The following is a 140,221-nucleotide window of genomic DNA, read 5'->3' as shown; positions in this document are numbered from 1 at the left end:
AGCATGAGAATTTTCTTTCAATATGCGTAGTTCCTACAAGCAAATGCAAAAATGAAATGCAAAGGAAAGAGCAGGATGTTAGAATCTGTTCCCTTTGTCTCACCTGTGTGCTGTTAAACTTCAGTAATGGATCGATGTATTCAATATGGAGCCTCCTGGGCCAGCTGAAAATACGATGGGGCCAATAGCTATGGTAGAGTACCCCAGATAAGCTTATGGTTCTGTCAACTCAGGAGCCTCCCTGGGCAGAGGACTTTGTGATGTTCAAACTGAACAAAACATTAAAGCATGAGCCTTGTAGGACTGAGAAATCTGCTTTTTCCAATAAAACTAAGCCTTGACCAATGTTCTTATTTGCTATCTATGTATTTCAGTGGAGAAAGACCTTGATGCCTGGAGGGCCTCAGAGAGCTGGAGGACTAGGAGCCAGGAGTCTAAGGAATGTTGTCACCAACTGTGGGTAAATGAGACTGGAGAGCCTTGTTTCATTTACCAGGTGCAATAGCAATGGTGTGCTGGGTACTTGGGGAATTCAAGGAAAAGTCAGGCATAGCCCTGACCACAAGAAGCTCAGAGTTAGGATAAGTGGAAGGGTGCAGTAGAGTGAAGCAAGCGGGGGTGGCAGATCTACACACAAGTCTTTAGCTGTCCCACCTTTACTAATGAAAATGTTACTGCCCTCTCACTTCATCCTCACAAAAGACAAAGACTATACAATGTTAACTCCCATTCATAGGACGAAGAGACAGATTTAAAGCAGCTAAGTAATCTGTCCCAGTTCACATAGTCAGTAAGTGGCCTACCTTATCTGATGCTCTTCCTTTTAATCATTTTGTCGTACAGTCAACAGCACTGACTCTAGTCTGAAGAGCTCTGTCACAGGTTCTAAGTCAGTACTAGGTCAAGAACACTAGGAATTCTACTAGCGAATGAATAATCCTGCAGTTTCTGATTTGAGATGAAGACTGGGGATGAGACCAAATGTATCTATTTCTTATCATGACCTGCAGTATCATAGTGAGCAACTACTCCATCCAGAATGGTGCCAGGATGCTTTGTTATCCGACATACTTAACACAAATTGGAATATTTAAAGGGCTGAAATAAAATGCATTAATATTTCAACAAAATTCAGTTCTTTTAAAGTATTTGTTGGAGCCCCAATCTGTAGATATGCTTAAAAATGACTTTCGGAGGAAGGAGATGATTAATATGAAGTTTTTACAGAGATTATTTGAAATAGGTATTTCATGTGTTTCTGAAAGGGATTTTCATTTGTTTTCCCAAAAGGCTTTGATTTACATAGTCACGTTCCCCTTTTTGAACAGAAATCTGTAAGCCTTCTTATTAAAAAGAAGAAATAGCCTAATCCTTTCTGTCCAAACCAGTAAGGGCTTTGAGGCTAAGATGTACTAAAAATGCCTTAGTACCGTGGCAGACCTTAGTCTAGATGTGTGCTTTCTTTGTGGCTGGGGAAGTAAGTCAGGATAAAGAGTGTTCAGAGTTGCAGCATTTGTTCCTGTTCACCCCTGGGAACAGTGACTCTGGTCTATGTACTTGAAGACGAGAAGGCAGACCAGACATCCTCGTGATGCTGAAGGGACTTTTGAACAGAACTTGTCTGACTACCACAGTGACTCAGCACCAGCTTACAGTGACTAGCTCAGACCCCTGTACATTTGTTGGTGTTTTCATGGCCAAGTGTTGATTAGGTGTGTTTTTGAAATGGAATCACAGTCTCTTTCACATATCAAAAGTCGTTGTCTCATATGAGGCAGTGGAACATAGTGAAAGAAAGAATAATTTGGCGCAGACAAAATTCTGCTTGAATGGGGATAATATATGTGATAATATAATGAAAGAGCCTACAGTAATTTCTGACATTTCAAAAGCCCTCCAGAAATGTTAGTTCCTCTTAAGTAGAAGCTTAGAAGGTTCTACATCTTAAACTTTTAAAATTTAAAAGCATCTCACAGGTTTTATAGAAATACTTTATAGGAACAAAATTTAGAGGCAAATTAATTATCATATAGCTGATGTTGAAATAGAATCTCCTGGTTGGAAATAATTTACCTTCCTTTTTACAGCTGTCATTTTTTACCAGATTTAGGTCTGAAATAAAAGTGCTGTTTTTTAAAATATAAGTCATGTAGTTGTCATAAGCTTTACCACACTAGTAATCACAGTTTTAAAGATTAGAATGTACACTTCTTGATCCCTGGGTTGGGAAGATCCCCTGGAGAAGGGAAAGGCTACCCACTCCAGTATTCTGGCCTGGAGAATTCCATGGACTGCATAGTCCATGGGGTCGCAAAGAGTCGGACACGACTGAGTGACTTTCACTTGTTGAAAATAGTAATAACTTATTGTGTTTTATTTTTCTGGGAATGTTCAGTGCAGTGAATAACCTAGGTTTCTTAGAAGTCTGGGTGTTGGATAACCAATGTATGGCACAGGTGGGCTGATGGGCCATTATGCAGTGGTGAGAGCATGTCTACCCACGGCTGAATTTCTCAGGCTTATATCCTGAGGTCACCAGGGAGAGTTTTGATCTTTCACATGAGTGTTACTTTTTTCCTACTTATCATTTTGTTATGCAAATGTTCAAACACATGCAGAAATTTAAAGAATTGTACAGCGAACATCTATATACTTACTACCTAAGATTCTACAATTAATATTCTATCACAAGTCAGTCTGGTTCATTTAATCACCCACTATTTATCCTTTAATATGTCTGTATTTAGATAGATTTCAAAGTGAGTTGCTGATACAGGCATACTAATCCCTATATATTTTAGGATGCCTACATGAAATGAATATTAGATTAGGGTTTTTTTTTTAAATTGTGAGATCAAATTTGCATAAGGTGAAACAGATAAATCTTAAAGGTACTATTAAATTAGTTCACCTGCATAACTCTCATCAAGATGCAGAAAATTACTATCAACCCCAAAATTTTCTCACACCCCTTCTTAGTCAATCTCCATGCCTACCTTTTAAAGGCAACCATCATTTTTCTTTTCTCCAGAGATTAATCAGAATTGCTGATTGTAGAATTAACATGAATTGAATGACATAGTGAACATTCTCTTATGTAAATACTGCTTTGCTCTGTATAATATTTTTATATTAATCTGTATTTTACATATATAGGTAGTTTGTTCTTTTTTATTGCTGTGTAATATTTACTTGCAAGAATATCTACTGTAGTTTGCTTATCCATTTTCCTATTGATTGACACCTGCGCTGTTTCCAGTTTGAGGTTATTATGGATACAGTTGCTAAAAACATTCTTGTATAAGTTATTTTATTTTGTGTGTGTGTACATACATTTTTATTTCTCTTGGGTAAATACCTAAGAATAAAACCACTGGGTCATATGGTAGATACATGTTTAATTTTATAAGAAAGCTGATGGATCTTTTCCAGAATGTTATACCATTTTACACTTCCACCAACAACATATGAGAGTTCCAGTTCCTCTACTGCCTTGCCAACATTTGGTCTATATCATTTTGGTTTTAATTTGCATTTCTTTGATGACTAATGATGTTGGACATTTTGTTCTACACGTATTTATTGATCATTCATTTCCTTTGTGAAATGTCTGTTTGAATCTTTTGCACATTTAATAGGGTAAATTGTCTTCTTTTTATTGTTATAGAAGTTCTTGATATATTGTGAATACAATTAATTTGTTAGTTATATGTTTTGTGAATATTTTCTTTAAGTTGAAGCTTGCCTATCATTTTTCTAATAGTATCTTTTGATGAGGATAAACTTTTAAACTTGATGCAGTACAATTCATTATTCTTTTCTTTTGTTGTTCAGTTGCTAAGTCAAGGCTGACTCTGTGAATCCCATGGACTGCAATATGCCAGGCTTCTGTATTCTTCACTATCTCCTGGAGTTTGTTCAGACTCATGTCCATTGAGTCAGTGATGCCATCCAACCATCTCATTCTCTGTTGCCCCCTTCTCCTCCTGCCCTCAATCTTTCCCAGCATCAGAGTCTTCCAATGAGTTGGCTCTTCGCATCAGGTGGTCAAATACTGGGGGAGCTTCAGCTTCAGCATCAGTCCTTCCGATGAGAGTATTCAGGGTTTATTTCCTTTAGGATGGACTGGTTGGATCTCCTTGCAGTCCAAGGGACTCTCAAGAGTCTTCTCCAACACCACCATTCAAAAGCATCAATTCTTTGGCACTCAGCTTTCTTTATGGTCCAACTCTCACATCCATGCATGACCGCTGGAAAAACCATAGCTTTAACTCTATGGGCCTTTATCAGCAAAGTGATATCTCTGCTTTTGAATACTCTAAGTTTGTCACAGCTTTTCTTTCACGGAGAAAGTGTCTTTTAATTTCTTGGCTGCAATCACTATCCTCAGTGATTTTGGAGCCCGAGAATATCTTTTCTTTTATGGGTGTTTATTTCTGTCTATCTAAGAAATTCTTGCCTTCTTGCCCCCACCCCATAAGTTATACAGATATTACCCTGTTTTCTTATAGAAGCTTGGTAGTGTTATGTTTTATATTGAAACCTAACACCCATTTTGTGTGTGTGTATGGGGGAGGGGGTAGATATAGGAGTTAAAGTTCTTTTTTTTCCCCCTACATGAGCATTCAGTTTTTCTCATTTAATTTGTTTGAAAGCATTTCCTTTCTCTATTGGATTTCTGTCATGTTTTTGTTGAAAATAAGTGACTATGTAAGTGTGATTCCATTTCACGATTTTCTTTTCTGATCCATTGATATTTTTTTAATCTATTCTTACACCACTACCACACTGTTTTAATTAATATAGCTTTATAGAAACTCTTGAAGTCAAATATGTAAGTTCTCCAACTTTGTTTTCCTTTTTTCAAGATTGCTTTGAATATTATAGGTCCATTTCATTTCCATGTAAACTTTCGAATCAGCTTATTAATTCCTACAAAAAACCAAGTGAGATTATGATTGGGATTGCATTAAATTTGTGGATCAATTTGCAGACGATTGACATCTTAAAACATTGCATCTTCTAATCCATGAACATGGTATGTCTCTCCATGAATTTAGGACTTTAAACTTTCTCAGTAAGGCTTTTTAGTTTTCAGTGTACAAGTTTTATGCATTTAAAAAATTTATTACAAAAGTATTTTATGTCTTTCTTTTTTTATTGGTGGATAATTGCTATATCTTATGTTTTTGATGTTATTATAAAAGAAATTGTATTTTAAAATTTATTTTGTAATTGATACTAATACATACAAACACAATCATTATTTGTGGATTGACCTTGTATTCCTCAATCCTGCTAAACTTATTTGTGGGGTCTAGTAGCTATTTTGGTAGATTCCTAATGATTTCACATGTAAACACTCATGTTGGAGCTGGTATTTTACTTCTTTCTCTCCAATCTGTTTGGATTATTTCTTTTCTGTGTTTTATTGTATTGGTTAGAACCTTGGTAAAATGTCAAATAGAAGTGATGAGAAACAGTGTATTTGCATTATTCTCAATCTTAGAGAGAAATCAATCAATACTCCATCATAATATATGATATTCAGTTCAGTTGCTCAGTCGCGTCTGACTCTTTGCAATCACATGGACTGCAGCATGCCAGGCTTTCCTGTCCATCACCAACTCTGAGAGCTTGCTCAAAATCATGTCCATCGAGTTGGTGGACATCCAACCATCTCATCTTCTGTCATCCCCTTCTCCTCCTGCCTTCAGTCTTTCCCAGCATCAGGGTCTTTTCCAATGAGTCAGTTCTTCGCATCAGGTGGCCAAAGTATTGGAGCTTTGGCTTCAGCATCAGTCCTTCCAATGAATATTCAGGATTGATTTCCTTTAGGATTGACTGGTTGGATCTCCTTGCTGTCCAAGGGACTCTCAAGAGTCTTCTCCAACACCACAATTCAAAAGCATCAATTCTTTGGCACTCAGCTTTCCTTATGGTCCAACTCTCACATCCACACATGACTACTGGGAAAAGCACAGCTTTGACTAGAGGGGTCTTTGTCACTAAAGCAATGTCTCTTCTTTTTAATATGCCGTCTAGGTTGGTCATAGCTTTTCTTTCAAGGAGCAAGAGTCTTTTAATTTCATGGCTGCAGTCACCATCTATAGTGATTTGGAGCCCAAGAAAATAAAGTCTGTCATTGTTTCCATTTTTTCCCCATCTATTTACCATGAAGTGATGGGACTGGATGCCATGATCTTTGTTTTTTGAATGTTGAGTTTTAAGTCAACTTTTTCACTGTCCTCTTTCACTTTCATCAAAAGGCTCTTTAGTTCTATCACTCTGTGCCATAAGGCTGGTGTCATCTGCATATCTGAGGTTACTGATATCTCTCCCAGCAATGTTGATTCCAGCTTGTGTTATATCCAGTCTGACATTTTGCATGATGTACTCTTCATATAAGCTAAATAAGCAGGGTTACAATATACAACTCTGATGTACTCCTTTCCCAATTTGGAACCACTCTATGGTTCCATGTCCAGTTCTAACTGTTGTTTTGACCTGCACACAGATTTCTCAGGAGGCAGGTAAGGTGGTTTGGTATTCCCATCTCTTTCAGAATTTCCCACAGTTTGTTGTGATTCACACAGTCAAAGGCTTTGGCATAGTCCATAAAGCAAAAGTAGATTTTTTTCTGGAACTCTCTTGATTTTTCTATGATCCAGCAGATGTTGGCAATTTGTTCTCTGGTTCCTCTCCCTTTTGTAAATCCAGCTTGAATTTCTGGAAGTTCTTGGTTCAGGTACTGTTGAAACCTCACTTGGAGAATTTTGAGCATTTCTTTGCTAGCATGTGAGATGAGTACAATTGTGCAGTAGTTTGACCATTCTTTGGCATTGTCTTTCTTTGGGATTGAAATGAAAACAGACCTTTTCCAATACTGTGGCCACTGCTGAGTTTTCTAAATTTGCTGGCACATTGAGTGCAGCACTTTCACAGCATCATCTTTTAGGATTTGAAATAGCTCAACGGGAATTTCATCACCTTCACTAGCTTTGTTCATAGTGATGCTTCCTAAGGCCCACTTGACTTCACATTCCAGGATGTTTGGCTCTAGGTGAGTGATCACACCATCATAGTTATCTGGGTCATTAAGATCTTTTTTGTGTAGTTCTTCTGTGTATTCTTGCCACCTCTTCTTAGTATCTTCTGCTTCTGTTAGGTCCATACCATTTCTGTCCTTTACTGTGCCCATCTTTGCATGAAATATTCCCTTGGTATCTCTAATTTTCTTGAAGAGATCTCTAGTCTTTCCCATTCTATTGGTTTCTTCTATCTTTGCATTGATCACTGAGGAAGGCTTTCTTATCTCTCCTTGCTATTCTTTGGAACTCCGTATTCAGATGGGTATTTGTTTCCTTTTCTCCTTGCCTTTAGCTTCTGTTCTTTTCTCAACTATTTGTAAGGTCTCCTCAGACAACCATTTGCTTTATTGCATTTCTTTTTCTTGGGGATGGTCTTGATCACCACCTCCTGTACAATGTCATGAACCTCCATCCATAATTCTTCATATGGTAATATCATAATTACACATGATTTTTGTTATAGGATTTTTATCTGTAACCTTTATCAGATTGAGAAAATACCCTTACAGTCCTAGTTGTTGAGTTAAAAAAAAAATCACAGCAGTGCTTAGTTTGAATTTTTTTGATCCATTGAAATATTCATGCATTTTTCCTTCTTCATTCAGTTCATGTGTGAAGTATATTGATAGGTTCTCTTGAAAGTCAAATTAACCTTGTATTCCTGGGATAAATTTCACTTGGCCACAATGCAAATTTTTGGTAAATTTTTCATCTATATTTATGAGCAATATTGCTCTGCAATTTCATTTTTATGTAATGTCTTTATTAGGTTTTGATATAGGTCATGTTAGCCTCACAAAATGAATTGGGAAGTGTTGTCTCTCACATTTCTGTACTAGTTTGTGTAAGACTGGTGTTAATTTTTCCCTGAAATGTTTGCTATAATTACCAGGGAAATTTTCTGGGCCTGTGATTTTCTTTGTGGGAATATTTTTGATGATATATTTATTTATGGTTCCCTAGATGCGGCACTATTGACATATTTGACTGGATAATTCTCTTTGCAAATTGAAGTATAGTTTATTTATGTTATTGGGTTAGTTTTAGATATTTCAGTCATATACATATATTTCAGATTCTCTCCAATTATAATTTATTACAAGATACTGAATATAGCTCTCTTTGCTATACAATAAATCTTTGTTGCTTATCTATCTTATATGCCATAGTGTGTATCTGTTAATCCTACACTCTTCATTTATCATCCCTCATCCCGTCCTTCTACTTTGGTAACCATAATCTTGCTTTATTTGTCTTTGAGTCTGTTTCTGTTTTATATATAGATTCATTTGTAGTATTTTTAGATTCCACACACAAATAATACCATATAATATTTGTCTTTCTCTGTCTGACTTACTTCCCTTAGTATGATATTCTCTAGGTTTGTCCATGCTGCAAATGCAGTATTTCATTCTTTTTTATGCACACCATATCTTCTTTATCCATTCATCTGTTGATGGACACTTAGGTTGCTTCTGTGTCTTGGTTATTGTAAACAGCACTGCCATGCATATTGGGGTGCATGTGACTTTTCAAATTAGAGTTTTCATCTTTTTTCAGATATATGCACAGGAGTGGATTATTGGATCATATGGTAGCTCTATATGAAGAGCTACCATAGGAACCTCCGTACTGTTTTCCATAGTGGCTGTACCAATTCATATTCCCAAAGACAGTGTAGGAGGGTTCCCTTTTTTCCACACTCTCTCCAGCATTTATTCCTTGTAGACTTTTTGATGGTAGTCATTCAGCCTGGTATAATGTGATAGTTCTTTGTGGTTTTGATTTACGTTTCTCTAATAGTTAATAATACTGAGCATCTTTTCATGTGTCTATTGGCTACATGTATATCATTGGAGAAACTGAATACTTCTTTGTAGGAGGAGATTGACTTCTGCATCACAGAATGTTTAGGGCCAAACCTGGCCTCTACCCACCACATCCCAATAACTTTCCCTCCCCCAGCTGTAACAGAAAATGTCTCTAGATGTTGCCAAACATCCCTTGGAGAACAAAATTACTCTTGGTTGACAATTATATTTGATCTGTATTTTAAAGACATATCCTAAGGTCATCAATTTTTCTTTAAATGCCTTTTTATAATATACATATTTAAATCTATAAAATTTCTCTTTCACACTACCTTAGCTGTATTCCACAGATTTTGATATATTGTATTTTCATTATCATTCAGTTAGAGATATTAAAAATTTTTTTTGTTATTTCATCCTTGGCCCATGGGTTATTTTGCTGTGTTTTAATTTCCAAATGGCATTTTCTATATATTGTAATATTATTGGTTTGCAATTTAATTCTACGTGAGAGAATATACTCTATAAAATTGTAATCTTTTAAAATGTATTGAGATTTGTTTTCTAGACCAACATTTGTTTTTTCTTGGTGAATATATGATGTTCTCTTGAAAAAAAAAAACAACCACAAATTCTGTAACTGTTGGATGTAGTATTCCATAAACATTAATTCATCGAAGCTGGTTGATAGTGTTGCTTCCGTTTTTTAATGCATTTACTGATTTTTTAAAATTATTAATTATTTATGCTTGCACTGGGTTTTTATTTCTGTGAGTAAATTTTCTCTAGTTGCAGCTTGTGGAGGCTACTCTTTAGTTGTGGCACACGGGCTTAGTTGCTTCATGGCATGTGGACGAGGAATTGAACCCATGTTCTCTGAATTGGCAGGCAGATTCTTAACCATTGGACCACCAGGGAAGTCCTAGTGATTAGTTTTGTCCAGGTATTCTCAGTGGCTGAAAGGGATAGTAATATCTCTACCTATGATTGTGAGTTTATTTCTCCATTTAATCTTGTTGACTTTTGATTCATGTTTTGAATCTCTGTTATCAGGCACATACATATTTATGGTTGTTATCCCTTCGTGATAAATAGGTTCTTTTATCGTCATGAAATGGCTCTCTTTATCTTTGTTCATACTGTTTGTTTTAAAGTCTACTTTATTTGATGTTAATATAGCTACTTTAGTCTTCTTATGCTTACTGTTTGCTCAGTGGTATTGGTGTTCCTTTGCAAGCAGAAATACTATAATATTTTATATTTATATAGTACATTACTTATAAGGAGTACATCAAGGCTGTATATTGTCACCCTGCTTATTTAACTTCTATGCAGAGTACATCACGAAAAACGCTGGGCTGGAAGAAGCACAAGCTGGAATCAAGATTGCCAGGAGAAATATCAATAACCTCAGATATGCAGATGACACCACCCTTATGGCAAAAAGTGAAGAGGAACTAAAGAGCCTCTTGATGAAGGTGAAAGAGGAGAGTGAAACAGTTGGCTTAAAGCTCAACATTCAGAAAACGAAGATCATGGCATCTGGTCCCATCACTTCATGGGAAGTAGATGGGGAAACAGTGGAAACAGTGTCAGACTTTATATTTTTGGGCTCCAAAATCACTGCAGATGGTGACTGCATCCATGAAATTAAAAGACGCTTACTCCTTGGAAGAAAAGTTATGACCAACCTAGACAGCATATTCAAAAGCAGAGACATTACTTTGCCGACTAAGGTCCGTCTAGCCAAGGCTATGGTTTCTCCTGTGGTCATGTATGGATGTGAGAGTTGGACTGTTAAGAAGGCTGAATGCCGAAGAATTGATGCTTTTGAAGTGTGGTGTTGGAGAAGACTCTTGAGAGTCCCTTGGACTGCGAGGAGATCCAACCAGTCCATTCTGAAGGAGATCAGCCCTGGCATTTCTTTGGAAGGAATGATGCTAAAGCTGAAACTCCAGTACTTTGGCCACATCATGCAAAGAGTTGACTCATTGGAAAAGACTCCTGCCAACAGATTCCATGACTCCTTCTTATGGGGAAGTCAAGGTCTTAAGTGCCTCTCACCGAAAGAAATTGACCTTCCCTGAAGGAGCCCTTCCCTAATTCTCACCTGGCAGTCTAAGCCCCAGGTGGCCAATCTGTTGGTCCCCACGGGGCTGGGCTGCTCCAGCTGGACCCAGGAGCTCAGCTATGCAAATACCAATTATGAGTTTGTATTTGTGTTGACCTCACCTTTTGCTTTCAAACCTCCTAAGCCCACCAGAAGGAATCTATCTAGGGGATTTGGACGGTAGTGTTTTTGTGTAAGTGTGTGGGTGTTTTAGCTTGTTGTTTGGTTTTCGCTTAGGTGGTGAATTTTATATCTCAAAGACGTGAACTTGTAATTTTAAAAAATATGCCTAGCTTTGTTTTTTGTAAATGTTTCATTTATTTTTTATAGATATCCTTATTTATTTATTTAATTCTGACTGTGCTGGCTTTTGCTACTGTGTGTGGCTTTTTCTAGTTGTAGCAAGTGGAGTGTGAGGGTTCCTCATTGTGGTGGCCTCTCGTGACAGGCGTGGGCTCTAGGTGCGTGAACTTGGTAGTTGTGACTCACAGGGTCAGTAGTTGTGGCTTGGGTGCTCTAGAGCACAGGTTCAGAGGTTAGGTGCCCCATGGCATGTGGGATCTTCCCGGGCCAAACCTGTGTCCTCTGCATTGACAGGCAGATTCTTAACCACTGGACCACCAGGGAAGTCCAAAAATATACCCAGCTTTGTTATAGTAATTTTTCTAACCAAAAAAAAAAATGCACTTTGCCTTTGTTTGTCCACTTCAATCACTTGCTGCTCCTAAAATGAGCTGTGGACTTTCCTGCTTCTGTGTCCATGACATGCCCCTTCTCTGCTGTTGATTCACCTCCCATACTCAGTTCAAATACCACCTTCTCTGAGAAACCCTCACCATTTGGTCAGAGTAAATGATTCTGAGCTCTCAAGCCCCACGGAAGAAATTCTTCCAACTCCAGTGAGCCCCAAGGATCCTCTCAAGGAAACACTTTCCCCTTCGAGACATTTGAAGAAACCAGTTGGGCTTCAGATCCACGGTAAGGACAAACCCGAGGGATGAGTTGTGTGCCTGTCACACCAGCCTGGAGAGGTCACCCTCTGCTCATCAGATTGTCTTGTCCTGGGGAACCTCTTTCATTGATCAGTGTTGTCCGTTCTCTCTAGATGGATGGAAAGGGTTAAGCAGCCAGGCAATTCCCCAGAGGCTTGGTAATTTCTGGAGAATCCTGGCACAAGTAATTTGCATAATACAGACTTATCTCCTGGACAATGCAGTGCCCTGCAATACCAATGCAAACGATCTGCAGCTGTATTAACCTCTGAGGCTTGGGGGGCTGTTTGGACTGTTGCTGGGAGCCCTTGCAGGAGATCACCCTTCCCCATCCAGCCCCAGGGACAGCAAAGTACAGGCAGAACTTCATTTGTCTAGGGTTGGAGTTATGCACAAGGCGATTCTCTGCTCAATTCATCCTATAGTAACATCAGCAGTCAGGCTCAGGAGACTGTCCGAGAGCTTGGCCTATGGGATTTGACAGGCCTGGTTGCAAATCCTCCTTCTGTCGCTTAGTGGCCATGTGACCAAGGGCTAGTTGCTTGGTTCCCCTCTGCGCCAGTTTCTCCATCTATAAAATGGGTCCTCAAACTATTGCCATGAGGATTGGATGAAATAATATAATATAATGCAAAGTACTTAGCCTAGGGTCTGAAGTCTTGAGTGATTCGTGGCTGTGAAGATAAGGAAGAAAAGTACTCTCAGAGATTTCTCCCTGAAGCCTGCTATGAGATCTGATGTTCACCCTGCATAGAAGACCATCTGCAGTGTTCTAGAGACAGCAGAAGACTCTTGAGAGTCCCATGGACAGGAAGGAGATCAAACCAGTCAGTTCTAGAGGAAATCAATCCTGAATATTTACTAGAAGTACTGATGCTGAAGCTCCAGTACTTTGACCATCTGATGTGAAGAGCCAACTCGTTGGAAAAGACCCTGATGCTGGGAAAGATTGAGGGCAAGAGAAGAAGGGGGCAAAAGAGGATGAGATGGTTGGATAGCATCATCAACTCAATGAACATGAGTTTGAAAAACTCCGGGAGATGGTGAAGGACACAGAAGCCAGGGTGCTGCAGTCTATGAGGTTGCAAAGAGTTGGACACGACTGAGTGATTGAACAACAACAGCAAAGACAGGTGGCCCCCTCTCACTAAACTCTCAGCTCCATAGGAGGTGGCTAGGAGTCCCTTCTGCAGGGGGACCCTCATCTGCTCTGATGATCTGCTGTTTGTTGAGGGGTGAAAGGCAGCAAAGGATGACACTGAGTCAGAGATCCCACCAGAAGAGTCTTAGGACACTGTACAAACAGAAAACTCAGTCCTGTGACTTGTGCTCTGATTAGAGTCAGGATGAGCAGAAACCTCCCCCCCCCCACCCCCCAGCTCACACCTGCCAGCAGGGCTTCATCCCAGGGAGTTACAAGAACCTAAATTCTCTGTCCTTGTCAATATCTACCCCTCGTGCATCTATCTGTAGGATCCTTGCCATCAGAAGCAGGAAGTGGGAAGACCCTGCTGGTCTCTGTGAACGAGGAGACCTAGGATGTGGGCTCACCTTCTCCTCATCTCCAAGGAGATTGTTTTCTATTCTTACCCCTTAAAGGGGGTCAGGGATCAGGACAAGAATCTTGAGCATGGAACTGGGGTGTCCCTAGGGAAGACTCAGTGAAGAGGCCAGGGCCCTGGATGGCACAGAAGAGACTGAAGGGCCCCATGTGACCAGGAGAACTTGGCCTCCTGGGACAGGATCACCATTGCCCCTTTGAGACTTTACTTCAGGCTGGTCTTTTAGGTCTGAGATGTTTGGATGCCCTCAGAGCAGCAGACCCTGCTGGTCCCGGGTTGGATGGCTAAGATTTAAACCTGGATTTGGTCCCCAATCTCAGGCAGGGCTCAGCTCTCTGCCCTTCACTCCTCCCCCAGTCCCCTGCCACCACCTGCAGGGTATGGCACTGTACAAGTTAATGAGTGATTTATTAAGTCCCACAGATGACATTCCTGCTATTCGCCCCCAAACTCAGATGGCTGAAGGAGACTTTCCTTTTAGAATTTAAGAGTTTGGAGAACTTCTTCTCCCGAGGAGGGTGGATTCGGATTTTTTATATCCTGAAGCGTCTCCTTTGCGGAGATGGCTCAGGAGAGACCCTAGTGGGCGTGTGGCGTGGGAGCCGAATTCTGCCCTGTGCGTTCCTTCTCCGGGAAGGCCTTTCCACGGAAAAGAGATAAGGCAGGTAGAGTCCTGGTTAATATTTAAACAGGGTACACGGATTCAGCTCTGCAAAGGCGACACTTAGGACTTCTGTTTGCAGTCTCTAAGTGCCAGGAAAGTATTAGTCCCTCCTGAGCATTTAGGGCAAGATTACAGAGTTCTTTCTCTAAAGTCAGCCGCAGGAATTCAGATGAATACGCCATCCTGCATAGTAGCCTCAGACCCCTACCTTGTAAAAACCAGACTGGGTTTCTGTGCTGGGTCGGGCTTGGAGGGACTGAGCCCTGTCCTCCTAACCGGACCTTCCGCGGCCCCATGGATTGCCCCCACCGGCCCAGTTCACCTCCTCTGCTCAGCCAGTGCTGAGCGTGATCCACCCCGTGGTCGCCTCGCAGAAAGGAAGAAATGCTGTCTTTAAGTTTTTCTATTTGATGCTCTTTCCAAATGACTTATTCTAGGGATTTGGTTTCCTTGGTGGTGAATTCCCTGTCTTCAGAGTGACAGGAGCCTCCTCGAAGTCAGGGATAGGGCGGTGGATGCCCCGCGGCTGAGCCCTTGGGTCCTGCCCTGCTTCCATCAGCATCCGCTGATCTCAACAAACAGATGCTTTCACCTGTTCTCCTCCTAACTCTCTTCTTGAATATCGCTTGCCCTCCCATTTCTTCTCCCACAGGGTGTGTGTCCCTGCGTGTGCCTGCGAATGGGGTACGGGAGGGGCGTGAGCTCGCTGTTTCCCTTAGAAATCTAGACGCGTGATGAGGTATTATTACTCTCCAGCGGATCTCTGCCAACTCCAAGGTGTAAATCACAGCTCCTCACAGATCTTTCAGTTCAGCTCAGTCGCTCAGTTGTGCCTGACTCTTTGCAACACCATGGACTGCAGTACGCCAGGCCTCCCTGCCCATCACCAACTCCCAGAGTTTACTCAAACTCATGTCTGTTTAGTCAGTGATGCCATCCAATCATCTCATCCTGTGTCATCCCCTTCTCCTCCCGCCTTCAATCTTTTCCAGCATCAGGGTCTTTTCAAATGAGTCAGTTCTTTGCAGCAGGTGGCCAAAGTATTGGAGTTTCAGCTTCAACATCAGTCCTTCCAATGATTATTTAGGACTGATTTCCTTCAGAATAGACTGGTTAGATCTCCTTGCTGTCCAAGGGACTCTCAAGAGTCTTCTTCAACACCACAGTTAAAAAGCTTCAATTCTTTGGCACTCAGCTATCCTTATGGTCCAACTCTCACATCCATACATGACTACTGGAAAAACCATAGCTTTGACTAGACAGATCTTTGTTGTCAAAGTAATGTCTCTGCTTTTGAATATGCTATCTAGGTTGGTCATAGTTTTTCTTCCAAGGAGCAAGTGTCTTTTTATTTCATGGCTGCAGTCACCATTTGCATGATTTTGGAGGCCCCCCCCCCCGCCCCCAAATAAAGTCTGTCACTGTTTCCACTGTTTCCCTATCTAGTTGCCATGAAGTGATGAGTCCAGATGCCATAATCTTAGTTTTCTGAATGTCAAGCTTCAAGCCAAAATTTTCACTCTCCTCTTTCACTTTCATCAAGAGGCTCTTTAGTTCCTCTTCGCTTTCTGCCATAAGGGTGGTGTCATCTGCATATCTGAGGTTATTGATATTTCTCCTGGCAATCTTGATTCCAGCTTGTGCTTCATCCAGCCCAGCATTTCTCATGATGTACCCTGCATATAAGTTAAACAAGCAGGGTGACAGTATACAACCTTGATGTACTCCTTTTCCTATTTGGAACCAGTCTGTTGTTCCATGTCCCGTTCTAACTGTTGCTTCCTGACCTGCATACAGATTTCTCAGGAAGCAGATCAGGTGGTTTGGTATTCCCATCTCTTTAAGAACTTACCACAGTTTGTGGTGATCCACACAGTCAAAGGCTTTGGCATAGTCAATAAAGCAGAAATAGATGTTTTTCTGGAACTCTTTTGCTTTTTTGATAATCCAATGGATGTTGGCAATTTGATCTTTGGTTTCTCTGCCTTTTCTAAAACCAGTTTGAACATCCGCAAGTTCACTGCTCATGTACTGTTGAAGCCTGTCTTGGAGAATTTTGAGCATTACTTTACTAGCATGTGCTGCTGCTGCTGCTAAGTTGCTTCAGTCATGTATGACTCTGTGTGACCCTTTAGATGGCAGCCCACCAGGCTCCCTTGTCTCTGGGATTCTCCAGGTAAGAACACTGGAGTCGGTTACCATTTCCTTCTCCAGTGCATGAAAGTGAAAAGTGTAAGTGAAGTTGTTTATTCGTGTCCAACTCTTAGCAACCCCATGGACTGCAGCATACCAGGCTCCTCTGTCCATGGGATTTTCCAGGCAAGAGTACTGGAGTGGGGACTAGCGTGTGAGATGAGTGCAATTGTGTGGTAGTTGGAGCATTCTTTGGCATTGCCTTTCTTTGAGATTGGAATGAAAACTGACCTTTTCCAGTCCTGTGGCCACTGCTGAGTTTTCCAAATTTGCTGGCATATTGAGTGCAGCCCTTTCACAGCATCATCTTTCAGGATTTGAAACAGGTCAGCTGGAATTCCATCACCTCCACTAGCTTTGTTTGTAGTGATGCTTCCCAAGGCTCACTTGACTTCGCATTCTAGGATGTCTGGCTCTAGGTGAGTGATCATACCATCGTGATTATCTGGGGCCCGAAGATCTTTTTTGTACAGTTCTTCTGTGTATTCTTGCCACCTCTTCTTAATATCTCCTGCTTCTGTAAGGTCCATACCATTTCTGCCCTTTATTGAGCCCATCTTTGCATGAAATGTTCCCTTGGTATCTCTAATATTCTTGACGAGATCTCTAGTCTTTCCCATTCTATTGTTTTCCTCTATTTCTTTGCACTGATCACTCAGGAAGGATCATATACCTTTAGGAGCAACAAAAGTTGCCTTCAGTGGTTAATCACTATATATGCACAGGGTTAAGAGCTTTATTCATGACCTCATTTAATCCTTCACTGCACCTTCTAAGCTAAGTGTGATTATCAACTTCATTTTATAGCTGAGGATAAAGACACACAGAAAGACCTTAAATAATTTATTTAAGGTTACAGAGCTACTGAGTGGTAAAGCCAGGATAGAAGCCCAGATCTGTCTGAGTCTATTGCACCCTTTACCACCACATGCTATAACTTTTAAATGTAAATAATTAAAACAGGTTTATATTAAATTTACTATAATTGCACAGTAACACATGAATGTTATTCTTGTGGAAAATTAAAACTGCCTAGATAGAGCTGGAATCCTTTTTGATCAAATCCCCTATTTTTTGTTACTTTCCCTCATTCAGTGGGTAATTATTCTGTTTGGCTAATATAATTTCAGACCTTTTCCTATATATTTACATATATCTAAATATATGCTTGAGCTTCTCATGTGGCTCAGTGGTAAAGAATCCACCTGCCAGTGAAGATGATACCTGGGTTGGGAAGATCCCCTGGAGAAGGAAATGGTAACCCACTCCAGTATTCTTGAGTGGGAAATCACAAGGATAGATGAGCCTGGTGGGCTACAGTCCTTGGGGTTGCAAAGAGTTGGACATGACTTAGAGATTAAAAACAACAAACAAAAACAAATATGTGCATAGAAAACATCAGCAACACTTGTTTTTCAACAACACACGGAATCATGCTTACAAGCACCATTCTGGAACTGCTTTCATTTCACAATAGGTCTTGATTCTCTTTCCATGTAAACGTAACAGATTCATTCATTCCTGTCACAGCCTAAAATTTCATGTTATGTGTATATAGCATAGTTTTCTGTTTTGTTGGTCATTCCCCAATCAGTGAACATTTGAGTTGTTATCAAATTTCCATTATCATAATGTTTCAACCAAGATTCTTGGACATAGCTCCTTGTTCAATTTTGTGAGTATTTTTTTAGGGCAGAGGAAGTGGGATTGCTGTGTGACAGAGTATGAAAATTTTAAATTTCATTTGAATTTTTATTTTTACTTTATTTTACTTTACAATACTGTGTTGGTTTTGCCATACATTGACCTGAATCCTCCACAGGTGTACATGAGCACCCAAACATGAACCCCCCCTCCCACCTCCCACCCCACATCATCCCTCCGGATCATCCCTGTGCACCAGCCCCAAGCATCAAGCATCCTGCATCCTGCATCAAACATAGACTGGCAATTCGTTTCTTACATGATAGTATACATGTTTCAATGCCATTCTCCCAAATCATCCTACCCTCTCGCTCGCTCTCCCTCAGAGTCCAAAAGTCTGCTCTACACATCTGTGTCTCTTGCTGTCTTGCATACAGGGTCATCATTACCATCTTTCTAAATTCCGTATATATGTGTTAGTATACTGCATTGGTGTTTTTTTTTTCTGGCTTACTTCACTCTGTATAATCAGCTCCAGTTTCATCCATCTCATTAGAACTGATTCAAATGTATTCTTTTTAATAGCTGAGTAATACTCCATTGTGTATATGTACCACAGCTTTCTTATCCATTCATCTGCTGATGGACATCTAGGTTGTTTCCATGTCCTGGCTATTATAAACAGTGCTGCGATGAACACTGGGGTACATGTGTCTCTTTCAGTTCTGGTTTCCTCGGTGTGTATGCCCAGCAGTGGGATTGCTGGGTCATAAGGCAGTTCTATTTGCAATTTTTAAAGGAATCTCCACACTGTTCTCCATAGTGTCTGTACTAGTTTGCATTCCCACCAACAGTGTAGGAGGGTTCCCTTTTCTCCACACCCTCTCCAGCATTTATTGCTTGCAGATTTTTGGATCACAGACATTCTGACTGGTGTGAAGTGGTACCTCATTGTGGTCTTGATTTGCATTTCTCTAATAATGAGTGATGTTGGGCATCTTTTCATGTGTTTGTTAGCCATCCATATGTCTTCTAGGGAGAAATGTCTATTTAGTTCTTTGGCCCATTTTTTGATTGGGTCTTTTATTTTTCTGGAATTGAGCTGCATAAGTTGCTTGTATATTTTTGAGATTAGTTGTTTGTCAGTTGCTTCATTTGCTATTATTTTCTCCCATTCAGAAGGCTGTCTTTTCACTTTGCTTAGAGTTTCCTTTGTTGTGCAGAAGTTTTAAATTTTAATTAGATCCAGTTTGTTTATTTTTGCTTTTATTTCCAATATTCTGGGAGGTGGATCATAGAGGATCCTGCTGTGATTTATTTTGGAGAGTGTTTTGCCTATGTTCTCCTCTAGGAGTTTTATAGTTTCTGGTCTCATGTTTAGATCTTTAATCCATTTTGAGTTTATTTTTGTGTGTGGTGTTAGAAAGTGATCTAGTTTCATTCTTTTACAAGTGGTTGACCAGTTTTCCCAGCACCACTTGTTAAAGAGATTGTCTTTTCTCCATTGTATATTCTTGCCTCCTTTGTCAAAGATAAGGTGTCCATATGTGTGTGGATTTATCTCTGGGCTTTCTATTTTGTTCCATTGATCTATATTTCTGTCTTTGTGTCAGTACCATACTGTCTTGATGACTGTGGCTTTGTAGTAGAGCCTGAAGTCAGGCAAGTTGATTCCTCCAGTTCCATTCTTCTTTCTCAAGATTGCTTTGGCTATTCGAGGTTTTTTGTATTTCCATACAAATCTTGAAATTATTTGTTCTAGTTCTGTGAAAAATACCGCTGGTAGCTTGATAGGGATTGCATTGAATCTGTAGATTGCTTTGGGTAGTATACTCATTTTCACTATATTGATTCTTTCGATCCATGAACATGGTATATTTCTCCATCTATTAGTGTCCTCTTTGATTTCTTTCATCAGTGTTTTATAGTTTTGTATATATAGGTCTTTAGTTTCTTTAGGTAGATATATTCCTAAGTATTTTATTGTTTTCATTGCAATGGTGAATGGAATTGTTTCCTTAATTTCTTTTTCTATTTTCTCATTATTAGTGTATAGGAATGCAAGGGATTTCTGTGTGTCGATTTTATATCCTGCAACTTTACTATATTCATTGATTAGCTCTAGTAATTTTCTGGTGGAGTCTTTAGGGTTTTCCATGTAGAGGATCATGTCATCTGCAGACAGTGAGAGTTTTACTTCTTCTTTTCCAATCTGGATTCCTTTTATTTCTTTTTCTGCTCTGATTGCTGTGGCCAAAACTTCCAGAACTATGTTGAATAAAAGTGGTGAAAGTGGGCACCCTTGTCTTGTTCCTGACTTTAGGGGAAATGCTTTCAGTTTTTCACCATTGAGGATAATGTTTGCTGTGGTTTGTCATATATAGCTTTTATTATGTTGAGGTATGTTCCTTCTATTCCTGCTTTCTGGAGAGTTTTTATCATAAATGGATGTTGAATTTTGTCAAAGGCCTTCTCTGCATCTATTGAGATAATCATATGGCTTTTATTTTCAATTTGTTAATGTGGTGAATTACATTGATTGATTTGCAGATATTGAAGAATCCCTGCATCCCTGGGATAAAGCCCACTTGGTCATGGTGTATGATCTTTTTAATGTGTTGTTGGATTCTGATTGCTGGAATTTTGTTGAGGATTTTTGCATCTATGTTCATCAGTGATATTGGCCTGTAGTGTTCTTTTTTTTGTGGCATCTTTGTCAGGTTTTGGTATTAGGGTGATGGTGGCCTCATAGAATGAGTTGGGAAGTTTACCTTCCTCTGCAATTTCTGGAAGAGTTTGAGGAGGATAGGTGTTAGCTCTTCTCGAAATTTTTGGTAGAATTCAGCTGTGAAGCCATCTGGACCTGGGCTTTTGTTTGCTGGAAGATTTCTGATTACAGTTTCCATTTCCGTGCTTGTGATGGGTCTGTTAAGATTTTCTATTTCTTCCTGGCTCAGTTTTGGAAAGTTGTACTTTTCTAAGAATTTGTCCATTTCTACCACGTTGTCCATTTTATTGGCATATAATTGCTGATAGTAGTCTCTTATGACCCTTTGTATTTCTGTGTTGTCTGTTGTGATCTCTCCATTTTCATTTCTAATTTTATTGATTTGAGTTTTCTCCCTTTGTTTCTTGATGAGTCTTGCTAATGGTTTGTCAATTTTATTTATCCTTTCAAAGAACCGGCTTTTGGCTTTGTTGATTTTTGCTATGGTCTCTTTTGTTTCTTTTGCATTTATTTCTGCCCTAATTTTAAAGATTTCTTTCCTTCTACTAACCCTGGGGTTCTCCACTTCTTCCTTTTCTATTGCTTTATGTGTAGAGTTAGGTTATTTATTTGACTTTTTTCTTGTTTCTTGAGGTATGCCTGTATTGCTATGAACTTTCCTCTTAGCACTGCTTTTATAGTGTCCCACAGGTTTTGGGTTGTTGTGTTTTCATTTTCATTCATTTCTATGCATATTTTGATTTCTTTTTGATTTCTTCTGTGATTTGTTGGTTATCCAGAAGCATGTTGTTCAGCCTCCATATGTTGGAATTTTAAATAGTTTTTCTCCTGTAATTGAGATCTAATCTTACTGCATTATGGTCAGAAGAGATGCTTGGAATGATTTCGATTTTTTAAAATTTATCAAGGTTAGATTTATGGCCCAGGATGTGATCTATCCTGGAGAAGGTTCCGTGAGCACTTGAGAAAAAGGTGAAATTCATTGTTTTGGGGTGAAATGTCCTATAGATCTCAGTTAGGTCTAACTGGTCTATTGTATCATTTAAAGTTTGCTTAAATTTCAATAGATACAAGCAAATGATCCTCTACAGTGGCTGTGCCAGTAGATATCTTTAACAGTTGTTACACACAAGTTGAAGAAAAAATACTGTCTCTCCAGTGAGGACTGCACAAGAGAAAATGGGCTTAAACAGTAATAGGACACACACACAGGTAACAGGCAATGAGTGATGTGACTTCACAGACTTCTAGTTGGGCAGGTGACAATTTCTTTGAGCCTCAGTCTTCATATCTGCAAAATGGAAACAGTGATTTCAGTAACTCAGAGGGCTATTGTGAGGATTACTTTAGATGACACATGAAAAATTCATTGGGTATGACCGTACACATACTTGATAAGCTCGGATAGTTATTATTAGCTTCAGGGGAAGGAAAAGAGAATGGAGGAGGGTCAGAACTGTCTTTTTCTAGAGATCTTTAAGGACAGTAAGCTTGTGTCTGGGCTGGACCCAGGAGCTATTCCCTTGAGACAGGAAGTTAGGTGACAGTGTACTGATGCTCAGCCAATTTAAAGCAGAGCTAAAGGCCACAAGCCATGACCTTGAGCTTGACAGGCCCAGGAGTGGTTGAAGACCATGCAGCATGAACATTCATCACCTTCTTATAAAAATTACAAATTCATGGGAAATGCTTTGGATGTTTTTGCCCTTGAAATATCTTGACTTTTAAATCCTAACTTCCTTGATATTCTGTGTGGCAAATATTCAGGATTTCAGTCCATCATGGCAATGTTAGTAAAGTAATAATGCTTTATTTGGATTTTCCTATCAGCATGGCATAATTAGCTTGGCCTCTGACCTTCACTTGGGATGGGCATTCCTGAGAAAGTTGTGCAAACATTTTAAGTCCCAATCCTTTGAATAACTGCATGATAATACTATTTATAAGAAAAGCTAATGCTTTTTATGGAACACTTAAAATGTACCAGACATCGTGCTAACTAATCACTCAATGTGTGTTACTGGGTTATTATCTAATTTAATGCTCACAATGAGTAGAAGTAGGTGGTGGTCCCACGAGGCAAATCTGGGTTCAAATCCACTAGCATTAACTGAGCCCAAGTGCCGGGCTGGGCCCAACTCTCTTGGGGCATAGTCTTCTCTTGGGTCTGGTAAGTGAGACCAGAATGAGCAGTTCTTGGCTTGAGAGGAAGCAAAGGTTGTCATGCACTCCTGACCTGCTTTTGGAAACCTTCACTGGGATTGAAACCAGAGCTCTTGAACCATCTAGAGCTTCCTATCTATTTATTTTTGGCTGTTCTGGGTCTTCCGTTCTGTGGGGGCTACTCTCTAGTTGCAGAGGAGAGGCTCTAGGGTGTGTGGGCTTCAGTAGTTGTGGCTCCTCGGGCTCTAGAGTGCTGGCTTAGTGATGGTGGTGTGCTGGCCTAGTTGCTCCGAGGTGTGGGGAATCTTCCTAGACCAGGGATCAACCCCCTGCATGGACAAGTGGACTCTTCACCACTGAACCACCAGGAAAGCCCCATCTTGAGCTTCTTAAACCACCATCTCCCTTCTCCATCTTTCCCTACACCAAACTCCAGGTGCCAAAGCAACAGTGCCAAAGTCTAGTCCCCCTTTTTCCAGCTTTTGAACCACTGAAACCCAAGTGGCGGGGGGAATACCACAGGAGGAGCAGTACCTCAGCATCTGGGCACCGTGGAGCCTGTCAGAACTGGTTTCGCGTCAGACAGAAGTGCTGAGAATAGGCCAGTGAGGGCACGCCACAGAGGTCAGGTGTGGTGGTGGAGAAGTTTGGAGACTTGTGCTGTGAGGACAAGCCTACGCTTGGAGCCAAAGAGAGATGGAGACAGAGAAAGAAGGGGCTTCTGAAGAAGTCTATATGCTTTGCTTGGTGACCATCCCTGCCCTGGTGACTCAGTTGTCCACCCATCACCCTGGGACCATGAACTCCCTTCTTGGGAGGTGACAGCTGTCTTACTGTCCTCCCTGGGCAAACTAGCAGCTCACGTGGGAGCTCTGCGTGTTCAGGTGCCTCCTGGAAACTCCTGTTCCCTGAGCAAGCAGGACATGGAGGGGAGCCGGTCACAGGAACGTGGGTCTCTCTGGGCTTCAGAGGCTCTTTATCTGTAGGAAACCAGACATCCCAGGGCCCTTTCAGGGTCATGGCCAACAGCTCTTGGCTCATCGCCATCTTGAAAGGAAACCCATTTCTGGTGGGGGTATGCCTGGGAGCTGTCCCCTTCAAATTCAGCACAGTGTTCTGGCCCAGGGTGTGGCTGACTGAGCACAGGATTGGAGGCCCCAAGACCAGGCTTTGATAGTCGGTGACCCTGGGCAGGTCTCTTTGGTGTTGAGCTTCAGTTTGCTTCTCAGTGGAGTGAAGGGCTGGCCGAATGGGGCGGTGGTTGCCCCACAGTGGGTGAGGTTGGAGGCAGTGAACCAGCTTCAGCAGAGGAGGCACGTCTCTTCCTTGGTAAAACTGACAAATAACTCTCTTTGCGCAAAATTGACCTCTTCAGAGGTCCTAATGCAAAGCGAGTGAGTCTGAGGGTCTCATACAGGGTGAGGTCTGGGCTTCCAGACCTCTGTCTTCTCAGGGGAACCGTTTCTAGGGTGCCTAGCTGTCCCAGTTTGCCCAGGACTAAAGGAGTCCCAGAAGGGTGTCGGGGACGGAACAGGCTGGAGACCAGAGAAAAAAGGATGAACATGAAAAATGAGGCACAGAGAGGTGAAGTGGCTTACCCAAGGGCACACAGCAGTAAGAAGAGCCAACATTGGAACCGAGGAGATTTTCTGAGTGCCAAAATTGGGAAAGATGGGCAAAACATGTCAGATTGGTCACCCTGACTATTCCCCAAGCCCGCCTCCTAGAGGCCTAGGGCAGGACCCTTCTGCCTTTGGCCTTGGGCTAAGTTCAAACCCACTTGCCCTTGGCTCTGACCCACTGGAGTCCAGCACTGGACCTTGCTTTTCTTACCCACGGGCTTGGTTTCTTTCTCTCCTCTGTACCTGCTCAGTTTCATCTCCATCACCCACTCGAGTCAGACAGTCCTGGATTTTGACCCTTGGAGAAGTTACTTGACCAGGTATTCTCATCCATACAGCTTAAAATGACACACAGTGTGCTCTCATCAGGTGCCAGGAAAAGTGCTAAGAACTTTCCGTATCTTAACTCATTATCCCTCACAGCAATCTCATAAGCATTATTATTATCTGTGCTATCAGGCATTATTATTATTATCTGTATTAGTCAGAGTTCCCCAGAGAAACAGAACAGACATCTATCTGTCTGTCTGTCTAACTATCTGCCTGTCTATCTATCTACTGGAAAGATTTGCTTTAAGGAATTGGCTCTCATGATTAAGGAGACTGGGAAATCCAAAATCTGTAAGGAAGGGGCCGCGGGGAGCAGAAGGCTGCAGTCCAGGAAAGAACTAATTAGCTTGGAAAGTGAGGCACAGAGAGGTGAAGTGACTTGCCCAAGGGCACACAGCAGTAAGGAGAGGAGCCAACATTTGAACCCAGGCAATTTTTCCTTCAGAGCCTAAGCCCCTAATTACTATTGTAAATGGCCTTTGTAATATGGGGCTATTACTGTAACTGTTACCTTGCTGAGTTCTTGGGAGGATTAAAATACATACATTACATACTTGGTGACTGACAGAAAGGAGATTCTCAATACTTGCTACTGGCCTTCTCCCTGAACGTTTCTGTTGCACAAAATGAGGCAGGTGGCCACAGATAGTCTGGCTGCTATTGCTATTAGACTCAGAAGGCTCAGCTCCCCTGAGGAATGGGTTTTTATCCAGGGGCGCATGTGCGTTACACGTGCTTGTGACGTTGGATGGCTGGGGCCACAGGGATGCTGAGTCAGTGACCTGCATTCTTCTGTGTGTCTTTAAACCAGAGCAGGGCCACGCCCTCAACCAGCCAGGAGCCTGGAGAAAGATAACAGGGTGTGAGGTGGTCTGTAAAGCCCAGGGCCCTGCAGCCAGCAGGGAGAGAGGGGCCAGGTGGCTTCAGGGCCCTTTGGGAGCCTGCCCTTTGTCCAGGGCTGTGGCCTTGGTATGCACCCAGGCTGGTCTCTGCTGCCAGACACTGTGGGCATTGGTAGAATGTAGAACTGGTCAGACGGTGACACCTCACCTGACCTTCCACCCGAGTTATCGGTCCATTTGACCTGAGACTCAGGATGAAATGATTGAACTGCTGGCTGTGGTATGTGCAGGTAACATTTACGCTTACATCTACATGCTATCGTGCAGACTTGGAGGGAAAGCCACCCAAGGCACAGAGGTGAGCTCTGGCGCCAGCAAGTCTGGGCTCAGATCTTGACTCCATTTACTACCTTTGTGACGCTGGTCAAGCCAATTGACCTCTCTAAAGCCTCAGATTCTTCTTCTCTAAAGTGGGGGTAATATGACTGATCTCTGAACTGGTTGGTTCAGTTAAAGGGGCTCACACGTGTCAAATGGCTTGGGCTCCTTTCTCATCTCTGCTTGGAATCACTCCTCATCTGCTTACGACGCTGCTCTGGGGCCACCTTCTCTGATCATCTGCTTTGTATTCTTTGAGTCTAGAAGCATCAAGAAGGGCTCATAGCACCTTTGGCTGGCCCCATGCTTGGAGCCTAGGTTTAGAGTGATGGACAAACCCAGGCTGAACTCCTGAGTGGGGGGACCAAACTCGGCTGAGACCCAGACAGTGGTGACAGTCTCCCTGCAGGGAGAGCACCCCATGCTGCTGGGGTGGATTCTTGTACATTTCAGTTATATCTCCTGGGAACAAGTTCTGGCTGGTTTTGATCTTTTTTTTTTTTTGACTTTCAAGATATAGCACATGAATTTCTAAATTTCAAAGCCCTCTAGGCAATATGCAAATAGTTTTAATTTGAAGTGTAACAGACAGGTGGAATTGACCCTAGAAAGTCAGCACTTTTTTGATTCCTGCCATAAAGATGATCTCTGAAAAGCAAGATGATATTTATAGAATAATTTTTTTGCCTCTTCTGTCCTATGATTTCTCTAGGCTGTGGTGTTGAGGAAAACATTTAAGGAGAAGCTTCTAAGAAAAAGGAAGATCCTCCTTTTTGGGTTATGGCTCATTGTTCTCTGTGTCAGTTTAGCAGGAGAGGGTTAGGGGCTGTGGTCTGGATGGCAGGGTGTCAATCCTGAATCAGAGAGGAAGATGCCAGGCAACTCCGGGGCTTCCCCTAGGACCTGTTTTGATCCTTACTCGTCACATTTTTCCTTTTTCTTTAACTTCTCATGGTTTTGTGTGTGGGTGGTGGGGCGGGGGCTGGGGGGAGCATCTGACCCTACAGAACAGACCTTGGCTGAGTAACTGGAATTAAGATAGCGATTAAAAGCATGAGCTTCCAGGATGGAATTTGTGGATTCAAATCCTGACTTTTCCCGCTACCTAGTCTTGTGGCTCTGGGTACTTCATTTAACCACCCTAAGACTTATACCTGTAAAATGGAAATAAAACCAGCATCTGCTTCATTTTGCCAGGGTGAAATGCATTAATTAGGTAACGCACACAGAACAGCACATGATACTTAAAAACCCCCTCACAGAATGTTTCCTTCTTTGTTTCATGCATTATTAACCAACTTGGGAGCTCCAACCCAACAGGTGATGGGTCCTATTGTGGTCCCAAATGGTGCTGAGTGCTCTGTGGGGAGACAAGAGAAAGATCAGCCTTATTTTTCGGCTCCAAGGAGCTCTAGGAGAGACAAGACGAGAATAGAAATCATGAGCTAAACAGCCAAGCCAGTGTCTAATAAAATGCTCAGCTGAATGAACCTGGTGATGGAGAAGTTAAAATTCAGGGAAGGAGGCCTCTATAAGAAGTGAGGAGGTGCCCAGCATTTATTGAGCACTTACTATGTGCTGGCTTCATACAACTGGACCCAATTTTACTCACCAAGGGACACTCAGGCTCAGACACATGAAATAACTCACTTCCAGGTAGAACTGGCTGGAGTTGGCATTGGAGTCTGAATGATGGAGAATGGGCCTGAGCTGACCTGGAGAGAGGGGTGGGGTGCAGAGAGGCAGAGGTTGAAGGGGATCCCTGTTCCTTGGTTTGCTGCCTTATTCCTTGGTTGCTCTCTTGGAACTGTGCCCTGCCCCCTAGAAAGACATAAGAAGTGCTGCCTGGGGCCCACTGCTGGTCTAGCCATGCCGGGCAGGCTATGGGCATTGGTGCCAGCCAATCCTGGCTTGTGGAGACCACATATGGCTCCTACTGTGTCACAGCCCAGCAGTGAAACCTGACACGCATCTTGGCTCTACAAGGTGCTGGGCATTTGCCTTCTTATCAGACTGGGCACATTCCATGACCAAGTGACCACCTGGGCTGCCTGTCAGGGTAGGTCCGCTTCCGGCTGTGTGTGGATTTGCATTGCTGCCTGTCCTGCAAGGTTTGCATTTTTGAGAGTCTGGCCTGGTGATGTAGGGGCTGGCACTGCAGTCAGCATGACTGAGGCATACGGCATCCTGGGACAAGTGTGGTTCTGGTAGAGAGGACCAGGCTTTGAATCCTGCCCACCTTTCTTGATTGTACAACCTGGAGCAGATCACCTCACCCCTTTAGGCCTCACCTTCCTTTACCATAAAATGAAAATGGTAAAAAAAAATACCCACCCTCAGTTTCATTTTGAGTATCAAATATTATAAGGAGCCTGACCTACCTTGCTAGGTGCTCCATAAAATTAATAATCATTTTTAATGATAATGAGTCTTCCCTGGTGGCTCAGATGGTAAAGCGTCTGCCTGCAATGTGGGAGACCCAGGTTCGATCCCTGGGTTGGGAAGATCTCCTGGAGAAGGAAATGGCAACCCACTCCAGTACTCTTGCCTGGAGAATCCCACGGGTGGAGGAGCCTGGTAGGCTACAGTCCATGGGGTCGCAAAGAGTCGGACACGACTGAGCGACTTCACTTTCACTTTTAATGATAATCAGTGCCTCTGGAATATTGAGAGCTCTGAGCTCTAAAATAGTGCTCAGAAGGGATGAATACAAGTACGTGGTATGAGGCTGCCTCTGTGTCTCTTGTGCAGACTCGGTAGAGACCCAGCTTCTAATCCTCAAATGGGAGAAGGAATTTGAGCTGAGTTTGAGCTTGTGGAAATCCTGTGCTCCAGCAGATTGCTCAGGAAGATTATGTGACTGTAATAAGACTTTGCCCCTACAAAGTCTCTACTGGGCTGACATGTGTCTTGAGGAGAGTTTAGCTCAAAAGCATCACCCAGTAGGATGCTCTAGCGATCGTAATGGGCAAATGCCCACTTCTCATCTGTCATATCTGGGGCTCAGTGGAGAGAGAACACTGTAGGTGTCAGAGCCTGGGGTTTCAACTGTAGCTTGCCATCGGGTGCCCCAGGGCACGTTCCTCCACTTCTTTTGGTCCCCTTCTCGTGTCGGGAGGTCCTCTGCCCTCTCTTGTCCTTGGCATTTACAAGAGCCCTGCGAGGTCAGCATTATGATGATGGTTTGTGTGTGCGCGTGTGTGTGCGTGTGCTCAGACATGTCAGGTTCTGTGTGACCCCATGGACTGTATCCTGCCTGGCTCCTCTGTCCCTGGGATTCTCCAGGCAAGGATACTGGAGTGGGTTATCACCTCCTTCTCCAGGGGATCTTACCAACTCAGGGATCCAACCCACGTCTCCCATGTCTCCTGTGGACTGGCAGGTGGATTCTTCACTGCTGAGCCACCTGGGAAGCCCACTATTACTGAGCGATCAAACTTGGGTCACTTAGTGACTTGCCTAAGCAGTCCTGTAAGAAACCGAGTGAAAACAAGGTGTTGCACCAGGCTTGAGCCTCGTCTTGAAAACTTCATCCAGATCCCCCGGGATCCTCTGGAAGAAGTTCTGGGCCAGTGGTCCCGTTTGAAACCTTGAGTCCTTCCTTTGGCATCTTAATCACTGTGCTTTTCCAAATGAAATTCTCTTCTCTGGTAACACTAACTGGCTGTTTGCATAGTGTATCTTTGAGAACAATCTCAGGCCCAAACCCTGTCATTTTATGAGAAGTTGGTTAATTATAAGGCGCTGCCAGCCTGCAGCATGGAACAGATAGGGCAGACTGACTATTTTCGGGGGTTATAAAAATTCTCTGGATGGCTATTGCCAAAAAAAAATTTCTAAAATGGACTGCACGGTGGTTCTAATAGAGACATTTTTGGGGAGGGGGAGTCCAGCTTTATGGAGTCGCTAAGAATAGTGCAGGTTGACCTGGGGTTTTGATTCTGATCAATTCAGTCTGAAATCAGCTTTATTCTCAAAAACCTGGTCCATCAGCTTACAGCCCTGAAGTCCCAGTCATGTGAACTCAAGGCACTTTTGGTGAGAGGGTGGAGGTAGTTCTGGTAGATTTAGGCTTCTGTTCTGAGTTTCAATAAGTGGAATGACCCCTTAGGTGGCAGACCCACGGATTAAACATAAATTTTATTTTCCTCCAGGAAATAATTCACAGTGGCTGGAGGACAAGCTGTGCTTTTTGTGGATGCAGCCTTAGCATTGTTTTCTCCACCTGGGCCCTACTGTGGTCAGCAGGAGCTCAGGGTAGGGCAGCTGAGCAGGGAGCGGGGAGGAAGAGGAGCCGCAGCATGGACTGCACTTATCAGGAGGTGACTCTGAGACCTCTACTCGATCTGAACTTGCTCAGCTCCCAGTTTGGAGAGCCGGGGCAGACAATCCCCATTCCACATGAGGAGATGAGGCTGGCAAAAGAGGTAGCTAATGGTTGCATGAGTTAGGCCGAGACTGGAGGCACAGTGGTGTGACTGGCAGGTTTCGAGACTGGAATTTGGGAGCTGGCTGACCTCTTAGCTTCAGCCCTCTGGCCCCTAGGTGGGTACCATTCTCTCCCCATACACTTCATGGAATGTAAGTGAAGGGAACCAGAGGACCAGGAGTACTCCTCAAAGTGTTCCTTGAAGCAAATGTGGCTGAGTTTTGCCCTTCCCAGTCCTTCAAGCTGCCGAACCCATGAGTCTCTCTTTGAGTGTCTACATCTCCTTCCTGGCTTAGGCGGTGGGTTGTCCTTTTTCCAAGAGGAAATCAGGAGGCATCCCACAAGGGATGTTCTAATATGCTCTTGGCTCTTTTTAAATCGGTGCTTGAGATGTGCTTGGAATAGGGTCCTTGTCTTCTCGTCTCCCTCTCCTCCCCTCACTCTCATCGGTTGCTCTCTTTCTCCTCTTCCTTTAACCTCTGTCCCTCTTCTCCTTTATTCTCTTTCCCCAGTCCTTTCTCCTTCCTTGTTTTGATGTGTTGATTTTGCTTCCTACCACTGACAATCTTGCCTCCTTAACAGAACTAGGGGCTCCCTGAGGCCAAGCACCATGACTTGAACTTGCATCCCATCCGGCGTATGGAGAGACCCTCTTGAACCAGTTGTCAGGGTGGTTTCCAGTGAGGCTGTGTTCCTCCTGGCCTGTGACTCCACTTCAGAGTACTTCTTTCCCTCTCCAAGCCCTCCTGGACTGCTTTCCTGGGCTGTGGCTCCTGTGGGGGCAGCTTCAGTAGCTGACGGGGGCTTGCCTCTGCCTTGGATGGCCCGTCCTGTCCTCAGCCCCGTCTCCATCACCAGCTGCTGGTCTCTACTGCACAGAACACTTTCAGCAGCCAACGAGGTCTTGGACAACAACTGGGCAAGGCTGAAGTTCTCCATTCTCGGCCATTTCTTTATCCCTCTGCTGGCAACAAGAATTCTCAGTGACTGGAAACACTACAAAGAGATCTGACCCAGACTGTCTGAAAAAATAACACCAACAAAATAAAATAAAAACTGAATTTGTTGAACTCTACTTGTAAGATATTATTGTAGACAAACCATATATCATTATCCAGCTTTAACAGTGAAGTCTTGGCTTTTCATGGCTGGAGACTGATGGAGATTGAGACCAATATGCAGAAGATGTGTGACGGTGGCAGTCAGGAAGTCTCCACGGATGGCTTAGTTGAAACCCTAAGGTATATAGCTCATCGCCAGGCATCTGGCTAGCTGCTTCACGTGCATTTTCACTGAGTCCCCCAGCAATCCTAGGAGGCAAGTGAGTGTTAATTTTTTTTGTCCATTTTATACACAAACTACTGAAGCTTAGGAAGAGGTAAGCAGTTTAGCCGAAGTAATGTGCCTAGAGATTTAAGTCTGGGGTGACTCGGGTTGGTGCTCACGTTCATGGCCACTATATGGTGCTACCTCCAAAAGCAAGTGCAGAGTCAAGTTTGGAAAGCATCAGGAATCAGGCCCTGGAGTGAGGCAATCCAATCCATAATGAGCTCTCGGATGAATAAATCATCACGTTTGCCTCTGTATACGTTCATATGTTTTGGTCTATTAGACTAGCCCTAAAAAGTATATTGTTTTTACTTTTAGACACTATTATTACAGTTTGTGTCGCTGCCACAGATGAATCAGCATCTCAGTCCCTTGCTACTCAGAGTGTGCCTGAAAGACCAGCATTGTCACCCTCAGCTGGGAGCCTGCTAGAAATGCAGGGTCTCAGACCCCACCCCAGACCTGCCCAAGCACAGTCTCCACTCTAAGAGCCCCCAGGGGCCTGTGTGCACACAGGGTGAGCTGGGCTCACAGCTCTGCCCTGTGGGAGTTACCTACGCAGTTGAAGACGGAGTTAGTTGATTTATGATGCAGTCCACCCAGCTTTCCAAAGGAACACAACATTTTATTATTTAAAAAATATTTAACCACTTCTGATGTAACTGATAACCCTGACTAGCTCATAAAAACTAACCATTTAAAAACATTTCTGTTAAACAGTGGAGTTTACCTGAATCCAAATACCTGGGCATACCTCAAGTACCTCGTTCACTGAACATCATCTTCTCTCTTTCTAACAACTTCTGAGTCACTCGACAGGATGAAGTCCTTGAAAGTGGCTCAATGAAACATTTAGCCAGCTGCGCACACTATTAGAGAAAAGAATAAGGATAATTACCGCTTACTGAGTACTTTCTACTGGGGGTCTATAGTGCATTATTTGTAATCCTATTATTTTTAGGGGTGGCATGGGACGTCAACTTTTGCATCTCTTCTGGTTTATTTTGTAGAAGAGAATTTCATATAAAATTGTGAGGTTTTATTGACAGGGACTATCTTAGTCATCTTTCTACCTGCAGAGTGCTTGGTACAGCATTTTATATAGAGTAGTTGCACAGTAAGCATTTTTAAAAATAAAGGACAGTCCAGCAGCTCCAAGCTCCTCCTAAGGATGTTTCTTAAAGAGGCCTTTTGATTTTTCTTTAAGACATTAAAAATAATAATTCCATGGCATCATTTGGAACAGAGCTCTACTGGAGCAGTTTCCTCTCAGAGACCATGACAATAGCTGATCAAATTATCTTTGTTCTCTTTCTGTTCTGCATCAAGTTTTAACCACAGCTTTTCATTTCAGCCTTTTATTTTTGTCAGTCAGGGATGCTTTCATTCTGCTGATGCTGTTGTCCATGGATGAAGAGTGGGTCAGTGGCATGAACTTCAGGAGAACTCTGTTCGAGAACTCTGTTCTAGGGCCTTTCCTAGGGCAAGGGGGTCATAGACTATGGGCTTAGACAGATTTAGGTTTGAATTATGTTCCTCTAACTTATTGACCTGGCATTTGACTCAAACATTCTGAACTTTAGTTTTCTCATCTATAAAATGGGATACTAATACCTAACTTATTGGCTGGTTTGGGGGACCAAATGAGCTGGTGGCAGGTAGGTGGCCTAGCAGGCACAAAATAACTGGGGAGCTCCATCTGCACGATGACCAGCTGGAGTCAGCAAGACCATGTTTTTCTCCTAAAGAAGAGAGAGAACAGAAAAACCAGATAGTTAGGGAAGTCTTTCCCAAAGGAATAGATACGGCTCTTCTCAGACCCTGGCAGCAGTGACAAAGCTCTCACAATCCCCATTCTCTCCAAGAGAATGGATGCCCTCTTTCCTCAGTGTCTTGGAGACTTTGGAAAGATGTTGGATGCTCCTGAGCCTTTTTTTTTTTTTTTAATTGAAGTATAATTGACTTACTATGCTGCCAGCCCCAGGTGCACAAACAGTGACTCTCTATTTCTGTACATTACACGATGATCAGTACAGGAAGTCTAGTCACCATATAAAGTTATTGCAGTGTTATTGACTATATTTCTCATGTTGTACATTGCATCCTGGTGACAAATATGAGCTCCTTTTGATCAACTTAAAAAAAAAAAAAAGCATTCCACAAGTTGTTCCTAGGACAAAACCAATTTTGAAGAGTTTTTATGAATGAGTAGGTTTTACTCCATTGGTTTGTGTGCTTGGGTCACTGAAGCCCGGAGAGGTTAAGGCACTTGTCCAATATCACAGAGCAAATAGTCGGTAGAAGCAGGAATCAAGCCTGGGTCAGTTTGCTCCAGAGGTCGTAAGTCTGGGCTGTATGGAGTGGTGTCTGGGAAGCTGGATTCCCACTCCCCTCCTCCTGCTGCAGGAAGGAGACAGATGGCAATGCTCCTTTCTTCCCTTGCACAGGTGGGAGGGAACACGGAGGTCAAGCTCCGCATGGCTACCCAGATCAGGAGGCTCAGCTCTGTCCTCCCCAGGTGGCCTCCTCCAGGCAATCAGCCAGCCAGCCTGCACACTCCCCCCCCCCCCCCCCAGCCCTGCTTGGAACAGGGAGGCAATGGGATGGAGGGGGTAGGTTGGGGGGGGGTTCCTACTCCAACCATTCCCATCTCATGGAGAGGAATCCTCAGGAAGGACAGCCAAGCACATTGTAGCTTTGATCCTTCCTGCAAAACACTGGGAACACAGAGAAAACTTCAGCCTTTTCATTTTTTTATTCACAAAGCTCAGAGGAGAACTTTAGAGAGGCCACAGAGAGGACACTCCCCACCCCCTCCTCCACCATCTGAGTCTAGCTCTGCTTGCTAAGCCCGTGGCAGAGACAAGTGGCTCAGACGAGCCTGGCTCCTCAGACCCAGCTCAGACTGGCTGCAGCCGATGTGCGCTGCGCTGGAGGGAGGAGATCGGGGTCAGGAGCCCTACGGCTCTCACCTGCCACACCCTTCTGAGGTCCTCAACCCATGGCACTGCCCTGGGCTCGGACTCCAGTGAAAGGTTAGAAGGATGTCCTTGCTGTGTCTTTCTGTTTCAGGTCGAGGATGGCAGGCAGAGCGGTTTACTCAGGCTGGGGAGGTGCTCAGGCAGGAGCCTTCTCACTCGATGGGGCTACTCTCCATGCCCTCTTCTCGCTGGGCTGTTGGAGCAGTTGGAGGCTTGCGGTATAGGAGCAGGCTACCGCAGAAGGAAGAAACATTCCTGTGGCTTCCTCAGGCCCAAATGCACATGAAATAGAGACCCATAACCCCACAGAGAGTAGGTGGGTGTTCCCACCGCCTGGTTCAGTGCCTCAGTGGAGATGCGAGGAAGGTTCCCCAGACAGAGCATGGCAGGAGGTCGTCTGAACAAGTCTGATTGCATGTCCCAGCCACCGAAAGTCTTTTTGCAACATGAAGCAAGGAGCCACGCAGAGAGAAGTTCAAAGGAAATGAGTGTCCACATGATGTTAGGCCCAGATTCCTTCCGGAATTCTCTGATAATAACAACCAGAGTGGGAGATGTTTACTGTTGGCCAGGGACTGTGCTTTTTATGAAACTTTAAAAAGTGCTTTTCAATAACCTTAGGAGTTTTGAAGGGCTACCAAAGGCTGGATTTTCTATTTGTCCCTTAAGGGGAACTGAACAATTAGGCCCATGCCCCTTCTGCCTCTTGCTCCCCGACCCTCCTGTCCCCCAGCCGTCTCTTCCTCAGTGGCTCCCTGTTGACCTGCAGTGGTTTTTTGTGCAATAAAGAACTTTTCTGTCAGAAGACAGTCCTATCCTGGGGCAAGTCATTTTGCTGCTCTGGACTCAGTTTCCCCGCCTGTGGAATGAGGGTTGATTGGACAAAACCACCGGTTCTCAGCACTGACTCTGCATTAGTATTTTCTTGGGGGAGTCCTGAAAACATATGAATGCTTACTTCATAGATACCCATACAACCATGACACATAAATGCACACATGTATAAAGGGTGAAAGCTGCATAAAATTTGTAGTCTAGTTAACAGCATTGTACCAATATCACCTTCCTGATTTTGCTATTGTGCTGTAGTTAAAAGATGTCAGTCACCACAGAGAGAAGCTAGGTGACGAGTGTATAGGATTCCAAGTACTTAGTACTATTTTTGCAACTTCTTGTACTTTTAAAATACAGAGTTGAAAAAATTCTGAATGCCCAAATTCTACCCCAGAGATTGCGATTCATTTGTCCAGGGCTTGGATGTCAGTGTTTTTAAAAACCTCCTCGGTGACTGTAATATGCTGCCACAGGGTTCAGAGCTCCTGAAATAGATGATATCTAGAATTGTTTCCAGCTCTAAAATATTATCAGCCAAATTAATCTCAACCCTTCCTCAAACTATTTAAATGTTCAACTTGTAGGGGTCATTTTTATTTTTAAGTTTATTACCCACTGCATAAAGTTGTTCTTTAATTTGTCCTAAAGTTACCCCTTGTCTGAGTGACCTACGCTTTCATTTTCAAGCACTGTCGTCCTCTAGCTGGATCTTGGAACTGCTGGTTCTAATTGATGTCCTTTCCCCGGGTTTCTTGCCTCTGCCATGGTTGACATTCATGGGCGACAGTTCATTTCTCATTCACCCTAGACCACAAGCCCCTGCTTAGATGCAGCCAGCTCCACACAGGTCTCAGCAGATAAGGACGAATTAGGCAGGCGTCCATTTAAATTCTCTTTACTTTATTCTCTGTACTTCCACCCAAACCTCTATGGGGAACCAGACTTTCCTGAACCATTGAGGTTAATCACTAGGAATTATAACATGCGAAACGAAAGATTCAGACCTAATGCTGAATGGGACTGTGCTTGGCATTTGAAAAAGAGAAAAAAGCATCTCAACGTTAAATCTCTCACAGGGAGTCCACTTGAGGATTTGCCCCTGTTCTAATGCTAAATCCCCTGTCCTCTGATGAACAGTCTTTTCAGAGAACACCCATTTTTGCACAACCACAGTGAAATTGTTACCCTATCCACCTTAAGGGAAAGTGTCATCCACGTACAAATTTATCTCTTTCAGTTATCAGGGCAATCCTAGTAATTGAGTAACTTCCAGAAGAGCTCTTCTCAAAATCTGACTTTTTCAACCTCGAGTTACACAGCGCAGGAGAGATGTGGGCTTCACTAGGACAGACCTATGTGGGCTTTGACAGGTCTAGTCCTGACAGGCTAAAGGCGAATGTTTTCTCTTTGCTCCTGATCACCCAGGTGGAAATGAACAGATGTCTCTCTCACTCACATACACATATTTTCCAGGAACCAAGTGCACATTCTCTATCCATATTAAGCAAGAGAAACTGTTTTTGAATGGACACAGATTCCTGCCCTCAATGAGTTTAGAACTTTATTGTGCGAACCTGTCTCCTCTCAGATTTGTTCATCTTCCTGCTGTTGCTGCTGCCAAGTCGCTTCAGTCGTGTCCGACTCTGTGCGACCCCATAGACGGCAGCCCACCAGGCTCCGCCATCTCTGGAATTCTCCAGGCAAGAACACTGGAGTGGGTTGCCATTTCCTTCTCCAATGCATGAAAGTGAAAAGCCAAAGTGAAGTCGCTCAGTCATGTCCGACTCTTAGTGACCCCATGGACTGCAACCCACCAGGCTCCTCCGTCCATGGGATTTTCCAGGCAAGAGTACTGGAGTGGGGTGCCATTGCCAGCTCCTACATTTTACCCAAAGGCCTACCGGGAGTAAAAAATGGGTTACGTTCCCTGCCCTTTAAAGCACAGAGCCACCTAGCCCTGAATACCCCTCACCCTTGTCTTGCTGCACTAAAATCTAGTCATTAGGGCTTTGTGATACCCCGCCCCTGACCAACTCTTGTTTTTTCGGCAGGGCATCTGTACTCTTCATCCATATGAAGAAGTGAGGAAGTATGAAGGTTAATTTTCTTGAGCAGCCATACCAACATTGTGCAGGCATCACAGAGGGTTTGAGGATTTAGAAATTGTTGTAAGTCCATGTTTATTTTAATCTATAATATTCACAGTTTTCATTGGCTTTGATTCTAATTTATTTAACCTTCATCTTTCTAGAATGAATAATCACTTTAAAAACCATTTTCTACTGAAAAGAGGCACTGCATGGCCCCTCTCCTCAGCTCTGCCTGGCTCCATCATTCCAGCTATCTTTATCTGTACCTTGTTCTCTGATGTCCACTTGCAGTCTTAGGCCAGCTGCCAAATGTCACTGCTTTGGGCCATTGATTGAGGTAATGGTTTCCAAATGTTTACTACTTTAAACTTTATCTCATCTTATCTCTCTCAGGCTTTAAGGTTTGACCCTAATTTCCTAAGAATTTGAAAATCAGTCCATGTCCATCCTCCCAGTTTTAAATTTTAAAAATCACATCCTTATTTCTTGTGTGTTTTTAAATTTAATTTAAAATTTTTATTAGAGGATAATTGCTTTACAAGGTTGTGGACGTCTCTGCTGTACATCAATGCAAATCGGTCATCATCATATCTATATGCCCTTCCCTTTTGAGCCTTCGCCACGATTCCGCCCCTCTAGATCATTCAGTTCAGTTCAGTTGCTCAGATCAGTTGTGTCCGACTCTTTGCGACCCCATGAATTGCAGCATGCCAGGCCTCCCTGTCCATCACCAACTCCCGGAGTTCACTCAAACTCATGTCCATCGAGTCGGTGATGCCATCCAGCCATCTCATCCTCTGCCATCCCCTTCTCCTCCTGCCCCCAATCCCTCCCAGCATCAGAGTCTTTTCCAATGAGTCAACACTTCACATGAGGTGGCCAAAGTATTGGAGTTTCAGCTTTAGCATCATTCTTTCCAAAGAATACCCAGGACCGATCTCCTTTAGAATGGACTGTTTGGATCTCCTTGCAGTCCAAGGGACTCTCAAGAGTCTTCTCCAACACTGCAGTTCAAAAGCATCAATTCTTCAGCGCTCAGCTTTCTTCACAGTCCAGCTCTCACATCCATACATGACCACAGGAAAAACCATAGCCTTGACTAGACGGACCTTAGTCGGCAAAGTAATGTCTCTGCTTTTGAATATGCTATCTAGGGTGGTCATATCTAGATCATTACAGAGTGCCAAACTGGGCTCCCTGTGTTACAGAGTGGTTTCCAGCTAGCTATCTGTTTTACACATGATAGTGTATATATGTCAATGTTTCTGTCTCAGTTTGTCCCACCCTCTCCTTCCCTTGCTGTGCCCACTAGTCCATTCTCTACGTCTCTCTTTTAAATTTTTGACTGGATTGTGAAGGTGTGTAATCAGTCTTGCACATGATAAGCACTTAATTAATGTTTTGTTTTATCAATGTCCCTGATGGTTCTGAATGGACTTCCCTGGTGGCTCAGACGGTAAAGCATCTGCCTACAATGAGGGAGACTCGTGTTCAACCCCTGTGTTGGGAAGATCTCCTGGAGAAGGAAATGGCAACCCACTCCAGTATTCTTGCCTGGAAAATCCCATGGGCGGAGAAACCTGGTAGGCTATAGTCCATGGGGTCGCAAAGAGTCAGACACAACTCAATGACTTCACTTTCACTTTCAATGGTTCTGAATAACAAAATTATTCATTCATTTGAACTTATATTTGTAAACTTATTAAATGTCTCTGTGGTATGAGGAACTGGCTACAAATATTCGTGTCCAGATACACATGCAACTTTTAGGGCAAAGATCAAATTCCAACTAGATTATTCTTCCACGTCTAATGCATGGAATGTATGCTGAGACTATTAGAAGTTCTGATTGTGGCATCAGATAAACAGAATTTGAGGACTCTGTCTTGATTTATAGGTTGTGTAACCATGGGCAAGTTATTTCATCTCTCAAAACAGCAATTTTATCATTGAGAAAAATGAGACCATTATAGTGTCTGTCTTGTGTGGTTGTTTGAAGATTAAATGAGATAGGGCCCACTGTGTTGGCCCACAGAAAGAACTCAGTCCATATAAGCTATTATTAAAGCTTCTGAGTTCTTCTAAGTTACAAGGGAACAATCCAGACACGGAATATCAGTGTTTTTTGTTTTATTTTTAATTGGAGGATAATTGCTTTACAACATTGTATTGTTTTCTGCCATACATCCACATCAGTGTTTCAAGTGTAGACAGAGGACCACCTATATCAGAATCAACTTAGGACCCACTAAATGGAAAAAAAAAAAAGAATCAACTTAGACACATTTAAACAGGCAGATGCCTGGGCCCTACCACTGACTTACTGATCATGCTTTCTCACAATGAGGTGCTGTTTAGTCACTCAGTCTTGCCCAAACCTTTTCGACACCATGGACTGTAGCACGCCAAACTTCCCTGTCCATCATTATCTCCTGGAGTTCGCTCACGTTTATTTCCACTGAGTCAGTGATGCCATCCAACCATCTCATTCTCTGTCGCCCCCTTCTCCTCTTGTTCTCAATCTTTCTCAGCATCAGGGCCTTTTCCAAAGAGTCTTCACATCAGGTGACCAAAGATTTGGAGCTTTAGCATCAACATCAGTCTTTCCATTGAATATTCAGAGTTGAGTTCCTTTAGGACTGACTGGTTTGATCTTTCTGTCTCAACGGACTCAACAGTTTTCTCCAGTGCCACAGTTTGAAAGCATCAATTCTTCAGTGCTCAGCCTTCTTTACTGTCCAACTCTCACAACTGTATGTGAATGACTATTGGAAAAACCATAGCTTTGACCATGTGGACCTTTGTTGGCAAGATGATGTCTCTGCTTTTTAATACACTGTCTAGATGTGTCATAGCAAGGAGCATGCGTCTTTTAATTTCGTGGCTGCAATCACATCCACAGGGATTTTGGAGCCCCCTAAAATAGAATCTGTCACTGTTTTCACTTTTTCCCCATCTATTTGCCATGAAATGATGGGGTTGGATGCCATGATCTTCATTTTTTGAATGCTGAGTTTCAAGCCAGCTTTTTCACTCTCCTCTTTCACCTTCATCAAGAGGCTCTTTAGTTCCTCTGCTTTCTGCCATAAGGGTGGTGTCATCTGCATATCTGAGGTTATTGATATTTCTCCTGGCAATCTTGATTCCAGCTTGTGCTTCATCCAGCCTGTACTCTGCATAGAAGTTAAACAAGCAGGGTGACAAGTTAAACAAGCCTTGACGTACTCCTTTCCCAATTTTGAACCAGTTTGTTGTTCCATGTCCAGTTCTAACTGTTGCTTCTTAACCTGCATACAGGCTTTTCAGGAGATGGGTAATATGGTCTGGTACTTCCATTTCTGTAAGAATTTTCCACAGTTTGTTGTGATCCACATAGTCAAAAGCTTTAGCATAATCAATGAAGCGGAAGTAGATGTTTTTCTGGAATTCTCTTGATTTTTTTTTTATGATCCAGCGGATGTGGGCAATTTGCTCTCTGGTTCCTCTGCCTTTTCTAAATCCTGCTTGAACATCTAGTATTTCTCAGTGCATATACTGCTGAAGCCTAGCTTGAAGGGTTTTGAACGTAATTTTGATAACAATTGTGAAATGAGTGCAATTATACGGTAATTTGAGCATTCATTGGTATTGCCTTTCTTTGGGACTGGAATGAAAACTGACCTTTTCCTGGGCACTTGTATTTTGTCCAGCTTCCTAGGCATCTATTGATGAGAAGCGTTCTGGGTTGTCTCAGAGCTGCTGTGCAGCTCCCGTGTCACTGTGTGAGCTGCAGTGGGTAAGAGGCTAGCTGGACTGTGTCCATTGACTTTGTAGCATGTCAGGTGTTTTGTGGCCTCAAATTTCAGCAAAGATCTTAAGGACCATTTTATATGCTTTGTGCTCAGTCATATCTGACTCTTTGCATCCCCATGGACTGTATATAGTCTGCCAGGCTCCTCTGCCCATGGGATTTTCCAGGTAAGAATATTGGAGTGGGGTGCCATTTGCTACTCCAGGGGATCTTCCCAACCCAGGGGATTGAACCAGCATCTCTTGCATCTCCTGCACTGGCAGGCGGATTCTTATCCACTATCACCACCTGTGAAGCCCATTTTAAAGTTGGAGTTATTCATCATAATACACAGTAGAGATATTAGCTCTTGTCTCACATTTTTTAAAAAAGTGAATCTTTTTCCATGCCAGATTTAGGGGAAAATTAAAGGACATATGAAGAAAGAACCAGACACAAGGAAGCAGGAAGTGCTCTCAATTAATGCTGCAAGGTCACCGATTCAGAAAGCAGAGAATAGAAGTGAAGAATGAAAAAAAGGATGGCATCCAGGAAAGAGATTTTGGTGCCAACCACTGGACATCTGTGTGTTCTTTGCTCTTTGTCTCTTTGGGGCAGCTGCTGGGGGTGGGTACAAGGTGTGCAGGGGCTTTGGGCTGTGTGCACAGACATTTGTTGACAATAGACCAGTTTCAGTTTGGTTTGAAACTATTAAAATTTTATTTTTATTGGTGTCTCAGAAAGGCAGTGATTGTTCCGTTCCCCTGGCACCTCTATCCCAGAGGCAGGTTGTAACTTGTCCTATTTGCCCAAGCCTTAGTAGAGTCCCCAGGGAAAGGACAGTCAGATGGTGTCAATTTGAAAGCAACTGTGTCTCCTGATCAAAAGAAACCCACTGAGGTGGAGGTTTGTCACCTGCTTCCCCTCCATCTTCCAGCTCTTGTGCTTGGCACCTTCTTTTCCTGTGGGCAGTCCGACCCAGCTGGAAAGTTCTGACTATTTGTAGGCAGCTGGGAACACAGTTTTGTGTCAACAGGGAGGTTGGGGTTTAATGGAGAATGATTCCTCAGGCTCCTGAGCAGTCTTTTACAAATGGCAGCTCAAACGTTTCACCAGTGGTGAGTAGGGAGCACCTCTTGGTATTTTTCAGACCCAAGCGCAGCCACTTATTGGCTGCGTGACAGTGGGCAGGTGACTTAACTTCTCTGAACCTCAGACTTCTCATTTTGCTATCAATGTTATTGTGAAGATTGAGATGATGTGTGAGAAGATCAACAGACAATTCTGGCACATAGGAAGGGCTCAGAAAATGGTAGCTGTGGCCAGTACCAATGGTACCAGTATTTCTTCCATTGTGCTGAACCTCAGGACATGGAAAATGCCCCCAGACCTCACTGTGGAGATGAAGTCCTGTGCCTTCATGCCTTCAACAAACAGAATTCAACAGTATAGTTTTAGGATAGATAACTTTAGTAGCTCCTTTTCACCTTGAAAGACAGTTGGCCTTGTTCAAACAGATTAATCAGAGGAAGTTCAATTGTAAATAACATGGTCAATCCTATAAATCAATCTGTAAAGAAGTGATGCATATTTAAAGACCTAAAGCAGAAATTCAGAAATAAAAGGTAACAAAGAACTGCATGGCAGCTCTCAAGAGAAAGATGAAGTATTTGCCCTTGAAGTTTACAAAACAGGATTTTGGATATGAAAAGAATTATCTACAGTTTAACCATGCTGTAGGTAAGATGTGCTTTTGGGGCATCTTAACCTTCCATTGACCAGTGATAGACACGAGAAACTAATGATTCATACACGCCTTTCTCAGATGTTACCCCAACATGTATACGCCCGTCTAGTGGTGGAGGCTGAATGTCCCTCTTTAGCCATCACAGCTGTGTCTACCCTCCATGCCCCCAGGAGCCAAGGCACCTCACTGCATTAAAATAATTTTCAATCTGTGAACAAGAGGGATTAAATACTAAATAGTGATTCTTGATTTCTAGAATAACTTGATATTATTCATATCAGCTGGGGAATGACTAGTGGAAAATTTAAAAAACAAGCCAACTTTTAGTAATACAAAATTATTTATTAGTTAAAAAATTATCATTTGTTCGTTACACAAAAAAAGTAAAACAACCGAACGTTCCCTACAAAAATTTTAACCGTAAGCAGGAGTAGGAGTGGAACTATGACTGAGCCTAAGGACTCCATCTTAATGCCTTAATTAGTGTCAGAAAACCAAAAACGGTGACATGTAAACTGCACCTGTGATACTTTGTTAGCAGGTTGTATATTTTGAGTTGTCATCTAGAAGTGGTAAAAAAGAAAAAATAGATGTAAGCATGTTATGTTCCAAATAGGCGTCATTTCTATTAACTGTAGCAAATGTCCCAATTTGCTTCCCTCTTATAGAAATCACTGCTTGCTGCTGCGGAGGGAGCGAAATTCACATAGTCTGTGCTGGGGTAGGAAAAGCAGTCTGAGGCTCTGAAGGCATCCAAGCGTTCGGCCTCACAGGAGGCACAGCAGCAGATGGAGGCGGGGGAGAAGCTGTCATACTGGGCATGCGCGGGCGGGTGAGTGTAGGTGTAATCTCCCGACGGGTGGCCGCAGTTCCTGGTGTCCAGCTGGGGGAGAGCGGTGTGGCTCTCCGCGGCGTATGAAGGCAGCTGAGCAGGACAGTAATTGTAGTCTAAAGAGCCAGAGAGAGTGGAGGAATCCGAAGGCGATTCTGGCGTCTAGAGAGGTGAAAAGCAAGGACCAATAAGCGTGATAAATTAGACAGGATTAAAAGAACTGAATAGAGCGGATTTATTAACTCAAAGTAAAAGAACATTAGGGGTGAAAAAAAGGAAAAAGCACAACAAAACCATCCGACTCAACCCAAATCTGCAGAAGTAATTTTATTTGCTGGCTGTGTGATTTCATGACACCACATTCTCTATTTACCTATTTCTTTCCCAACAATAAATTGCCCTGCTTCACTGGCTTTCTTTGTTATAAGCATACTTTACAGGATGCTTTGTTCTTGAAACCACAAAATCCCATTGTGCCTGGTCACCTGCACATAGAATCTTGCTGTGTGCCTCGATGTAAGGGGCAAGTGGCAACCTGGATGTTTCTCCACACCCTTGACTGTGGAGAAGGTGAACATACACGGGGAGAGCTGGGATCCTCACGGAGCCACTGTTTGGGAGGCTCCAAGACTCCAAACTCCTGTTACAGGCACTGAAGTCTTGTCTTCTGTGGAGAAAGGTACTTTCTGCTCCCTCTTAAGCGGGTCCACGATTGTTACTGAGAAAGCCTAACTTGGAAGCTGGAAGAGAAGTGGATGTTTGGGTGGCCCCTGTGTGTATATCTTGTAGAGTTAATTTCTTATTCCCTTAAAATTCACTTATTTACATGGACTTTTGACAAACCAAAAGCAAGAAAGAATTTACATTAAAAAAACCTGTTTTTAAGGTTTAACAGTATCTAAAAGACATCTTCAACAATTGGTAACTACCAATGGAAGCCTCACTCCATTTGAACTGATAACACATTTTCAATAATTTAAGGTCCGATATGGACAATGCAAATGTTTTCAACTATTAGGGCTTCATTTTTCACCAACCATCTCAGACCAAAATGGGCTATTGTGCCTGTACCAGACCAATACGACCAGTTAGGAGAGCCAATTAAGTGTCAAAATAAAACAGAAATAGCCCCTTATCAGATGACAGTTTGCCTTGTTGACACAGCCTTAATTCCATTTTCTAGAACTCAAAACTCCAAGGGCCATTGTTTAAATCAATGATTTTCAACGAAGAGAAGTCTGAATTTTACAGTTTAAAAACATTAAATGAATATTGCTGGGAAACCTCTTTTTATGGCCACACACCAATGTACTTGGGCATAGCTGACTCAGGAAATCGTGATTACGCATGTTTCCAGAGGTTTTTGCCCTTCAATGTGTGGCTATTTCTACCTCTATTGGGTTTTACATCAGTCTTTGCTGGCTTCCTGGATGATTTCCTTGTTGATAGCGTTTGTATGATTTCTCACGAGATGATACAAACTCTCTGCCCCATAGTAGGCAATAACAGGTTTTGTAAAGAACAGAGATAAATTACCAGGCTCTGGTTAAAGCAGAAAGGGGCAGCTTGGAAGCTGTCTGGGAAATAGTGTGGAGTACTTTGCGTGGAACTGAGCGAAGGATCCGGGTGTGTCTCTGGCTGAAGGTAGGAATCAAATATCTGGTCCAGAAAGCCTGGGCTTTCTTCACAAGAAACACAACTGGAAAATTCTCGGGGTTGGAAATAATTGGGTGTGGAAGGAATTGGTTCAGGCTCAAAATACAGTCCTAGAAGAAAAAGGAACAGGAGAGGTTTTGGTTTAAAAACTGCACTTACATATTTGAATGGAATTCTAGTCTATATTCTGAACATTTACTACATCTCGGGGGAAAAGGGGAAAGTTTGAGAAAAGTAAATAGGCAGGCAATTTGGATTTTTAAAGTTGCCTTAGTTAATTCAAGCCCAATGAAATGAATCTGATTAGTAACTAGGGGATTTATTCAGAAGGTGAAAAGAAAAGAATGGTGATCCAATTTCTGTCCAACTGTCACAGCCAAGCTCAAACTTTCACTGTCCAGTTTCTTGGACTATAAGCGCCAACACCCAGCCCCTATCTGCAGTCCACGTGAACCTCATCTCTCAAAAGTAAACTGTAGAGTTGCTTGAGGCTTTAAGAAAACTGATGCCATGGCAAATAATCCTCTTGATCTAGGGTTAATTGCTTTCTAAAAGTTTTCACACTGAGTGACTGAACTGAACTTATTTTGAGGAGTATTATAAATGACAACACAAATCATAAAAGGGAGAAACCAGGAATATAGAATACAAACTAGTATTATTTGTTTTATATTACAAAAAAGCAAAAATGTTTTGTTAGTGAACACGTTACGTTACACGTGATCAAGGAATTAATCTAAGGGATTAAATACCAAACAGGAATAGCTCTGAAAACATGACTCTTTTTCCATTTTAGTATTAATAGGCCCCAAGTCTGATTATTATCCTGAAATGCTCAAAGAAGGCAGGCTTAGAGGAAGGACAGAACACTGGAGGTTTTGAAGTCTCAAGGCTCCTTTAAGGTTGTTAAAGTGGCACATTCAGTGGGGAGTTCCCATAGTACAGGTTTCCTTATAGATGACCTCCTTCAACTCTGAGCTGTGAGTGGCATGGGTAGGAGTGTTTATGTAATAGCGTTATTCGTAATGGGCTGAGAAAACACACTTGTTTGAACTGCTTTCTGGGAAGAGAGAAAAGAAGGGGAGGGAAGCCCCTGTCGGCTAGAAACTAAGTGAAACAAGAGCAAAGGCATTATTCTAGGACCTCGGGATGTTCTGTTTTCCACCTAATAGTACACTTAAAAGATAACAGCTTTCAGAAAGCAATTCTGATCTTTTAATCAAGATTAGTTACTTGGAAATGAGGACCTGGAACTAATGTGAGGAACAAGCTCTTGGGACAGAGTAGATAGCAGAGAATAGACAGTTCAGAAATGAGGACAAAATGTTGCACCTGTTTCCTTGCTGGGCTTATATTTGGAGTCACCATGCCTTTTTTTTCACCTTCTGATTGGTTGGATTCCAATTAAATGGTGGTGCCTATCTTAACCCCTGAATCAAGTACTAAAAGCCTTTCCAGATGGACTTTTGCAAGTGTTTTGAGGGAACTGTAAGGCTGGCTGTACTGACCTGCAGAAGATGGTGGGACTGGGTCTGAAAGGTGGACACTGTTGCCTCCGGACTGCTGCCAAAGTAAGATGACCACAAAGCAAAGTGAAATAAGAGTTCTTTAAAGGGAAAGCTAAAACATTTTGACATGAACTATGTTGCCTTCTACTTTAAGGTAAGCCAGATCCTTTCTTCTAAAAAAACTTGCTGTTGTGAAATACAACCAATGTTATATCTTATTCAGATTCAACTTTTATTTTTGCTTGGGGATTTTTTTCTAATGTCTCCCACTTAAATTTTTATTAATTTTGATAAAAATTAATTTAAATGATTTTTATATTACATAAATGAACAGTGCAAGAAAACTCAGTAGAGTCTATTAAACTATTTAATTTAAAATTAATAAGGACTAACATTTATTTAATCCCAATTAGCTATAACTCAGTCAATCATTTCCTCAAAAGTTTCTTATACTATCTGTTGGCTTAATCCTGGATAGCTAAAAATAGTCACATGTTCTTCCTAGCTATGATATAACAAAATATTTTCTTAAAGTTGTAGTCAGTAGCCTGTAGCTTATCTACACTGTAGTTAATGGTTGGGAAATATTTTACTTCTCTGGACTTTTTATGCTATCTTCTATAAAATTTGCTTTTTTTCACCAATAAATACCTGAAGTTTACGAGTCTGTTCCTTTTAACTATTCAAAGAAAAGCAGCCTGTGTCCTTTGGTTAAATTAATAACTGTACTAATTGAGTAATTTAGGACTTTTTTATTTTAGGTTTCAGGTGGTGGCTTTAAAGTTTAAAGGGACCAGCATCGCTCCAAGAGTCTGTGCTAGGAAGCAGAGCTCCGCATGCCTGTCTCCTGTCTCGCGGGGTACACTCACAGCTGTACACTGAGCCCCTGGGAGCCTGCACAGTCAGTCGCTGCTGAAATAGGAGGTGGTGTTAATTTTGAAAATGATCCATGCTGTAATGTCATGAACCAGGAAGCTGGAATCCTTCACCAGCTCTTTATGCAAATATTTGGCTGCAGCTTGAGCTCAAGCACTTGGAAGGAGTGGGTTTTAAAAACTCGGCTTCATTGTAGAGCTCTCGTTAACCCCATTCCTCCCCCGGAATGGTCCCTTTGTAGACCTCCCCAGGTTATCTCCCTCAGGTATGTTTACAATATCCTACGTGATATTATCTTGCTAGTCATGGGTTCACTTTCTACTCTGCTCCAAGAATACAGTCTCCTCTCTCTAGATTTCAAACAGCGCAAAAATCTACAATCTATGATTTATAAAAACATATCTGTTTGAAAAAAATTATAGTAGAAAAGGGTAAATTATGTTTTTTGGTAAGTACTAATTCAAGTTTCTCTTTATCCTGTAGGTGAGAGAGTTATGTGTGTGTGTATGCGTGTATGTGTGTAGGGCTGTTTGTAAACTGATTCTGCTGAAGGAAGTTTTTGAAATGGACAAATCTGACATGCATTTGTGTCTCCTGGCACTACTGGATACCTTAACATTTGTCTCAATCTATAACTTCCATCCAGGATTGCTTTCTTAAAATTTCAAATTGTGGATACTACTTTGTCTTTATAACAAATTATGATAAATTTCTTCCTGCTTTACGTATTTGATAAAAAATCAACTCTTTCCTTGGCTTAATGCTTCCCAAATGTCTCCTTCAACCACTGAACAAATGGGAGATGATCTCTGTTAAACCAGAAGCAGGCATACATACACCATCCCCTGCTACCTGCCATCCGTGTCTACTGACTATACCTCCTAGGCTTCCTAGAATCCCAGATCCTTCTGCTGGTTCCCAGTGAGGAATTTTACATCTGACTCTCATAGTTAAATCATCTCTGTGTTACTCCTCCATGCCTGCGAGGACCTGGGTGGATATCATCTTCCAGAAAGCAAAGTTGGGGCCAGCTTTGCCCTGCATGTTCCTGCAAGGCACTGGTTTAGAAGTACTGCTTGATTATTTTTCAGAGAGGAATTCAGAAAAACTTAGATAAGTCAAACTGCTCTAGGGAATAGATACTGGTCAGATACACAAATGAAATGTTTCAGCCTTGCTTTCATTCCAGCAGCTAGCGAACAGGAAAACAGTGGCCAAACCAACCCAGAAGTGGCCAAGAATAATACAGTAGCCATGTGCAAGTGGGGCTTCTCCAGGTTGCAGCTGGAACAGAATGATACAAGGTGCCAAAGCCCCTTAATGAAAGATTACATTTTGTTAACATCCTGATGAATTTTTTTTTTCACCACTAGTATATCCCAGTTCCTTTGTTCCTGGGATTTTATTAATTTTAAAATAATCTCTGAAATAAAGGAGTTGGTAGTTAAGGCTACCAGACTCCTGCTCAGTACAGCCGGATCTGCAGGAAGATGAATTTAGGGAGCCAACAGGTGGGAAGGTTGTTTGTTTTTTTTTCTTTTCAAAGAATAAGCAGGTCTTGGTCCCACTTTTTGCTCTACCATTAGCAACTGTAAGGCTTTGAACTTTAGCTGTAATAGAGGCATACAGATCCCTGATCCACTCACCTCTCCTGGTTATTATAAGAACTAAAAGAAATAGTGAGTGTGCAAAAGTGCTTTAAAAGAACCACTGGAAAGCCCTCTACAAACGGAAGAAAGTTTAAAACTTTAGCATGAGCTGAAGTTCTACATATGGAGGTCCTGACTTTGCATGCATGCTCACTGGCTCAGAAGTGTCTGATTCTTTGCAACCCCACAGACTGTAGCCCACAGGCTCCTCTGTCCATGGGATTATCCAGGCAGGAATACTGGAGTGGGTTGCCATTTCCTCCTCCAGGGGATCTTCTTGATGCAGGGATTGAACCTACATCCCTGTGTCCCTTGCATTGGCAGATGGATTTTTTTTTTTTTTTAACCACTGAGCTACCTGGGAAGCCCACCAACTTGACATCCAGCAAATATAAAATTTGTACTGCCCATGCCATATCACAGCAACCTCTGAACTCTGAGCAAAGGCTGTGAATGAACACTAGTGAATATCTGACTTTTAACTTCCGATTCTAATTTTATTTTAGCTCCTAATAATGATAGCTAACATGTATTGGGCACTTTCTAAGTGGAAAGTGTTCTTCTAAGTGTTTATGTGTAATAACGCATATACTCCTCACAAAATCCCATTATCTCCAGCTTAAAGATGAGGAAACCAAGACATGAGAGACTGAATAACTTGCTCAAGCCTTCACACAATGGAGGAACTGAGGTCTGAACCCAGTGCACTGGTTCTAGAACCTGTGTTCACCACGCTACGGGATCTGCATCTTCCCCAAAAGGCCCATTTTATGAAATCAGGCATTGCACACAAACAGCACTGGACACAAAAACTGTTGTGGGACAGATGCCAATAAGCTGAAGACAGGACCAGTCTTACCTCTGGCAATATGGGCCCATCCTTCGTATCTGAATCTACAGCCAAACCCACCCAAAGGCAACTGTGATCATGGGCTCTAATTGCCCTCTCTTGGAGGAAACCACCCTAGTTTATTTGGTTCTGCTGCTGAGCATTCTTGCTAGTATCTTCTGCTTTAGGATGCACATAAAGTGGTAGGTATCCTTATGACTGCCCAGGTCTATCTCATAACCCGGAAGTGCTTAAGGCTTCATCACATATAAGGAGGTGGTTCTATATTCCAAGCTGTCTCCTCTGAGGCTACACAGCCCCTTTCAGCTGGGTAATTTCAGTGCTTGGGATCAGAAGAATGAGGACAGAGGGTGCAGTGAGGGGGAGGTTCCATGGAGAATCGCCCCATGAAGGGCTCCCTAAAAGGACATTTCTGGGAGAGATTTCCTTTGCCTATGTGAGGGCACATACACTATCTCCCTACAGAATAAGAACCTACTTACCTACTGGCTGCTTCTCTCCCTGCACTGGATCAACATGCTTGACTACGATCAGTGAGGTCTGGGCTCCCCCAAGTTCTGAGCCCCACAACATGTCTGTTCTCTGTGGTGAACTGGGATGAAGGTGGGCACAGGTGTTATAAGATCAGCTAAAGAAGGCCAGGTCTGGGGATGGTCACGGGAGGCCTCCTACACTTTCCCAGACACAGGGCAGAATGAAGCTGAACGCCATTTGGGAACAAGTGAAGGGTTTATGCTTACGGTTCCCCCCGAGGCTGCCTGGTGTGCCCTTCTCTGCCGCAGCAGCTCTTTCACCGTGATCTTCACCCGGACACCTTGGTACACCTTAGGTTTTTCTGGGGAAAGGCAACTGAGTCAGCGGTCAAGGGTAAGGTCTGCAGTGTCAGGCAGGGGTGTAGGGGTCTTAATAAACGATGGCATCTAATGCCAGATCTCTAGGTCTGGACAACGCCAAAGAATGCGAAAAGGCAGATGGGAAAGAAACTCAAATTTCTCAAACTTGAAAGGATGAAGGGATTACCACGGGCAGATTTCAGGGCTCCAGTGGAAACAGAACCTATGGAAATCTGTGGGCCCACCCACCCCAGGTTGGGCACAGGTTTTTCTGCTCAGGAATGTGGAGACCAGTCTAGGGAGCCTCTCCCCCTTGGCTCAGTTAGGGAAACCCAGGGTTCTGGTCTGGAAGAGAGAGCGGGGGGAGGGTCTGGATGCTTCAGCACTGACCTAGCCCACCTCACTCCCACTCCAGTGGAAGTTCCGAGTCCCTTCCTTTCCCACGGGACCAGTGGTGGCTTCTGGGGAGCCTCTGACCTCAGTGTGTCCCTGGTCTGGAAGCCAGCCCTGGGGCAAGCAGCGGGAGGTTGGGGTTTGGCCGACCCTGGGCCTTGGATCGGCGAGGGGCGCACTAGGCTAAGCCCAGTAAAGGGACCAGGCCTGAGAACTGCCCCCCATCCCTCGCGTCTTTTTCTCCTGCCTCCTCTCTCCTTGCCCCCTTTCTGCGCCTTCGTCTCTTTCCCGCCTCCCTCCTTAGGCCCCGCTCCTGCTCGCCCCTATTCCCGTCTCTCCCCACCCCCTCCCTTTCTGGGGCTGGCATTTCCCGGCGGCGCCCGAAGCCTCCAAGTCGAGTCCGCGCAGCGCGAGCCCTGGGGAGGCGTGCGGGGCGGCCCAGGGCCGCGCGCTCTCGGCAGGGAAGCCGCCCTCCAGAAGGGGCCGCCCCGGGCTGCCCGGCTCCCGGGAGAGGCTGAGCGCCCGAGGGGTCGGCGAGGAGGGCGTCCGGCGCGCCGGGAGCTCGGGGCAGCCGCGGCCCCGAGTGGCGGGTGGGGGGACGCGGAGCCGCGGTGAGTAGGTCGGGCCGGGCGAGCGTTCGCGGGGAGGAGGCCGCGGGCGTCCGGGCGCGACTCCGGCCCTGACCTCGACCCCGGAGAGCGCGAGTGCGGGACAGCCGCGCGCGGAGGGGCGGGCCGCTCAACCGGCCGGAGCGCCCGCGACCGTGTCGGGCCGCCAGCGCCTCGCCTGGTCACTGCAGAGACCGCCGCAGGACCGGTGGGAGCCCCCGGGGCCGGGTCCCGGGAGCTAGACGTCTCCCCCCGCAAAGGAGGTCGCGCAGTTCGTCGCCCAGACCCAGGGGATCCGCATCTGGCCCGCGGGGCTGGGCGGCCGCACCCCCGCCGCCATCCACCGTGTCCCGGAGACTTCCTCCCCGGGTCCGCGGCCCCACGGGCAGCGAGTGCGGCCCGGGGTCCGCGCAGGAACCGCCACGGCCCGGCTCTGGGCGGCCGGCGCGCGTCCCTGGCTCATCGCGAGCCTCTAGCTCCCCCCGCCGCCGCTGCTGCGCGCGCAGAGTCCGCGCCGCCGCCGAGAAGTCCCAGGGTCACATCTGTGGCCAAGTGAGCGGGCCGGTGGTGGATCCCGCGGGACGCGGACCGCCGCGGCGGCCGACTGGGTTTCTGGGCCTCTGCCCTGGGGACCAGACGCCGAGTGGGAGCGGCCACAGCGTGGCCCGTGCCCTCTCCTGATCGATCCAGGGCTCCTACTTGCATGCCCTGACTTTGTGCCTCTCTGTTCCATGCAGGAAAAGTCGTGGAAATACACCCGGATCAAAACGCCCCTCGCCCTCGTGACCCTAACCCAGAAGAAGCAGCCGAGTTACCCGACATCGTGGTCAGCAGAAGCTGAGGTGGTGGCTGGATGCTGCAGCTGCAGGGACTCAGCGTGGAGGAGGGCTCCTGTGCAGGGGGAGAAGCAGAGATGCAACATTTTTAAAGTTTCACAAAGCATCCAGCTGCACCCAGGTTCCTGGAGCAGGAGACAAACAGAATTAATGTTTTATACCTTCGGGTATAGGTTTGAGTTTTTTCCCCCTCATGCCAAGTATTTAAAACCTCTAGAAACCCATGATTTGACAATCAATGATTGCGCGATACTTTCAATTTGAATATTCAAAGGCTTAACAAAATGGACTATCTTCTGCAGAAATCCTGCACACAGGCACCCCAGGGAGAGTCCACAGAAACAGGGAGTGAGACCCCTTTTGGTCCTGACCCTTGCTTTTACTGTATTTTGAGCATTTTGCCCACCTTCCCACAGAGAGGGCAGAAATCCTCAAAGATGCTCTGTGTTTCTGCCTCAAAGGGAGCTCTGGGATCCATGAGTGACCTAGGCTGCCCTTCATGTCCACCTGAGCCAGACTGACTGGGCTGACTGGTTTCCATCTCCTCAGTCTCTGTTTTAAGGGAAAATCTCAGGTTTTGGGGAGTGAACGTGGCAGCCAGTAGGTATGGCCTGGCAAGAAGTCACTCTGGGCCCAGGTTGCAGGCTGGAGGCCTGCAGAGGGCTTCGCTCTGCTCCTCATCTCCGTCTGGCCCCGCCTGGCCACGTGCCGGCTTCCCTCCCCTTTTCCCCCCTGCTCTGTGTCTGTGCCCCAGACACTGGGGTTTCAGTACAGAATGCCTGCACATTAAGACCCTTTGCTCCTCCCCACAGAGCTGGGGATGCCTGTGGGGCCTCACCCTCTGGAGAGTTTCTGATTCTGGTGGTTTTTCACTATGAAGTTCCCTTTTTGTTTTTTTTTTTCTCTCCTCTTTTTCCCTCTAGAGCCACCCCTGCCTTTTGGCCACAGGAGCGTGTGTTAAGAAAGGATAATAAGCTTGGCTTTTGCTCATTTTAGCTGAAAGAATATGGATTTGGGTTCAGGCCTTCACACTTTGGGTGAGAGGTGGGAGGGCTTTGAGGTCAGCTGCCCCCTCGGTCCCGGCCTAATCCCCTCACAGATAACCTGACGTTGCGCTGGGTTATGCTCTCCAACCACCTGCTGTACCTCCCCTGTGTGATCTGGAAGCTTGAGAAGATATGAGAGGCCCAGAGAGTGAATGGGTGCCAGGCAAGATCCTCTCCTAGCCCCCAAGGGAAGGCAGAGTGGGGTTCCCTTTCCAGGTAAGCCAAGACATTTCCATGTTGCCAGGACAGGCAACGCTTATAGGCCCCTGTTCTTTGTTCTCTGAAATGCGTACAGTGGATTTGAGTGTAAAATACCCAGATGCTCTGGGATGTGTTGGTTGCAGGGTGGAGAAAGGAGTTCTCTAAGAGTGACAAGACACCAAGAGTGGTGGGTAAGTTGCCTGACAAGTGGAGCCATGTCTCTGGGGGAGGAGATCAGGGCTGGGGACCCTTGAGGTGGGCCTGGCAGTAGATTTGTCAGCAGTCCACCCAGAATCTGTCAGCTCTGGAGCCTCTTTCTCCAAAGGCACTGAGCCTATGTTTTTCTGATGGACCTTAGGACCAGCCTGGTGAGGAGGGGAAGGCCACCGGGAGTTTAGAGAGGAGAGCCCCTGTTTCCTTTCTCCATGCCCTCTTGTGCATGGGCACAGCCCTTCTCAGGAAACAGTGAGTCAAACAGCGCAGAATTAGGGACGGTCTCTTGTCCTTCTATCTTCCGTTCTCTTTTGCCCTCCTTTTTGTTTTACACTTATTTTCTTTTGATTTGCTTAAAAAAAATAATCTTCTCTTGCACCTTTGTGTTATTATTATTTTTTTTTCCTGGGTTTCTTTTTTTTTTTTCTTGGTCTCTCTTTTTGTCATCACTTTCCTCCATTCGTTATCTGTATTGCTGTTTTTCTCCTGGGCTTTGTGTGTGTGTCTGTTTTCCTGTGTTCTGGGGCGCTGTCTCAGTTTTTCAGGCTTAGTCACCTTCCTAATTTCTCCTTTCATGCAGAGATGGGCGGGGATGGCAGGAGCCATAGAGTGCCCTTAGCGACATCATGGAAACTGATGGTGGTGACTGGTTGCCCTTTGGAGAAGGCAGGCAGGGCTGCGTGAGAGGTGAGCGGTGTGGAGGCCACAGGCTCTATAGGGACAACAGAGACCTCTCTGTCCCTTCCTCCAGAAGCCTCTGCCCAAACCAGAGCAGCAATTCTGGGGGCTTCTGTGTTGGCCCCTAGCTGAAGTGATGGATGTTCCAGTGCTGTGGCTAGCTAGCAACTTTGGAAAACTGGATTTCCTTAGGCTGGAGGCCTGATTTGAGAAACAAGGCCCCCGCACCCCTCCTGCCCCAGTTTGCAGCCTAACATTAAGGAGTTTGGTTTCCACTGTTTCTATAATTGCAAAACCCTAGCACAGATACTTAAGGGCCAGATGCCACACCTGTAGGGTGAGGGAGTGTTCTTTCTAACTTGCACCTGTAAATTGTCCTTGTGGGGCCACGTGAGTCTTGTGGCCTGGAGCAGTGAGCTCGGCTCTGAGACCCCATAGCTTTGGATGTTCCTCATGGACGTTTTAGAGTTTGTCCTTCACTGAGTGTTTGTTGCAAGTCATGCACTGAATGGTAGAACCTCCCCAGATCCCAGATGAGGAAACAGGGTCAGAGGGATGAGCAACATGATCAAGATTACTGAGCAGGTACATGCAGGATTAGGAATCAAAGTTTCATAAATCCCTTACTCTTAACTATCATAGTTATCTCCCTGATCTTTTATAGCAGACACTTTCAAACTTTTTAGACTTCAACCCACAACTAAGAAATTCATCTTACACGTTCACATATTGTAACAGTATTTATATGCTTATAGAACAAATTTTCGTGGAACAATGTACTCCTATGCGTGTAATATGTTCTGAAATTTTCTGTTCCCTCTTTTCCATCTCGTATTATTTAGGAAAAATCTATGTTGATTGGGAGTCGCTGAGATAATTTAATGATCCGCGGATGAGTTGTGACTAAAATTGGAAAATCCTGGCTGTGAGACATGCGGACCCACTCGTCAGAGCTGTGCGTGAACAGCACGGGCTGTTGTGTGTGGACTCTGTGCGCTGTCTGCTGTGCTGTTGGCGTGTGTGGGGAGGCTGGGGCAGTGCAGATACTGACTGGAGAGTGGTCTGTAAACACTGGGGTCGCTGGAACCCCGAGAAGAGGCTGCCTGGAGGGGAGGAGGAGCTGCTAATTAGGCTAATGACAGCTTGTGTGCCTCAGACCGGGAACTCTTCTTTCTTGCTGGGGGCATGTGCTGTGCTTAGTCATTCAGTCGTGTCCAACTGTGTGTGACTCCAGGGACTGTAGCCCTCCAGGCTCCTCTGTCCATGGGGATTCTCTAGGCAAGAATACTGGAGTAGGTTGCCATGCCCTCCTCCAGGGGATCTTCCCAACCCAGGGATCAAACTCAGGTGTCCCACACTGCAGGTGGATTCTTTACCGTCTGAGCCACCAGGGAAGCCCAAGAATACTGGAGTGGGTAGAATATTTCTTCTCCAGGGGAACTTACCAACCCAGGAATCGAACTGGGGTCTCCTTCATTGCAGGTGGATTCTTTACCCACTGAGCTACCCTCATGGTTACCTGCTAAGTGTCTGCCCTGAGGTCCTGATCATCCCTTTGGAGTTTTTAATAAAAGACTGAAAAATAAAATGTTGTGGACTTTAACAGTTTCTCTTGCCTCAAAATGTAACACAAGGTCCTGATGTTTGGATGTTTAAAGGGATCTCTGAGGTATTGAGACAGACTTGGTGTGTTTTTCAAACATCCCTGCTGGTGGTCGTCTGGCCTAGGCTCCCTCTACCCTTGGGGATGAACTGTAGGCCTGTAGATGAGTCTTGAGGAAATGGGAGCTCACTGCATGTCAGGCAGCCTGTTCCTCTGCTGTAAATGTAACGATCACTGGCTGAGCCAAAATCCAATGTGTTGTGTTAGTCGAGCACCATCTACGTGCGTGGCCTGGTATCAAGCACCAGGAATACGAAGGCAGAGTCCTGCTTTCTGCCATCAACTGCTTGGTGAGTAACGCGGATTACCTGTTCTCCCACTTCCACACTGCTGCTCCTTCATTATGGGTCTGTCCAGCACATTCGTTGGTTCATTCATTCATCCAACAAGTGTATAATGATGACCTGCTTTGACCAGGCCCAGAGCTAAGCCTGAAGAAGTTATCACACTTCCTTCCACTCCTGCTGCAAACCTCTTCTTTTTGAGGTTCACCATCCATAGTTCCTCTAAGCCTTCATGTATTACAATATTTCAGATCTCTGAGCCACTGACCTTAGAAACCCTTAGTTGGTCCTTGACCGTCTTGAAGTCCTGTAACACCAGAAGAATGGGAATAGAATACATTTCTTTTTAAAGTTTTAAGCTGAATATTTTAACTGAAAAGTTTTGGCAGGCTTTTGTATGCAAATGACACTGCAAAGCATGATATTTTTCCCCCAAAGTAGGAGATTTTATTAAATTACACACATTTGACACATGGATATGGAAAGACTTTCAGTATAAGAAGAAGAAGGAGTTTATTCCCTCTAAATTTGACTATGGCTATAAATTCTCTTTATTAATGCAAAGTTCTTTTGTCATTCTTACTGAGGAACACTGTTACCAAACCTTGTGTGTAATATCAAGTTCCAAAAGTATGGAGGAAACAAGTACTTACTGGGACCAGTGTGAATACGTGGTCCATATGAAAATGACCAGGAAAACTATTATACGAAGGTTATTTAATGATTTGTGGTAAGTCAAAGTCTTTCCATAAAACAGATTCAAAGTTTTTACTTTAAGAGACTTCCGTGGGGAATGAGCATTTGATAGTTTATCATTTAGGAAGATACCATCAAATTCTTCTTGAAAAGTTCATCTTTTACTTAAAACATTTTTATTATGCAACATTTCAGACATACAAAAGCATTAAGATTACCATGATAAAAGCCTATGAATATATTATCAAGGTTAAGAAATATTATCAAGGCTAAGAAAAAATAATCGCTCACTTATGTTTAAATTTTTGGATTTTTCTACCTAAGATATTTGGTTAAGAGAGAAGGCTATTGATTTTCCTAATGTGAAGAGCTAATTCTTAGATATTGTTTGTTTTATCCACATTTTTTCCCTTCAGAACTTGGACATTTTTTACCTCTTTTCCTTTTGGCTTGTAATATACTGACAATTGCATATTACAAACCCACATATCTTATTTATCAGGAATTATGAATAAAGGACACTTTAATATCAAAGATCAAATAAGTCATGGTCTTATCATTTACAAATAAGTATAAAAGATTTTCTTATTATTTATTTATTCTGATCTTTAGGGTTTCTAATTCCTAATCTATTTATCATATTTGTTTTAATCACACCAGATATAATACCAAACACTGAGTAACTTTTATTTCTAAGAATTCTTAGTAATATTTACAGTCTACATAGATCCTAAATGAATTCATAAAACATTTTCTGCGCTACTTCAAAGGTTCAGTAATTTTCCTTGTTAAAGACATTCAAAAATACAAAATTAATCATCTTAAATATATTACCAGTAAAACTCAATATCCAGTACACTAAGTTAAACATTAAACCTGGCGAGGATTTTCTTGAACATCAGAACTGTCATCCACAGTGTTGGGATCTAAGTTGTTATTCATCTTTGTGGTATCATTTTTGCTCAATTTAACAAAGACTAACGGTAACACCTACAGCCTGCTGGACGCTAAGCCAGCTTCTGAGGACATAGAATTGAAATAATCAGGAGTCTTTTCCTTGATGAGTCTAGTTAGAGAAGCCTCTTTAGCCAGAGGGTACAATTTTGCGCTTAACCCCTCAAGAGTCAGCATTTATCGAGTATGGTATATAAGAGGAGCAGGTTAATATTGTTTTCAACGGAAGGGCTACCTGATAAAGAACTTAATGACAGAGTGTAAAGAATGAGTATAGGGACTTCCCTGGCGGTCCAGTGGCTAAGAATTCATTTTGCCATGCAAGGGACATGTGTTTGATTCCCTGCCGGGGAACTAAGATCCCACGTGCTGCTGGGCAACTAAGCCAGGGTGCCACAACTGAGCCCGCACGCCTAGAGCCCAGGCTCTGCAACAAGGGAAACCATTGATTGCAATGGGAGGCCCGTGCAGCACAGCTAGAGCAGCCCCACTTGCTGCACCTAGAGAAAGCCCACACGCAGCTAGCAAGACTCAGTGGAGCCAAAATAAAATGAAGGAGTAAATAAAACATTTTTAAAAACAGTATAATTTTAGTAATTTTTAATTTTTTTTTGGTAGAATGACTGTAACGTAATATGACTTAAACCTTGGACACCAATTGTTATTTCAATTCTTTAAATATAACTGATGTTTTATTTTTATGAATGTATTATTTAGATTTACACAGTAAAAATGGATCACAGAGGAATGACTAATACCTTTATACACACACACATATATATACATGCAAATATTTATTTTACTATTGGGGTTAGTAATTCTTTTCCCTTTGTGGAATTTTCTGTACAAGAAGTACTCTAGTACTAAAATCTCCCCCTTTTCCACTAGAGTGCCATCATATTGTATTAAATATTAACTGGGCTGTAGCAAGTCATAATGCTCATTTACAAGAAGTTATTTAATAAACGAGGCAAAGCTATTGTTTTCTTCTCTCATTCTTTGGGATTTGTATAGTATTAGAAGAGAAATGCAAACACTTTCAACTACATACTATAATATCTGTATTTAGTGATTTATAGGCAATCGCCTCTATTTTAGTTTTTGCATGGGCAAAGTTTGCTTTCCATTTTTTGTGGACATTGTCCTCTAGGGAGATAGCTTGAACTTGATATCACCATCTCTGCTTACATACTCTGTTTATTTTAAAATTGTTATTGGAGTATAATTTATTTACAGTACTGCGTTAGTGTCAGGTGTACAGCAAAGCAGATCAGTTACACACACACATATATGCACACTTTTTTAGATTCTTTTCCCAATAGGTCATTACAGAGTATGGAGTAGAGTTTCCTCTGCTATACAGCAAGTTCCTATTAGTTCTTTATTTTATATATAGTAGGGTGTGTATGTCAATGCGTCTGTCAATCCCTTTAATCTCTGCTTATTTCACATCTTAAGAGACCTAAAAGGGATGGTGTTTTGAACCTAAGCTCTTAAATTTTCTCTCACTTCCCCAGAAAAGCTGTGAGTCTGAGAAAAGCAGGTTTAATAAGGAGAGGGAAAGGAGAAGGTGTATTATTATTATTTTTTTTGACATCGTGCATTATTACAAAAAGGCACAGTTAGTCTCTGGAGTGCTCTAGGAAACAGAGAGTACATGAATGGGAAATGGAATAGGGAAATAGAATTTACTTCCCTGACATAAGTTTATATCTTGGTTTCACTTTTTAACAAGTATTGTAAATTCCCAGAGCAATAAAACAGAATTAAATGAAAATATATGCAGTATAGCAATACACTGTCAAGCTAAATAGAATTCTTAAAAATTATTTACTGTATTGAATTATTACTACCATTCCCCACTCCACTTGACCTTTTAGACTGGAGAACTGAAAAGGACACAGCCTATGGGCCGGTGTGTGTCTCCTTTTTTATAAATTAAATTTCCCAAACACTACGAGAAGACTTGCATGCTCTAAGAAGGATGTAGACACCACTGGTCACTGAGCTCTTCTTATCTGAGAGCCAGGTTATGAGAAGAAGAACATGACAAGTAAGCAGAAAGCAGCAAACCAAGAGAAATAAGCAAGCCTAATATTTAGTGTTATAATCAAATCAAAATTAAAGTTACAGGAACATATATTTATGATTTATACATACATTTATAATATCTGTGTTGCGTGATACTTGGTAACACAGAGAAGCAGTAGATGACTGTAATTATTATCAATTTCATACAGTCGATCTAGAAAAGTGACTTTAAGACCGTTCCTTGTGAAGGATCCTGTACCTCCAGGGATGGCCAGATCTTCTCCTAATGAGGGGCCTGTCATCCAGGTGTGAGTGAAGCTGGATGACAGATGGCTCTGCCAAAGATACTGGTAATCAGGACTAAGTTCTCCAGTTTGATCAGACTTCAGAAGGGCAGCTCCCTCTCCTGTTGTAGAAGCTACCCCCTTCCATGGTAGCTCAAAGTGAATACTGAGCAAAGTAAAGATTAGGCTGTGGGAAGGAGTGTGGGAGGAAGAAGCAGCCAGGGGACCTGGGAGAGTGCGGTCCAGCAGCTAAGGACCACCAGTGCTCCTTCCATCAGCATCTGTTCCTCTGAGGATGCTCTCCCAGGAGTGGGGTGAGGAGTAGGAGTAAAGGAGGCTCCTATTCAAGCATTTCTGTGGGGATGCCGCAAATCAGGAGTGTGGTTGCTCAATCAGAATATACTCTTGAATGCCCAGAGAAGGAACATCAATTATTCACTTCTAAGTGTGAATTACTATCCGTTTTTGACTTTCTAGACTTGTAAACAGAGCATGGGACCCTGTCACAGAGGATGTGGTGGAAACTGTTTTGAGTGGCTTTGGGCCCCTAGGAGACGGAGGAAAAAAACATTGGATTAGGAGAAGCCTGAAGGGTTAGAAAATGTGGTGAAGGGAATAAAGAAAAGAAGGTGGTAAGAAGACAAAAGGAAGATTCTGGGTGTAACCTGTGGAGCTTGACACAGGCTTTGCAAAGTTAAAGTGGGTGCAGGGTGTTTATGATGGGCTTGGCCTGCAGACAGGCATGGTACTCGGTGGGAATTACTGTGAGAGCTTAACTGGCAAAGGAATCCAAACCAATGAGACTTATATGAGACAGATTGATGCTTCAAATATCAGTTTCTTCATTTATACAAAGTAAGACCTATATATTTCTGGCCAATGAGCCACCAGCAAGGTCTCTCTTCAAATAGGAGGTGTGCGCACATCTGACACTATGTCCTTTAGAGCCCCTTTGCTTCTGGTGTTCTTGCCGACAGTCTAGGCCTGCTGTCTGTGTTTTCCTTATAATGCATGCATTCTTATTTGATTATAGAACATCCATTTTACTAATCCACTCTGATAACTGTTGGTGTATTCCATCAGAGAAACAATATCTAGCTTAATTGATCAAAGAGGCCATTGGTCAAAGAAAGGTTTTGGCCTTTATTGTTTTGGGGATTAGCCTAATTTTTGGACATCCTGGGCTTTAGTGCAGAGTCAAAACCATGTAGTCATGAAGCCATAGTGTCCTGGCTTCATCCTACTTTAATGACAATAAAGCATTTTTTTATGGCATCACATTTGTTACTTGCAAGTCATTATTTGTTATTTGCAATTCCCTGTAAGGTGAGAAATGTATGTAATATTTCACACTTTATAAAGTCACATGCTATAAAATGCATTTTGTTTTATGTGCCCTAATCTATTTTATACCCTATACATTCTCCTTTATTGAGGAACACACATAGTACATAACTAAGAAAAATTAGACAGGAAAATCAGTATGTTTTATGAGCTACATAAAGTTTTTAATGTAATTTAAGGAAAACTATCAGTGTTGAAATGACACTTCAAAGATAACAGAAGATTCAAAACAAAATGGGTTATTAAGCCCCAAAACCTCACAGTCAGGCTGTCTATCTCTGACACACTGAATTTACATTGTGGTGTGTTTCAGTGGGGTTATGGTGGGTGGATCACAAATGAATGCTGTCGTCTATTAACAAAGGGTGGCACAACAGCTTGTCCTGAAAACCCACTTCTGAAAGAACTGCCACACCACAAGAGTCTGTGAATACAGAGAACTGACTTAAAGCACAGAAGTCCTCTGGTGCCCTCAGTAGGCTCTGCGGCACTCGTATGCCCCCCACGCCAGGTTCCCATCATCTTTGGTCCATGGAGAAGCGTCCTGGAGGGCAGAGGTGTCTGCCCCCTCGTCTGGGGAGAAGGGCCCCACCTTGGGCGGTGGGTCACTGGACATCGTCATGAAAGAGGTGAAAGGGTAGGGGGCCGGGGTGGGGTACCCCTGCGTGTGGTACAGATCCTCCAGCGCGTGCAGTGAGTAGGACTGAACCCCGGTGAGGGGGCCCCCCCAGCCGGCGCTCCTGTGCTGGGCCACACCTCCTGACTCCAGCTGGGAGAGGGAGCTGGTGCTGGGTGCCAAGCTCTGCAGGGCATCGGCCGGCACGGGGTCTGGCTGGCTGAGGCCTTCAGGCACCGTCTGCTCCCACGAGTCCCTCTGAGGAGGATGGAAAGGTCACTGGGGTTAGTCACTAGGTGATGGTCTGATGGGGACACATTTCCTTCCCGACACAGGGGCCCATGTCTTCCAAAGCAGGCTTGGTGTCCTCCCTGTGCTGTCCAGCGCCTCGTTACAGGCGGCTTTCTCCTCTGCGGTTGGACACTGAGCGTTTTAGTGCCTTTCTTAGTCTAGAATTGGGTGTGTGTGTGTGCGCGTGTGTGCGTGTGTGTGTGTGTAAATAGAGTCCTTTCCCTAGAAAACATTAAATGAGTAAATGTGAAAATGATAAAATGAACATTTAGGCAGCGTTTCATCTACTCCTGGAAGGAGAAGCCTGTAAGTTACAGGGTGGGCTTCTAAGGGGGCTGGGAAGGCTATCGTGCCCCCAGGGATCAAAGACCTGGAGCCTCATAGGTTGGGGGCTGGAAAGGTTTAGGCTTGATTCAATGCTAGGCCACTTACTAGCATCCTGACTCTGAGTGCCTGGCTTTGTTCTTCTGTCAAATGGGGCTTTAATAACTATACCCTGAGCTGCTGCCAGTATTAAATGAACATGTGCACGTAATTCCCACTCTCTTGCGGCCTGTTTGGTCTAAAACCCCATGTCCACAGATGCATTCCTTTGTGGTCGTGGGCTTTACAGTTTTGTGTAAACAGGTTATTCGTGCTCTTTCTTATGAACTCATCTCTGGAAGGACTGTGAGAGAAGCAGATTCTAAAGGGTAGAAATACTGTCGGGGAAGGAGGAAGGAAGGGGAAGGTCAGAGGCCTCCTGATGCATCTGCCCCAGGGATGGCCTCACTGGGTCTGCGAGGTAAGACCCTGCTCTTTCCTTAAGCGCTGGCAGAATGATGGGGGAGCATCTGGCAAAATCCTTAGAGTGTTAATACAATGGCTGTACGTCCCGTCCTATTTAGTCGTCCGGCCTCAACCCCTGGATAGACAGAGCCTCCTCCCAAGTGGCTGGCCAGAAGCCCCGAGGAAGGCTCTCTGGGGCGTGGATTCTGGCCTCTCTCGGGGCGAGTAGACCCTTGGCTGCTGGGCACATGGGCTGTCCAGGGCTGCAGGAACCCCGACTTTGGTGACCCCCCTAAACTGAGCCTCTGAGTACTCACCAGCACGAAGTGTGCGGGGTCGCTGGGGAAGGGCGGCGGCAGGAGCGGCGGCAGGGGCGAGGCGCTGAACAGGGTGCCGCTGTTGGGGGTCAGGGCCGTGGGGCGGTGGTCCCCATAGGGCTCCGGGAAGTAGGGGTCCAGCAGGGCCGCGTGGCCCTGCCCTGCTGAGGACTCGCAGGCAAAGGGCTTGGCTGCGCTTGACGTGCAGGCGTCGTTGGCAAACTGCTTGGTGTTGTGAAAGTCCGGGTCGGAGAGGAAGGCTCTCCTGACACCATAGTAACCTGACATCACCGGTGAGCCTGTTGCCAAGGGGAAAACAGACGGACAAATGTCTCCTTGGAGGAAGTCAAGGCATGTCTATGGCAGCCCGGTCTTTCCACGTGTGACATGGTGTTTCTAACGCAGGCCTGACGCCAAGGCCAACGTTTAAATAGATAGACGGCTTGAAAAGCATTCAATAGGGCGGCATTATCGCTTTTAACTACTCTGGCCCTCAAAGCTGGTATGTTTAAGGTTTGAGCTGCGTTTGGTAATGAGCTCACTTTACATGGAGTTATTACTGCCCAGTGTCTCTCACATACACATTTTTTTTTGGTACACCTTCTGTATGCGAGGTGTTCTACTAGGAAGGGGCTTGGCTAAAGAGGACAGGATAAGAATCCCCTGGCATTTGCTGTTATCTAATGATGCATCTGTTTCACAGCTTCTGAGCCTTGTCCCCATGATTAAGAGGCTGCTTCTGGGGCATGCTGTATGAGATTCAGTTTCTCTAGATGAGGTGAGGCACTGACCTCACCCCGAATCAGAGGCAAGTTGTACTCTTCTTTTAATTTTTGTACACTGACGGGTGACTTGCACCTAGCAGGCAACCGAAAATGGTTTGCCTTGCTTTGCTTCTGGGAAGCCAAGTTAGAGGACCGCGATGAAGAGTCTGGTGTTATTTGCTGCCCTCTCGTGGCCAATTCGAGTCCCCACTCAGCTCCCCTGGACCCTGCAAGCGTGAGAAGGGAAAACCTGGCACGGAAAGCCCCCCTTGGTCGAAACCTGGAGAGGCTGAAACTAAGAATCTCAGTTAAGGTAAGCCCAGCGAAATAGTCCCAGAGGAGAAGAGAGGTGTTTGCTAAACGTTTTCTGAACCTGTAGCTCAGTTGTATCAGGGAACCCTGTATCATTTAGAACGTGTTCAGGAGCATAGACTCAAGGACTGTAAAACAGATTTTTTTTTTTTTCCCCCAGCTGGTGTTGGGTGTGATCCAGTTAGCTCAGACCTACTCCCTTAGTCACAAAAGAGTTGATCTGGGAGGAAGTTGCAGGTGCTTATCTTTCTTACTTTCCACAACCGCAGTGGACTGCTTCTGAGCTTTGTCCCTGCCCACCCTGCCCACTCTTCTGCAGGGAGAGAAGACAGACTCATCAAGACCCTCTTCCTTGTTACCCGGACTCAGTTGTACATGACTCTCCAGACGTAGCACTTAGACCCCTGCTACCCAAGGCGGCACGTTGTATTGTGCTCAATACTCTTTCATCTGAGCGTAGTCCTCTTTCCAGTTGACCCACCGGCTCTACGAGGGCAGAACTTACATCTTATACATTTTCTGTAAACCCAGTAGTATAATACTATGTGCAACAATTCATGTAAATTTATTCATTCATTCAAAAGAAATCAAAATTCCTCGCAGAAACTTAACAGCACAATTCCACTCACTCCATTTCCGTCTTAAATTCTGTAGCCCCCGAATTCTAATCTGCTCATGAATTTGAAAGCTGCAGTTGGAGGTTTCATCATAAGCATACTTCTCTAGAAAAAAATATCTGTGCCCCTGAAAATCAGTATCAACAAATAAGGTTTTGTTTCATGCCATGAGGCTGTACTGGTTAGGCCCTAACCCTAACCCCTAGCCCTAACCCTAACCCCTAACCCTAACCCTAAGTAAAAAAGGGTACCAGGAGACTAAGTAAAAAAGGCTACCAGGCTCTCCTGTCTGCATTTCCAATTTTCAAATAAAAAAACACAGAGAAGAAAAATCCTTCGCTGTTTAAACATGTATTTTTTCTTCTTAAAAAGAGGAAGAGCCATTCCAGGTGATGAGAGAGGCTGCAGAAATTTTGTTCTGTAGAATGGAGCAGATACAGCCAAATTCCAATGACAGTAAGTATGATTGGGAAACACGGTATAGAGACATTCAGACGTGTGGGATCTTCTCCTGCTCTAATTTCTTTCCCTTATCCAGCTCTGAAGATGACCCAAATTACTGGGAAAACCTATGCCATTTCTGAGCTTGGAAGTGGAATTCTCCAGGCAAGAATACTGGAGTGGGTGGCCATTCCCTTCTCCCGGAGATTGTCCCAACCCAGGGTTTGAACCGGGGTCTCCTGCATTGCAGGCAGATTCTTTACCATCTGAGTCACCAGGGAAGCTGTAAAAACTGTATGAAGGGCCTAATTGCTATTGCTTTTGCCCAAAAAGCTTACACTGGACAGAATGCATTCCAAATTCAGGAACGGCTGCATGAGGTCTGCCTTTCCTGATTTTACATTTTAAAAACAAGTATTTTAAAGCAGCAAAATGTTCAAAGTCTTGTAAGGCATCTTTGAAAGAATGGAAGCCTAAATGCCCGATTTACTTCAAAAGAGAAGGAATCGACCCCTGTGAACTGCAGTACTTACCTGGCATGGGGCCAAATGGAGACTGAGCGGAACCGACACTGCCCTGGAAGACAGAGGGGCATGCATGTTTTATTCTTTTAAAAACTTTTTAATTGGCAGATAATTGCTTCACAATATTGTGATGGTTTTTGCCATACGTGAGAATGAATCGGCCCTAGGCATACACGTGTCCCCTCCCTCCAAACCCTCCTCTCTCCTCCCTCCCCCCTTTGGTTTCCTCTACTGTTTGTGTTAATGAAAGTGAAAGCTGCTTAGTCCTGTCCAACTCTTTGCAACCCCATAGACTATACCGTGCATGGAATTCTCCAGGCCAGGATACTGGAGTGGGTAGCCTTTCCCTTCTCCAGGGGATCTTCCCAATACAGGGATCAAACCCAGGTCTCCCACATTGCAGGCAGATTCTTTACCAGCTGAACCACAATATCCTTTTTCAAATATGTATCAGTGGTTTATATAAATGGGCTATGGGCTTCTCAGGTGGCGCTAGTGGTAAAGAACCCACCTGCCAGTGTGAAAGACGTGGGAGATGCAGGTTTGATCCCTGGGTTGGGAAGATCCCCTGGAGGAGGGCACAGCAACCCACTCACTCCAGTATTCTTGCCTGGAGAATCCCATGGACAGAGGATTGGCGGGCTATAGTCCATAGGGTTGCAAAGACAACTGAAGCAACTTAGCACGTATATCACACACACATTTATATAAGCATATACATACATACACAAATAAGTTTGTATTTGGTTTTATCATTGAATGGCCCTCTTTTAAGCTGTCTTCCTCCCTGTAGAATGGAAGCTTCACTAAGGGTAGCAACTTTGACTGTTAGTTGTTCTCTGCGTATGGAACGGGGTGATTCATAGTAGACACAACAAAAATATGTGGAATAAAAACAGCAGTTTAATGAGCATAGGAGGTTGAGGCTGTTGTCAGTTGAATTATGTCCCCTGAAAAGACATATTGAGGTCATAATTACCAGTACCTGTGAATGTGAACTTATTTGGAAACAGGATCTTTGAAGCAGTAACTAGTTAATTTAAAATGAACTTACTCTGAAGGATTGTGGAACCTAAATCTAATATGACCGGTGTCCTTATAAGAAGAGGGGAGACAGACACAGACACAGAGGGGAGAAGGCAGTCTGAAGAAAGAGGCAGAAATTTGAGAGATATAGCTTCAAGCTAAGGACCACTAAGATTTGCCAACAACCTTCAGAAGTTTGTGGGGGTGAGCGTGCAGGTTTCCCCGGTGGCTCAGCAGTAAAGAATCTGTCTGTAATGCAGGAGATGCAGGAGACGAGGGTTTGATCCCTGGGTTGGGAAGATCTCCTGGAGGAGGGCATGAAATCCCACTCCAGTAATCTTGCCTGGAGAATTCCATGGACAGAGGAGCCTGGCGGGCTGCAGTCCATGGGGTCTCAAAGAGCTGGACATGACTGAAGGAACTAGGCACGCATGCGCCTACTCCAGAAGCTAGGAAGAGGCAAAGAAGGGTGTACCCCTAAAGCCTTCAGAGGAACCTGGCCCTCCTGACAACTCGATTTTGGACTTCTAGCCTCCAGATCTGTAAGAAAATAAATTACTTTTTTAAGCTGCTTCAGTTCAGTTCAGTTCAGTTCAGTCACTCATTCATGTCCGACTCTTTGCGACCCCATGAACTACAGCACGCCAGGCCTCCCTGTCCATCACCAACTCCTGGAGTTCACTCAGACTTATTTCCATCGAGTCCGTGATGCCATCCAGCCATCTCATCCTCTGTCGTCCCCTTCTCCTCCTGCCCCCAATCCCTCCCAGCATCAGAGTCTTTTCCAATGAGTCAGGTCTTCTCATGAGGTGGCTAAAGTACTGGAGTTTCAGCTTCAGCATCAGTCCTTCCAAAGAAATCCCAGGGTTGATCTCCTTCAGAATGGACTGGTTGGATCTCCTTGCAGTCCAAGGGACTCTCAAGAGTCTTCTCCAACACCACACTTCAAAAGCATCAATACTTTGGCGCTCAGCCTTCTTCACGGTCCAACTCTCACATCCATACATGACCACAGGAAAAACCACAGCCTTGACTAGATGGACCTTAGTCGGCAAAATAATGTCTCTGCTTTTGAATATACTATCTAGGTTGGTCATAACGTTTCTGCCAAGGAGTAAGCATCTTTTAATTCCATGGCTGCAGTCACCATCTGCAGTGACTTTGGAGCCCAAAAAAATAAAATCTGACACTGTTTCTACTGTTTCCCCGTCTATTTCACATGAAGTGATGGGACCAGATGCCATGATCTTCGTTTTCTGAATGTTGAGCTTTAAGCCAACTTTTTCACTCTCCTCTTTCACTTTCATCAAGAGGCTTTTTAGTTCCTCTTCACTTTCTGCCATAAGGGTGGTTTCATCTGCATATCTGAGGTTATTGATATTTCTCCTGGCAATCTTGATTCCAGCTTGTGTTTCTTCCAGTCCAGCGTTTCTCATGATGTACTCTTAGTTTGTGGTAATTTGTTACTGCAGCCTTAGGACATGTCCTAGTGAGGGTGTGATTAATGATGAAACAGAATTCACCGCAGTGTGAGAAGTGGCACTGTAGTAGTAAGATGGGGTGAGGGGGACACTTAAGCTGGTATTGGGGATGGGATGGGGAACACATCCTGGAGGAGGAGATGCTCAAGCTGACTATTAAAGAAAGGGTATTAATGCAAATTCTGACTCCAAGATGCCCAGGAACAAAGTAAGTGGAAAATGTAGCTGTTGTAAAAGTGAAGAGGTATCAACATCCACTTATTCAGATTTGAGTTCTTAGTTCTGTCCTGACTCTGATAATCCTACAGACTCTCAAGAGTTGGAGGGATTTTAGAGAGTCTTATTCAACCAGCACTCAATGCTGAAATCCTCTCCAATGTTATTAACCCTGGAAGCATTCAGCCTCTAGTGATGGAGATCTCAGCACCCTCTGAGAAAGCCAATTTCTTCTTTGGCAACCTCTGTTACAAATGTACTTATTTCTAATCTCCTTGGTCCATACTGAGTAAGTTAAACCCTTCTTCCATAAATAGCTCTTCAAATATCTGAGAGTAACCCATCATTTCCCAACTGCCTTAATCAGACTGGGCTGATATAACAAATACCACAGACTTGGTGGCTTAAACAAAAAGCATTTCTCCCAGTTATGGAGGCTGGAAGTTTGAGATCAGGGTGCCAGCATGGTTGGGTCCTTTGGGGGACCTTCATCCTGGCTTGCAGATGGCTGTTTCCTTGCAGTGTCTTTATGTAGCACAGAGAGAGATCATCTTTTCCATGTGTCTCTTGTCATAGGAGCACCAGTCCCATTCACGTGACTTAACCCTCATGACTTCATTACCACCCCAAAGGCCCCAACTTAAAATACCATCATACTGGGGACCAAGGCTTTAACATATGAATTACAAAAGAAGGGAGTAAAGTATACAAACTTTCCATCCATAGGACTAAATTGGAATTCTAACTTCTCTAGGGAAATATCCACCAATTGGCAGATTGTTTTGGGGGGGGGCTCCAAAATCCCTGAGAATAGTGATTGCAGCCATGAAATTAAAAGACGCTTCTTCCTTGGAAGGAAAGCTATGAAAAACCTAGACAGCATATTAAAAAGCAGAGACACCACTTTGCCAACAAAGGTCCAGATAGCCAAAACTATGGTTTTTCCAGTAGTCATGTATGGATGTGAGAGTTGGGCTATAAAGAAAGCTGAGCACTGAAGAATTTTGAACTCTGGTGCTGGAGAAGACTCTTGAGAGTCCCTTGGACTGCAAGGAGATCCAACCAACCAATACTAAAAAAAAAAAAAAAATCACCCCTGAATGTTTATTGAAACGACTGAAGCTGAAGCTCCAATACTTTGGCCGCCTGATATGAAGAACTGACTCATTGGAAAAGACCCCGATGCTGGGAAAGATTGAAGGCAGGAGGAGAAGGGGATGACAGAGGATGAGGTGGTTGGATGGCATCACTTACTCAAGGGATATGAGTTTGAGCAAACTCTGGAGGACAGGGAAGCCTGGTGTGCTGCAGTCCATGGGGTCTCAAAGAGTGGGATGTGACTGAGCATCAGACATGGCTTAGCGACTGGACAACAGCCACTCAGAGGTAGCACGGTATTTGAAAGAGAAGACTCCGGAATGCGTGTCTATATTTGAATCCCAGCTCTGCCTCTTGTTTGCTGTGTGATCTTAGGCACATGAAGATTAAATATGATCTTATATGTCATGCACTGAGAATAGTTCCTGGTTTTGAGTAAGGAGGGCATAAGTATTAGCTATTATCACTCAGATGCATTTTTAAGTTTCTTCAAGTCTATGGTTTATTCCTATAAACATGTCACCATGTTTGATATTAAAATTTTTTTAAAAATTATTTTACTGATGTATAGTTGATTTACAACATTTTGTTAGTTTCTGCTGTAGAGCAAGATGATTCAGTTACATACATTCTTTTTCATATTCTTTTCTGTTATGGTTTATTACAAAATACTGAATATAGTTCCCTGTGCTATACAGTAGGATTTTAAAAGTTTTTTTTACAAAACATCCATTCTACTTATAGTGGTTTGCCTCTGTTAATCCCAGACTTCTTAGTAGGTGAACAATGTGTGTGGGGTCCAGGGTCAGGATGCTGTGATGTCTTATACGGCAAGGAAAGGAGGTAATGATTAATTAGAGAAGAGCTTGTGTTCAGGCATATTTTCCCATGTTGCCAGGGCCCATGATATCTAGTGTTCCCCTCTGCTTTCCATCTCTTTCTGGCTGGGTGCCAGGGCCCATTCCCCCTGCCTCTTGTCTCAGCCTCCTTCCCTGGAGAAGCAGAGTGTGGGAGGGTGGTGGCCGTCCCGGGTGCTGCCTCGGGGGGAGTCCTGTTGCCCTCTTGCCTCCTCTTCTCTATGCTTGCTCCCCTTAAACTGCTCTGGCCAAGGCTGGGGACAGGAGGGAGGCTTCCTGTGAAAGGCAGGGTGCACATCCAGCTGGACAGACAGAAGTATGAGCGCCTCTCCATAATGCACCGGATCATCAGCTGGCCCGGCCCACCCTGGCCTCTGCCTGAAGCATGAGCAAAGGCTACTCTGAGCTCACACAGTCGCTGCAGCGTCTGCCACCACGCGGGCCACCAACAACCTTCTTCCATCCCTTTTCCTTCTGCCCACTTTTCCTTATTACCGTGGAATTGCCAGCCCTGCACCCCCAATCCAGTTTTAATACCTGAAGAACTTTCATAATGACTAGGCTAGTTGATTTTATTTGTTATTTGATGAAAAGAAGCCTTTTGTGTTCATTTCCCCTACATAATTTTGCCCTTTGCCTGCTGTGGAAATTAAACACTCTATTTCCATACTTTATGATTTGTCATAAAATTTTACCTTGCGTGTTTAACAAAGTCTACAAAGAGCATCTTAAGCCTCCCACTGACAGACAAGACCCTTAGGACGTTAGCTCTTTTTGCTCCTCTCCTAATTTACATCAGGGCTTCCCTGGTGGCTCAGGTGGTAGAGTCTGCCGCAATGTGAGAGACCCAGGTTTGATCCCTGGGTTGGGAAGATCCCCTGGAGAAGGAAATAACAACCCACTCCAGTACTCTTGCCTGGAAAATCCCATGGACGGAGGAGCCAGGTAGGCTACAGAACATGGGGTCACAAAGAGTCGGACACGACTGAGCGACTTTGCTAATTTACATGAGTATGTATTTTCTTGAATTTTAGCTTAAACCTCCACAAGTTAAACATCATGATTATTTTCATCATCATTTTGCCAAGTATTAGACTTCCTACACGTTTATCATTTTCTTTGCTTATCTGTCCTCCAAACTTTTTTCTAGATTCATTTTCCTTCTTCTGAAAGAACCCTTTAGAAAATTCCTTTCCTGTAGGTGGTAGTGGTTTAGTGGCTCAGTCGTGTCTGACTCTTTGTGATCCTATGGACTGTAGCCCATCAGTCTCCTCTATCCATGAGATTTCCCAGGCAAGAATATTGGAGTGGGTTGCCATTTCCTTCCCCAGGGGATCTTCCCAACCCAAGGATCAAACCCACATCTCTTGCATTGCAGGCGAGTTCTTTACTGACTGAGTTACCTGGGAAGTCAGTGTTGGTGGCAACTTCCAGCTTTTATGTAACTGGAAATATAATTTCTTTTGCCTCTGTACTTAAAAGATACTATTTCTGGATTCACAATTGTAACTTTAAAAGTATTCTTCTCTTGGCACTTAAAAGATTTCACTTCATTGTCTTGTGGCTTCCATGATTGCTGTTGAGAAGTTTGCTATTAACCTTACAGATATTCTATATGACAATCTTTCTTTCTTTTCAGACTACCCTTTAAAGTATACTCCTTTTGGCTTAAGATTTTTCAGCTTCACCTCCTTTTATCTTGAGATAGATTTTTAAAATATATTCTGCTTGTATATGATGTGCTTCATGTGACTGGGGATGCATGTCTTTTGGAAAAGTTTCAACCATCTTTTTCTTAAATATTATCTTGTCTGTATTAGCTGTATTCTCTCCTTCTGAGTCTTTGATGTTTGTTAAATCTTTACTTTTATCACCAATAAATTCTCAACTTCTTGTTACTTTCCCTCTATCCATGATTCTGTGTTCTATATTTTGGAACAGATTGGTATAGATTTCTTCAGCTCTACATCCAGTTCACTAATACCTTCTTCAACTGTAGCTTGTTTGCTGTTTAACTCATGCATTGATTTTTTTTTTTAGTATCAATGATTAGATATTTTCTCAGTCCTATAAATTCTCTTTGATCTATTAAAAATATTGGTTGGTCTTTTGTTGAGTGTTCACTATTTATTTTTATTGTTATTATTATTAAAAAAATTTGTATTTGGTTATGCTAATACCCAAATTCCCAAAAGTCCTGGGAATTTAACTTTATTGTTCATGCTGACTCTCATTCCTAGTGATTTGTTTCTTTTGGATTTGGTGATCTTTGATTGAAACATGTATCTGGGTTGACCTTAATCTGTGAAAATCTGAGTTCCTAATGTTGTGTTTCTCCTGAAGATTTATGCTTATATTTCTTGGGAAGCACCTCCCTTCCAGGTTCCCCAGTCCCAGGTTCAGCTACCCCAAACTTAGCAATAATAGCTCAAGGACCAGTCAGTCTTCACATAGAAAGCTAGTTTGGACCCCTGTCCTTAGGGGAATCTGCCTTTTTGATGTGATCATCTTCTCATCATTCAGTGTCTTTACTTCTGCTCAAACATTTCCCCTCCCTTCCCTGTCAAGCCTCAAATCATCCCACCAAACCTCCTAGTTTTATTGATTTCCCTTACATCCTACCAGCTCAACAAATCAGCAAAAAAATTTTTATGCAGGATCCAGTTTTGTTGTGGGTAAAATCTCCCCACCTCCAGACTACTGACTCTGCCTAAAACAAAATCACATCCCTAAGGATTAAAAATAGAAGCAGATGCTGTCCTGTCTTTCATACACCAGATTTAAAAAAATTTTTTCTATGACTTCCAACATTTTCCAGCAGAGTTATGAATTATAATAAAATTCATAGGCACATACTTGTAGAAATTTTATAAGCACACTATTAGATATATGACCAAATATTTAATATTATTATCTCATTTAATTATCAAACCACCCCAGAAGGTCAGTAACATTATTTTCATCTTAATGGTGAGGAAATTGAAATAGAGAATAACTCAGGTTTCTCTGCAGGTAAGGTTGTTGCTGGTGGTAATGGTGTGATTTCAGGGTCTGTTTCTTTTATTTTTTAAAAAACTTTTTATTGGAGTGTAGTTGATTTATAACATTATGTTACTCTCAGGTGTACAGCAAAGTGAATCGGTTGTAGATATATCCACTCTTTTTAAGATTCTTTTCTCATATAGGCCATTATGGAGTATTGAGTAGAATTCCTTGTGCTATACAGTATGTTCTTATTAGTTATCCATTTTATATATAGTAGTATGTATATGTCAATCCCAATCTCCCAATTTATCCCTCCCCCATCCCCTGTGAACCATAAGCTTGTTTTCTACATCTGTGACTCTACTTCTGTTCAAAACTTATCTCATAACTACCACACCAGACTGCCTTCCAAGAGTTTTAATAACTTGAAAATAAATGTGGGAAAACTTCATAGTTTAAAAACTTAGTGTAAAGGAGACTTAGGATATTCAGCATTACTGACTCAATGGACCTGAGTTTGAGCAAGCTCTGGGAGCTGGTGATGGACACGGAAGCCTGGTGTGCTACAATCTATGGGGTCACAAAGAGTCAGAAACAACTGAATTACTGAACTGAACTGAGGACATTCAGAGAAACCATATAATTAAATAAATGCTCACAAAGAAGATTCAGTGGGATTTATAGTTCCCTGTGTTTGTGTGTGTGTGTGTGTATATGTATATATGTATATATATACACTTCCATATCTATATCTATCTATCTATACATTTTTTAGCCTTCAGTGAGTATTCCATTTTGGGGGGAGGAGGTTCAAACTCATTAAGGCATAATTTATGTACAATACAATTTCCAGCTTGTAAGCATATAATTTGATCAATTTTGACCATTTCAAAAAACTCCTATATGATCTCCCCCATTGTGATATAAAACATTTCTACATAATTAATTATTTATAGCTATAATCCAGAGAAGGCAATGGCGCCCCACTCCAGTACTCTTGCCTGGAAAATTCCATGGATGGAGGAGCCTGGTAGACTGCAGTCTATGGGGTCGCTAAGAGTCGGACACGACTGAGCGACTTCACTTTCCCTTTTCACTTTCATGCATTGGAGAAGGAAATGGCAACCCACTCCAGTGTTCTTGCCTGTAGAATCCCAGGGACGAGGGAGCCTGGTGGGCTGCTCTCTATGAGGTTGCACAGAGTTGGACACGACTGAAGCAACTTAGCAGCAGCAGCAACAACAGCATAGCTATAATCAGTGCTTATGGTGACCTGGGAAATATTTAGATTGGATAAATCATATAAAAGGTAGTGATAGCACACAACTTCTGTTCATCTCACAGAACACAGAAGAGTTCTAAAAGACCTATGTTGGGACCAGGAGGGGTTTCACTGGGCTGATTTCAGAGCTGGTATACCAGATTCATATGTTGAGAAAGAGCAGCCTAAGACATGAGACTTCAACACGTGCACTAAGTACTTTTGCTCATGTGAAGGGAAAACACATTTCTTTTTACCTTGTTCAAGACATTATATTCATTCAGTTGCATCTCACCATATGAATTCTTTAGAAATAATATTGAAATTAATATTGAAAGGCCCATAACTTTTGACCAAACGAGATGGTATATAATTTTTATTTTGCATACAGCAAACAACAGGATCTTGCAATGCCAGGTAGCCAAATTTAGAGGTTTACATTTGAATGAAATTTGCCAGTGTGCAACTTCCTGTAGCTAACACAGCAGCCTCACAGCTGCCCTGAAAGCCCCTCCATGAAAATGAGTTAATTTGAACTAATAGGTCACCATGATAATAAAGTGATAAGATCAGGAGTTTCCCTTCACTACATTTATTGTCACTTTTATGACCCTAAAATATTTTTAGGTGCCAGCCTGAAAATCGAAAGACCATGTGAAATGTACTAAAGAAGAGGGCTGCAAGGAGTGTAAGATTTTTCATGATATATTTTAAAAATTCCGACTATATAGTCTGGAAGTGTCTCTCTAAACTTGAAGATATTGCTATGCTATGCTAAGTCACTTCAGTCGTGTCCGACTCTGTGCGACCTCATAGACAGCAGCCCACCAGGCTCCTCCGTCCATGGGGTTTTCCAGACAAGAGTACTGGAGTGGGCTGCCATTGCCTTCTCTGGAAGATATTGCTACTAATGCTTAAATAAAAATCATAGTCCCTTCTGAATGGCTGGGATTCCTTTTCAAGGAATACATTGCATATTTAATTTCTCACTGTCATCATACCTATGATTGGGAGAGAGGTGGAGATGATGATATACTGAATATTTTTAAACCATGTTTTAATATCTGAATTGAGAACAACCATTAGTCAAACAACTTTCCCCTGACTTTGAAATGAATGTGAAGTCAATGCTAGGTATAATGTTATCCTTTAAATAGGTACCCGTGTTAGGATGGAATACCTTCTTCCTCCACAAGAAAATGGGCGTAGAGAATTAGATGCCTTAGCTAATATGCCAAGTATGTAGTAGCACCAGGGCATTCTGACTGGTGTGAACTCTTATGCAGTGACTCAACTATAACAAACCTTTTCTAATAAGTCTTATTAATTTTGCAAAGTTTGAAAAAGGTTTTGATTTATGGACCAGTTATCTGAGTTACCTAATAATTTAGTCATGAATATTGATAAGAGAAATGCTCCATAATGAATAGGAACTAGAGTTCTAAGCATCTACCATGTGCCAGATGCTTTATGTAATATTATCTTATTATAAAGTCGATATTATCACCTCAAGTTTACAAAAGAGGAAACCAAGCATCAGAGACGTTAAGTAATGTGTCCCAAATTATCTGTCTTATAGATTGCAGGACTAGGATTTAAACCCAAACTCTCTGACTCTAAGACTTATTCCCCCTCAAGCTCTCAGTGATGTAACCAGTAGGTTCTGTGCACTAGCCCTTCTATCAAACCAAAGATATCTACTGGCACCTCTGATATGCTAGGCACAATGTTGAATGTCTCAGGTGCTAGAAAAAAATGCAACCAAAGGGCTTAGAATAGGATCTGCTTAGCCATTTGCTATAGATTAAATATGGCCACAATTACTTTGCAGCTCTTCCCATCAATAAGTGGCATCTATACTTCTACTGTCTTGAATCTGGGATGGTTTTGTGACTTGTTTTGGCTAGTAGAATGTGGACTAGCATTTTATAAATACCTACTTCATGCCAGACTCTGTGCCATGCACTTTATATATCTTAGTATGTGTTTAATCACTTTTAGTAATTAACATTTGTATACTTCATATACTCTGCATAATGCTAAGTGATTCACATTGTTCCATTAAAGCCTTGCCATCAACCAATGAAACAGACTGCTGTACAGATCAGAAAACTTATAGGCAGATCAGAAAACTTATAGGCAGTGTAAAGACTGTCAAGGTCACAGAACTAGTGAGTGACGCAGGCCGGATTCTACTAGACCTGCTCGGGCTGTGCACATAGAGAGGGGAGCTTGGGGTAAGGATGAGGTAGCAGTGGCGGTGGTGGTGAGCTGCTGTCCTGAGGGAGGTGACTGAACACATCACACTGGAGGTGATATAGGAGTCCTGTTTTGAAGGATGACAGGAAATCAGTAAGCAGATAGGATGAGGGGTCTCGTCATTGAGAGGCAAAGCAAAGGCTCAAATGTGTGGACAGCAAGTCACAGATGTGGAAATAAGCAGACAGGAAAGCTGGAGGAAGGAGCAAGTGCCAGGTTATAAAGAGCATTTTTTGAGCCAGGCTGAAGGAACTTGAACTTTGTCCACTAACAGGAAGTGGTTCTTTAGATGATTATTAGCAGTGTAGATGTATTGAAAGTGGCATTCTAGGAAATTTAATCTGGGGCTGAAAATGATGGTCAGAAATGGTTGGTGTGGTGAGTGTATGGGCTGCTGGAGCTTCCCAGATCCATGATACAGGTCTGATGGGCTCTCGGTGGGGCGGGGTTGGGGAGGCTAGCAGGTGACATTTATATCCACCTCTATTTGGCTTTGTTTTGGAGCCTGGTGAAGGCTGATACTCGCCCCGTGGATGCTAAGGGCTGCTGGCCACCTGCCCCAGTTGTACCAATTCCCAGGGCTCTTTCTCTCTTTTTTTCTTTATCGCCAGCCTCCTCGTTGATACCCATGTGTAAAGAGGGGCCTGGCATGTCTCCCTCATAAGGCCCTATTTACAAAGGAAAAAAAACCCTATGTCCTTAAATGATTTAAGAGGTCATTTGTATAGGTTCAATCCTAAAGCCTGTAAGAATTTGTGAGGAAGCAATATTGAAATATGTATATTTAAAAACATTTGCCTTACTTCTATAAAGCCTAGATTATAGAGTATTTATCTCACAAAGAAAGAGTTGATTTTGGGCACCTTATCTCCAATATCACCATCTCAGGTGACAGTAGGGACTATGTAATTGATATAAGATGGAGACATGATAGTATGAAGTGCTTTGCCTGATGCCTTCAAACATAGAGAGGTAAAATGAAGACTAAAAGAGACCTGTTTAAATTTTCTCTTGGGAGAAGGGAATTCACCACGAGAACACTATGCATTTTTGTAATAGTGCATGTAAATAACATAGATTTTGATATTGATTACCTTGGTGCAACGACTTAATTTCTTTATAATAAAATGTCATAGAGAAATTCTGGAAGATTGCACATGACCCTGGGAAGTAGAACAAGTAGGCAGGGAAGGTCAGTAGACTTAAAAAAAATTATGCTGTTTAATTAAGTTTGAAATTTTATCATGTGTTATTTTTGTAATTGAAACTAGTTAATAAAAATTAAAAACCAGAGTTTAGGTCTTATATCTTTATTGTGGATTTCAAAATTAAAAAAAAATTGTGGTTCCAACTGTCTTACATTTCTGGTCTACATTTATGCCCTTTGGAAAGTAATACTGTTATAGAATTCCAAACTTCTGACAGTTTCTTAAAATTTTACTGTTAAAACTTTCCTGCTTGGCACAAAATTATGTCCAGGCTGCCTCTGTGAGAAAGTTATTTCTGTTGCCTGAGTTACAAAATGAAACACATGTTTTTTCACCCTTGGGTCTTGGCGTGCCTTTGGAATGCTATTTGTATTTATGTAGATCGATAGCTAAGTTAGAATGACAGGAGCTACTGGGATGCACATTAATAAATGGTATCGTACATTTTGGCCAGAACGAAATGTGCAGAACTTCAGCTCTACCAGATGGACTTGCCATGGCTGTTTCACTGAAAAGCTTGATTACTTTTGCAAGCTGAGTAAAAGAATTCACCACCCGGAAATATTTTAAATTTCATGACATTAAAAACAACCACTACAGAACCAATAAGACAGCCAAAAAAAATAAGGTGCTTGCAAAAAGTTTGTCTTTATTAATATTATTAAAAAAAATTCTGCAATTGTGAAGGAGCAGGTGGTTGGGTGGGGAACATGGACAGCCCTGGAAATGTGGTTCAGTTCTCCAAACAGGCAGGACTGTGGGCTAATTAAAGTCAGACAATGGGCCATTTTGTAATCTTTAGATAAAACATTCATTTAAATGAATGCCAGGGATATAATATGTACTTCTATATTCAAACATTGGTGTTTTGAATTTACAGGGCATTGCCTGCTCTGAAAATGTTTCTTTCTTTCTTTTTAAATTCTTTCCGGGCTCAGAAGGGGGTTAGTTGGTAATGTTAACAAGCAATATGCAACGCACTGTGCTAGGAGAGTGACTGAAAGGTGTGGCGGAGCATTCCCAGGGTAGACACTGATTCCCTTTATCGATAACCATGCAAACATTACAAATGAATGGATCCTTCCGCTGGCAATTCAGAAAAAAGTAACAAGGGCAAGTGAGATGTACTCCTTAAGGAAAGATCATATTTTTCCCTAAGAATTTAATATTCAAACATAAAAAGAACAGGTACTTCTAAAACATATTTTTTTAAGTAAGAAAAACAAAACATTAGCAAAGCAGAAAGATACACACTGGGCCATCTGATGACCATTTGCTGCGCCCAGGGGAGCAGGAAATTTTTACTAAAGCCAGACTACATTACAGGATGGGTTTATAAGAGTTGAAGAGATGAAAACTAATTTTTATGGTAAATTTTTAGAAGTCATAGAAGAGCATGAAGATTTCTTGTAATAGCAGTGGTCCAGATAATTGGCACTTGTGTTTAGTCATTCAGTCATGTCTGACTCTTTGCAACCTCATGGACTGTAGCCCACCAGGCACCTCTGTCTGTGGGGATTCTGCAGGCAAGAATACTGGACTGGGTTACCATGCCCTCCTCCAGGGGATCTTTCCAATCCTGAGCTTGAACCCAGGTCTCCTGCATTGCAAGTGGATTCTTCACTGTCTGAGCCACCAGGGAAGCCCAATTTGCACTTACATGGCTTCAAAGCTTGAGATGCCTCTGACCAGAACATGGAATCAACAGAATATGCCTGTTCTCTGTTCTTGACTTGACAAGTCCAGAGAGGGCTGCAATGGCTGTGATGTCTTCCTTGAATTTATGTGTGGCTTCCTTGAATTTATAAATTTAAATTTATATTTAAAGCATGGAGGAGGATGGGCGGGCATGGCAACCCAATATTCCTGTCTGGAGAACCCCATGGATAGAGGAGCCTTAAGGGCTGCAGTCCATAGCGTCATGCAGACTCAAACAGGACTGAAGCGACTTAGCATACATGCACAAATCAGTTTGTGGGCTTATTTACACTCTGCCTCTTCCTTTCACTTAGAATTTTCATTGTTATTTAATACCACCATTAGAATATCAAAGAGAAATAGCACAATGTATATAAATTGCCCAAGTTTTAGAAAAGTTTGGAAATTATATCTTGATTACATCTATCTGTCTTTAGCATGGAATTCTAAGACCCACCCAGGAAATGAGATTCTTGGTTGTCTGTCTCTCTCCTTCTTTTACCATATATTCATAAGAAGATAAGAGCAGAAGGAAATTGCCTCCCCTTTCATTACTAGCTATTTTATTTTTTCAGCATATGCATATGATTCTTTAGTGTGTACAACCGTGAGAGAGTGCTGGAACACCATGTAGGTCGGGAGAGCATCTAAGAGGTGGATGCCCAGAGTGAACTGGTAAGCTCGGCATTTCCCTGAGCCTGGGGTCTCTTCCAGCCTTCAGAAAGGAGCTGAGACGGGTCTCCTCCTCCTTGGGCGGGAGAGTGGTATATTACATCTTGTCCCAGGAGCGAGTTATGTGCTATCAGCCTCTCAGGTCAGGTCAGCAACTTTCAGAAAAAAAATCAGACTTCAGCTGAAGGCAGATCAGAGCAGCAAGCTTCAGGCAAGAAGAGGAGGTCAGGGTGAAATGGATTGGCTGAGGCAGACCTAGAGAGCTCAAGAAGAGAAAGCTTCTGTGAGGTCCGTGTGGTGTGCTTGGACTCTGGCTCCGGAAATGCTTTCCTCTTTTACAGGGAGGGCCAGGTGCCATGCAGAGCCTGAGAGGAATGATACTCGGGTAGCAGGTTCTGGGATGGAGCTAGAGATAGGTTCTGGAAGGAAATTAAGTCCAGTTTCTTCCAAGATGTCTGGGTGTCAAAGGAGAGGGAGGTCCTGGCTCTGGTTTGGACCGTGTGTGGCACCATCTGAGCGGTATACAGAATCACTGCAGGGACAGGCAGGGAGACAGGCTTGTGGCTGAGAAGGAGTGAAGGACACGATGGGCCAACGGCCTGTGTGGAGTGTAGAGGGTGAGCTCAGGACTGAGCGAGGACCCGAAGCAAAGTGGTTATTTATTCCCAAAGCTCGTCCTTCCTTGGGCCAGAAATGTAAACTTAAGAAGGCAATATGTTGGGTAAAACAAAGACTGTGAAGTCCAACAAACCTGGTTTCAAATCTATGCTCCACTGATTCCTACCCCATTCTTAGTTTCCTCGTCTGAAAAATAGATATGAGCGTCACCTTCTTAAAGCTATTGGTGCTCCTTGTTGATAAGTGAAATTTACCCTAAAATGAATAAATGAAAATATTTGTGACATCTTTACTTTGGAGCCTAGAAGAAATGTTAGCTATTATTATTAAGAATTCTTATTTACCCCAAAGAAAATTGAGAGGACAGAAGAGGACTCAGGTCCAGAAGTCACTTCAGCTGTTCTATCTGTGCCAGTCTTTGACTAGATATTTAAGCTAGTGTAGAACATTTATACTCCGTGTAATTGTTCTTGTGCCTTATGTGATTTTTCTACTGCCTATTTCCCTTGCAAACTCAATTTGCCACTCTAGCTGAACTAGAAGAAAGGAGATTTATCTTTCTCAGAATAAAGAAGGGATTACAGCTTGGCTTTGGGTAGACCCATCAGGTTGGGGGTAGGGTGGAACACGTTTAGGGGTTGGGAAATTCTAGCAAAGCAGAAAGATAAACAGCTTTACCCAGTGGGGAGAAGGGGGACACATCAGAAACACTATGAGTGCTGGTCCCCTCCCACCCATACCATTCATATGACTATATGATCCTTTGTAATTGAGGAAATGTAGACTTAAAGAAGTAACTTGCTAGGTCAGTAAATTGATAGCACATCCTAATCAAAATGCTGAGACTTTTATTTCTTTCTTCCTGCCATTTGAAGTCAGTGTTTTCATAAAACAGTCATCCATGGTGGTGGTGGATAAGTATAACACTTGATTTGTTATTCAAGGCTAGTTATGTTTTTGGATATTTAGGACTGCAGGTTGGGAGCTGTTGACTATCTTAATGAAATGCATCAAGCTGAAGCTTCAGCTTAGCTGTCTCCTCATGTATAATGGGGGCTTCCCTGGTAGCTCAGCTGATGAATCTGTCTGCAATGCAAGAGAACCGAGTTCTATTCCTGGGTGGGGAAGATCCCATGGAAAAGGGATAGGCTACCCACTCCAGTATTCTTGGGCTTCTCTGGTGGCTCAGAGGGTAAAGAATCCACCTGCAATGCGGGAGACTTGGGTTTGATCCCTGGGTTGGGAAGATTCCCTGCAGGAGGGCATGTCAACTCACTCCAGTATTCTTGCCTGGAGAATTGCCATGGACAGAGGAGCCTAGTAAGCTACAGTTCATGGGGTTGCAAAGAGCTGGACATGGCTAAGTGACCTAGCACATGTATAAGGGAGGACTGAGTGGTGTTGCTGGTGTTGCTGAGTCACAATAAAAGTGATGTTGCTAACTGTTGCTTCCATTGTTTTGTTGTTTCATTTGCTCACAGTGAATCAATTTTTCAAATCTACAAAAGGCATCCCTTGGCCTTTCTAGTAGCCAATTTATTTATACAGTATTAGAATTTGTAGTAATGATGATAGAAGTATCTATTTCCCAAGGTTGCTGTCCAGAGCTCACCACCACCTATGGATATCTTCCTTCTCACAGCACACTAACATGACAGATAACATTTATCAAATGCTCCCATGCTCCAGATACTAGGAAAACCATAAAAACTGCCATTTTCTGAGCACTTAGAACGTGCCATGCCCCATGTACCAGCCAACCAGAGGCTATGGGCAGAGAGGGGAGTGTCTGGGAGACCTCTGCAGGCAAGACTAGAACTAAATTTTGAAAGGTCACACACTAGGCCACTTCACTTCTTCACCATTTGGACCAAGAGGGTGCACCCACTGCATATCACAGAGTCTCTCCTCTCCCTCTGGACGGTCACCCCTCCTCGTGTTCCGTTGAACTCTGCCCCTCCTCACTGCCCATCTGAGTTTTCTTCTCTCCCAGCTTAGCTCAAGTTTCACACTCCTCCAAGAAGTCTTTCACCTCCCCTGACCATGGCTTGCTCGCCCTCTTTGCAACCTCTGTCCTGCTCTCTTGATGGTTGCTGTCACGTGTTTGGCACTTGGATACCAAAGCTGTCTTTTAATTTTTAATCACTTATTTCGTGCATAATTCCTTCTCTCAGCTGGACTGTACATTTCTTCAGTTCAGTGAGTTTCTTATATCACTTGAATACTAATGTTCATTAGAGGAAGTACTTAATGCTCTAGCATTGATTGAACACATACTATGTGTAAGCCCTTGACACATGTTAAATCTAACACTTACAATAACTTTGGGAGGCAGATATTATTCTCTTCCTTTGACACTAAGATTAAAGTACCTTTACAGTCATCATACAGTTGGCAAATGGCAGAGCTGGAATTTGCATTCAGGTCATCTGGATCCAGAGTCCAAACTCTTCTTCATGCTATGCTGCCTGTGTCTTAGATGAGAAACCCCTGCAAATCTAAGCGCTGCGGGTTCTCAGATGACACAGTGATCTGAAACTTCAGCTCAAGGATGCTGGAATTGGAATGTGAGCTGGTTCTCAGAGACTGAGGTATATTTCAAACCATAGTGAGATGGGAACATTTGAAGTACAAATAGTAAAGAAGTAAGGGGATGGGATAAACTGTTAAAAGTTTGAGTATTAAAATTGAATACTGAAGTAGGACCAACGAAACTCTGCTTTTATTGACAAGGACAGAGGCCCAGAGAAGACAGAGGAATTCCTGGAGACCACTGATATCCAGAAGGAGGGGATTCAAATGGACCAAGGAGGGAGCAATTTCTCTTTTAGCGCCAAAAAGAAGTCTCAGATGTGTTTTCCAAAGTTTCACGGAAATCAAAGAAACTTTGAGATGCTATAACATGCAATTTTTAGTTGCCTATTTTCATTTTTTAGTACTTCATGAGAAACTCAAATGCAAATCACAGATACGAACATCATGTTTACATTTGGTGGTAACCGAAATGCGCGTGTGACTGGTGCCACAAAACAGCAGCTGGGCATAGAACAAAACAAATCTCTAACTAGCAGTCCTGATGGAAAGACAGTTGTTACAGATGGAGCTGGACAATGTGCATCTGTTCTACAGTTAGAGGTCACCGACCTCTTAAGGAAGATCAAACACTTTCATATAATCTATGCCATAAACGTATTATATGACTTCCATTCACCTTCTGTTCTTCCAGTTTTTTCCATCAGTATCTACTATTGTCATGCTTCTTTTTGTGTTTACAATGTTTTACTTCCAAAAATAATCAGGAAAGGGTGATTAACCAAGATATCCAGCTGACAGTGTAGCCTTATCCTTTATGTTCTTGATGTAGAGATTTTAGCAGCTAGTTTAAGCGTAAGGATTCAGGAACATATATAAAAAGAAAATAACTGTAACTATTGATGCTTACTATTTGGAAAGCAGATACTTGAGTTTAATATAAAAAGGATCATGTTGAGTGGAAATAGATTTTGGTTTGTGTATGTATATGATATATAATTCAAGGCTGGTCTAATCCAAATATATTTCTCACTTGGGATATAGCTCCTCAACATTTTTCTCAGTTTGGGTCTTCTAAAAACCACCAGGAATCATCATTTGTTTTTCCTCTGGTTTATGTAGAATATTAACTTAAAATCACTTTCCTATCTATTTCCTTATTGTTCTTCATTATAGTATTTTGATGAATGAGCAGAACAGGTAACTACTAGGATGTCCATAAACCAATAAAATAGAGTAAACATCAGACCCTGATTACCAAGCCCATTCTTAATCCCCCTTACTGCACCATATTCCCCCATTCCACTACTCAGTTTTAACTCCAAGCTGAGCTCCGTTTCCTACTTAGCAAGCTTAGAATTTTTCCCCTCTTGGAACTGTTGTGTATTCAATAATTTTAAATGACTCCTAATCATAGTTTGAGGAAAAATTGATTAGACAGTTCAATAGCCTGCAAACTGTACATGGAATTTCAAAACAAAATGAAAAATTGTGGCTATTAGATTTACTGCCTCTTCTTTTTAAAATATATTTGATTATTTTAGTTTTATTTATTTATTTTAGCCAGGTGTATTTTTAAAATTTGATTAACTTTTAATTGGCAGATAATTATTTTTAATGTTGTGTTGGTTTCTGCATATATCAACATGAATCAGCCATAGGTATACATATAGCTGCGCGCTCATGAATCTCCCTCTCATCTCCCACCCCATCCTACCCCTCTGGGTTGTCACAGAGCACAGGTTTGAGCTTCCTGTGTCATACAACAAATCCCCACTGGCTATCTAATTTAAATATGGTAATGTATATGTTTCCTTGTTGCTCTCTCAGTTCGTCCTACCCTCTCCTTCCCCCACCGTGACCACAGTCTGTTCTCTATGTCTGTGTCTCTGTTCTGGCCCTGCACATAGGTTCATCAGTGCCATCTTTCCAGATTTCATATTTATGCATTCAGTTCAGTTCAGTTCAGTCGCTCAGTCGTGTCTGACTCTTTGCGACTCCATGTATCACAGCACGCCAGGCCTCCCTGTCCATCACTAACTCCTAGAGTTCACTCAGATTTACATTCATCGAGTCCGTGATGCCATCCAGCCATCTCAGCCTCTGTCATCCCCTTCTCCTCCTGCCCCCAATCCCTCCCAGCATCAGAGTCTTTTCCAATGAGTCAACTCTTTGCATGAGGTGGCCAAAGTACTGGAGTTTCAGCTTTAGCATCATTCCTTCCAAAGAAATCCCAGGGTTGATCTCCTTCAGAATGGACTGGTTGGATCTCCTTGCAGTCCAAGGGACTCTCAAGAGTCTTCTCCAACACCACACTTCAAAAGCATCAATTCTTCGGCGCTCAGCCTTCTTCACAGTCCAACTCTCACATCCATACATGACCACAGGAAAAACCATAGCCTTGACTAGATGGACTGTGGTCGGCAAAGTAATGTCTCTGCTTTTGAATATGCTGTCTAGGTTGGTCATAACTTTTCTTCCAAGGAGTAACCGTCTTTTAATTTCATGGCTGCAGTCACCATCTGCAGTGATTTTGGAGCCCCAAAATAAAGTCTGACACTGTTTCCACTGTTTCCCCATCTATTTCCCATGAAGTGATGGGACCAGATGCCATGATCTTCGTTTTCTAAATGTTGAGCTTTAAGCCAACTTTTTCACTCTCCTCTTTCACTTTCATCAAGAGGCTTTTTAGTTCCTCTTCACTTTCTGCCATAAGGGTGGTGTCATCATTAATACACTATATTTGTTTTTCTCTTTCTGGCATTTCATTCTGTATAATAGTCCCTAGGTTCATCCACCTCATTTTTATGGCTGAGTATTATTCCATTGTATATATGTACTACAGTTTATCCATTCATCTATTGATTCTTCTTCTTTTAAATTTTACTAATGATAACTGAGAGTTCACTGAAATTTGTTGATATTGTTAAAATTTTTCAAAGAACAGTTTTTATGAAATGTCATTGAAATAGTGTAATTGAAAATGGTGCAATATAAACTTACATCAAAATTCTAAATATACATCTTTTGGTGCTAGGAGATAGTGAGTGGCTCCTATTTTGAATTTTTCTAGTCGAAAATCTAGTAGTGTAGTAAAGAGTAATCCAGAAAAAATTTGAAAAAATAAAAAAGGAAGCAATTACTTAAAAACAGATATACATGATAATAGTATGAAACCACAGGATTATGGCTAAAATGAACAGAAGTGGTTTTAAGTTCAATCTTTGGTGAAAGTCTCTTTTGAGGCAAGAGATTTTTTTTCCCTCTTTGATTCCTACTGCAAAAATGTGAAAACATTTCATGGTATCAAAAACAGATGTTCGTGAAAGAAACTGTGGTAAAGATGAGTCAACATAACCCATGTTAACTTATCCTAGGGCTGTCACAGACAGCAGAACAGCAATTTGGGCATCAAATAGATGCTTCCTAGAGAGTACTTATCTAAGGGACACAGTTTTCGTATCTGTGTACTAGTTTCCTAGGGTTACTGGAAAAGACTATCACTACCTGGGTGGCTTAAAAACACCAAAGTTTATTCTTTCATACTCTGGGAAGTCCAAATCGAGGTGTTGGTGGCACTTGCTTCCTACGGGGCCTGGAGGGCAGCGCCCACTCTGGGTCCTCCAGCTTTGGTGTCTGCCTGCCTGCCTTCCTTGCTGCATAATCACGTGGTCCCAACTCTGCGTACTTGGTCATGGGCCACTTCTTCTCCTGTGTATCTTCTCTTCTGTATGTTCCTCGCAAATCTCCCTTCTGTAGGGTACATGGGGGTGCATTTAGGGACCACCTCTTTCCTAAGAAGGTAAGTGCTTTCACTCAAGATCCTTTACTTAATCACATATTTTGCCACTTAAGTGAGCATTCACAGGTTCCACAGGATTTGCTGTAGAATCTTTTTGTCTTCTGGCCTGCATGTGTGCTAAGTCACTTCAGTTACATCTGACTCTTTGTGACCCCACGGACTGTAGCTCACCAGGCTCCTCTGTCCATGGGGTTCTGCAGGCAAGAATACTGGAGTGGGTTGCTCCTCCAGGGGATCTTCTCAAGTCAGGGATCAAACCCACATTTCTTATGTCTCCTGCATTGGCAAGTGGGTTCTTTACCACTAGTGCCACCTGCAAAGCCCTTTTTTTTGATCTTGGATGATATTTACAGTAAAACAGTATGGTAGGGCCTCCAATCTCCTCAAGTTAACTTTGACTGGTTATTACCCACATTATCAGTAGCAAATTTTGAACACGTGTTAGGATGACTTTCCTATCTGAACTTATCTAAGATATCAGACTCATTGTCACCTAGTGAACTGGGATGAAAAAGGATGAAGTGTCAGTATTACTCAAGCCATCAGAGCCCTGGAGGTGCTGTCAGTAATGTGACTCTCCATGTTTCCTGCTCATTGAGTTGTGTTTACCACAGGGACAGAAAAAGTTAACAGTCGGTGATTAATTATTATGCTATCTTTCTTGGAATATACAGATATTTTGGAAGAGTGGTTGAGATGAAACGTGAGCAAGTAGTTGGCAAAATCAATTCATGGAGATATCTAAAGTCCAAATAGTCAAATATTAGAACTGTGTGCATTTAATTATCCACATTTAAAATATCTTTGAAATGAAGATGAGAGTAAGTTACTAGCAGTGAGACACCGAGTAATATATGACAACAGGAAATTAGGGCTGAGTTCATACTGCCTGTGTACCTGATGCTTGAGAAGAATGACCACAGTCAGAGCTTTTTTTGCCCCTTTCCAGTCCTTTCTGTATGATATATTCTCTTATGCTTTGATTTCTTTTGCATGTGCTGTGGTCTGAATGTTCGTGTCCTCCCCAAACTCACTTTGAACTCCTAAGGTCCCATGTGATTGTATTGTATTAGAGGTGGGGCCTTTGGGAAGCGACTGGGTCATGAGGGTGGAGCTCTTATGAATGGGATTAGTGCCCTTATAGAAGAGCTCTAAAGTACTCCCTGTGCTCTTCCACCAAGTGAGGACACAATGAGAAGTCTGCAACCCGGAAAAGGGAAAGGGCCTTCACCATAGCCTGACCATGCTGCAGCCAAAACTTGGACCTCCCTTCTCCAGAACTATGAGAAGTGTTTTCTGTCCATAAGCTTGGCTTCCCAGGTGGTTCACTGGTAAAGACTTTACCTGCAATGAGGAGACACAGGAGATTCGGGTTCAATCCTTGGGTTAGGAAGATCTCCTGGAGGAGGAAATGGCAACCCACTCCAGTAGTCTTGTCTGGAAAATCTCCTGGGCAGAAGAGCCTGATGGGCTACAGTCCATGGGGTTCCAAAGAGTTGGACAGAACTGAGTACATATGCACACAAGCTACCCCAGCTCATCTATGGTATTTTGGGATGACAGTCCAAATGGGTGAAAACTGCATGAATCAGAGGATTCTACTCCAGTCCACATTGGTTCTTCCCTTTAAAAATGGTATGGAACTGAGTGTCAGAAGACTTGCTACTTATTAACTGTAACCTGCAAATAATCCCTTCCCTTCTTTTGTCCTTAACTTTTTCAGCTATAAAATGGAAAACCACGTCAATATCAGTCTCTCAGGGCTAGTGTGTCTGTCAAATGAGATAATACACAGGAAGTGCACTTTAAACTGTGCTTATGTAAATAGTGTCCCAGTACACATATCACGTGGCAATGCTGCCTGATCTTTTGTCTTGAGCATTCAGTGTAGTGCTTGGTTATATGGTCTTACATTGTTTAAATATATAAGCATTTTTCCTTTCCACCAGGTGATTTGATGTTTAATGGCAGAGACCATGTATCACAGGGTTCCCATACCCACTTCTGTATAACATTCACAGTGTCACTGGGCCAGTTGCAATAGCTCAGCAAATTCTTATCTGGGTAGAGATAAGAAACTTGGCTGGGGGGAGGGGGTTTGATAGTTGCTCTTTGCTCTGCCATGAAGTTCTTATACTGTGATGTGCAAAGAAATCACTCAAGGGGCTTGTTAAAAATGACCATTCCCTGGCCCCAGCCCTGTAATAACTCTATGTTCGTAGACATGGTATAAAGACAAGGAGTCTGCATTTTAAAATTACAATATAATATGACTTATTATTGTTTATATTGTTATGTCTTTTAAAAAAGCTAACACATCAAAAAAAATGAAAAAAAAAACACAGTCACAGAGCTTAAAAAATCATGTTAGGGAATTTTAAAATAAAAATATAGTTACTTCCACCATTTGAATAGGAACCTGTTTGTCTTGTTATATAATTCGGCCTGGTACAGCGCCTTATCATTGTGTGTGTGTATCCACGACGATGTAGAGGAGGGAGTTATGCCCTGACTCACACGGGGTAGACACACTATCAGCTCCTTGTCTATGGCATCATGCTCATTTTACTCTTATCTTCCCAACTGACCGCACACCTGGAACTTTAGCAAGTTTCACAGTCCTAGTGGTAGCGGTGGCCAAGCACTCCACATTGCATCCATGCAGCTGTGGTTCACTCAGAGTAGACTCTGAATTCTCTCTCTCTCTCAAGAGACTCAATCCATAGGGATGCTTTTAACTCACATCCCAGATGATCCTGAGGAAGTTCTAGAAGAAACATTGTACTAGGAGCAGACAAGAAGCCAATTATTCAGATTTCTGTTTATCAACCTAGCTCCATTTGTTGAACTAGAAGATAAGAGGAGGTTCTAAAGAAATGAAGACCCCAAAATAAAAGGGGTTCTTAGATTGCAGGAAATTGAATCTGGAGTCAGTTCACTTGAAACATGTCCCAGAAGTTTGACTCCACAGCAGTGTTGAAGCTAGTGCTGATGTTCGGAGCAGAACACACTAGAAGAACCAGTTTGCACTGCATCCCAGCTCCTGTGCTTGGTGCAGTATGTGGCCCCTCCTTTATTTTTGGTCATCTGTTCCCATGTCCTGACCCCAGCAATGCCCTGGGGGATGTCTGATATTCATGTTATGTTTCACCCAATAAGGTGAGTGATTATATACCCAACCTGATAGCCAACTGCTATCTCCATTCAAGAACCATTGTTGGAGATTTGGGTGTAACTACTTAAACATTTTAGGTATAGAGCGGAGCTATTTATGAAGACAAGGGTGACAGACAGAGATTTTAGACTTAAGACAACTCCTACCAGGATTTTAAAATCTGATTTTGCATGTTACAGAGAAGTTGTTTGTTCATAAGTTGCCAGTATCAGATTTAGAATAACATGGGGGTGAAGGTCTGCCTGCAGTGTGGGAGACCTGGGTTCAATCCCTGGGTCAGGAAGATCCCCTGGAGAAGGAAATGGCAGCTCACTCCAGTCTTTTTGCCTGTAAAATCCCATGGATGGAGGAACCTGGCAGGCTACAGTCCATGAAGTCGCAGAGTTGGACATGAATGCGTGATTTCCCCTGCTGTGAGTGAAGGTCAGCATTATTTCTACCAAATGAATCTTTGCTAGTTCCTGACTGGGGTAAATGGAAATGTCAGGATACATCATCCTTTCATGTCCATGAGCTGAAGTGGGCAACCTATAAACTCATAGAGCTCTTGGATTCCTTGCTCATAGATGGACAGATGTGCCACAATGCTAATAACAGTAATTATATAGTGTGTGTGCCAGTTCAATGGAGACCCCATGGACTGTAGCCCACCAGGCTCCTCTGTCCATGGAATTCTCCAGACAAGAATACTGGAGTGGGCAGTCATTCCCTTTTCCAGGGGATCTTCCTGATCCAGGGATCAAACCCAGGTCACCTGCATTACAGGCAGATTCTTTACCTTCTGTGCCACCAGGGAAACCCTGGCTAACACTTGCTATGGAGAATATCAGACTCGAGAGGTGAGAGACTGGTGTGAAGATAAAAGGAGGGGAGATAACTAACCTTAATAGAGGACGTAGTTCCCAAAGGCTTTAGAATGTATTTAACTGAGACTTACATTAAATCTTGAGTTACTTGTCTGCCTGGATCGTTTTTCTGCCAGTAGGTCTTTGACTGTGTGCTTCACTCTCACTCCTTGATAAACTCGTTTGCTGTAGTCTCCTGGGACTTAAGCAAATGCAATAGTAAGAATCAAATGTAGATGGTATAATTAGGTTAACTTCTCTAGGGATGTATTCAAGGGCTAATTTTTGTGATGTTATTTTCTTATTAGAATGGTAGACTTGAATTTGAAGTGGTTTCAACAGAGGTCATTTAGTCCTAGTGCCTGCTCTCTGACAGAAACTGGTCCAAGATTTGCTTAAGTGAAAGAAAGACTTCTCCTTCCTTTACACAACAGCTCCCCAAAGTGTCCTCTTTTCTGTATTTTTGATTTGCCAAGATTTACTCCTGAAAGATTATGACTTATGCTTTAATTACAAGATCAAGGATTGGATGCAACTTGAAATAGTGCTTAGGATACGATGCAAAAGTTGGATTTGCATGATTCAGATTATAGAGTGACATTCTTGCGGCATCATCTTCCCACCTGATGTGGGTGAACAGGTCAACTGAATTGTTTTAAGAAGATAATGTTCTAAACAAGGAAGTTATTTTTAATCTCTTCACTGCACTAATCCTTAATGTATTTTTTAAAAAATTATTTATTTATTTAGTTGCAACTAGTCTTAGCTGCAGCCTGTGGGATCTACTTCCCTGATCAGTGATCGAACCTAGGGCTCACCTGCATAGGAAGTGTGGAGCTTTAGCCACTGGACAACCAGGGAAGTCCCCTACTTAATGTATTTTTAACTTCTGAAATTAAATACAAGGCTACGTGTGTTATTTCATTTGATTCACTTCACAGATGAAGAAACTGAGGTCTGGGGCTAAGTTATTTGAAAGGCTTCATAGCTGCTAGTAAACAACTGAGCTAGGATCCAGATTTAGGTAATATTGTAGCTCTAATTACTGAAAAAAATCTTTGCTTTTCACTGCGACAAAATGACAGAGAGATAGCAGACAATAGACAAAAATATTCCTCCAATGTTCTGAAATTGGCACCGCTGCTGCTATAAGCAGTGACTTCATTGTCACTGAGGATGGTCAGGCAGGGACAGAAACACCTTTTGTCTGGAGTGTTAAAGAAAGCATTTAAGCACTGATTTAGCAGTTGAACTACAGTAATTATAAGATGTTTTCCCTCTCTGAACTCCTTGTTCTATAGTAGGTTGGTGGTTTCAATTAATTTTAGTTGAGGTGTTGCTGGCTTACCAGCACTTTCAGCTGGCACAGAACTCAGCATTAGTCTATACGGCATAGAACCAAAAAATCTTCTCTAGTCTAGGATTGACTTATGAGTCAAATCTTATTACAGAAAGAATAAAAAGAAGGAAAGAAAGAAGAAATCCAAACCAAAATGAGAGGTAGAGTGGACTGTTGGGTGAAAGAGGCTGCTGGCCTGGCGATCAGTGCTTGCTGACTTCATATGAGCCACTGACTTGGGAAAATTACAATTTCTCAGTCCTGTTTTTTTTCAATCTGTATAATGGGTATAATAATCTCTCTAAAACTGACTGCAAACTTTTATAAGATATGCATATGAAAATGTTACAGAAAGTACCAAAGTAAATATGAAATGTCTGTACACAATGAGGCAGACAAACAACAACAAAAAAAAACTAGGTTCTAAGACAGTTTATCATTCAATTCAAATAAAGTTCATATGCAATCTGATTTCGGCAAAACAAAGTTATTTAACTGATCCTTTGGGTCTTATTTTGACAGGATTTGGTCTATATATCTTTTAATTAAAGAGGCTTGGAGTATCTCTTTCAAATCAGCCTCAAACTGAAAGCTTAAGGATTTTATGTTTGTTCCAAAGGAATCTAAGTATTGCTCTTAGCATTGTGTCTGAGGCCTTATTTTGAGGGAAAACTCTAAGGGTACATTTATTCATCAATAATTTATTGAGTATTTTTTATGTGTCAGGCATTGTGTTAGAGCTGGGAATACAAAAGAACATGCTATCTTGTGGGAGGTAATACTCAATTATAAGGTAAATGTGCTAAGTACAAGTACAGAAGTATGCATGAACAGAATACTCAGAAAAACAGAGCGTCTCAATTCTTCATGAGTGTGGGGATGGATTTAGGGAAGGCAAGGTGATAGTAGAGGTAAGAGGTGGGTATGATGATAAATGGGCAAGAACGATCCAGATGTGGAGGGCAGCAGGACAAAGGCCTGGAGGCAAGACCAGAAGGAGGGAGAAAATGAGGCTGGGGAAAGGAAATGAATGGGCCTCAGTCGTGAAGTTTCTCGTGGGTAAAGGAGTTTGGACTTTATCCTGTCAGCAGTGAGCCATTGGAGGCTTCTGAGTATGGGGGTAGTGTGGTTAGATTTGCATTTGAGATGACTTTTCTAACAGCTGTATGAGGGGCAGATTCAGATTTAAGAATCACAGAGCCACAGGGAGAACAGTCAGCAGGATTCCAGGATAATTCAGCCAAGAGAAGTCTGAGTAAGGGTTGATAGGAGGGCAAGGAGAGGACAGCTTTGGAAATTATTATTTAGATGTAGGAGGGAAAGGGGAGGGAACATTCAAGGGTGATTCTCAGGCTTCCTCCATGGGATTGGCCTGGGTATACAAGCTTCAGAGCCATCATAATGCCCATAGTAATGAAACCAAGAAAGAGAATAAACTTTCTTGGAGTGTTTGCAAATTAGAACCATACCATTGTGCACGGGCTTCCCCCGTGGCCCTAGTGGTAAAGAACTCAGCTGCCAATGCAGGAGACAATCCCTAGGTGGGGAAGATCCCCTGGAGAAGGGCATGGCAATCCATGCCAAGATTCCTGCTTGGAGAATCCCGAGGAGCCTGGAGGGCTACAGGTCACAGTCAGACACGACTGAAGCAATTTAGCAGACATGTACGGTGGTGCACACAGAGACCATATGCTTCAGGCATATTGGGATAAATAGGCCAGGCTTCTCTCAACAGCTGAGAGGATCAATATTTTTTTTTCCTCTGCATTAATTTTATTTTTTTTTCTTTTTCAAAAAAAATATTTAATTGGCGGCTAATTACTTTACAATATTGTAGTTTTTTTTTTTTTTTTTTTCCATACATTGACATGAATCAGCCAACCAGAGTGATGGGATGGGGTGGGAGGTGGAAGGAGGGTTCAGGAGGGTCAATATTTTGGGAACTCCTACAGTGATGATTCCTGACACACTGGGAAGCTGTAGACCAAATGAGCAAAGATAGAAGCCTGGGGAATATCCGCATTTGAAGAGTTGTCAGAGGAGATGGAGCGAATCCTAGTGAAAAAGAAATGGTCAGAGAAGAACCAGAACAACAACAAAAACAACAACAAGAGAATAAGACATCACAGAATTTGAGGGAAGGAATTTTGAGAAAGAAGGAAAAAGAATGAGATACAGAAGAATTGTCCAGGAAGATAAGCACCACAAAACATCCATTGCTTTCATCCAGTGGTTGGTGTTGACTTAGCAAGATCAATTTTGGGAGGGTGAGGTCACCAGAAGCCAGGTACTAACGTCAAAGGCAGAGGTGGAGACAGGGAGACTACTTCTTGAAGTTTGAAGTAGAAAGGGAAACAAGAGGTTGGATGATCATTGGAGAGAACTACAGGGTCAAGGAGAGGTTTGGGTATGTTTTTATATCCCTTTAATGAATTCCTGGATAGGAGATATTTAAGAATTTGAACAGGAAGAGGGAGGGACTGAAGATTTAGGAAAGAGGGGAAAAATGATGGAAGGAGCTCTTCAAGAGGAAGCAAGAAATTGGGGTCAAGGGCACAAGCTGGCTTTCAACCTTTGAGCCTGGAATAAAGAAGGGCAGGGGAGGGGTGGTGGCTGGAGCATGTGGTCCGTAACTAAGACGCCTCTGGTGCCCGTCTAGCAGCCTGGTATATGAGAGTGATTCAAGCACTGAAACTGAGAACAAAACAGGAGTCAAAGCAAGACAGAAATGTCCAAGTGAGAGTACATATCAGTGATCCTCAAAGTGTGGACCTTGGGTCAAGAGCAATAGCACTGGCTAAGAATGTGTTAAAAATGCAAGTTCTCAGGTCCTGCTTCAGATACACTGAATCAGAAACTGTAGGGGTGGGCCCAGCAATTGTGTTTTAACAAGCCCTTTGGGTGATTTTGATGTTCTCTGAAGTCTGAGAACCAAAGATATACAAATGAGTAGGGATATTATAAGTTTCCCGTGGAGGCGGGTGCCAGCTCTAACCTAGGCTTTCCTAGCTAAGCAAAAAGGGGGAATGTCTGGCTGATTGATGGAGGTGGGGACTTGGGTCTGAGAAGTTTGGGGTGGATGTTGAAGAGGTCCAGGCTGATCCTTTGTGTGTTTGCAGACTCTTGTTTTTACTTTTTTGGGAAGGGCTTTTTAATTGATGGGTTCAATCTAAATTATTTATTTATGTTTTATGTGTATGCCAAAAAGCCTAGAGGAAATATACCTATTCTAAATAAGTTTAACAAATAACCACACGGAGACTAATAGAGGGATAAAATTCATGAGATGACAAACAGATCAAAACTTCTGAAGTTTTGCCATAAAAAAATCAGTCTTATGTACCAGTTGGCACTGACTTTAGTGCAAAATTTGGGGCTATATGCCACAGGGGATGCGAAATAAATTTAGAACTTATAACAGATGTCCTCAAAGACATCTTATTTTAGTGAGAGAAATAGACATTCACTTGTGAGGGATTAAGGGAGGGGGAAGAGTGTATTTTGGTTTGTTGATGAAAACTTTGTGGGAAGGGATGGGACTTCAGCTTGATTCAGACTGTCGTGGATAGGTTAGGAGGAGGGAGAAAGGTCTTGTATATTAGACTTGGCATGAGCAAAGGCAGAGGCAGGCAGGAAAGAGCAAGGCATGTGGAAATAAAGGGAACAAACTAAGGTCATTGGAATTAATAGATTTAAATGCCATCAATATATAGATGAAGTTCAGATGGGTACCCCTAGCCCAGACCTGTCTTGGACTTTAGACTTCGATGTCCATCTTTCTTCAGATGTATAGTAGACATTTCAAACTCCACATGCCCAACTCTGAACTTTGTTCTTCCCTCTATATTTGCTTATCTGAAACCTTCCTGTCTCAGTGATGGTGGTGGTGCTGGGCTCAGTCGTGTCCAACTCTTTGCAGCCCCATGGACTGTAGCCTGTTAGGCTCCTGTGTCCGTGGAATTTTCTAAGCAAGAATATTGGAGTGGGTTGCCATTTCCTACTCCAGGGGATCTTTGCAACCCGGGGATCGAACCTGCATCTCTTGCATATTCTGCATTGGCAGGTGGATTCTTCATCACTGTGCCACCTGGGAAGACCCCTTCCTATCTCTGTTGATGGCAACTCCATTCTTATTGCCCAGAAGCTATAGAGTCACTCTTGGTTCCTCTCTTTTCTCTCATACTCCACAATCCATCCTTTAGGAGTTTCTGATGGTGCCACCTATGAAATAGACCAGAATCTGTGGATTTTTCTCCAGCTCCACTGGTAATCTGTTTGTTAGTCACACAGTTGTATCTGACTCTTTGCAACCCCATGGACTGAAGCCCACGAGGCTCCTCTGTCCATGGAATTTTCCAGGCAAGAATACTTGTGTGGTTAGCCATTCCTTTCTCCAGGGGATCTTTCTAATCCAGAGATTGGACCCAGATTTCCTGCATTGCAGGCAGATTCTTTACCATCTGAGCCACAGGGAAGTGCCTCCCCGCGCCCCCCCCCCCCCCCCGCCACCACCTGCTGCTAATATCCAAGTACAAGTGACTGTCATCTCTCATAAAGATATTGCAGTAGCCTTCCAACCCATCTCTTTGCTTGTATTCTTCCTCCATCCCCAGTCAACACAGCAGCCAAAGTGATTCTTTCTAAAACAGATTCCAGTTGCCTCAGTTCTCTTCTCAAAACCACACAATGGCTCTCCATTTTACGCAGAGTAAAAGCCAAGGTCCTCAAGATAGCCGAACATAAACTTGTGCCCCCACACCTCTGATCTCATCTTGTGATACTATATGTACTCCAGACAGTTTCTGAAACACATCAACCACACCACTTCTGCCTTAGGACCTTTGCATTAGAGGCTGCCCCCTCTATCTGGAATATTCTTCCCTCCGTCACCCACATGACTAAATGCCCTTGTCTCCCTCAAGATTTGGCTCAAATGTCATTTTCTCAATGAGAACATATTTAATTTAAAGTTGCAATTACCCTTTTCTACTTTTTCTATGCTGCACTTGTCACTTTTTAAATATCCTATGTACTTTCCTTATTTATTAAGTTTATTGTTAATTGTCTCCCTTTTCCTTGCTAAAGTGTAAGTTCCACAAGGATGGGAATCTTTGCTTGTTTTAAGTCATTGGAACTTTTTAAGTGCCAATTCCTAGAACAGTACTTGGCACTTAGTAAAGTGAAAGTCATTCATTTGTGTCAGGCTCTTTGTGACCCCACAGACTATACAGTTCACAGAATTCTCCAGGGCAGAGTAATGGAAAAGCAATTAGCAGCCCTCAAGTAAATATTTGTTGAAAGTATCTTTTGTTGTTGTTGTTGTTGTTGAGAATAATGGAAACGTTGAATATCTTGAAAATCAGGCTGTAAAAGTCTATTCTTTAGGTTGTAGGTGGTGAACACCACTAATCCTTTTGAATAGGGGAGTATTATGACTTTACCATATTTAGAAAGAATTGGAATTCTGGGGGCAAGATTAATCTAAGGGCACACCTCAGGATGGGTTATGATGAAGACGCAGAGAGGATGGGAAATGATAAAACAGTGACAGGCTAGCCAGAAATTTTGGAAATGAACAGGAAAGGGCAGGTTTAAGGAATCTTAAAGGTCTTTTTCAAAAGAACACACCAACACACACACATTTATAGACACATACTACTATGATTAAGAAGAGAACCCAAGAAGCCAGGGAAGATTGGTTCTGACATGGGAAAAAGAGTTCAGTTTTGAATATGCTGACTCTGAGGTTGTGGTGGCTTAATCAAGTGAAATTACCCTTTGTATAGATGAGAACTTCGACCAGGGTTAGAATTGTATATCTAAGAAACCGCTCTAAAACTATGCTATCTAGAACTACGGAAATAAAGTTCTTCAAGAAGACTTTTTAGCAAAAGGAGTAGAAATCCAAGCCCTGGGAAAAGGTAATAGTTCTGATGCCCAGGGGAAGGCAGGGGATGGGGAGGGTCAAGGCAGACGCGGGTAGGGGACAGGGCAGAGATGTAGATATGTGAGGCTGTGGTGTGGTAGCAACAGGGGCATGATGGAAAGAGGAAGTGCAGAGAAAGGGGAATAATCAGTGGTGTCAAGTATCTGGCACCTGCTGCTGCTGCTGCTGCTATGTCACTTCAGTTGTGTCTGACTCTGTGCGACCCCATAGACAGAAGCCCACCAGGCTCCCCCGTCCCTGGGATTCTCCAGGCAAGAACACTGGAGTGGGTTGCCATTTCCTTCTCCAAGGCATGAAAGTGAAAAGTGAAAGTGAAGTCACTCAGTCGTGTCTGACTCCTGGCGACCCCATCAACTGCAGCCTACCAGGCTCCCCTGTCCACTGGATTTTCCAGGCAAGAGTACTTGGTAGGTGCTTAGTAACTATTTGTGGAGTAAATAAAATGCCTTAGAGAATCTGAGGAAAATGGGGACACAGAAAGAAGGCTGGAGATCTTTAGAATGTGGAGGAGATCAGTGTCATCTGGAGCATGGCTGGTAAAAAAATGACAATGGGGATAAACCAGGCTCTGAGGTGATACAAAAAAGGTTAATTAAAATACATCTTATTAAAACATGGAACTTTGTAGCAATTCTTTAAACCTATTACCTAGATTATTCTTCCTGTTTTGGGGAATTCTGAAAGTTCCTTAACCTACCCTATCCTCCTTTTTAAAAGAGGAATGATATTTAGAGTTTAAAAATATTGCCAATATTCCTACTTCCAAATGTTTTCCCCCTTGTACAGTGTCTATTTAAAGAATGCGCACCTGTATAAACCAGGAGATGCTGAAGAGTTTTTATTCAAATACTCTAGATACATTTAGATCAGTTGTTGAGAAAACAAAGACGTGTTTCCGGAGAGAAAGCACAAGCAAATTTGTTAATAAGAATCCATGTATCCTTTCGAATTTTGGGGAAAAATTTCTGCATTAGTATTGTGACTGTGTGTACTTAGCAAATGGTCTCAGTCACGCCTTCTCCTAATTCCTGTTCACTTTGAAGAAGAACTTGGGCCGTAGTAAATTTAATAATGTTATTGTTTTAATATTGTTTCTGAAAATTTAAGTTTTTTCTGTCAAATCAAACTCATACATTCTGCAGCTTGTTATTAAAAATGTAGGATATTCCTCAATTGTTTTTAGTTTCAAAATACATATATGACATTTGAAGCACCTTATTTTACTACTTTTGACGACAGTCTCTGGAATACATTTTCTTGCTTTTAAATTCTTTAGAGTCTCTAAGCAGGTGTGTGTTATATAAGGTAAGGGAATAAAAAGAGAGTTTGAAACAAAAAGAGGATAAAACAAAAAACCATTCCATAACTTTAGAAGACAATTCACATTTTGAGTTACAACATTAGACAATGGTAAAGTTAAGATAATAGATGATGTCTCTCTGAATTGTAGTTCCTGATGGTATGAAACACAGGTACACTCTCACTTAAGTATAACCGAATAAACATCCTGAATGATGGATTACTGGTGAACAGCATCCACAGTGGTTCCATTTCTCTGTTTATCAGGGAAGTGCCAAGAGTGAGGTCTTGGACAGGCCAGTGGCAATGCAGTGTGTGGGCCCACAGTCTGGCTCAGGTGCCAGTTCTGGGGCTGTGGGTACCCTTCTCGGTCCCCACCAACCTCAGCCTGTCTTGCTCAGGACAAGAGCCCTCTCCCCAAGAGGAGGAAGATCCCCATGTAGGAATACAGTGCTACCTCCATGCCCACTCAAGTCTCAGTGTCTGTGGTTCTGCTCCTGGTCTGGGGAAACGATACCACCCTAGTTTATTATGGGAAACCTCCAGGAGAACACAAGGAGAAACAAGTTCAGCAACTAATCGGGAAATGTTCAGTATATTAATTTATATAGACTGCTTATGAAATTTTACTCTGAAGTAAAGATTACAATTTTTAAGGAAGTGGAGCTAAATTAGTTAACATGTGAGGATTTTGTAGAAGTTTGGTTTACCTTTTACGGTAGGCACCCACGAGCCCCTCCCAGTAGTCACCCCCTGGCACTTTTTAAGCCTCAGAACTGGATCCCCAAACTTAAAACTTCCGTTTATAACCAGTTCTGTACTGCAGGAGACAGATGCTCTTAAGGCTTTTAAAAAATCTTTTGGGATCAGTCTTTGAGGAGATGTAGAATTAAAAAAAATGTTAATTTTTCTTTCAAGCTACTTTACAAAGTGTTTAAAGAATATTTCTTCTATTATAATTTATTAACATTTACAATGCTAACTTTTAAATCTCAACTTTGTGTCTGAAACACAAACTTGACACTAATATTAGACTAATATTATTATGTTGACACTAATATCTGTATCCTCAGAGTGAATAAACTGGGAAAAATCTATATACAGCTTGAATTCATATAATAACAGCTCTTCCTTACCATGTGTACATGGAAAGTCCTTCATCCTTAATCTTAAAAGCAAGATGTATGAATAAAAGATATTTCAAGCTGTCTATAAATGTGGATTCTTCTCCTGCACTTTTCTTACAGTTGAAACTTGCTAGAAGTTGTTACATCTGATATACTATATGGCTATACTGGAAAAGAATGCTTTAATACCCAGGTTCTTATTTTATAAAAATAATGTTCAGTATAATTGATCTTTCAGAAAACATACCCTCATGTGCTTGATACAGCAAAATAAATCCAACAGTTAGTAATTAAATGTGAACAGAATTGTGAAAATATTATCAAGAGTTCTAAGTTGTTGGTCTCTGGTCTGTGTTTTGATAGCTTTTCATGCTCTAGCTAGAGTTAAGGATATTTCTTCTTGTCCTTTGCTTTCTGTTACAGCTTTGTGATGTCAAAAATAAACACGAGGATTCTCAAGTTTTAAAAAAAGTTTTAGATAATGGATATTGACTCACCACTTTCCATTCTGGATGATTCTGGTAAATTTCCTTCTTAATGGTAACGTAGGATTTCAGGTGAATGGTGGATTTTCCTTGACAAGGGAGCCAGTCTCCTGGAAGATCAGCCTGATTCTGATGGGAAAGGCTACTGTACATGGTAATGATGCTTCTGAAATGACTTGCTTTAGATTTGATTAAATGCAAATCCTTTGGTGTCTGTTTCTCTACAATTTGCATCCCGAGTGTAGATTATATATGAAGGTACTTTTCCCCTCCCCAAGTAGATTTTTATTCAGTAACAATGAGTTTCCATTAGGAACAAACTCTCTTAAACATTTATTATGGAAACAAGGAATCTATTATTTGTTTTATGAATAGTAGTGGAATTTTCTAGCCCTTTTACATAGAGTTCAGTTTTGAAAAATACTGTGTATGGAGAAAAACATATTTCCCAGTAGGAAATATAGGTATTATACTGTTAATTCTGTAATTATGAATACATGATTTTTATAAGCTAGGTATCTTTAGATATAGATAGAATTCAGAAAGGAAGTTGTTTTTGTTTAGGAATAAAAAGAAAAATGAATGTCACTTTAATACAATGGGATAGCCTTTTTATTATATATAAAGCATAAATATATTATCTATATTAGAGGTTTCTAAAACCTGAAAGTACTACAGAATCACTAGTGGAACTTGTTAAAAATACTTTTGCCCAACCCCACAGCCAATTCTAATTCAGAATCATTTGAACTAGGGCTCAGAGAGCTATATTTTGAAACAAGTTTTTCTGAGTTTAAAAAATGTTTTTTTTTTGTTTGTTTTAATGCACACTCAGCATGAAATCTTCTAGATCAAAATTTGAAGAAACCAAATTTGAGGTCTTTTCTGATATTTTCATTATTTATTTTTATCCACTATTGCAACTTAACCTAATTTTGGTCTCCCAGTCCTGAACAAAGTTAGTACCTGGTTGTTCTGGATTTGTATAACACTTGGTGTTTCAAGACTTCCAGGCCTCCGTGGCAGCTCAGACAGTAAAGAGTCTGCCAGCAATGCAGGAGACCAGCGTTTGATCCATGGGTCAGGAAGATCCCCTGGAAGAGGCCTTGGCAACCCACTCCAGTATTCTCGCCTGGATAATCCCCGTGGACAGAGGAGCCTGGAGGGCTACTATCCACAGGGTTACAAAAAGTCAGACACGACTAAGCGATCAACACTTCAGGCCTTCAAATATAGGTGACAACAAGTGGTCCTCCAGCTCTGCATCACATGCTCATTTCAGACAGATGGAATCCAGACAACAGTGGCTGTGTTTTAGTCAAAGTGTGCTCTGGACATCTTCCGAAGTCCTGGAGACTGGTTCAGAAGATCAGTATAGTTGAAACTGATTTCATAATAAAAACAAAAAGTTATCTGCCCTTTATTCTCTCATTCTCTCATGAATGCCCAGAGGGGTTTTCTAGAAGCTACATGAACTGTGATACTATAGCATATTGAATGGGGAAGCAGATAGAGTCCAGCTGTTTTTCTGAAGCCAGGCAGTGAGGCCATTTGTAAAATTGTAAAACAGTGCTACCCTTTTCAATAAATTTGTCTGGGGTTTGGAAATCATAGCCTTTTTTATTAAAAGTTATTTATGTTGACTTTTTATGGTTTATTACAACTATTTTAAATGAATAATAAGTATTTTAAATACTATTAGTTTTAGCTTACAGTATAATAAATATCGTGAATATAAGTCCTATAAAAAGCTGGTTGATGTCCTCAACAGTGTATAAAAAAGTAAGGGGTTCTGAGACTGAACAGCTTGAAAACTTTCCTCTGGAAGAACATCTGTAGTTCAAATGAGTTTCTAGAATGTTCTAACTCACAGTAGATTTGAGAACCTTGTGTCTGCATTTCTCTTATTGATAGAATACCCATTTGTGGTATCCACATTTCTATAAGAAAACCAAAATGACAAAATTTATTTCAATTTTCCAGCTTCCTGCACCTGTTTTCTTTACTCTTTTAAGCAAATGAGAAGACACAGAGAGAGGATAACCACATTGGTCCTAGAGCCTGTGATTTGGATCCTGTTTTAAGCAGGAGTGCCCTGGTGGGCATCCAAATTCATTCTTGCTTACTCTTTGAACCAATAGCTCTATATTAAAATAAAATATAAAAATTTAAGCCACAGCAAATTCTCTAACATGTATATTCTTTGCAACACTGTAGTTTTAAAAGATCTGGAACATTAGAAAACTTTCAAGTAGAATGGAACTTTTTACAAACATGGATACAGCACCCACTGCTGAGAGAAAAGAGCTCAACCTCCTCAGCTTGGCACTTCTATGGTCTGGCGCATCCTACCTTTCTTCCTATCTACTGTCTCTTCCCCCAGCACAGCCTCCACCCCAGTGCACAGTGTGGGCCTTGACCACCTGCCTCAGAATTACCTGCAACACTCAATCAATGCAATCTATCTTAGATTTGCTGAATCTAGGATAAATCTCACCATCCTGTCAGATAATCTGCATTGTACATTATAATTGTGGTTCTTAATAAATCCTGAAGGTTAAGGCTTGCTCTAGTTAGAACTGACCACTCAGTGGTTTTCAAGATTTAGCATAAATGCTACCTTCTCCAGGTAATTTGCTTGTATACTCATCACGATGGATTCAGTGGCCCATTTCATGGTGCTTGCTTGAGTCTCTAATGGCACTGATTTCATGCTGCTTTCTATTCTGGACAATGGTTTTTGCATAGCCACCCCCTATCCCCAGCCAGAATGCCTCTCCCTTCTGCTCTGTATTCTCTCTTAACTGTGTTTATGGTGCTGTGCACCTAGAAGTCCCCAGTGAGTGCCTGCCATGCTGAACCCTGCTACAGAATGCATCAGAGATGACAGTTACTGGGTAAAAGTAGCAATAAGAAATAAAGCATAGCAGAGGGAATTCCATTATTTTTCATGGTAGAGAAATATCATCACAAGTACTGAGTTAGCCAGAAAGTTCATAAGATGTTGCAGAAAAACCTGGATGAAGTTTCTGGCCAACCTGATATAACCTTTCTCTTTCCACAAACTGAACACAACGGAACACAACACCAAAGACTGTAACCATCTTCCTGTAGGCCGCTCCTGCATCAATAGCTCAAAGTCATGATGATTTTCTAGAAGAATTTTAATGTAGAAATGTCTACTACACTGCAGAAGCATTTCAGAGATAAGACATCATTGGGAGAGCTGAGATGCACTGAAGTTGAGAAATTGATTTGCAATCGATAGAGGCTTGAACTTTAAAAGTATGGTGTAGTACACTTGCTGTATTTGCATAGAACTCCAGAATTGTTTACATAGAATTAGATACATTTAAAAAGAAATCTGGAGGGAACAAGATGGCGGAGGAGTAGGTGGAAGTGGAGTACTTCTCTCTCCACTGGCACATCAGGAATACACCTTCAGACACAGAAGTGCATGCAGAACAACAGCTGAGAGGGGACAGGAGTACCTGACCAGAGGAAAAGAATCTACAGAACCATGGAAAACTCAGTAGGATGAAGGAACTAGGGGGAAAAACAGGAGTGTTAGTAGGACTGGACCTGCCTTCTGGGAACTGAAGCAGGGATCCGATCCCCGCATCAGGGCAATTGTCTGAGTCAGAGGAGAAACATTTAAGGCTGAGAGGGTAACAGCTGATCTGTGGCAGCCTAAATGGAACGAGAACAAGACAGTCCTCACCACAGCCATACATTCCCTGGACAGGGATGCAGGTCCCCTGGAAGGCACAGTGGCTGGGAGCTAGAGTTTAGGGATTGTGGAGCAATCCCAGGGTGAAGGCTGCTGTCGACTGTGGAGAGATGAATTGAGAGGATGTGAGGGAGGAGGTTGTGGTGGGAATGCCTGTGGAGGAAAGCCAGGCAGCCATGGAAGCAAGGTGATACTGTTGAGTCACACGTGGGGGGTGGAGCCATCACCATAGCCTCTCTCTCCCCACACACCAGCATCAGCAGTTGAACAGTAGAGAGGCTGGCCCATCAAATGCCTGATGCAGTGAACTACAGAGCAGGACCCCAGCCAGGATGCTCCTTTAGGTGCCTGATGCACTGAACTACAGAGTAGGACCCCAGGCAAGGGAGCCCTCTAAGTGCTTGAATGGGTGGAGCTACAGAGAAAGACTGGCCAAAGAGGCCTTCTGATTTCCCTCTACAAGAGGCTCAAAAAAGACTAGGAGAGGACCATAACTCCTGTGGCAGAAGCAGTCTGTGTCCCAGCACACTTGGTGCTGCCCGGGTCCCCACAACCCAAGCAGCTGCACCATCTTCACACTCAGCTGTCACTGGGGCAGAGCTACCACCGGCAAAAAATGTCTTGCATTTATGCCTCAGAGTCGCTTCAGTAGTGTCCAACTCTTTGGGACCCTGTAGACTGTGACCCACCAGGCTTTTCTGTCAGGGAGGTGGGTTCTCCAGGCAAGCATACTGGAGCATATTAGTCAATACTGGTTGCCGTACCCTTCTAGAGCACTATATTTTCTGCTACCCTAGCCGCCAACTACCCTGAGTACCTGGTGCTGCCAGAACCCCTGCAACCCAAGCAGTTGCACCACCTCCACACCTGGCCCTCACAGGGGCAAACCCAGTCCTCCAGAGCAGCCTCAGGAGCAAACCCAGTGCATGACCCACATGCAGAGGTGGATATAAAACCAAAATTGGGGGGGGGCAGTCCTAAGATGGCGGAGGAATAGGGCGGGAAGACCACTTTCTCCCTCACAAATTCCTCAAAAGAACATTTCAACGCTGAGCAAACTCCACAGAACAACTTCTGAATGCTGGCAGAGGACATCAGGCAACCAGAAAAGCAGACCATTGTCTTCGAAAACAGGTAGGAAAAAATATAAAAGACGAAAAGAGAGACAAAGGAGGTGGGAGGGAGCTCCGTCCTGGGAAGGGAAGCCCGTCCTGGGAAGGGAATTTTAAGAAGAGAGGTTTCCAAACACCAGGAAACACTCTCCCTGCTGACTCTGTGGTGAGCATTGGAAACACAGAGGGCAACGTAACAGGAAGGAAAAATAAATAAATAATTAAAACCAACAGATTACAAGCCCAACAGTAACTCCCCCCAGTGGAAAAGCAGCACAGACGCCTGCATCTGCCACTAGCAAGTGGGGGCAGGGCAGGGACGCGCGGGAGGCGAGGGCTGCAGTGATTTTTAGGAATCGTAACCAGAACGATCTAACTTGGGCTAGCAAACCAGACTGTGGGATAGCTACCACGTGAAAAGCTCGAACATAAGACACCGGCAGGACCGCGCACAGAACAAAGGACGGAATGGAAATAGCCGGCTGCAGAGCTGTCCCCGCCAGGGACAGGCAGCCAGAGCCGTAAGGGCTGGAAAGGGGCAATTGCAGCCCTGGAGAGACTTTACCTACCAAACTGCAAGCAGACTTCTTTGCTAAGACTTCTGGGGGTGCTGGACAGTCACCACCTGCCTCACAAGGGGCGCCAGTGGTACACCCAGAAAACTGAGCAGCAGAGACAGAAAAGGCGACAAGTCGCAGCGACTGCGCTCGCCAAACTCCTGAGCTACTCAGACCTGGGAAGGGCACAAAACGCAGTCCCAACTGAATCTGAGCCTCTGAGGGCTGAGCGGCTTAGACCAGGGAGGTGCACACAGCCTAGGGCCAGCCTCAGACGGTTCCTGTCTGAGCATCGTAGAACCGGAGCTGTTTGTGCACCACGAGAAGGGACAGGTCCAGCGGGGCTGAGACACTGTGCACACGACAGTGCTATTTGTTTGCAATATCTCCCCCTCCCCACAGCGTGACTGAACTAGTGAACCTAAAAACCAGCAAACAGAAGAAGTTAAACAGAGGGAACCGCCTTGGAAGTGACCCCACACTGCCCACAACATCAGAGAAGGGCTAGATATATCTTTACTATTTTTACAATCATTCCTCCCCCCCCCCCCGACTTTTTTTTTTTTTGCTTTTTTTTCCTTGCCTTTTTTTCTAACTTTTTTTTAAAAAAATTGTTAAGTCTTCTATTTTTCCTCTAATTTTTATTTCTATAACCTACTATTACTTAAAAAAAAAAGACTATTTTTTAAGGCAAAAACCATATATAGTCTTTATGTGGTTGTTGTTGGAGTTTTTAAATAATTCTTGTGACTTTTTTTTTCTTTTTTCCTACTGCTTCTTTTCTTTAATATTGCATTTTTGAAAATCCAACCTCTATTCTAGATTTTTAATCTTTGCTTTTTGGTTTTTGTTGTCAATTTTGTACATTTAAAAACCCAAACTTCACTACCCAATTTTACCTGAGAGCGAGATTACTGGCTTGACCACTCTCTCCTCCTTTGGACCCTCCTTTTTCTCCACCAGGTGGCCTCTGTCTCTTTCCTCCCCCATCTCTTCTCTATCCAACTCTGTGAATCTCTGTGTGTTCCAGACGGTGGAGAACACCTAAGGAACTGGTTACTGGCAGGATTTGTCTCTCTCCTTCTCATTCCTCTCTCTTATCCTCCTGGCCACCTCTGTCTACTTCCTCCCTCTCCTCTTCCCTGTATAACTCCGTAAATACCTCTGAGCGGTCCAGACTATGGAGCCCACATAAGGAAGTGACTACTGGCTAGCTTGCTCTCTCCTCTTTTGATCTCACTGAATCTCATTCCAGTCACCTCTGACTAAACCCTCCCTCTTCTCTTCTCTTCTCCATGTAACTCAGTGAACCTCTCTGGGTGCCCCTCAATGTGGAGAAACTTTTCATCTTTAACCTAGATGTTTTATCATCGGTGCTGTATAGATGGAGAAATCTAGAGGCTACTGTAAAAATAAAACTGAAAACCAGAAGCAGGAGGCTTAAGTCCGAAGCCTGAGAACATCAGAGATCTCCTGAAATCAGGGAACATTAAGCAATAGGAGCTCATCAAACTCCTCCATACCTACACTGAAACCAAGCTCCACCCAAGGGCCAACAAGTTCCAGAGCAAGACATACCACGCAAATTCTCCAGCAACACAGGAACACACCCCTGAGCTTCAATATACGGCAGCTCAAAGCTACTCCAAAACCTTTGATGTCTCATAACCCATTACTGGTCACTCCACTGCACTCCAGAGAGAAGAAACCCAGCTCCACCCACCAGAACTCCAACACAAGCCTCCCTAACCAGGAAACCTTGACAAGCCACTGATACAACCCCACCCACAGTGAGGAAGCTCCATAATAAAGAGAACTCCACAAATTACCAGAATATTAAAAGGCCACCCCAAACGCAGCAATATAACCAAGATGAAGAGACAGAGGAATACTCAGCAGGTAAAGGAACAGGAGAAATGCCCACCAAACCAAACAAAAGAGGAAGAGATAGGGAATCTACCTGAGAAAGAATTCCGAATATTGATAGTGAAAATGATCCAAAATCTTGAAATCAAAATGGAATCACAGATAAATAGCCTAGAGACAAGGATTGAGAAGATGCAAGAAAGGTTTAACAAGGACCTAGAAGAAATAAAAAAGAGTCAATATATAATGAATAATGCAATAAATGAGATCAGAAACACTCTGGAGGCAACAAATAGTAGAATAACGGAGGCAGAAGACAGGACTAGTGAAATAGAAGATAGAATGGTAGAAATAAATGAATCAGAGAGGAGAAAAGAAAAACGAATTAAAAGAAATGAGGACAATCTCAGAGACCTTCAGGACAACATGAAACGCTCCAACATTCGAATTATAGGAGTCCCAGAAGAAGAAGACAAAAAGAAAGACCATGAGAAAATCCTTGAAGAGATAATAGTTGAAAACTTCCCTAAAATGGGGAAGGAAATAATCACCCAAGTCCAAGAAACACAGAGAGTTCCAAATAGGATAAACCCAAGGCGAAATACCCCAAGACACATATTAATCAAATTAACAAAGATCAAACACAAAGAACAAACATTAAAAGCAGCAAGGGAAAAACAACAAATAACACACAAGGGGATTCCCATCAGGATAATAGCTGATCTTTCAACAGAAACTCTTCAGGCCAGGAGGGAATGGCAAGACATACTTAAAGTGATGAAAGACAATAACCTACAGCCCAGATTACTGTACCCAGCAAGGATCTCATTCAAATACGAAGGAGAAATCAAAAGCTTTACAGACAAGCAAAAGCTGAGAGAATTCAGCACCACCAAACCAGCTCTCCAACTAATTCTAAAAGATATTCTCTAGACAGGAAACACAAAAAGGGTGTATAAACCCGAACCCAAAACAATAAAGTAAATGGTAAGGGGATCATACTTATTAATAATTACCTTAAACGTAAATGGGTTGAATGCCCCAACCAAAAGACAAAGATTGGCCGAATGGATACAAAAACAAGACCCCTCTATATGCTACTTACAAGAGACCCACCTCAAAACAAGGGACGCATACAGACTGAAAGTGAAGGGCTGGAAAAAGATATTCCACGCAAATAGAGACCTAAAGAAAGCAGGAGTGGCAATACTCATATCCGATAAAATAGACTTTAAAACAAAGGCTGTGAAAAGAGATAAAGAAGGCCACTACATAATGATCAAAGGATCAATCCAAGAAGAAGATATAACAATTATAAATATATATGCACCCAATATAGGAGACCGCAATATGTAAGACAAATGCTAACAAGTATGAAAGGGGAAATTAACAATAACACAATAATAGTGGGAGACTTTAATACCCCACTCACACCTATGGACAGATCAACTGAACAGAAAATTAACAAAGAAACGCAAACTTTAAATGATACATTAGACCAATTAGACCTAAATGATATCTATAGGACATTTCACCCCAAAACAATGAATTTCACATTTTCTCAAGTGCTCACGGAACCTTCTCCAGGATAGGTCACATCCTGGGCCATAAATCTAACCTTGATAAATTAAAAAAATCAAAATCATTCCAAGCATCTTTTCTGACCAAAGTGCAGTAAGATTAGATCTCAATTACAGGAGAAAAACTATTAAAAATTCCAACATATGGGGGTTGAATAACACACTTCTGAATAACCAACAAATCACAAAGAAATCAAAAAAGAAATCAAAATATGCATAGAAATTAATGAAAATGAAAACACAACAACCCAAAACCTGTGGGACACTATAAAAGCAGTGCTAAGAGGAAAGTTCATAACACTACAGGCATACCTCAAGAAACAAGAAAAAGTCAAATAAATAACCTAACTCTACACATAAAGCAACTAGAAAAGGAAGAATTGGAGAACCCCAGAGTTAGTAGAAGGAAAGAAATCTTAAAAATTAGGGCAGAAATAAATGCAAAAGAAACAAAAGAGACCATAGCAAAAATCAACAAAGCCAAAAGCTGGTTCTTTGAAAGGATAAATAAAATTGACAAACCATTAGCCAGACTCATCAAGAAGCAAAGAGAGAAAAATCAAATCAATAAAATTAGAAATGAAAATGGAGAGATCACAACAGACAACACAGAAATACAAAGGATCATAAGAGACTACTATCAGCAAATATATGCCAATAAAATGGACAACTTGGAAGAAATGGACAAATTCTTAGAAAAGTACAATATTCCAAAACTGAACCAGGAAGAAATAGAAAATCTTAACAGACCCATCACAAGCACGGAAATGGAAACTGTAATCAGAAATCTTTCGGCAAACAAAAGCCCAGGTCCAGACGGCTTCACAGCTAAATTCTACCAAAAATTTCGAGAAGAGCTAACACCTATCCTACTCAAACTGTTCCAGTAAATTGCAGAGGAAGGTAAACTTCCCAACTCATTCTATGAGGCCACCATCACCCTAATACCAAAACCGGACAAAGATACTACAAAAAAAGAAAACTACAGGCCAATATCACTGATGAATATAGATGCAAAAATCCTCAACAAAATTTTAGCAATCAGAATCCAACAACACATTAAAAAGATCATACACCATGACCAACTGGGCTTTATCCCAGGGATGCAAGGATTCTTCAATATCCGCAAATCAATCAATGTAATTCACCACATTAACAAATTGAAAAATAAAAGCCATATGATTATCTCAATAGAAGCAGAGAAGGGCTTTGACAAAAGTCAACATCCATTTATGATAAAAACTCTCCAGAAAGCAGGAAGAGAAGGAACATACCTCAACATAATAAAAGCTATATATGACAAACCACAGCAAACATTATCCTCAATGGTGAAAAACTGAAAGCATTTCCCCTAAAGTCAGGAACAAGACAAGGGTGTCCACTTTCACCTCTACTATTCAACATAGTTCTGGAAGTTTTGACCACAGCAATCAGAGCAGAAAGAGAAATCAAAGGAATCCAAATTGGAAAAGAAGAAGTAAAACTCTCACTGTTCACAGATGACATGATCCTCTACATGGAAAACCCTAAAGACTCCACCAGAAAATTACTAGAGCTAATCAATGAATATAGTAAAGTTGCAGGATATAAAATCAACATACAGAAATCCCTTGCATTCCTATACACTAATAATGAGAAAGTAGAAAAAGAAATCAAGGAAACAATTCCATTCACCATTGCAATGAAAAGAATAAAATACTTAGGAATATATCTACCTAAAGAAACTAAAGACCTATATATACAAAACTATAAAACACTGATGAAAGAAATCAAAGAGGACACTAATAGATGGAGAAATATACCATATTCATGGATCAGAAGAATCAATATAGTGAAAATGAGTATACTACGCAAAGCAATTTACAAATTCAATGCAATCCCTATCAAGCTACCAGCGATATTTTTCACAGAACTAGAACAAATAATTTCAAGATTTCTATGGAAATACAAAAACCTCGAATTGCCAAAGCAATCTTGAGAAAGAAGAATGGAACTGGAGGAATCAACTTGCCTGACTTCAGGCTCTACTACAAAGCCACAGTCATCAAGACAGTATGGTACTGACACAAAGACAGACATATAGACCAATGGAACAAAATAGAAAGCCCAGAGATAAATCCACACACATATGGACACCTTATCTTTGACAAAGGAGGCAAGAATATACAATGGAGTAAAGACAATCTCTTTAACAAGTGGTGCTGGGAAAACTGGTCAACCACTTGTAAAAGAATGAAACTAGATCACTTTCTAACACCGCACACGAAAATAAACTCAAAATGGATTAAAGATCTAAATGTAAGACCAGAAACTATAAAACTCCTAGAGGAAAACATAGGCAAAACACCCTCCCACATAAATCACAGCAGGATCCTCTATGATCCACCTCCCAGAATTCTGGAAATAAAAGAAAAAATAAACAAATGGGATCTAATTAAAATTAAAAGCTTCTGCACAACAAAGGAAAATATAAGCAAGGTGAAAAGACAGCCTTCTGAGTGGGAGAAATTAATAGCAAATGAAACAACTGACAAACAACTAATCTAAAAAATATACAAGCAACTTATGCAACTCAATTTCAGAAAAATAAACGACCCAATCAAAAAATGGGCCAAAGCACTAAATAGACATTTCTCCAAAGAAGACATTTGGACAGCTAACAAACACATGAAAAGATGCTCAACATCACTCATTATTAGAGAAATGCAAATCAAAACCACAATGAGGTACCACTTCACACCAGTCAGAATGTCTGCAATCCAAAAGTCTGCAAGCAATAAATGCTGGAGAGGGTGTGGAGAAAAGGGAACCCTCCTACACTGTTGGTGGGAATGCAAACTAGTACAACCACTATGGAAAACAGTGTGGAGATTCCTTTAAAAATTGCAAATAGAACTGCCATATGACCCAGCAATCCCACTGTTGGGCATACACACCGAGGAAACCAGAACTGAAAGAGACACATGTACCCCAATGTTCATTGCAGCACTGTTTATAATAGCCCGGACATGGAAACAACCTAGATGTCCATCAGCAGGTGAATGGATAAGAAAGCTGTGGTACATATACACAATGGAGTATTACTCAGCCGTTAAAAAGAATGCATTTGAATCAGTTCTGATGAGATGGATGAAACTGGAGCCGATTACACAGAGTGAAGTAAGCCAGAAAGTAAAACACCAATACAGTATACTAATACATATATATGGAATTTAGAAAGATGGCAACGATGACCCTGTATGCAAGACAGCAAAAAAGACACAGATGTGTATAGTGGACTTTTGGACTCAGAGGGAGAGGGAGAGGGTGGGATGATTTGGGAGAATGGCATTGAAACATGTATACTGTCATGTAATAATCAAATCGCCAGTCTATGTCTGATGCAGGATACAGCATGCTTGGGGCTGGTGCACAGGGATGACCCAGAGGGATGTTGTGGGGAGGGAGGTGGGAGGGGGGTTCATGTTTGGGAACGCATGTACACCTGTGGTGGATTCATGTCAATGTATGGTAAAACCAATACAGTATTTTAAAGTAAAATAATGTAAAAATAAAAATTAAAAAAATAAAAATAAAACCACAGTTGAAACCAGGGGCAGTGTGGCTAAGGAAGAAGATCCAAAACCTTCCCACCAGCTGTGGAAGCTGCAGATTAAATCCACACAATCAACTAACCAGACTCTGTGTCTATGGAATATATAAAAGGTTATTTAGAGCTCCCACAAAAGAAAACACACTACTTTTGATAGCTGTGGACATTGGAGGCAAGAACACATAGGGGTAGGACCAGATTAGAATCTGAGCTGCCCCCATAGCAGGTCTAGAGATCAGCACAGTGTTGGAGGGCATCCTAGGGAGGTGAGGTGGACTGTGACTCCCTGCAAGGGAAAGGACTCTGATAGCAGTGACTCAAGAAAAACATTTATTATTCTTATGTTTTGACTGTTCTATAGATTCTTTTGGATTTTTTCTTTTTCTTCCCTTCCTCCCACTCTGTTGTAGTTGTTCATTTTATTGGCACTATGAAATCTAATTAAGCTTTTGAGCTTTATTTTTCTCAGTCATATTTTTTATTGTTGTTATAAACCTCTGCCACTTTTGCAGTTCTGTGGAGTTCTCCCCTTTTTTTCTTTTCTATTTAAAAATTTTTAAACCTATTATTATTTTTCTACATTTATTCCTTTGTTTGCTTTTCCTATTATTCTTTTCTCCTTGCAGTTAATCTTTACTGTATATAAATCTTCTTTATCTACCTCTATTTAACTTTGCCTATCTAGTCTTTCTTTTCTTTCTTTCCTTTCCTCTCAATATATTTGTTAGTTTTATTTTCATTGCTTTATTCCCCAATAGGCACCTTGCTTTAGTTTTATTTTCCAGTTTTTGATTTTGTTAGTTTTGTTCTGGTAGATATCATTTTTGGTTTCCGTTGTTAGCTGGGTCAATCTATTGTACTTTATTTTTGTTGGACTGTTTTGGTTTTGCTTATGGCTATGAAATTAAAAGACAGTTACTCCTTGGAAGAAAAGTTATGATCAACCTAGATAGCATATTCAAAAGCAGAGACATTACTTTGCCGACTAAGGTCTGTCTAGTCAAGGTTATGGTTTTTCCACTGGTCATGTATGGATGTGAGTGTTGGACTGTGAAGAAGGCTGAGCGCCAAAGAATTGATGCTTTTGAACTGTGGTGCTGGAGAACACTCTTGAGAGTCCCTTGGACTGCAAGGAGATCCAAGCAGTCCATTCTGAAGGCGATCAGCCCTGGGATTTCTTTGGAAGGAATGATGCTAAAGCTGAAACTCCAGTACTTTGGCCACCTCATGTGAAGAGTTGACTCATTGTAAAGGACTTTGATGCTGAGAGGGATTGGGGGCAAGAGGAGAAGGGGACGACAGAGGATGAGATGGCTGGATGGCATCACTAACTCGATGGACATGAGTTTGAGGGAACTTGGGAGTTGGTGATGAACAGGGAGGCCTGGCATGCTGCGATTCATGGGGTCGCAAAGAGTCAGACATGACTGAGTGGCTGAACTGAACTGAACTGAACTGATATGTGTATATTCAGTCACACTTTTCATTGTTGTTATAAACCTCTGCCTCTATATTGGGCTTTTGCGGTTATGTGGAATTTTCCTTTTCCCCTCTTTTTTCTTTCTTCTTCTGTTTTTTTTTCTCTTTTTTAATTTTTAAAAACCTATTATTTTTTTCTACTTTTATTCCTTTGTTTGCCTTCCCTACTGTTTTTTCCTCTTGCAGTTAATCTTTAATGTATATAAATCTTCTTCATCTAGTTCTATTTAACTTTGCATGTCTACTCTGTCTATTCTTTCTTTCTTTCCTTTCCTCTCAACATATTTGTTAGTTTTGTTTTCATTGGTTTATTCCCCACTTGGCACCTTGCTCTAGTTTTTTTTTTTCAGTTTGTGCTTTAGTCAGTTTAGTTCTTAATTGGTAAATATAATTTTTGATTTCCTTTGTTTGCCTGGTGAATCTACTGTACTTTATTTTTGTTGGACAGTTTTAACTTTGCTCATGGATGTATATGTGTATATGTATATTCCATTATTTTAATTATTATTTGTCTGATTTTGTAACTTCCACTTGTCTGGTTCATCTTTGTTTCTTGTTTCTGGATATTTGTTTAAATCTCACAATACGATAACAAACCACTTCTGGAATCTTTGTTCTTGACCAGAGGTCAAGCCCTGAGCCTTTGGAATGGGAGCACTGACTCCAAGACTCTAGACTACCAGAGAACTAACCCTCAGTTCAGTTCAGTTCAGTTCAGTTCAGTCGCTCATTCGTGTCCAACTCTTTGTGACCCCATGAATCGCAGCACTCCAGGCCTCCCTGTCCATCACCAAATTCTGGAGTTCACTCAGACTTGCATCCATCGTGTCAGTGATGCCATCCAGCCATCTCATCCGCTGTCATCCCCTTGTCTTCCCACCCCCAATCCCTCCCAGCATCAAAGTCCTTTCCAATGAGTCAACTCTTCGCATGAGGTGGCCAAAGTACTGGAGTTTCAGCTTCAGGATCATTCCCTCCAAAGAAATCCCAGGGCTGATCTACTTCAGAACTCACATAAAAGAAACCATTTGACTATAAGACCCAGCATCACCCAACCATCAGTAGCACTCTGTGTAGGATGCCTCATCTAAACAACAAACAGAACAAAAAACCAAACCAAATCATCAACAGACAGAACACCTCACTCAGCCTTGCCCTTCAGAGGAAAAACAAATAAACAAACAGAATCTCAGCAGAAATCTCACCCTATATTAAGTATACACAAACCACTGCACCAAACTTAGGAAGGCAGAAACCAAAAGAAAGAAAGAATTCAACCTTGAAACCTGGGAAAAGGAGACCTCAAACACAATAAGTTAAAAAAAATAATGAAAATGCAGAGAAATGCTACACAAATGAAGGCGTAAACTAGAAACACAGAAGTCGAAATAAATGAAGAGGAAATAAGCAAACTACCTGAGAAAAAAAACTCATAATAATGATAGTAAAGATGATCAAAAACCTTGAAAACAAAATGGAGAAAATGCAAGAATCAATGAACTAAGACCTGGAAGAATTAAAGAATAAACATACAGAGACAAACAATACAATTACTGAAATTAAAAATACTCTAGAAGGAATCAATAGCAGAATATCTGAGGCAGAAGAACGAATCCGTGAGCTGGAAGATAAAATGGTGGAAATAACTTCTGAAGAGCAGAATGCAGTAAAAAGAATGAAAAGAACTTAGGACAGTCTCAGAGACCTCTGGGATAATATCAAATGCACCAATATTCAAATTATAGGGGTCCCAGAAGAAGAAGAGAAAAAGAAAGGGTATGAGAAAAATTTTGAAGAGTTGAACATTTCCCCAATATGGAAAATGAAATTGTAAATCAAGTTCAAGAGGCACAAAGAGTACCATTCAGGATAGACCCTTGAGAAAGAAGTCTTCTGATAAACTCTTCAGAAAGAAGCCAAGAAGCTAATCAGACTAACATAGACTGAACACAAAGAAAGAATATTAAAAGCAGCAAGTGAAAAGCAACAAGTAACATACAATGGAAACCCCATCTGCTTAACAGCTGATCTTTCAGCAGAAACTCTGCAGACCAGAAGGGAATGGCAGGATATATTTAAAGTACTGAAAGGGAAAAAAATCTACAACTAAGATTACTGTACCTGGCAAGGATCTCATTCAAAATTGATGGAGACATCAAAAGCTTTTCAGGCAAGCAAAAGTTAAGAGAATTCAGTACCACCAAACCACCTTTACAACAAATGTTAAAGGGATTTATATAGTCGAGAAGTACAAGAGACGAAAAAGATCTATAAAAACAAACACCAAACAATTAATAAAATGGTAATAGGAACATATATATCAATAATTACTTTAAGTGTAAATGGATTAAATGCTCCAACCAAAAGACACAGACTGGCTGAATGGATACAGAAGCAAGACCCATATATATGCTGTCTGCAAGAAACTCATTTCAGACCTCAGAACACATATAGACTGAAATTGAGAGGATGGAAAAATACATTCTGTGCAAATGAGAGGCAAAAGAAAGCTGGAGTAGCAATCCTCATATCAGACAAAATAGACTTTAAAATAAAGAAGACCTTAAATAAATAAGGTTAAAATAAATAGATCTTAAAATAAAGAGATAAGGAAGGACACTACATAATGATCAAGGGATCAATCCAAGAGGAAGACAAAACAATGTAAATATCTATGCACTCAACATAGGAGCAACCTCAGCACATAAGACAAACACTAACAGACATGAAAGGAGAAATTGACAGTAACACAATAATAGTATGAGACTTTAACACCACACTCACACCAATGGGCAGATAATCAAAACAGAAAATTAATAAGGAAACACAAGTCTTAAATGATACATTAGATGAGATGGATCTCACTGATATCTTCAGGACATTCCATCCAAATGCAGAATACACCTTCTTCTCAAGTGCACATGGAACATTCTCCAGGATAGACAACATCTTGGGTCACAAATCAAACCTCAGTAAATTTAAGAAAATGGAAATCATATCAAGCTTCTTCTCTAACCACAATGCTATGAGGCTAGATATCAATTACAAGAAAAAAACTACAAAATGCACAAACACATGGAGATTAAACAACATGTTTCTAAACAACCAACAGGTTACTGAAGAAATCAAAACGGAAATTAAAAAATTTCTAGAAACAAATGACAATGAAAACATGACAACTCAAAACCTATGGGATGCAACAAAAACAGTTCTAAGAGGGAAGTTTATAGCAATACAATCCTACCTCAAGAAACAAACAAACAAACAAAAACAGAATAGACAACCTAACTTTACACCTAAAACAACTGGAAATAGGAGAACAACCCCCCCTCCCCCGCAAATTGGTAGAAGGAAAGAAATCTTAAAGATCTGAGCAAAAATAAATGAAAAAGAAATGAAAGAAACAAGAGTAAAGATTCAGTTCAGTTCAGTTTAGTCTCTCAGTCGTGTCCGACTCTTTGCGACCCCATGAATCCCAGCATGCCAGGCCTCCCTGTCCACCACCAACTCCCAGAGTTCACTCAGACTCACATCCATCGAGTCAGTGATGCCATCCAGCCATCTCATTCTCTGTCATTCTCCTTCTCCTCCTGCCCGCAATCCCTCCCAGCATCAGAGTCTTCCAATGAGTCAACTCTTCACATGAGGTGGCCAAAGTACTGGAGTTTCAGCTTTAGCATCATTCCTTCCAAAGAAATCCCAGAGCAGATCTCCTTCAGAATGGACTGGTTGGATCTCCTTGCAGTCCAAGGGACTCTCAAGAGTGTTCTCCAGCACCACAGTTCAAAAGCATCAATTCTTTGGTGCTCAGCTTTCTTCACAGTCCAACTCTCACATCCATACATGACCACTGGAAAAACCAGATGGACCTTTGTTGGCAAAGTAATGTCTCTGCTTTTGAATATGCTGTCTAGGTTGGTCATAACTTTTCTTCCAAGGAGTAAGCGTCTTTTAATTTCATGGCTGCAGTCAACATCTGCAGTGATTTTGGAGCACCCCCCCCAAAATAAAGTCTGACACTGTTTCCACCATTTCCCCATCTGTTTCCCATGAAGTGATGGGACCAGATGCCATGATCTTCGTTTTCTGAATGTTGAGCTTTAAGCCAACTTTTTCACTCTCCTCTTTCACTTTAATCAAGAGGCTCTTTAGTTTCTCTTCAATTTCTGCCATAAGGATGATGTCATCCGCATATCTGAGGTTATTGATATTCTCCTGGCAATCCTGATACCAGCTTGTACCTCTTCCAGCCCAGCGTACTCATGATGTACTCTGCATATAAGTTAAATAAGCAGGGTGACAATATACAGCCTTGACGTACTCCTTTTCCTATTTGGAACCAGTCTGTTGTTCCATGTCCAGTTCTAACTGTTGCTTCCTGTTTTTCAAGAGGCAGGTCAGGTGGTCTGGTATTCCCATCTCTTTCAGAGTAAAGATTAATAAAACTAAAAGCTCATTCTTTGAGATGACAAACAAAATTGACAAGCCTTTAGCCAGATTCATTAAGAAAAAAAGAGAGAATAATCAAATCAACAAAATTAGAAATGAAAAAGGAGAGGTTACAACAAACAATGCATAAATACAAAGGAGTATAAGAGACTATTATGAACAAATATATGGCAATTAAATGTATAACTTGAAAGAAATGGACAGATTCTTGGAAAAGTTCAATCTTCTAAGAGTGAACCAGGAAGACATAGAAATTATGAACAACCCAATCAAAGACTGAAATTGAAGCTGTGATCAAAAATCTCCCAATAAACAAAAGCCCAGGACTAGATGGCTTCACAGGAGAATTCTATCAAATATTTACAAAGAGTTAATGCCTATCCTTTTAAAACTCTTCCAAAAAATTGCAGAGGAAGGAACACTTCCAAACTCATATGAGGCCACCATCACTCTGATACCAAAACCAGACAAAGACAACACACACACACACACACACACAACTACAAGCCAGTATCACTGATGAACATAGATGCAAAATCCTCAACAAAATTTTAACAAATAGAATTCAGCAACACATCAAAAAGCTCATACAGCACGATCAAGTTGGGTTTATTCCAAGAATGCAAGGATTCTTCAATATATGCAAATCAATCAATGTGATACACCAGATTAACAAATTGAAAGATAAAAACCATATGATAATCTCAATAGATGCAGAAAAACCTTTGACAAAATTCAACACCCTTTTAAGATTAAAACTCTTCAAAAACTGGGCATAAAAGGAGCCTACCTCAACATAGTAAAGGCCATATATGATAAGCCTAGAACAAACATTATTCTCAATGATGAAAAACTGAAGGCATTACGCTTTTAATCAGGAACAAGACAAAGGTGTCCACTTTCACCACTATTATTCAATATAGTCCTGGAAGAAGTAGCTACAACAATCAGAGAAGAAAAAAGAATAAAAGGAATCCAGATTAGAAAAGAAGTAAAGCTCTCACTGTTTGCAGATGACATGATACTGTACATAGAAAACTCTAAGGATAGTATCAAAAAATTACTAGAGCTAATCAGTGAATTTAGCAAAATCAGAGGGTACAAAATCAATACACAGAAATCACTTGCATTTATATATAGTAACAATTAAGAATAAGAAAGAGAAATTAAGGAATCAACCCCATTCACCATTGCAACATAAAGCATTAAATATTTGGAATAAACTTACCTAGAGACAAAAGAACTGCATACAGAAAACTATGACACTAATGAAAGGAATCAAAGATGACATAAACAGATGGAGAGATATTCCATGTTCCTGGGTAGGAAGAATCAATATCGTGAAAATGACTACACTACCAAATGCAATCTACAGATTTAATGTGATCACTATAGCATTTTTCACAGAACCAGAACAAAAAATCCCACAGTTCATATGGAAACACAGAAGACTCTGAATAGACAAGCAGTCTTGAGAAAGAAGAATGGAGCTGGAGGAATCAACCTTCTTGACTTCAGACTATATTACAAAGCTACAGTCATCAAGACAGTATGGTAGTGGCACTAAAACAGAAATGTAGACCAATGGAACAAGAAAGAAAGTCAGAAATAAAGCCATGCATTTATGGTTACCTTAATTCTGACGAAGGAGGCAAAAATATACATTGGGACAAACACAGCCTCTTAAATGAACAGTACTGGGAAAACTGGACAGCTACACATAAAAGAATGAAATTAGAACACTTCCTAATACCATACACAAAGATAAACTCAAAATGGATTAAATACCTAAATGCAAGACCAGAAACTATAAAACTCTTAGAGGAAAATAATGGAAATAAAAAGAGTAAATGAATGGGACCTGTTTAAACTTAAAAGCTTCTGCACAGCAAAGGAAACAACCTTCATTATGGGAGAAAATAATAGCAAATGAAACAACTGATAAAGGATTAATTTCCAAAATATACAAGCAGCTCATACAACTCAATGCCAGAAAAACAAACAACCCAATCAAAAAGTGGGAAAAAGACCTAAACAGACATTTCTCCAAAGAAGACGTACAGATGGCTAACAAACACTTGAAAAGATGTTCAACATTGCTCATTATTAGAGAAATGCAGTTCAAAACCACAATGAGATATCTCCTCATACCAGTCAGAATGGCCATCATCAAAAGTCTACAAGCAATAAATGCTGGAGAGGGTATAGAGAAAAGGGAATGTTCTTGCACTGTTGGTGGGAAAGTGAATTGATACAGCTACTATGGAAGGTGGTATGGAGATTCCTTTAAAAATTAGGAATAAAATCACCATATGACCCAGCAATCCCACTCCTCGGCATGACCCCAAGGAAACAAAAATTGAAAAAGACACATGTATCCTATTGTTCCTTGCCGCACTATTTTCAATAGCTAGAACATGGAAGCAACCTAGATGTCCATCGACAGATGAATGGATAAAGAAGTTGCGGTACATATACACAATGGAATAATACTCAGCCATAAAAAGGAATGCATTTGAGTCAGTTCTGCTAAGGTGGATGAACCTAGAACCTACATAGTGAAGTGAGTCAGGAAGAGAAAGATAAATATTGTATTCTAACGCATATATACATAATCTAGAAAAATGGTACTGAAGAATTTATTTACAGGGCAGCAATGGAGAAACAGACATAGAGAATAGACTTATGGACATTGGGAGAGGGGAGGGGAGGGTGAGATGTCTGGAAAGAGTAACATGGAAACTTACATTACCATATATAAAATAGATAGCCAATAGGAATTTGCTGTACATCTCAGGAAACTCAAACAGGGGCTCTGTATCAATCTAGAGAGGTGGGATGGGGCGGGAGATGGGAGGGAAGTTCAAAAGGGAGGGGATATATGTATATCTATGGCTGTGAGGTTTGACAGAAAATTCTGTAAAGCAATTATCCTTCAATTAAAAAATTAATAAAAAAAAAGAAATCCCCAACTGTCAGTTTTCTTACTCCAAGGAAACAAGTCTTCTGCACATGTGAGTGGATGGTTGTTGCAGATGGATGTGGATTTTGCCTATGTTTGCTTCAGTTGCTGGTGGGTTCAGAAACACGGCCCATGCCCTGTCATGCAGGTTGTTGGGTTGAAGTAAGGTCTGCTTATGATCTGAAGCAGCCCATTCAGAAGGAAGGGAAAAACAAGGGTAAGTTTAGGTAGAATAAACACAAACCAACATAATGCAGACACCATGAGTATTTGTCTCCTTTATCTTGTATGGGGAACACCCATCAGATACTCCCAACCACAACGTTTCTGAGTCAGCTTCCCCGTTCTTTCCAGGACCAGTCACTTGCTGCATTGGTTGGGTAGCTCCTGAAAACTTGGCAGGGGCTTCATTGACTAACGTGCTGTAAGATGGTCAGGATGGAGGTGAGGGTGCAGAGGGCAAGTGGGAGGGACCCCAGAGCAGGCCTGCCAAGGTGGGAAGCATGGCACACTCTGCTCCAAGCCTTTCTTATTTCCATGTCTGTTTATGAGTGAGGGCTGCAGGGAGAAGTTAAGGCCACCTGGTGTTTTGAGTCCCACTGCACAGTACACAGGGGCTCAGGGACACACTTCCTTTAGGTGAAGAAGGAAAGGAAGAGGATTCTATGGGGAGGCAGAGGTGAAACATGTTAGTATCATGTGAGCTGCCTCTTAAATGGAGAAAAGAATGGGCATCATGACATAGTAAATATATACTTGGAATCTGCCTTTGATTCTTGACACAGAGTTTCTAAAATCTTTGTGATTTCCTCAGTGTTCGGGGTGCTAGGAGCATTTTTTAAAAATTTTATTTATAAGCCTAGCAAATTTTATTTCTAATATTTGGTCTTTGATCCTGGTTCCTGGCACAGAACTCCTAAATCTCTTAGAATTTTCTGGATGCTAAGTGTCTTTTTTTCTAAGGAAGCGACACTTGATGGGCTCTTGGATAACTTCAGAATGGGTGCTGGTCATCAGAAAGACCAATCCATGAGTGAAAACTTGGAACTTTCAGCCTTACTCCTCATCTTATAGGGAGGGGAGAGGAGCTGCTGACTGATCGTGTGATGAAGCTTCCATAAAAACCCCTGAACTACAGGGTCCAGAAAGCCTAAGGGTTGTGAACATATTAAGGTGTTTGGAGGGTGGTGCCTCAAAGAAGATGTGGGAACTTCCTTCTCCTTGCTCTGTGCATCTCTTCCATTTGGGTGTTCCCAAGCTGAATCCTTTACAATAAATGATAGCAAGTGAGAGTAAATAAACTATTTCCCTGGGTTCTAGGAGACATTCTAGCAAATTATTAAATCCAAGAAGGGGTCATAGCAACTCTTGATTTATTACCTGTTGGTCAGATGTATAGGTGAAAACCTGGGACTTGCGATGGGCCTCTGAAGTGAGGGCAGTCTAATGAGACTGAGCCCCTAACCTGTGGAGTCTGCACAAACTCCAGGAAGTTAGTGTCAAAACTGAATGAAACTCTAGGACACCCGGTTGGTGTCTGCCAAAAATTGGAGAATTGCTTGGTGTCTGAAAACCCACATATCTTGTGTCAGAAGTGTTGTGAGTAGAGAAAGGAGTTGTTTTTCATTGCTGTTTAGTCGTGAAGTTATGTCTAATTCTTTGCCACTCCATGGACTGCAGCATGCCAGGCTTCCCTGTCCTTCACTATCTCCCAGAATTTGCTCAAACTCATGTCCATTGTGATCCACACAGTCAAAGGCTTTGGCATCAGTAAAACAGAAGTAGATATTTTTCTGGAACTCTCTTGCTTTTTCTATGATCCAATGGATGTTGGAAATTTGATTTCTGGTTCCTCTGCATTTTCTAAATCCAGTTTGAACATCCAGAAGTTCATGACTCACATACTGTTGGAACCTCACTTGGAGAATTTTGAGCATTACTTTGCTAGTGTGTGAAATGAGTGCAATTGTGTGGTAGTTTGAACATTCTTTGGCATTGCCTTTCTTTGGGGTTGGAATGAAAACTGACATTTTCCAGTCCTGTGGCCACTGCTGAGTTTTGCAAATTCACTGCCATATTGAGTGCAGCACTTTTACAGCATCATCTTTTAGGATTTGAAATAGCTCAACTGGAATTCTACCACCTCCACTAGCTTTGTTCATCATGATGCTTCCTGAGGCCCACTTGACTTTGCATTCCAGGATGTCTGGCTCTGGTTGAGTGATCACAACATTATGGTTATCTGGATCATTAAGATCTTTTTTTGTAAGTCCTGTGTATTCTTGCCACCTTTTCTTAATATCCTCTGCTTCTGTTAGGTTCATACCATTTCTGTCCTTTATTGTGCCCATTTTGCATGAAATGTTCCCTTGGTATCTTTAATTTTCTTGAAGCTATCTCTAGTCTTTCCCATTCTATTGTTTTCCTCTATTTCTTTGCATTGATCACAGAGGAAGGCTTTCTTATCTCTCCTTGCTCTTCTTTGGAACTCTGCACTCAGATGGATATATCTTTCCTTTTCTCCTTTGTGTTTAGCTTCTTTCCTCAGCTATTTGTAAGGCCTCCTCAGGCAACTATTTTGCCTTATTTCATTTTTTTCCCTTGGGGATGGTCTTGATCACCACTTCCTGTATAATGTCATGAATCTTGGCCCATTGTTCTTCAGGCACTCTCTCTATCAAATCTAATCCCTTGAATCTGTTTGTCACTTTCACTGTAAAATAGTAAGGGATTTGATTTGGGTCATACCTGAATGGTCTAGTGGTTTTCCCTACTTTCTTCAATTTACGTCTGAATTTGGAAATAAGGAGTTCATAATCTGAGCCACAGTCAGCTCCCAGTCTTGTTTTTGCTGACTGTATAGAGCTTCTCCATCTTTGGCTGCAAAGAATATAATCAGTCTGATTTTGATATTGACCATCTGGTGATGTCCATGTGTACAACACAAAATGTCTTGTGTTGTTGGAAGAGGGTGTTTGCTATGACCAGTGCATTCTCTTGGCAAAACTCTGTTAGCCCTTTCCCTGCTTCATTTTGTACTCCAAGGCCAAACTTGCCTGTTACTCCAGGTATCTCTTGACTTTCTGCTTTTGCATTCCAGTCCCCTATGAGGAAAAGGACATCTTTTTGGTGTTAGTTCTAGAAGGTCTTGTAGGTCTTCATAGAATCATTCAACTTCAGCTTCTTCAGCATTATTGGTTGGGGAATAGACTTGGATTACTGTGATATCAAATGGTGTATCCTGGAAACAAACAGAGATAATTCTGGCATTTTTGAGACTGCACCCAAATACTGCATTTTGGACTGTTTTGTCGACTGTGAGAGGTACTCCATTTCTTCTAAAGGATTCTTGCCCACAGTAGTAAATATAATGGTCATCTGAATTAAGTTCACCTATTTCAGTCCATTTTAGTTCACTGATTCCTAAAATGTCCATGTTCACTCTTGCCATCTCCTATTTGGCCACTTCCAATTTACCTTAATTCATGGACCTAACATTTCAGGTTCCTATGCAATATTGTTCTTTACAGCATCAGACTTTACTTCCATCACCAGTCACATCCACAATGGGGAGCTGATTTCACTTTGGCTACATCTCTTCATTCTTTCTGGAGTCATTTCTCTTCTCCAGTAGCATATTGAGCACCTACATATCTGGGGAATTCATCTTTCAGTGCCATATCTTTTTGCCTTTTCATAATGTTTATGGAGTTCTCAAAGCAAGAATACTGAAGTGTTTGGCCATTTTCTTCTCCAGTGTACCACATTTTGTCAGAACTCTCCACCATGACCTGTCCATCTTAGGTGGTCCTACATAGCATGGCTCATAGTTTCATTGAGTTAGACAAGGCTGTGGAAAATTCTTCAAGAGATGGGAATACCAGATCACCTTACCAGCCTCCTGAGAAACCTGTATGCAGGTCAAGAAGCAACAGTTAGAACCAGACATGAACAACAGACTGGTTCCAAATTGAGAAAGAAGTATGTCAAGGCTGTATATTGTCATCCTGCTTATTTGGCTTATATGCAGAGTACATCATGTGAAATACTGGGCTGGATGAAGCATAAGCTGGAATCAAGTTTGAAGGGAGAAGTATCAATAACCTCAGATATGCAGATGACACCACTCTTATGGCAGAAAGTGAAGAGGAACTAAAGAGCCTCTTGATGAAAGTGAAAGAGGAGAGTGAAAACCTGGCTTAAAACTCAACATTCAGAAAACTAAGATCATGACATCTGGTCTCATCACTTCATGGGAAATAGATGGGGAAACAATGGAAACAGTGACAGACTTTAATTTTGGGGGCTCCAAAATCACTGCAGATGGTGACTTCAGTCATGAAATAAAAGATGTTTGCTCCTTGGAAGAAAAGCTATGACCAACCTAGGCAGTATATTAAAAAGCAGAGACGTTGCTTTGCCAACAAAGGTCCATCTAGTCAAAGCTATGTTTTTTCCCAGTAGTCATGTATGGATGTGAGAGTTGGACCATAAAGAAAGCTGAGAGCTGAAGAACTGATGCTTTTGAACTGTGATGTTGGAGAAGACTCTTGAAAGTTCCTTGGACTTCAAGGAGATCAAACCAGTCAGTTCTAAAGGAGACCAGTCCCGAATATTCATTGGAAGGACTGATGTTGAAGCTGAAACTCCCAATACTTTGTCCACCTGATGTGAAGAGTTGACTCATTGGAAAAGACCTTGATGCTGGGTAAGATTGAAGGCAGGAGGAGACGGGGACAACAGATGGTGAGATGGTTGGATGGCATCATCGATTCAATGGACATGAGTTTGAATAAGCTCTGAGAGTTGGTGATGGAGAGGGAAGCCTGGCATGCTGCAGTCCATGGAGTCACAAAAAGTCAGACATAACAGAGCGACTGAACTGAACTGAACTGGAAAAGATCTTAGGTACAGAGAGGGCAGGGGAGGTGCTGTCAAGGCCACTTAAAGCCAGGTAAATTCTCATTCAGAGGGACCTGCCTAGGGTTTGCAGTGGAGACCTGCAACATCTCATCCAATACTTCTACATGTGACCAGTTTCTGGCCACAAGCTTTCCTTCAAATGTGAAAACAACAATTTTGCAAATACTCTGGCATTGGGTGTAAGGAAGGTCAGTTGAGAAATGAATTGTGGATGATAGGCTATTTATGTTGGAAGGGACACTGGAGATCAGTGGCCACACTCCCCAGTTTTCATGGGAGAAAAACACAGTCCTAAACCTGTGAGGTCAGGGTAAACCACCTCCTTGGAAAATGATTAAGTCACCCCGGTTGTCTGTCTGGTAGAGCAGGCACACTGGCGTTATAGACATGAGGGGTCTGCCGGACCCCTAGGGCTGCTTTGGCAGCAGGACACAGGCTAGGGGGGATTGACTGGAGACATGGAAGAGGAGGAATGAGAGTACCTAAGGACGCCTTCGGGATGCAGTTATTTTATTTCTCAGGTGACACTATCCTGCATCACCACTGGATCCTCCAGGAAGCAGTGAGGCCGCTGAGAGTCTCTCTTTAGGGCAGGGAGGTGATGGTTATTTGCTGAGCAGTGCATAGGGAGTGAAGAGGGTCTTGGACCTTTAGTCTTACATTTATGGAATCCAATCAACTCCCTGAGGTTGTTCCCAGAATCCATTAGTGAGGAGCTTTTAGGGATTGGGGAAATGCTGAGCGGGGTGAGCTGGTGGTGCTGAAGGTGAATGCCTCTGCCCCACCCTGCCCCTCAAACCTTTTTCTTTGATGAAAGAGGACACCTCTGCATCCCTCAGCCATGGCATCTGAGGGAGAAGAAGCAATGATGAAAGGATGGAAATAAGCCCTCTTCTCAACCAGGATTTTACCATCATAAGGTTCCTATATACTGAAGTTCCTGAAAGTGACAGTGGAAATGGAGATCTTGATTATACAAGTCAAGATGGAGACTCAGTAGATTTTACTTAAATAGAGATTTTATTTCACGTGTATTAGGTGCAAGGGCATGTAAATCCATGTGGGGATTCTTGCTTTCTGATCAGAGCTGTGCCTGAAGCTTGGCAGGAACACACCTCTGGGAGGAGCTATGGGGACTTGGGTGTGTCCCCCAACCAACAGCTTCAAGTCAGATTCTTTTGCATATTTTCTACCAAAAAAAAGTAACATGCCTCTATGGTCTTTAAGTACAATATGTGCTTTACTTGGGTGTCATGGACACTAGGTTTTTGCTTTGTAGGAAAAACCTGGAATTGTGGCCATTTCTCCAAAAATGAATATTTGTTTTACTAATATCAAATTTACATTCTACTGCTGTTTCTGTGCTTTGTGTGAACATGGTATTTTAAACTTTCAGGCTTATCACAGCCCAGTCTATTTGAAGACATTCTGAATGACATTTATATTCAGTATGCATGGTACTAACTGAGTGTATCACCTGGTGACTCTCTGCTCATGTTTGCCTGGGACATTCCTCAATTACTCTTGTCATAGTGTCCTGTCTGGTGAGTGTCCCCTTTCACTCTGAAAAGAGTTTCAGTTTGGAGGATCAGATTCTGTGGTCACATTGCGTTTAGCTGCATTGGGGTGGCAGGCTAAACAGTCTTGCCAAGTGAGCCAGTTACAGTGAAACAGGCAGGGACGAAAAGTGATAGCTGCTGCTCAAACATCGGGGACTGAGGTGCCACTCAATTTCAGAGATGAAACCAGAAAACGTAAATGTCTTAGAATCCATAAAATAAAGAACTCGTATAAGATTTGTGTCTTGAGTGTTCATTTTCCCAAGCTGCTAACTATTTCTTCTAGCAAGGAGTACAAATCCAGTCTCTTCAGTCCTTCAGTGGATCACTTGCTGTGTCTGAAGAAACCATAAAATCCATCCCCTTAAGGGGCTCATGGTTTAGTGGGGAAGATAGGAAAGAAATGAATGATTAGCATGCAGTGTGATGAGCTATTTGGAGATTATTATGTCTGCCCACAAAGCGTTTACAGTATAGTGTAGTGTTCCAGTGCCATTTTAAAATTCATGACTGTGTTAAATATTAAAAATCTTCTCTTCCTGAAGATTCAGAAAGTGGCAAGTTCCTCCTTATTTCTCCCCACACTTTCTTATTCCTTTACTTTTCTTCTCCTCCTCCACTTTATTCTTAGAGGAAAAAAAAATTCTATCCAAATTAAGGCAATTCAAAAAAGAGCATAGTGCTCTAATAATGGCACAAAATGCCTGTTGGTGTCCCAGATCGGGTGTTCAGAAAACAAGAAGGCCCATTAAAGAAGGAAGCATTTGTGCCGAATCTGAAAAATGTATGTATGTGTGTGCATGTGTGCGTGTGTGTGTGGAAATATAGTGAAATTTTCCTATTTACCCATTTTTTTCTTTAAAAATTTTTTTAAATATAAATTTATTTATTTTTTTGGAGGCTAATTACTTTTACAATATTGTATTGGTTTTGTCATACATCAACATGAATCTGCCGCGGTTGTACACGTGCTCCCCGTCCTGAACCCCCTCCTACCTCCCTCCCCATACCATCCTACAGATAATCATCATTGTTAGTTTCTTGTTTTGTTTTGTTTCTTTTCCAGGGTTCTTTATGCATTTACTAGTAAGTACAAATATAAACTCTTATCTGGCTCCCAGCTTCCACAAAAAGTTAGCACGCTATACACACTATTTTCCCAACTTCTAATTTTTGCTTCTTAATTGTCTTGGAGATTATTGTTTTAAATTTCTACATAATACGCTTCTGTATGAATGTGCCACCATTCATTCAGTTTCCTATTAAAAAACATTTGATTTGTTTCCAATTTTCTATTACAAATATTGTTATGATAGATAATCTTGCTGCTGCTGTTGCTAAGTCGTTTCAGTTGTGTCTGACTCTGTGCGACCCCATAGACAGCAGCCCACCAGGCTCTCCCGTCCCTGGATTCACCAGGCAAGAACACTGGAGTGGGTTGCCATTTAGATAATCTTGGACATCCATAATTTCATCTGCATGAAAGTACATCTATAGAGTAGATTATCAAAGTGGAATGGCTGGGTCACAGGTAATGTACATTTATTTATTTAAATTTTTATTTCTATTAATTTTTTCCCAGTTTTATTAAAATAGAATTTGCATATTATGTTTTATTTTATTTTGAAAAGTTATTTAGTTTAATTGGAGGCTAATTACTTTACAATATTGTATTGCTTTTGCCATGAAAGTGAAAGTGAAGTCGCTCAGTCATGTCCAACTCTTTGCGACCCCATGGACTGTAGCCTATCAGGCTCCTTCGTCCATGGGGTTTTCCAGGCAAAAGTGCTGGAGTGGATTGCCATTTCCTTCTCCAGGGGATCTTCCCAATCCAGGAATCGAACCCGGCGCATTGCAGGCAGATGCTTTACCGTCTGAGCCACCAGGGAAGCCATTGACATGGATCCGCCATGGGTGTACATCTTGAACCCGCTTTCCACCTCCCTCCCCATATCATCCCTCTGGGTCATCCCAGTGCACCAGCCCCGAGCATCCTGTATCATGCATCGGACCTGGACTGATGATTCATTTCACATATGATAATATATGTTTCAATGCCATTCTCCCAAATCATCCCATCCTCTCCCTCTCCCACAGAGTCCAAAAGACTGTTCTGTACATCTGTGTCTCTTTTGCTGTCTCACATACAGGGTTATCATTACAATCTTTCTAAATTCCATATATATGCATTAGTATACTGTATTTGTGTTTTTCTCTCTGGCTTACTTCACTCTGTATAATTGGCTCCAGTTTCATCCACCTCATTAGAACTGATTCAAATGTATTATTTTTAATGGCTGAGTAATACTCCATTATGTATATGTACCACAGCTTTCTTATCCATTCATCTGCTGATGGACATCTAGGTTGCTTCCATGTCCTGGCTACTATAAACAGTGCTGTGATGAACATTGGGGTACACATGTCTCTTTCAATTCTGGTTTCCTCAGTGTGTATGCCCAGCAGTGGGATTGCTGGGTCATATGGCAGTTCTAGTTCCAGTTTTTTAAAGGAATCTCCACACTGGTCTCTTCTTTAGGTAGTGGCTATACTAGTTTGCATACCCACCAATAGTGTAAGAGGGTTCCCTTTTCTCTACACCCTTTCCAGCATTTATTCCATGTAGACCTTGGATAGCAGCCATTCTGACTGGTGTGAAATGGTACCTCATTGTGGTTTTGATTTGCATTTCTCTGATAATGAGTGATATTGAGCATCTTTTCATGTGTTTGTTAGACATTGGAGAAGTGTCTGTTTAGTTCTATGGCCCATTTTTTGATTGGGTCATTTATTTTTCTGGAATTGAGCTGCAGGAGTTGCTTGTATATTTTGGAGATTAGTTCTTTGTCAGTTGCTTCATTTGCTATTATTTTCTCCCATTCTGAAGTCTGTCTTTTCACCTTGCTTAGCGTTTCCTTTGTTGTGCAGAAGCTTTCAATTTTAACTAGGTCTCATTTGTTTATTTTTGCTCTTACTTTCAATATTCTGGGAGGTGGGTCATGGAGGAGCCTGCTGCGATTTATATCGGAAAGTGTTTTGCCTATGTTCTCCTCTAGGAGTTTTAGTTTCTGGTCTTACGTTTAGATCCTTAATCCATTTTGAGTTTATTTTTGTGTATGGTGTTAGAAAGTGTTCTGGTTTCCTTCTTTTACAAGTGGTTGACCAGTTTTCCCAGCACCACTTGTTAGAGAGACTGTCTTTTATTCCATTGTATATTCTTGCCTCCTTTGTTGAAGATAAGGTGTCCATAGGTGTGTGGGTTTATCTCTAGGCTATTTTGTTCCATTGATCTTATTTCTATCTTTGTGCCTGTACCATACTGTCTTGATGACTGTGGCTTTGTAGTAGAGCCTGAAGTCAGGCAAGTTGATTTCTCCAGTTCCATTCTTCTTTCTCAAGATTGCTTTGGCTATTAGAGGTTTTTTGTATTTCCATACAAATTGTGAAATTATTTGTTCTAGCTCTGTGAAAAATACCGTTGGTAGCTTGATAGGGGTTGTATTGAATCTATAGATTGCTTTGAGTAATATACTCATTTTCACTATATTGATTGTTCTGATCCATGAAGACAGTATATTTCTCCATCTATTAGTGTCCTCTTTGATTTCTTTCACCAATGTTTTATAGTTTTCTATATATAGGTCTTTAGTTTCTTTAGGTAGATATATTCCTAAGTATTTTATTCTTTTCGTTGCAATGGTGAATGGAATTGTTTCCTTAATTTCTCTATTTTCTCATTATTAGTGTATAGGAATTCAAGGGATTTCTCTGTGTTGATTTTATACTCTGCAACTTTACTATATTCACTGATTAGCCCTAGTAGTTTTCTGGTGGAGTCTTTAGGGTTTTCTTTGTAGAGGATCATGTCATCTGCAAATGGTGAGAGTTTTACTTCTTCTTTTCCAATTTGGATTCCTTTGATTTCTCTTTCTGCTCTGATTGCTGTGGCCAAAACTTTCAGAACTATGTTGAATAGTAGCAGTGAAAGTGGGCACCCTTGTTTTGTTCCTGACTTTTGGGGAAATGCTTTCAATTTTTCACCATTGAGGACAATGTTTGCTGTGGGTTTGTCATATATACCTTTTATTATGCTGAGGTATCTTCCTTCTCTTCCTGCTTTCTGGAGAGTTTTTATCATAAATGGATGTTGAATTTTGTCAAAGGCTTTCTCTGCATCGATTGAGATAATCATATGGCTTTTATTTTTCAATTTGTTAATGTGGTGAATTATATTGATTGATTTGTGAATATTGAAGAATCCTTGCATCCTGGGATAAAGCCCATGATGTATGATCTGATTAATGTGTTGTTGGATTCTGATTGCTAGAATTTTGTTAAGGATTTTTGCATCTATGTTCATCAGTGATATTGGCCTGTAGTTTTATTTATTTATTTATTTTTGTGGCAACTTTGTCAGGTTTTGGTATTAGGGTGATGGTGGCTTCATAGAATGAGTTTGGAAATTTACCTTCCTCTGCAATTTTATGGAAGAGTTTGAGTAGGATAGGTGTTAGCTCTTCTCGAAATTTTTGGTAGAATTCAGCTGTGAAGCCGTCTGGTCCTGGGCTTTTGTTTGCTGGAAGATTTCTGATTACAGTTTCCATTTCCATGCTTGTGATGGGTCTGTTAAGATTTTCTATTTCTTCCTGGTTCAGTTTTGGGTAGTTGTACTTTTCTAAGAATTTGTCCATTTCTTCCAAGTTGTCCATTTTATTGGCATATAATTGCTGATAGTAGTCTCTTATGATCTTTTGTATTTCTGTGTTGTCTGTTGTGATCTCTCCATTTTCATTTCTAATTTTATTGATTTGATTTTTCTCCCTTTGTTTCTTGATGAGTCTGGCTAATGGTTTGTCAATTTTATTTATCCTTTCAAAGAACAAGCTTTTGGTTTGTTTGATTTTTGCTATGGTCTCATTTCTTTTGCATTTATTTCTGCCCTAATTTTTAAGATTTCTTTCTTTCTACTAACCCTGGGGTTCTTCATTTCTTCCTTTTCTAGTTGCTTTAGGTGTATAGTTAGGTTATTCATTTGACTTTTTTTATTGTTTCTTAAGGTATGCCTGTATTTGCTATGAACTTTCCCCTTAGCACTGCTTTTACAGTGTCCCACAGGTTTTGGGTTGTTGCGTTTTCATTTTCATTAGTTTCTATGCATATTTTGATTTCTTCTATGCTTTGTTGGTTATTCAGCAGACGTGTTCAGCTTCCATATGTTGGAATTTTTAATAGTTTTTCTCCTGTAATTGAGATCTAATCTTACTGCATTATGGTCAGAAAAGATGCTTGGAATGATTTCAATTTTTTTGAATTTACCAAGGCTGGATTTATGGCCCATTTAGGATGTGATTTATACTGGAGAAGGTTCCATGTGCACTTGAGAAAAAGGTGAAGTTCGTTTTTTTGGAGTGAAATGTCCTATAGATATCAATTAGGTCTAACTGGTCTATTGTATCATTTAAAGTTTGTATTTCCTTGTTAATTTTCTGTTTAGTTGATCTATCCATAGGTGTGAGTGGGGTATTAACATCTCCCACTATTATTGTGTTATTGTTAATTTCCTCTTTCATACATGTTAGCATTTGTCTTACATATTGCTGTGCTCCTATGTTGGGTGCATATATATTTATAATTGTTATATCTTCTTCTTGGATTAATCCTCTGATCATTAGGTAGTGTCCCTTTTTGAAAAGAGACAATCTTTTCACAGCCTTTGTTTTAAAGTCTATTTTATCTGATATGAGTATTGCCACTCCTGCTTTCTTTTGGTCTCTATTTGTGTTGAGTAATTTTTTCCAGCCGTTCACTTTCAGTGTGTATGTGTCCCTTGTTTTGAGGTGGGTCTCTTGTAGACAACATATATAGGGGTCTTGTTTTTGTATCCATTCAGCCAGTCTTTGTCTTTTGGTTGGGGCATTCAATCCATTTACATTTAAGGTAATTATTGATAAGTATGATCTCGTTGCCATTTACTTTATTGTTTTGGGTTTGAGTTTATACACCCTTTCTGTGCTTCTTGTCTAGAGAAGATCCTTTAGCATTTGTTGGAGAGCTGGTTTGGTGGTACCGAATTCTCTCAGCTTTTGCTTGTCTGTAAAGCTTTTGATTTCTCCTTCATATTTGAATGAGATCCTTGCTGAGTACAGTAATCTGAGCTGTAGGTTATCTTCTTTCATCACTTTAAGTATGTCCTGCCATTCCCTCCTGGCCTGGAGTTTCTATTGAAAATCAGCTGTTATCCTGATGGAAACCCCCTGTGTGTTATTTGTTGTTTTTCCCTTGCTGCTTTTAATATTTGTTCTTTGTGCTTGATATTTGTTAAATTGATTAATATGTGCCTTGGGGTATTTCACTTTGGGTTTATCCTGTTTGGGACTCTCTGGGTTTCTTGAACTTGGGTGATTATTTCCTTCCCTTTTAGGGAAGTTTTCAACTATTATCTCCTCAAGTGTTTTCTCATGGTCTTTCTTTTTGTCTTCTTCTTCTGGGACTCCTACAATTCGAATGTTGGGGCCATTAACATTGTCCCAGACGTCTCTGAGATTGTCCTCATTTCTTTTAATTCTTTTTTCTTGTTTCTTCTCTGATATTTATTTCTACCATTCTATCTTCTACCTCACTAATCTTATTTTCTGCCTCTGTTATTCTACTATTTGTTCCCTCCAGAGTGTTTTTGATATCATTTATTGCATTATTCATTATATATTGACTATTTTTATTTCTTCTCAGTTCAGTTCAGTTCAGTTGCTCAGTCGTGTCCGACTCTTTGTGATGCCATGAACTGCAGCACTCCAGGCGTCCCTGTCCATCACCATCTCCCAGAGTTCACTCAAACTCATGTCCATAAGTCAGTTATGTCATCCAGCCATCTCATCCTCTGTCATCCCCTTCTCCTCCTGCCCCCAATCCCTCCCAGCATCAGAGTCTTTTCCAATGAGTCAACTCTTCACATGAGGTGGCCAAAGTACTGGAGTTTCAGCTTTAGCATCATTCCTTTCAAAGAACACCCAGGGCTGATCTCCTTTAGAATGGACTGGTTGGATCTCCTTGCAGTCCAAGGGACTCTCAAGAGTCTTCTCCAACACCACAGTTCAAACACATCAATTCTTCAGCACTCAGCCTTCTTCACAGTCCAACTCTCACATTCATACAGGACCACTGGAAAAACTATAGCCTTGACTAGATGGACCTTTGCTGGCAAGTAATGTCTCTGCTTTTCAATATGCTATCTAGGGTGGTGATAACTTTTCTTCCAAGGAGTAAGTGTCTTTTAATTTCCTGGCTGCAGTCACCATCTACAGTGATTTGGGAGCCCAGAAAAATAAAGTCTGACACTGTTTCCACTGTTTCCCCATCTATTTCCCATGAAGTGATGGGACCAGATGCCATGATCTTCGTTTTCTGAATGTTGAGCTTTAAGCTAACTTTTTCACTCTCCTCCTTCACTTTCATCAAAAGGCTTTTTAGTTCCTCTTCATTTTCTGCCATAAAAGTGGTGTCATCTGCATATCTGAGGTTATTGATATTTCTCCTGGCAATCTTGATTCAAGCCTGTGCGTCTTCCAGCCCAGTGTTTCTCATGATGTACTCTGCATAGAAGTTAAATAAGCAGGGTGATGATATACAGCCTTGATGTACTCCTTTTCCTATTTGGAATGAGTCTGTTGTTCCATGTCCAGCTCTAACTGTTGCTTCCTGACCTGCATACAGATTTCTCAAGAGGCAGGTCAGGTGGTCTGGTATTCCCATGTCTTTCAGAATTGTCCACAGTTCATTGTTATCCACACAGTCAAAGGCTTTGGTATAGTCAATAGGGCAGAAATAGATGTTTTTTCTGGAACTCTCTTTCTTTTCCATGATCCAGCGGATGTTGGCAATTTGATCTCTGGTTCCTCTGCCTTTTCTAAAGCCAGCTTGAACATCTGGAAGTTCATGGTTCATGTATTGCTGAAGCGTGGCTTGGAGAATTTTGAGCATTACTTTACTAGCTTGTGAGATGAGTGCAATTGTGCAGTAGTTTGAGCATTCTTTGGCATTGCCTTTCTTTGGGATTGGAATGAAAACTGACCTTTTCCAGTCCTGTGGCCACTGTTGAGTTTTCCAAATTTGCTGGCATATTGAGTGTAGCACTTTCACAGCATCATCTTTCAGGATTTGAAATAGCTCAACTGGAATGCCATCACCTCCACTAGCTTTGTTCATAGTGATGCTTTCTAAGGCCCACTTAACTTCACATTCCAGGATGTCTGGCTCTAGGTGAGTGATCACATAGGTCCTTGTTAAACCTTTCTTGCATTGTCTCAATCCTTGTCTCCAGGCTATTTATCTGTAACTCCATTTTGTTTTCAAGATTTTGGATCATTTTCACTATCATTATTTGGAATTCTTTTTCCGGTAGATTCTCTATCTCTTCCTCTTTTGTTTTGGCTAGTGGGCATTTATTCTGTTCCTTTACCTGCTGGGCATTTCTCTTCCTCTTCATTTTGCTTATATCACTGTGTTTGGGGTGGCCTTTCTGTATTCTTGCAGTTTGTAGAGTTCTCTTTATTGTGGAGTTTCCTCACTGTGGGTGGGGTTGGATGGATGGCTTGTCAAGGTTTCCTGGTTAGGGAAGCTTATGTCAGTGTTCTGGTGGGTGGAGGTGGATTTCTTCTCTCTGGAGTGCAATGAAGTGTTCAGTAATGAATTATGAGATGTCAATGGGTTTGTAGTGACTTTGGGCAGCCTGTGTATTGAAGGTCAGGGCTATGTTCCTGTGTTGCTGGAGAATTTGCATGGTATGTCTTGCTATGGAACTTTTTGGCCCTTGGGTGGTGCTTGGTTTCAGTGTAGGTATGGGGGCGTTTGATTAGCTCCTATCAATTAATGTTCCTTGAAGTCAGGAGTTCTCTGGTGTTCTCAAGATTTGGACTTAGGCCTCCTGCCTCTGGTTTTCAGTCTTGTTCTTACAGTAGCCTCAAGACTTCTCCATCTGTCACTTCCAAGGCGGTTTGCTGGTCTCTTCAGTGTCTAATTTCCGCCCTGACACAAGGGGGGCGGTGGTGGACACTTTTTAAGGCTCACTTGTTCAGTCGTGCTGTGGGGAGGG

At 42.0% G+C, this 140,221-nt stretch overlaps 3 protein-coding genes across 12 annotated transcripts; 1 reads left to right on the top strand and 2 right to left on the bottom strand.

Moving 5' to 3' along the window:
* Window positions 1-43,630: 43,630 nt before the first annotated feature.
* POU2AF3 (POU class 2 homeobox associating factor 3) lies at window positions 43,631-53,421 on the bottom strand. The gene is made up of 5 exons (XM_042232914.1): window positions 53,330-53,421; window positions 51,421-51,515; window positions 47,306-47,360; window positions 45,678-45,907; window positions 43,631-44,303 (listed from the first exon to the last, which is right to left on the bottom strand). The coding sequence occupies exons 1-5, from the start codon at window positions 53,334-53,336 to the stop codon at window positions 43,938-43,940; spliced, it is 753 nt and encodes a 250-aa protein (XP_042088848.1). The 5' UTR covers window positions 53,337-53,421; the 3' UTR covers window positions 43,631-43,937.
* Window positions 50,869-57,076, top strand: LOC114118386 (uncharacterized). Of its 10 annotated transcripts, XR_006056315.2 has the most exons (7): window positions 50,869-52,517; window positions 53,252-54,612; window positions 54,741-54,788; window positions 54,956-55,062; window positions 55,391-55,497; window positions 56,331-56,443; window positions 56,971-57,076. XR_006056315.2 is itself a non-coding variant. In XM_042232912.2 (2 exons), the coding sequence occupies exons 1-2, from the start codon at window positions 51,652-51,654 to the stop codon at window positions 53,298-53,300; spliced, it is 915 nt and encodes a 304-aa protein (XP_042088846.1). In that variant the 5' UTR covers window positions 50,869-51,651; the 3' UTR covers window positions 53,301-57,076. The 10 variants fall into 10 exon arrangements, 1 of the variants encoding a protein (XP_042088846.1); XR_009596493.1 differs by having other exon boundaries at window positions 56,331-57,076; XR_006056319.2 differs by having other exon boundaries at window positions 53,252-53,356; window positions 54,450-55,062; window positions 56,331-57,076.
* POU2AF2 (POU class 2 homeobox associating factor 2) lies at window positions 55,190-103,455 on the bottom strand. Its single transcript, XM_042232911.2, has 5 exons — window positions 103,337-103,455; window positions 93,220-93,329; window positions 67,404-67,446; window positions 64,737-65,035; window positions 55,190-63,618 (listed from the first exon to the last, which is right to left on the bottom strand). Exons 1-5 carry the CDS (start codon window positions 103,344-103,346, stop codon window positions 63,217-63,219), a joined length of 864 nt encoding a protein of 287 aa, XP_042088845.1. The 5' UTR covers window positions 103,347-103,455; the 3' UTR covers window positions 55,190-63,216.
* Between the last annotated feature and the right edge of the window lie 36,766 nt (window positions 103,456-140,221).

Source organism: Ovis aries, chromosome 15 (assembly GCF_016772045.2).
Source record: "Ovis aries strain OAR_USU_Benz2616 breed Rambouillet chromosome 15, ARS-UI_Ramb_v3.0, whole genome shotgun sequence".
In the NCBI taxonomy this organism is placed as follows: Eukaryota; Metazoa; Chordata; class Mammalia; order Artiodactyla; family Bovidae; genus Ovis; species Ovis aries.
The sequence above is the reverse complement of the archived record's forward strand: the minus strand, read 5'-3'. Positions and strand labels throughout refer to the sequence as shown.

What these genes read in the sequence shown, in the direction of transcription:
- POU2AF2 (XM_042232911.2), bottom strand. An exon ending in CAAGTAACTCAAGATTTAAT is followed by an intron (nt 67,447 to 93,219) that starts GTAAGTCTCAGT and finishes TCTGTCTTCCAG; the next exon opens with GGCAGTGTCGGTTCCGCTCA. An exon ending in TCCATTTGGCCCCATGCCAG is followed by an intron (nt 65,036 to 67,403) that starts GTAAGTACTGCA and finishes CCTTGGCAACAG; the next exon opens with GCTCACCGGTGATGTCAGGT.
- POU2AF3 (XM_042232914.1), bottom strand. An exon ending in AGGCAGCCTCGGGGGGAACC is followed by an intron (nt 47,361 to 51,420) that starts GTAAGCATAAAC and finishes TTACTTTGGCAG; the next exon opens with CAGTCCGGAGGCAACAGTGT. An exon ending in TCTGCTTTAACCAGAGCCTG is followed by an intron (nt 44,304 to 45,677) that starts GTAATTTATCTC and finishes TCACCTCTCTAG; the next exon opens with ACGCCAGAATCGCCTTCGGA.
- LOC114118386 (XM_042232912.2), top strand. Translation starts at nt 51,652, where the DNA reads ATGGGAAAGAAACTCAAATTTCTCAAACTTGAAAGGATGAAGGGATTA. An exon ending in TGGGGGGACGCGGAGCCGCG is followed by an intron (nt 52,518 to 53,251) that starts GTGAGTAGGTCG and finishes TGTTCCATGCAG; the next exon opens with GAAAAGTCGTGGAAATACAC.